Source organism: Hirundo rustica, chromosome 2 (genome assembly GCF_015227805.2).
Source record: "Hirundo rustica isolate bHirRus1 chromosome 2, bHirRus1.pri.v3, whole genome shotgun sequence".
In the NCBI taxonomy this organism is placed as follows: Eukaryota; Metazoa; Chordata; class Aves; order Passeriformes; family Hirundinidae; genus Hirundo; species Hirundo rustica.
In genome coordinates, this window is record NC_053451.1 from 16868738 (window position 1) to 16977273 (window position 108536).

Below are 108536 nucleotides of genomic sequence, written 5' to 3' on the forward strand. Positions count from 1 at the left end.
ATTAAATCCCTGCCCAACAAGTTATAATCAGCTTCTTCCACCAACAACATATCCCCCAAGCAGATTTTATTCTCAGATTCAATCTCTACATTTTTTACTATGGGAACTCTGAAAGGTTCCCCCTTTGCCCCTATAACTATCATAAATTCTTTGCTCACTTGGCACCCTGGGGGCAACTGTTTAAAAGTACTTTTTTTGGCCCCAGAGTCCACAAAAAAATCCATCTCTGTCCTCTTGGGTCCTATATTAAGGGTTATCACGGGCTCTCTTGATGTTACAGACCCCAAAATAAAGAGCCCTCGACATCCCTAATCTTCCTGAAATATCTTCTCATCCCTCATTCTTTTCTCGCAGTCCCTTTTCAGGTGTCCTTTTTTCTTGCAATAAAAACATTCCGGCCCCTCCCCTCGGTTAACCAGTGTCCTTTTTTGCGGAAGGACCAGCCTTTTCGAGGGTCCCCTTTTCAATGCTTTCCCCAGGTCCTGGGGACGTTCCGGCTTCTGGGCTTCCCTCACAGCCGCTACTAACACCTTAGCTTGTATCTTCTGTTTTTCCTCGTCCCTTCTCATATATACTTTTTGGGCTTCCCTTAGTAATTCCTGCAATCCCTTTTCCTGCCACCCCTCTATTTTCTCCAATTTCTTCCGTATGTCCTCCCACGATTCTGCCACAAATTGGGTCTTTAACAATACTTCTCCCACTGGAGAGCCAGGGTCTGTCCCAGAGTATACTTGGAGACTTTTCCTTAATCTCTCTAACCATTCCGTAGGGGTTTCCGCCTTCCCCTGACATTCCCCGAATACCTTACTCAGGTTCTGTCCTCTGGGTACTGCCTCCCTAATGCCTTGGATTATTATGTTCCTCATATCGATCATATTCCTTCTACCTTCTTCGGTTTGGGCGTTCCACCGGGGATCCTGGCTTGGCCATTTCTGATCCCCAGGGGTGCTTTGGGGATTCCGGCGCTCCCACTCCCTCATTCCCGCTTGCCGTATCATTTCTCTCTCCTCAGTGTTAAATAAAGACCTTAGAATCGCCGTGAGATCCTCATATGAGTAAATACTCGTACCCAGGAACTCATCCAGCCTCTCAGATACTCCTAAGGGGTCGTCCATAAGCTTTCCCATTTCTTTCTTAAAGGCCCTCACATCACTGGTATTAATCGGTACGTTTACGTACCCGATAATTCCTGGGGCCGTGGGCACTTCCCTTAAAGGGAAGAGGTTAACCTTTTCACTCTCGCTCTCACTCTCTACTTCATTCAATCTTTTTAACTGTCGCCTGGTCCTCCTAGTGGGGGGAGTAGGTCTAACCTCTAATGAAACTTGTGGGGCGAGGGCTGCGGGGCTGAGGAATGGAGCCAGATCCAGTTCGAGTGGCTGGGTATCAAGGAGCGGGGTCGGGGTTTGGGGAACCTGGGTCAGGCGTGGGTTCTAATGGGGCAGGGAGCCCAACCGGTGGGAATGGAGCCAAGTCCTGTGAGGGCTGTGACTCCGCGGGAGGGGCTGATGGAAGCTGCGAGGGGGCTAGGGTCCCTTGCCCCGAGGGATGCCCCGATCCTGAGGGTCCCTGCGGGTTTCCCTGGTTCGGGAGGGGAGGAGGTGAGGGCAAGATGTAGGGTGGAGGAAGGTTATCTAAAGGTTCCCATTTATCACTCGAGGTATTCGCAGGACCCCTTAATTTTACTGGTAAAAGTCTACCATCGATCCTTTCCCAGACCCATGCATACTCATATTCCTCTTTTCCCCCCTCTTCTTTCACATAATTCACCAAAACTGTGCAAATCCATCCCTCAAATGTCCCGAAGACGGGCCATATTACATGGTCCCGTACTTCAACTCCTCCCCACACCTCCATACAATAATGTATCATCAGTTTCTTTGACCTCCTTTTCCTCATAGGACACTCTTCCCAATGCTCTAACATCCATCCCAAAGGACTTTCAATTGGGATTTCAGGGATACCTTTAACGGTTCCCTTCTTGGACTTCCCTGTGACTTTTTTCTTGGTTTTACTTTTCCCTTGTCCCATAGTGTAGTCCCACCAGTTACTGGCCCTTTAAGGGTGATCGCTCCCTCTTGGGGTTTTCCTGGTGATTACGAGCTCTTTTTCTCCTGTTTACTCTCTCCCCTGGACCGTTCCTGGTCCTAGGCTGAAAGGTTTACCAGTCCCGGAACTCTTTTAAGGACGTACCTTTCCCTTCCAGCCTTCCTGTGACCGATCCCCCTTCTGAAACTCCCCGAGTTTCTGGGCTTGACGTGTGAGGTGCGTTTTTACCCCCGAAACTTTCGCTTCCCCCGCAACCGACCACACCCCTTGCGGGGAAGTGGAACTGCGGTTTTGGGGTCCCCTCTTGCTTCGTGATAAAATCACGTCTCACTGTCCTAGGGTAACTTTATGATGCCTGTATCCCCAATCGTCTGTTCTGTTTGTGCTGTATATTGAGTCCTGTGCCTTTAAGACTGGTTCTAAGAGCAAGGAGAAGCGCGGAGTTTGTTTTGAGAAAACTGCCTGACTCCTCCACATTCTTCTGCGGACAGGGTGTTCGGCAGAGGCTTGGAGAGACTGCAGGACAGAGATCTTTTCTTTTGCTTTTAGTTAGTTTTAGCTAGCTAGGGCAGAGAAGTTCCCTGGACTGTTTTTTTTTCCTTTTCCTTGGAACTGTTTAAACCTGCTCTGGACTGAAAACCCAGGGGAGCACTGGGGGCTGCACCTGCGGCCCACCGGGGCCTGGAGCTCGGCATTTTCCAGCAGCGCCGGAGGGACTGGGACTGAGGAGACACTGAGAGAGAGCCGAGCTACACCCACGGCAAGGACTTTCTCAATTTGCCATCTCACTTCAGAAGGAGAGGTTTTATTGTTTCATATTATTCATTCTTTATACTTGTATGCACTTCATTTGTTTAGTAAAATAGTTTTTTCCACTTTTCTCCAAAGAGTTTTTTTTTACCGGACCAGTTAGAGGGAGGGGCCACTTAGGCTTGCTTCCTTGGGGGGATCCTCTACAAGGGTTTTCTCCCAAATTTGTCCCAAACCAGGACACTTACTCACACGCTCGGTCACCCCCACTCAATCACACAATACTTACGATCCTTTTCCTGCGTGGATTCTTGGTGCACGTAGATTTTTACGAGTTGTCTTAGTCTTTGCCGCGGCTCCTGAGGTCCTGTACCCCAGACCTCCCCAAGTTCCCCAAGAGCTCTGACCTCGCCTAAACCCCTTTTAAGTGTGGCTTTTTGCTTCAGTTTGTCGTGTGGCTGATCGGTTCCACAAGGTCTCCCAGTTCTGCCAGGCCGCTGAAACCAGCAGGGCGCCTCCTGGTCAGAGACAGGGGGTCCGAGGGTCCCAGTATCACACCAATCACATCGGGGTCACCAGAATTGTAATAAATACGATAGACCAAATTAAATAAATCAAAATTTAGAATTTTATTTTGAGACAAAATAACAGTCTCCAATAGCCACAATTAAAAGGTCAGCATCAAACCCCGGGGTTTCAGCACTGGGTGAACACGGTAACACACTCTGTCAGTATGTCACCCCCCAAGATCACATTTTTGGTCTGAGGCTGTCGACTTTTATACACTGGTTCGTGGAGAGAAAATCAGGATCCTAAGGCTCCCTCTTCCAAGGCAGCTTCATTAGATATTCATGTTTGGGTTCTGGCGAGTTGAATGGATTTGAGCTGGGAAACAATGTCTTGATTGCTGCGTCCGGGGACGGTGTAGAGATGTTAATGTCGGGCGGGGACGGATAAGATATCGATCTGATGTAATCATTTGGTCCTCTGGGTTCTCTAGCTCCCTTTTCCGTCCTTTTGTGTTCTCCTCTAACGATTCCCAGCAGAAGTCTCCTTGTGTCCCTTTTAGTGTAATTCTTGGCATAGTTTTCTCGTGTCCCTCCCGTGCAGCCTTTTAGCAAAAGAATTCCTTTTGCCCCTCTCCGTGCTGTTTCAGTCCCAGTTAACCCGTTGTGTACTCGATTAGAAATAAAACTTGCAGTTTACAGAGGACGAATTACTTATTATAACATTTAACATGAATTAACTTTAGGACATATATCACAGGAGCATGGTTGAGGAAGGCATCCCTGGCTGGAGAGATCCCATATCTTCAATGACATTAATTTGCCTGAGGTCATGGAGGAGCTGCCATTTGTTTTTGTCAGCCATTTGGATGACAAAAACAGGAGAATTCCATGGTGACGTGGTCTCCTCGATGTTACCTTTCTTCAGCTGCTCTTCCATGAGCTCATGAAGTGCCTTTAATTTTTGTTTAGAAAGTGGTCACTGCTCTACTCATACTGGTGTGTGCATTTTCCAATTCAGCTTTTGGGTAGGGCGCTTCTCAGTGGCTGCCAGCCGCCACCCAAAAATTCTCTGAGGGGTCTGGGATGTCAGTTGTGACCACCCCACTGGGCCATGAGATCTCTCCCAAGGAAGGGTTCCTTGTAATCTAAAACAAAAGGGTGTAGACTGGCCAATTGCCCTTTTGGCCCCTTAATTTGCACCACACTCTTTGATTGTTCTGCTAATTGGATGCCCCCTACGCCTTGCACGTGTCCAGCTACATTTTGCAAGGCCCAATGTGATGGCCAATACCGTGTGGGTACTATGGTCATATCTGCCCCTGTGTCTAGGAGGCCTGTGATGTTCAGGGCCTCCCCACCCACACTGAATTTACAGTCTACCTTAGATTTATGTTCCGTGATTTTCTGGACAGGACAGGCCGATGGGACGTTCTCAGGAGAAGGATCCCAGATGGGGATGGCCTGTGCCACCATCTGCCCCTTAGGTAGGAACGCTGGGTGGGTACAGCACAGCCAGAGGACAAAGTCTCCGGGATCGGTTGTAAGGGTTCCCGGTAGGACTTCCACGTCACGTGGGGTGTACTTACAGTCCCCCACGATGATTAACTTACCTTCAATCCGAGGCTAAGTTCCAGGCTCGCTGGGGTCCACAGCAACAAAGTGCCAATCATTGTCATTTAGGAGCAAAGACTCCGTGAGCCGCAACCTATCAGGTTTATCAAATGAATCTGTTGTTAGAATAGGTTTAGCAAGGTCATGGTCATTGTCAGGTGTCAAGTCCGGTAGAGATTCTGTCTCACCCACTTTAGTAGAATGAGGCAGCATTGTCTTGTGGTTTACATTCTCTTTCCCTCTCCTTTCCCTCCCTGCCCAGTCCACCTTAATTGTATCTTGGCGCAGGGTGGACCCGTGTTCCCCTTTCAGTTTTTTTGAAACTGAGATTTTCCCCCATTAGCTTTCCCTTGCGCTCCCTCTCTTTTGTTTTTAAATGTTTCAAATTCTTTTTTGAGCGGGCATTGAGAGACCCAGTGTCCTGTCTCTCCAGAGAGATGACATGGCAGTTCCGGCTCTGACTGAAGAATTTTTCCTTCTGTACAGGTGTTCTGCTTGCCAGCATAGCAGACCATCCACTGGTTTCTGTTGCAGCAGCCCTCATGGTGTTAAGAGAATGTGATTGTTGTCCAGTTGGGGAGTCCATGAACGGAACCTTTATCTGCCAGACTTGCAGCATTTCTCGAAGAGAGGGTGGAGGGTCTAAGGGAAGACTTAAAATTGCAGCACGGCATAAACCATTCGCACTGGCAAAAGCAATTTCCTCTAGAATTCCCTCCCGCACCTGCTCCTTCTTTACTTGGAATTCAATTGCTCTGGTCAGCCTTTCTACATAATCCACAAAGGGTTCCATGGGACCTTGCCTGATCTTAGAACAGGGTGGAAGGGGAGCATGAGGCTGCATACTTTAAAATGCTTTGGTTGCTGAATCTGCTATGATCTGCAGAGACAGAACGGGGATGTTTGCCGCCTGGTCAGCTGGGGAAGCCCCCTGCCCCTCACCGCATTGATGGTCAATGGTGAGGGGGTTGTCCTGCTCATCAGCGGCTGTTTCTTGATTTGCAAGTAGATTGGGGAGGGCATCCCTGAGCAGCTTTCTCCATGCTGCCTCCCACAACTTGTATTCAGTAGGATTTGTGAGGCAGCAGAAAAGCTGCTTGATGTCCGCAGGGACAACTGCAACCCCGGTATGATCGGCTTTTAAAAAGCCCCCGAAATAGGGACTCTCCCTGCTGTAATCTTTATGTGCCTTGCATAAATTGCGAATGGTGGTTTTGGGGAAGGGGTGCCAGTTGGCATGGGTGACATTCCCCCCTTGCGAACATTTAAAAGCAACAGGGGCAAGGGATGGGATTGAGTGAGGCTGAGGCTGTTCCAGCTGTCCTGGCTCCGCCTCCTCTTCCGGGTTCCCACCATTGAACCGAAAGGAGGGGCGTGAGAACCGGCACTCCAGGACTGCCGCCTTCCGGGTGGGGGGGTGGTTTGGGAGCTGGATGACATCACCTGAGGGGTGTGTCGGTGGGCAGGGTGGGTGGGAGGGGTTTGAGGAGAAGGCAGAGGGAAGCAGGTGACATCATGGGAGAGGGGTGGGGTTGGGGATAGAAAGAGGTTGGGGGGAGTGGAGGGAGTGGGGAGACAGAAGGGATTGTGGGGGGAATAAAGGGAGGACCATGAAGACGGCCATGCCATGCAGTTGCCGCCATGTTTTGTCCTGGGGAGAGGGGCACCATCTTGTGACTCGTGCTCTGTAGAAATAAAACGAACTTTGGGGTTTTGAACCAGGGAAAACGGGGAAGGGGAAAGTTCCCGGATGGTCTGGCTGGGGAAATCCTGAGAAATCCCAAGCGGTTCGGCTGAGACTACTCAAGCAGGGGGTTTTGGGCACCTGCCAGGAGCCTGAACTGGCAGACGGTTTCTCTGCCGCTCCCTTTAGAGTGCCCTTTTCTGGGAAAGAGAGTTTGGGAATGGGGTAAGGGGAAACTGGGGATGGTTGCTTGCAACTCGGCGATTTCTCCATTCCCTTTTCCGCTGGAATGGTAGATTTAATCTGCAAAACCCAGTGTGTCATTTTAGCTGATTTTTCGTCTCCTGAATTGGCCAATTGTAAAATTTTCTTCTCTGTCGTGTTCCAAAATTGAACATGGCACACTGTTTCAGAAGATGCCTGCAGGAAATGGAGAAAAAGCCAGTGGACAAATGTTTTTAACTTGGCCTTTGAATACTTAACTTGGGCAACATTAAGAACTTCAACTAAACTATAAAAAAACTCCCTTCTAGACTGTGGAGAGCCTAGCACCCATTTCGGCTCTGATGGTAATTGACGACCCTCACAGACAAACACCGAGAAAACAAAAAACTTAAAATTAAACAAACCTGCCAAACGCACTTTAAAAACTGGGAGAGGGATCCTGTGCCGCTTGCCCCCCGGGGTGTTGCAAAACTGAAACTGGCTGGTAGCCAACCGGCTCCATGCCGTGCCAAATGCCGGGGGATACCAGCCACACAAACTAGGCTGCGCAAATGAAAAAAGAGGAGAAAACAATGAAAAACCCCTAAAACGTGCCAGAGGAAACCCGATCGGGAGAAGGGGCCAACACCCACCTCCCCGGGGCTGCACAGCCTTGGTGCGTCAGCGTTGCACTGGGACGAAGCCTGAGGCTTCTTTCTAATTTCCTTTGTTCATTTGAGTGCCTGCCCCCTAAAAGGAGCAGAGGTGACTCACCAGTCCTCTGGTGAGGGTGAAAATCTCGGCTTTGGTGAATCTCCACCTGAGGAGGACCTCTCCGGGTGCAGAAGACACTACCCTCCTCGTCCCTGGGAGCGCACTCTGAAAACTCGGAGCTGCTATGACCTGGGTAGTGTGATGACCAGGGACTTACCAATGGATCTGAGCCCAAAAGTCCTCTCCGCAGGGTCCACCTCAGGGGGCCCCACGCTGGGCACCAGAAATGCTGTTGCGGTGCCTTAAGCATGGTCTCCACGCTCGCTCGGGCTAGCTCACGCACTGCAGCGTGGAAAGGTACGGACAGCTGGCCGCACCAGCTAATCCGATCCTGTGGGGCCTTGGCTCCCACGGGACCTCGGCGGTAGGCACAGGTGGTGCAAGGCAACGACAGCAGAGATAGAAAGGCGGACTCTGCTGAGCGAGTCACAAGATTTTATTGGAGCCCCGGTGCGGGACCTCCTGACCTCCAGGTAACTGCCCAGGCAGAGCCCCCAGGCTGCTGGCCAGGACCTTTTATTTGGGGGTGGAACAAGGGGAAGAGGCAGGGGGTGAGCAAATCAGGGATCACCAGGAGGGGTCACACTGATGAATGATATTCTCAGAAACCAAACGTAAATGACGGAGGGCCCCCCTCTGGACCTGACCTGTCACTCGATGCCCTTGGAAGAACTTTCTAGCTCCAGGGGAAGGCCCCGAGATGACAGGCAGACCCCAGAGGAGGGGGAGTGGGGGATTGACATATTATGGTTGGAGGGGAGAAAAACAGGGAAAGACCATTGGGGGAAACAAACAGGGTACATAGATGAACCATAAATTAACAGCACATACAATAAAACCAAAACAAATCCCACACCACTACAGCACCTCCAATCCTGGGGTCAGTTTTGGGCCTCTCACTACAAGGATATCAAGGTGCTGGAGCGCATCCAGAGAATGGAACAGAGCTGGGGAAGGATCTGGAGCAGTAGGAGCAGCTGAGGGAGCTACAGGGGCTCAGCCTGAAGAAAAGGAGGCTTAGGGGGGACTTTCTCACTTTCCACAACTCCTTGACAGGAGGGTGGAGCCAGGTGGGGATCAGGCTCTACTCACAGGGAACATGGGACAGGACAAAATAAAATGGCCTCTAGTTTCCAACAGCACCAGGGGAGGTTTAGAATAGATATTACAAAAAAAGGGTTGTCAAGCTTTGGAACAGGCTTCTCAGGGAAGTTACGTAGTCACTATACCTGGAAGTTTTCAAAACCCATGTGGATAGAGCATCTGAGGACACTTGTTTAATAGTGAACATGGAGCTGGTGCTGTGTTGAGGGTTGGACTTGAGGATCTTAAACAACTCTTCCAACCTTGATAATTCCATGATTCAAAGCATGCTATTACTGCCCTGAAATCTTCTGGGCAGTAGTGTGGTGATTGTACTCCCTTTTATTCCATTTTACAAGGAGGATACTACTGCGGAGTAATCTAGAGAACACCCATCCATGAAGAGTTATTAAGGTATCTGCCTTGAGATTAGTAACTCATTTAGAATAACCAAAGGGATGAAACAGAGGCAATGCTGGAGTTTTAGCATCAGTAATAATGAAACAGAACAGCTTTTCTACTCTATCTTTTCAGACAGACTTTCTTGATAGCAGCTTGAAATCCTTTTCACTCTCACTACTCAAAACAGAAGGTCAAGGAATTTCTCTTCTGGAAGCCGAGCATTACCTGTTAAAAATATAGAATTCAGTTAACAACAGCTAAAACTCTAAAATAATAGCTGCAAACCACACTACAAAGTTGGCATCTGAATATTTATACTATTAATTTCTAAAAGTTTATCACACACAGAAGAGACTGCAATCCAGAGACTACGGAGTGTTGTAGTGCATTAATTTGGTTTAATTAATTAATTAATTAATGATAAAATATTGTTTTTCATTTTTATATTGGGTTTTGTAATGGTTTCTTCTGTACCACCCTGTTCCCCTGGAAAATGTATCATGAGGTTTGTCCCTGCTCGGCCCCGCCCATCCTCCCACACTGGAATGTAACCCAACTCTGTTCCGCTCCCACCTTGTCCTGGATTGGGCAGTGGCTTGTCCCTGTCTCTAGGCCCGTCCCCCCTGGGAAAAAGCCCTGGAACTGCGTGGGGACCTCACTCTTGCACCGGGATGGGACTGGGACCGGACTGAGCTCTGGACTCTGCAGGGGCAGGACCCCTGAATAAAGCCGTGATCACCCCTGGACTAAGAGCAGACTCTTTCCTTTTGCCACTGACGGACGCCTGCTCTCTCTAAAGGAAAAGGTTTGCAGCCTCTGGGTAGCTTTTAGGGCCCTGTGAAGGAAGATTCCTTCAGGCGTGGGCTCTCTGTCCAGTTTGCCGAGGCTAAAATGGAGCACGGGCTCCGAGGGAGAGAGAGAGCCGCTACAGGTGTCGCCCAACAGTGCGGCTCAAAGCCACAAGGGGCTCCCAGAAAGCTGGAAGAACCACGCATGGAGCACGTGGCCGAGGAACCTCACGCAGGCACCTGAGTCCCAAAACGTGGCCCATCCACGCAGAGAGACAGACCCGTCAGGCTTGGTGATCGCTCTGGAGTCTCTGAAACACAGGACTCCATAGAGTGAGGCCGTGGTTTTCCTTTGGACTTAAAAAACCCATCGGAGTGCTGCGAAGAAGCCCCCCGAATGGCAGGCTGCTCCCAGAGAAGGTGACCACATGCTCATGGACAGCCGATCCTGGGAACTGAGACTGGAAGCTTCTTCTGCACCAAAAGGGTCAGTCTCAGGCAAAAGGAGTGATTGGGAAAGAAAGGGAAGATTCGTCTGAACGCTGGATTTTTGGTGAGTGTTACCAATTCGGGATCTTAGGAAAAATCTTTCAGAGGTGTTTTTTCCTCAGGGAGGTTTTTTTTCCTTTGGGGGAAGATTTTTGCCTTCAGAGCAAACCTTCAGGGTGCCTTTAGTAGCAAATTCGGTTTCGACTGCGCAACCTCAGTGGGGAGGGAAGTAACAGTTTCTCCTCCGTTTTCTCTCCAGTGAGGTTTTTTTGGAAGAAATAGGCAAGGAGACCTGCTCCTTTTAAACGCCTTTATTAAAAACAGCTCCTTTAGGGGGGGAACTCGGGGGATGGCACGCACCTCCGCTGCTCCTTCTGGACACCACTGAGGCAGAGATGCAAGTCAAACCTGCTGCTCATGCTGCAGAGTCAGGGTTCCTGTCTCACAGAGGTTCCCAGGAACTCATGCTGGCTCATATCATCCAGGGGTGTCTTTCTGTCTTAGTGCCATTTAGATTACAGCGAGGAGATAAAAACAGCTCACAGGTAGCCTGAGGTTCTGTCTATATAAGAATGTATTTTCCAAGTTGAGATCTTGTGTTGGCTCGTTGTTTTAGGGGCTTTCTGGTGCTAACTGGACTTCCGCTTGGAGCTAAGCACCATGGGAGTCTCTTGATTTCCCTATTAGGCGGTGTCCGTAATTCGAGCAGCGGGCGAGGAGCAGGCGAGGAGCAGGCGGTGTCAGTAGTTTGACGGACAGGCGGGGGAGCAAATGGCAAAGAGCAGGCAGGGAGCAAGCAGAGGCCCAGCCAGCCAGGGTGGAAGAGGGATTATAACTTTGGAACACAAGGGTCTGGGATTACAGGGTCATCATGAACAGTTTGGAATAGGGGTAAGTACCAGCATACCATTTTGTTAATATAAGAAACAGTATAACCTTCTTAACAATATAACAATCAATGTAATTTGGAGTCTTGGGGTTCTTATTCATTTTGTTTTTTACTTTTGGTTTCCCAGTCAGTAAAAGGGGACACAGAAACATAAATTGTGAGCCAAAAATAGGTGCTAGGCTGTCTGTGTCTCAAAAAAGAGTCTATTACCAAATTTTAAGTGCCTTGGATGATGGGGGGACCCATTGTTCAAAGAAACAGCTGAAAAAATTAATTCGATGGTTGTTTTCTCAGTTTCCACATGTATCATTAGAGCAAGTAAGCTTCCTGGAATTTTGGGAGGCTGTTGCAAATAAATTGGCTGAATCAGGCAATTTAAGGATAAAGAAACTGCAAATTTTGCTCTTTGGAGCTTGAAAATTCGGTTTGCATTGCAAAAGCAAAATGAAAAGAAAAAAAAGCCAGTTCTTTGTGGATTTTCCCCAGTTTCCTCAGTTTCTCCCTCTCCCGACCCCAAAATCCCTTCCCCAAGCTTAGGTATTCTGAGGAAAGCAGCCCATCCGACAGGGCAGGGAAGCTGCAGCTCCCCTGGCTTTCCCCAAATTCCTCTGCACAAGGAATCCTGGCCAAATTACTTGAGAAACCCCTAAACTTTCCACAAACGTCCCTTCTCCTCTGGTTTGTAAAGCCCGTGTTTGGTTTACTTTTGCAGACAGTTCGAGTGCTCAAAACCCCCATCTTAGTGATCCCCAAGCTAGTTCCAATTTTGGGAGGGGGTCACAAGATGGAGGGGATTCCTTTGTTCCCCATAAGGTGCTTCCAAGCCATGAGGAGCCTCTTTCTTTGTCTGTCCGTCCTTCCCACAATCCCTTTCACAACCCCTTCCTCTCCCCAGACCCCTCCTTCCCTTTGGTGCCGCCCCTGGCACCGCCCTCTCCTCTGACTCTGCCCCTACCCTCAAACCTCCGCCCTCCGACTCCTCCCCATATGACTCAAGCCTCCAGCCCCTCCCTGCCCCTGGTTCCCATGGGTTCCCCGCCCACAGTCCCGCTTCCCACGCCCTGGGGATGGTGGGGGGAGCCAGGAACCCGTAAACAGGAAGCGATCCCGGCTTTTCTGCTACCCCGGTCACATATCGACCGTCAAAAAGGAGGGTGTTGTCCATGGTGATTGGGACCCCTTCCCCCAACAAGAGATTCAGGATTTATGCAGAGCTCAGATCGATTTTGGATATAAAAGTGAATACTTCTGCAACCTTTAAAAGCAAATTTAGCAGGGAATCCTATAGTTCCCTTTAACCTCCGAACAGATTTACTTCCGGAGCTTTGGCAAAATCCTGAAACAGTTGATAATAATAATTTCCCAATTCAATTAGAACATCTATGTGGTGATGGTGAATGGGTCTCAGCCCTCAAGCAGGCTCAGGAAATTCCTTTGCTTCCATCAGAACCTTTAGTAACATTTGCAGAGCGATTAACCAGTGCTATTGAGTTACAGGTTAAGGAAGAAGGAGCCCAGGAACAAGTCCTGGAGGAAATGGCTCTGGCCGATGCAGACGAACAACGCAAGGCAGCCATCCCCAGCCTGCCCATGGAACCGGCTCCAACCTTAGATGACATGCTCCAGGTGTGTGCCAGGAAGGTTCCCTTCATGACAGCTCACCAAAACCACAGTTCCAGAGTCAAGCCACTGCAAAGAGCCGCTGCTGCAGACATGGTGCCTCCTGTGCTTGTGCCACGGCCACTGCCCAAGAGAGGAACACAGTGTCTCCTGTGCGATCACGCTGGACACTGGGCATCTCAATGCCCTTTAAAGAGACAATTTCTGGACTTTCGGGATGATGGGGGTGGGGGGTCTTGGGGGCCCAAAGAGAACCTTTCAAAAAAACTAAAAGGTGAGCGCCAGCTTGCCCAGCGTGCTGATATAAATGGGGCAAGTCCGAGGAGGGGGGAGAAAAATCTGGAAAATGCAAATGTTAAATTAACTAATCCTGCTTTAACCAGCTCTACTTTTCAGCAGAAGTCACCGGATGTAATAATAAAGGATCCAGCGACCAGAGAAACAAAAAGTCCTCATGATCAAGTCACCTGGGGTCGTGGGTACACCTATGTATCCACTACCCCCAGTCTCAAGTGGGTGCCAGCTGAGTGGGTGAAACCTTTTATCCTTAAAAGTGCCAAGCCACCTGCAGAAGCCCCACAAGTGGCCCGTGCTGCCTGGAAAAGGAGAAAGCGCCGAATCCTCTCCTTGTAATTATCCTTTTCCCTTAACAGTGTTTTTCTGAGCAGTTTATTTGATCTAGAAGTAATTCTTTATTTTTTCAGCTTTAAAGATCCAAACTCTGAACATTTCCCACAGACTGAGCCTTCCTCCTTCTCAATTTATTAAGAAAGGGGGAGATGTTGTAGTGCATTAATTTGGTTTATATTGTATTTCATTTTTATATTGGGTTTTATAATGTTTCTTCTGTACCACCCTGTTCCCCTGGAAAATGTATCAGGAGGTTTGTCCCTGCTCGACCCCGCCCATCCTCCCACACTGGAATGTAACCCAACTCTGTTCCACTCCCACCTTGTCCTGGATTGGGCAGTGGCTTGTACCTGCCTCTAGGCCCGTCCCCCCTGGGAAAAAGCCCTGGAGCTGCCAAGGGAGCTCTCTCTTGCACCGGGACAAGGATAGGGACTGGGACCGGACTGGGCTCCGAACTCTGCTGGGGCAGGGCCCCTGAATAAAGCCGTGATCCCCCCCAGACTAAGAGCAGACTCCTTCCTTTTGCCATTGACGGATGCCTGCTCTCTCTAAAGGAAAAGGTTTGCAGCCTCCAGGTAGCTTTTAGGACCCTGGAAGGAAGATTCCTTCTTGTGTGGGCTCTCCCTCAAGCTAGCCGAGGCTAAAACGGAACACGGGCCCTGAGAGGAGAGAGAGAGAGCGGCTTCAACAGAGATTGACAAAATGCATTTATTTATTCCCCACTTTTATTGACTTTTCAAAGAAACCCACCACAAATACCATCCAAGTTGGTAGCTACCACTTTAAAAAAAGGCATAAAAATGTATAGTTGAAGGCTATTAAATTCTGATACATCTGGATGTTCACATAAGAGTCCTTATTATTCTAGGACAGTGGAAGTACAATAGACATTCAGTGATAGCTAATTTGCCAGCTCATGAAGACAAACAAGGAATGATCAGTGTGTCTGCCTTCTCTTTAAAAGCCAATTAGCAGTAAATAGATGGTGTCATTCATCGTCATGCAGGAATGATTGTGGTCTCTCTACTTAGTTGGGCTTCTGGGTTTTCATAATTTTAGGCTACTGGATGGTCGAGGATTTTGGGAAAAAGAAACTTTGAAAAGTGGAAGTTCAGTTTATTAGAAGAGGCTATGTTTAAATTTTACACTTTAACAGATTATCACCAGTTTCATGCCTGCCTTAATGTCTAACGGCAACAACATTCTTTTTCCCCCATAAAAGGGACTATTATGAACTCATTATAATAAAAAAATCAAACCTTTATACCACCTATGTAATTTTCAGCTATTATATTAGGAGGTATCACCTGGGTTAATTACATAACATCATGAATATGCCTAAAATAAGAGGTTTTAATCAACTATGCTGTGGCTTAAACACCACTTTTCGGACATAACTCTGCATTATTTCTGAAATTTTTAATATATCTTAAAAATATACCAATTAAAATAAATTATTGTTATATATTTCTTTATACCAAAGAAGCATCTTCAAATTTACAAAAAGCCAGTCCAGAGGTAAATATGTGTCACATTCTACTAGTGAAGAATTTAAAGTAACTGACATTATTTCCAAATAGTTAACTTCTTTCAACATACAGTTTATTTCCTGCTCTTTATTTGTTATTTAGCTCACAGAAGGAAGAAAGGATGTTTTGGTTCACAAGAATGTCTCTCGACAGAGCGGACATGTGGATTTGTTGCTGGATGAGAACCATTTGTACTGAAAAAGAGAAATACATCTGTTTAATATACAAAGGCAAGCTGAGTATCAGAAACACTAGTACATTATCAATAATAACCATTATTGCCAGGGATCTATGTTGTTAAGCTGCACCAGGGAAGGTTTAGACTGGACAGTAAGAAGAAGTTCTTCACAGAAGGAGTGATTAAGCATTGGACTGGGCTGCCCAGGGAGGTGGTGGAGTCACTGTCCCTGGATTTGTTTAAGAAAAGACTGGATGTGGCACTTAGTGTCCCAGCCCAGCTGACAAGGTGATGTTAGGTCGTAGGTTGGATTTGATCTCAAATGTCATTTCTAACCTAGTTAATGCCACGATTCTGTGAATGTAACTATCAAAACATTAACTATACTTAAAAAACCCCCAGCAACAAACAGTAAAAAACCCCCTTTCACTCGTGCATGTATACATGTGTATAGGTACATATGTATTTGTATATGCACCTATTAGACACACAGTGTGTAACAGCTCTTCTCTCATTACCTGCCCTTACATCTTAGTACAAAATCCACAGAAATAATTTATGAGTGCAGGTAGTCCCAGATACTCCAATGACAAAGTGGAAAATTGTTGGTAATACAGCAGAAGTTTCTGGTTTAGACTGTATGGATAGCCAGGCTGGATGGGGCTTGGAGCAACCTGGTCTAGTGGAAGGTGTCCCTGCCATGGCAGGGGCTTGGAACAGATGAGCTTTAAGGTCCCTTCCAACCCAAACAGCTCTATGATTCTATGATATTTTGCCTATTGAAAAAGATTTACTCCAGGTACTTACCAAGCAAGCTGAATGAAACTTCTTCTTGCATGTTCTGCAAGCTTTTTTGGGAAGAGAATAGTTTGAACCGTGAATGACTGAAAAACAGATCATGCAATCTTCAACGCCTTCAAAACGTTTATCCACATTATTTTTCCACAAAGATAAGCCTTCCATAATACTTCCATTCTAACAGAGGGAAAAGAGCTGTTAATATTGTAGAACTCCTTTGGACTATTCCGGTTGCAGTCATAAAAACATGAAGGAAACAAAGCCTAAAGGATTTATAATCTGAAATTACATGCAATACATGCAGTATTTCTAATATAATTTCTAATACTCTGATCTACAGAAAAGTGAGTATTCATCTGAGCAGGGAGAGTGTATTCAGGAGCACCTAAAAAAGGGATTCTGAAATTTTCAATCACTGCTTTGTTTTGTTCTAACCACAGATGATGCAATTTCAGCAACCTTCAGTCTTTTAGAGAATTCCATGGACAGGGCTTTTGGTTTTGATTTTTGTTTTTATTTGTGGGGTTTTTTTTTCAAATTATAGCTGAGATGGTACTGACACACAGGACAAACACTGGCCCACATCTTAAGAGATCTAAATTTTCAACTTGGGCTCTGGATTTAACAGAACCTAGTAGGCTGATCATTTTACCTCTTTCATGTATCTGGAGAAAAGCAGATGGTAAGAGTGACCCAATTCTATGAAGGCCTTTGCAATCTACTGATGAGCTCTATTACACAGATCTATACAATACTGGAATATTTTTCTGCTATAAGGACTTTAAATTTTCAAAACTAGGAGATTTATTTAAATTCACCTGATGTGTAAGATATGTGCTTAACTGTAGCATCCAATTGCGCCACTGCTGTGCAGCCACACCAACCCTCTTTCCACTCTCAACTGTTATGGATCCCAGTGGATAATTTGATGGAAGCTGTATTATTAGTTCAATAAAGATATCATCAACGGAATAGGTTGCAATGACTTCTCGTGCTGCAGATCGAGCTTTTACCTTTGGAAAAAATACACATATTAAAAAATGCCACAGAGAGATACTCAGCATCTCGAGTCTTTGTGTGTGTGTGTGTGTGTGTGTGTGTATATATATATATATATATATATATATACACACACACTATAAATACATTACTATACACATTATTTTCTTAGATCAGGTAAACACTTTTTTCAAAGAAAACAAAAATCTACTCATATCTCGGTAAACTAAAAAGAAATTACTAGCCTGTTTTCAATCAATGATTGATTACATCTTTTAATAAGCAAAAAAGTAGTATATTGATAGCAGTAGAGTATACTGATAGCAGTAGCTTCTTACTTCCTCGATTTCTTCAACATCCTAAAATCCATTATTTCATGGTTTTCCAACCAGAATATTAATAAACATTAATTCAATTTATTGATATAATGCAAAATTATGTTTAATCAGTCTTTTAGAACAAAAAATTTGCAATCATATAAAACATAACCACAGTCTGGTTCTGAGAAGTAAAATTTCTTGAAATGTTTGCAAAAAACTCAAGTAAATAAAAAGAAAGGAGAAAAAGTCTTACGGTCATGCCATTAAATAACTGTGTGCTAGTCTGAACAGAAGATATTTCCTGGGAGGAGAGCACACTGCTGACATATTTGCTTGTGAATTTATCCACAACATTGAAGACACGCTTCTCACAGCTATTCCACCACAGCCTCACCATGGCTGGCAGATCTTTCAGCGTTATATGATACACAGAGCAGGCCAAGTGTGGGATCTGGGATGACAGCACCCCTGTCCCTGGGAGGGAAAGAAGAGGTGTTGGAATACTCTTAATACATTCGTGACGGATGTTGGTGCCTCCACACCACATACAAAAATTCTGATTCCAATATAATTGTGGTAACTGGAATTTCATGTACATGTTCCATGCTATTCTAAGGGCTTGTTTGACTCAGCCCTTCACCAGGCTGGTTTTTTTGTTCCTTAGCCTGTGACTCCACACCTTGGAATTCACCTTCTAATTTAGAGACTGAACTCCAAGTTGACGCCAGGAATCAACAGTAATTTTATATTGTGGAAATCACAAAACACTCACTTTGGAGTGAGCAAACAATAAGGTGTTTGAAGGACAGCTGAGCTGTGCAGACACGTATAGAAATGGCCTCAAGTTCCACCAACAGAGGTTCAGGTTGGATATTGGGAAAAAATTCTTTGCTGAAGGAGTGGATAAGCATTGGAACAGGCTGCCCATGGAAGTGATAGAGTCACCATCCCTGGAAGTGTTAAAAAAAATGTGCAGATGGGGTATTTTGTGATATGGTTCAGGGGGCATGGTGGTGTTCAAAGGGTGAACTTGGATGATCCCAGAGGTCTTAATGATTGTATGATGCAATAAGGGAAGACTTTCCCTTGGGATGTCATGTTAGTAACTCTTTCTTATTGTCATCCAGATAAATTGTTTTGCAGCATACAGTGAGGTCCAAGCAAAAAAATTAAGAAACGATAACTCTATTTCCTTGCTTATACCTGCGTAGATACGTAAGAAAAATTCAATTAAGGGACTTAAAAATCTGATTCTCTTTTTCATGTTTCTCAGCTAAAAAAAGCAGCATCTCTTCTCTCATCATCACTGATTAACTGGGTCTTCTGAACAGTATGACAGAAACAACCCATAATTTAACATCTCAAACATTTAAAAAAATATATATTAAAGTATTTGTTATATTTTGAATTTATATATTAAAATACAAGAAAAAATATTTTTAAATTTACTATTAAAATATATATATCTAGAAGCAATGGTTCCAGAATAGATCACACATTTCTAGTGTTTTGCAATTGTTACATTCAGAACTCGACAGCAGCCATGTATTACACCTGAGTTTTGTTTTTCTTGGTTTCTCTGACAAACATGTCAGCTTTGTTTAAGTTCAAATGGGGAGTGTTAGCCAAAGATTATTAATCATACGTACGTATTTGTCTCGCTGTGTATTTGTTTTATAGGTAAGATTTTCTAAATAAGTATTTTTAAGAAAGAAAGCTTATTTAAATATAACAACTCTCTCAAATGCACAAATACAATTTTTACTAACCTTTGACATCTAAACGAAGCTCTTCAGTAAAGAAGGTTTTTGTGTCCTTATTTGGAACTTCTGAAGTTTGCCCAGGAAAGACAGGGTTTTCAGGCATAAGCCTGAACAAGTGATAAAGCAGTTTATTCAAGCTTTTAGTTCTTCTAAGGTATTGTGAGTAGAGAACTCGCAGCTGGTAGCATTGAAAACAAATGACAGAAAAAATGAAACACATCAAATTACAGCTTACTCTGTAAATAATACAAATATGTCCTTGCAGGGAGGAAGAGCAACACTGTGATTCAGAACTAATGTTTAGAAGGTAAGTTTAGTTCTCTGCACCATGATTAGAAGACCGTAGTATATACCAAGCTTGTTTGAAAATGCAAGAAAGAGTCATCTTTTCACAAATCTTAGTTCTTCATTGCTCTAATTTTACCATCCTCAAATACAGTGGTGCAGAAATCTAAGTCTATTGGTGCTTTCAGAATTTTCACTAATTTCACAAAAACAAGGGATAAGAAGTTACATAATTAAAAAGGCTGGATGAAACTTCAAGACTGAAACTAAATAAGTAGTTAAGAAATTCAATTAAAAAGAAAAGAGTCTGGAAATATACCTGAGAAGAAGCTGCTTTAAAGAAAGCTAATGTTAACTTCCAAGTGAGAAGATACCCTAGAACAAGGCAGAACTCATCGCTCAGGGGTTGAATATCTTCAAATTCTCCAACTGGAATGCATTCCAGGATGTTTTCTAGCAAGACTTCTTGAGTGGCCAGGACAGACATAAGAGCTGCTGGAGGGGATCTGTGGAAAAATGTTATCTGGAATAGTAAACTCGAATCTTGAGCACAGCATGAACTGAATTCATGTTCATAGCCTTCCTAGAAAGTCATGAAAGCAAAGCTATGCATGCAAACATAAAATGAGCCTTTTACTGAAAGGAAATTTACTCTTTTTAATATTTCTTCTCTTTCCCTGAATGGGATAGTTGGCATTTTTACCTTCTTAGAAGATAAATTTAAACTCAATCACTTCATCTGGGAGTGGTCTATGGCTGAGCTGATTTAACCTACATCGTGGATAGCTGCTTTGCTTGCTTTTTCTGCAGTTACACCAACAAAGGGGCAACTGAAAAATGATGTCCTAATCACTATTGGCTCTGGGTTGAAAAGCCTTTTGCAGCCCTGCAGTTAGGAAAGGTATTAATTAAAAACGAATTTTAACCAGTTACCTACCACATTCCCTTTACAAACCAGAGATTTCACTGGAGTCAAGCTGTATAAAACACACAGGTTAATTTTGTTCCATTTCAAGTAGCTGAAATTACCTGCACAGATGGGCACATTCTGAATACAAGTAAAAATTTGCCAAGATTTTCTAATATAAAGCATATATATATGGCATTTAATCCAGTAACTGCACCTAAAACCAACCACAAATACTGTCTCCGGTTTTAGTGCAAAAGCAGACAGGACCAAAATATTTAATACTTGAAACACTTATAACCTTATTGTCATAGCTATGAAATTTTTAAACATTTCCTGGCTGACAGCTACTCTGCTGCAAATTTCCATCTTTTAACACATTTTAAAAATATGGAAGATGGTCTTATAGCGAGGGGAAAAAATACACACAATGCCAATTCCTCCTCTTCGTCACCATAGGACTTGAGATCTTCATCATCAAATTTAGGCAATTCCGGCATTAATCTATAGAAATATGGAAAGGAAATCAGGTTTAATTTTTAAATAATTTTTAATAAACTATTTTAATATATGTGATGCACAGTTCTTTGCTTATCGACGTCAACATTACTGACAAGCAATAAAATAATGGCAGTTATTCCTTAACAACAACACAGAATCTTTTGGAGACATGTCACCACTGGAAAGATCGTTCATGAGTGACAGCCAATGAGCATGTATCCTCGCTCACTTCTCTTCCCAGACCTCTTACTTCTCTTGAGTCATGCTAAAATAAAATTCTCTATCAGAATAAAGCTATTGCAACTTATTGCCTCAGTATAAGTGAAAGATAATGGTGGCTGGCTTAAGCCATCTGCTTTGCAACCTACATTTTGGGGAGCCAAATGCACATGTTTTTAAAATTCTGTATTTTCTCTCTAGGTATTAGAAATAACCAAGAAGTTCACAAGAACTCTATCTAACTATATTCACTTTCTTACCTAAATTACTGAAAATAAAAACGTCACACTATTTAATGGTAGTGTAAGGCCCAAATCAAACCTGCCATATTTCAGTTTACATTTTAGGATTCTACGAGTGCTAAAATAAGGGCTAAAAATAAATGCCTTTATTAAGTCTGCTAATACAATTAACTTTAGCACTCACAGTTTTATACAGCACCCTCCCCAAAAGAACACAAATTGCCCAGTTAAAGATTTTCTCCCATAATGGAACATGATTTTGCTACAAGTGCATATTCTAAAATTTTTTTTAAAAAAGGGGACAGGAGGGTTGAGAGGTGCTAAGAGTGAAAAATTTGTTGCTTCTTACTTATGCAGCATATGGTAGACAGAAACTTGTACAGGTCGAGCCCGGAAAAGCAACAATGGAGAGAGTGTGTTCAGTAGAGTCTGGAGTTTATCTGGGAGATTTGTCTTCTGGCCTGCAACAAACTTTGGTGGCAGCTTATGGTTTAACAGCTGGTCCTTTGAGATGTAAGTTAGAGCTTCACCCAAAGATGTTAACACAGAGTTCTGAAAAGAGCCTTCTGATGCATTTTTGGTTTCTCCTATTTAAAAGAAGACAAGCTGTGTTGCAGAATGCATGGATGATACCATAAACAAGCTCTGCTGGAAACAACTCAGGACTACACTTGGCAGGTTCCATCTAAACAATCTCTGTGTTACATGCAATCACTTTACTGGTTAGCATGTAAGTGTTCAAAAACTGACTTGTTATCAACTCTATTTTCCTATATTCTCCTATATTCTCCTATATTCCTATAAATTCTATATTCCTGTAAATTAAAAAATGTGGTCTATTCAGGTCTATTTCAGAACAGCCTGGCTGTTAGCCCCTTATCATATACTTGCCTGTGATTTTCACCAACAAAGGTAACAGCAAATTGTGAATTCCCTCAGAAAAGAATTCCTTCCATTCACTGATCAAGTTCTTAGGAAGATTTGTAGTAGTGTCAGGAGCTGCAGCCTCAAAGTAAGTGCTAAGGGCAGATGCCAAGTCACAACTGACACAAGCAAAAATCTGCACAAGCGGGACATGGTAAAGCAAACGGCTTTCACTTGTTGTCTAGGAGGAAATAAACACAGAGGAAGATTCCTTAACCATAAAGTTGCTTTGAAATATGTTTCATGTTTCCTGTCTACACCAGAAAGTGTAATTTCAAAGACTACTCAATTGCAAGAACAATTTGAAAATTATGTGGGGCGAGGAGACGTGTTTAAAAATAGAATTTGTATGGTAATAAGACTTCCTGAAATGAATTTCCAAGCCTCACCAGCATTTAGAACCATGGATAGTTTCCATTATATAACCTTCTTTATAATGACAAAAAAATTCAATGGACAACATGCTACTAAAAACTGGAAATTACTGAAGTGGCTATCAGGAGAATCCCCCAACACAGCTGCTTTCTTTTTATTTTTGTTCTTACTATTCTGTCAAAAACGAGTATCATTGTAAATTAAAAATATTCCCTACTTAGCCTACACAACAAGATTTTCTTAAAAGTTTGTTCTTTGCTTGTTTTTAACAAAATGAATAGTTCTGAGGCACATACCATTAGGAAAGATAAATCCTGAGACCAAGAAAGGACACATGAAATTTCCAACCTGCCCTTCCAAATGCACATGTGACAGAGAGTGTGATTCTGTTTCTTTATGTGATTAATCAGGAAGCAGCCCGCTGACTACTGACACTACTGACCTCTTTCCTAACAGCAGTAGAATATGACTTGGATATTTCATGTATTCAGTTAGATATTGAAATGCAGACACTGCTTTTTATTCAGTTAATTTTGATGCACCACGTTAGTCTTAATGGAATATTATTTTTCAAGACAGAGACCTAGAGCTGTCATTTCAAAATTATTCTCCAATTACCAATGCCATTATTAAATATCATATTACTTGAAGAGTGAACCGATTTTACCTTCATACACAAAAAGAAACAGGATAGTATAATTGCTTGTGCTTTTAAACCACATATGGCCTTTGTCCGAAGTCCTACATAAATAGGATTTTGTGCAATTCTTTTTAACATTGTGTCAAGTATTTGGTACGCTGAGGTAACAGTGTCCATGTCATATACAGGGAATAATCAAAAAGGCAAGTACACTAAAAGTGAAGATGCTTCCATATTACCTCTAACCAAGCCAGCATGGAGCACATCAAAAAGTCCCACTCGTTATCAGCCAGAGGAGCTGTGGAATATTTCAGCAACAAGGGAAGGTAACGCATCATCTCAATGTTGAAACCAAGCAGTAGAGCACTTGCTTCTTTCAGATTGCTGTAATAAAAATACAACCAAAGCTTATATAGCATCAGGTTGTAGATGTATTTATATTCTTGCCTTCACTCCTCTTCACAGGACAAATTTGTCTGGCGCCACCACGCTGTGCCCGATGTGCTTTACATATTCTGTCTTTCAAAGGTGGGGTGCTGCATTAGCTGCCAAGTCTAAATATGATTCCTGAATTACACTCATACATTTCTACAACTTGCACATCTGCTCAAGCAGTATGCTTACATAAACTATGAATTTTGGCAATTTAAATTAAATCGGTGCAAGAAAAATAATAATTTTAAGTTACTGATTTAGGAAAAAATATTAGCCCTCAAGCGTCCAAATATTATACATTATAGGTTTAGATTATTAGGTAGAAATTCTTCTCTGTGAGGAAGGCCCTGGCACAGGTTGCCAGAGGAGCTGTGGCTGCCCCATTCCTGGAACTGTTGAAGATCAAGTTGGATGGATCTTGGACCAACTTGGTCTTATGGAAGGTGTCCCTGCCCATGGAACTGGATGAGCTCTAAGGCTCCTTCCAACCCAGACCACTCAACAGTTTTATGATTACTTTGAAACTTTGTTGTCTGGACTTTTCTCACTTAGGGGGGAAGAAAAAAAAAAAAATCAGTATATTTTCAATCCTTGCTGGAAGCTCTTCAAGTTACATGTTTGGGTCCAGAATTTTAGGAGACAGACATCTAAATTTGGTATGCAAGTTTTCCTCCTGCTACCAAAATAGGCAGTCAGAACTTGGAACTGAATACCCAGCAACACCTACAAAAGCTGGTCGGTTCTGAATGCATTTGAAAACATTTGACATCCTTCAAATGCATTTACAAAGCTCCTTAATTTTCCAGCCTTCAACCATCCAGGTAATTTTCTGCAGTATGAGTTAGTAAATATCTAATAACAGATATATTAAACCAAGGTTTTTACAAAAGCTTAAATATGTATCATGAGAGCAGTAGATAGTTGTACAGATTGGTTTTGGTTGAATTAATAACTAGTTTCTATTTTTAAACTCTTGTCTTAAAAATAAGAAAAAAAAGAGTCAAATTATCTCAAAGTTGCACCCACCAGCTAAAGAGAAAGCTGTCCTCATTATCATTTTTCCAAGATATTATGATTTTCAGTATTGCAGGTAGTAGATGATCACAATCAATACTTCTATCCTTCAAGCAGGAGTTCAAAATGGAAAGACACCCAAATGCTCCTACGACATAACAAAAATGTAAACTCAATAGTCTTAATTATCAGGACATGACAAACATTAGAATGTGTGTCAACAGAACTTAATATCATAAGACAGTTTGGACAATACCTAAGCTTTCTTCTTTGAATAATTAATCCACAGATGTCATTGTTACATCAAAATACAATATCCAATCCAAACTTTAAAAAATGCCAGCTCCTATAAGATTAAGTGATAGTTTATGAAATTTAAAAAAAGATACCAGCTAAGATTGACATTTCTTTGTGCTACTAAAAATACAGAATGCTAAGCAATAATTTGGACAGATGATTGAGACAATGCAACTGAAAGTTGTGAATTCCAATATTATTGGAATGTTAATTGGAGTTCTAGTCAGAATGCTAATTTTTACTTTTAGAGCGAAGTACAGCTGTTGCATTAGTACTATTTTTCATTTTTAAGAACTGCATTTACCTAGACTTCTTAGAGAAAATGAACATTTCAAACAAGCACAATGACAAAAAATAAGGTAAAGAATCACATGTACATAGCAAAACCAACCAAACAAACCCATGCTTCACTTAAACAAGTGGAGCCTTTTTTTTCAGCTGATCTGAAAAGAAAGACACCATTGGAATAGTAAGCCTACAACCTACATCCCATTTAATGTGAATTTGGATATATATGTTCTGCTCAGGAATCCCTAGAAAACTGAGAAGTCGTAGAAGGGAAATGCCAATTACAAATAAAAGGCCTCCACAACAAAGGAGGATTCTTCCATTTTCTTCAGTTCAGAGTTTCACAGAGACATTTGTTTGCCTCACTGGTTCACTTGGAAAGCCAGGAAGCCTCAACTAAGTTGAAAGAGTAGGAAACTATCACAGTAGGGAATTTTAAGATTCCTGTCAATTTCTGCATGACACTATAACACTGTCAATTTTCACACCTGAAGAACATCCATTTGAAGAACTTATCTGAAATCCTGAGAACACTGCTAAGGGACAGATAGCCACAGTTTAAAGTGACCAAAGGTAGTTTTTTTTCAGTTTAACTAAGCACAAAATACAAAACTTACATTTCCGTTTTCATATAGACTGATCAATAAGAGTGTGGGCAAGAACACACAAAAGCCGTAAGGGACAAAACCAGAAAGGACTTTCCTCTTAAATGACATCTAATTCACACAGATAGAAGGACTGTGTGTGAGCATTCCCAATTAATTTTCTTGAAAAGCAGCAAGTTTGTGAAAACACAGATGCAAATTAAGTGGCAATATGCAAAGCAATACCATAATACATCTCAACCACCTCTAAAGTAATTCTCCACAGCTGCAGAGAGTTAATGCAGTACAGTTTTCAGCTGGAGCAGCTACTCAAAAATTACAAGTAAATTGTGAAAGAGTTCTTGGCAAAGCATCTAAAGACAATCACAACTAGTTGACAATAGCAGTATTTTTGCAGGCTGTGTAAAGCCTAAATGGTTCACTGAAAACTTTGATATTTACAGACATGCTTATATAAGATAGATCAATCTATAAGCAACATCAGGATGCTTTTAATAGTATCAGTCTAAATATTTTCATTCTAATTTTGTATCTGGCAGTAGAGCTTGTACTTTCTGAACGAGGCAGAAAATTACTATGCCAAACAGTCTAGAAGAAGTAGGCAAACTGAGAAAGCATTTCTTTCTAGGAAGAGCAATATTATAGTAAATATGTTTTATCTAAAAGCAAATACTATTACAAAATAATGTTCTTAAATTCTAATGAACTAGACTGAGGTAAGAACATACTCACCGTCAGTGCTGGAAAGCTCTGTCTGTGTACATGTCATAAGTTTGGCCACACAATGGAAGACAAGTTCCCTCTTTTCTTCCTCAATTAAGAAAGGTGATAAACACTGAAGTGTATGCAGTCCGCCCTCTGTTAATGGAAGGAACCTATTGACACAAACAGAACACCAAGAATGAAACAAACCAAAGAACTGAACTAGGAAACAAAGTATTGGTTAGTTCATAACGATGTAATATCCTCTGCCATAACTAATCCCACATGCTAAACCAAGTCTGACTTTCCCATGCATACAAATGTATCACTTCATTTTGAGCCTTCAGCTGCCAATGGTCAGAATCAGGATCATTTCACACGATCAATATTCACAACAAACTGCAATTTTGCAAATACGCAGCGGCATTAAGATACCCTTCTGTCGTCTTGAAAAGCTCTTTCCTCTCCCAGGATACAGCATTCTCAGCGTGGATCACTTTGGCCATGGTTAAGGACCAGAGTCTTCCATGTTCCTCTGATCTTCAAAGAAGAAACACCCTGGTTAATATATGCAGATGCTCATGGTTCACCTCAAAAGCATTTGGATGCATTCTGCATCAACATAGATGGAAACACTCGATGCAATACAAACTGTGAGGACAGAGCTAAGAGCTCTTGTTCTCACTTGTTCTCACGTACCTATCAAATATAGTCTGCTGCAGGCTAGCTGTACTGCTCAGAGTGCGGAACTCCTCGTACGTGATGTGCATCCCTTCTAGCATATGAACATATTCCAGAAGCAGGTAAGGAGGACTCTCCAATTCTTCAATCCATTGTAATGAGTACAACAGTTCTGCAACTAATTAAATAACAGCTGTTGTTTATAAATGACTGTCAACTTGCAAAAGCAAGAAGTTTCAGGTCAAGTTTTCTTTTGTTTTTTTTTTTAAATGTGTTTTCAATGCATTAAAGATATTATTTTTACATGCAATCTCAGGTGTTTCAGAACTGGATATTTGCTATTGTATCATAACATACAAGAGAAAAAAAGGCTGCAGTAATATTCCAGATATTCAAGAAATTTTAAAGCAAATTAAGCATGGCATGACTCCTCTCTGTTCTTCCTCTTTTATTTAATATATATTTCTTGCAGACAAGGCAATCAATACCTCTAAGTCCAGAAGAAAACCATGCACATTTCATAAGAGCTAGCATGTGGTTCCTTCATTAGCTTACAAAGACCCGAACTAAACAATTACACTTGTCATCATGGTGAGATTTTTGAAGATAGAATTGTTAATTTGATAATGCTGCATTTAATTTGAGCACTCTTGAAAATAAAAAGAAACTAGATTCCACCTCAAGGAATTAAGAGAAGTCGTCTCAAACTATCTTTACATTATAATTAAACTCTCAAGGGAAGGAAACAGTTCTTATTGCCCACTCATGCCAATGCATGGTGTGTTTTGGCAATGAACAAATCTGAAGTTCATCAAAAATTCATACTTCTCCCAATTCAAAGTTCTCTTGAGATAGGATGTATATAACCAAAAGAGGTCCCAGGAATATAAAAACTACTTTTAAAGGGGACCTGAATGAAACAAACAAACAAACAAATAAAACACCCAAAACAAACAACCACCCCCCCCAAATAAAGAAAAAAAAAGTAAAAAAAAAATTAAAAAGAAAAAAAAGAAAAAGAAAAAAAAGAAAAAAACAACCAACCAACCAAAAAAACCAAAACCAACCAAACAAAACCAACCAACCAACCAACCAACCAAACCACCCCCCCACAAAAAACCCCCACACCCCAAAACGAAACAAAAAACCCCCACAAACAAACAGCACCCCTCTCTCCCACAACAAAAGGTAAAAGGATAATTTCTCATACCTGTATGCCAAACTTTAACTATGCATTTCTAATTTTCAATTCAGGTTACAACCATTATAAAATAAAACTCCTTGAAGTTTTACCATTGTAACTTACTTATATTATCCATTTTCTTTCTTTCAGCATCATCATTTCCATGGACTACACTATTTTTCAGTTGAAGTAGTACCATTTTACTTAATAAGGCTGAAGTAGACAGATGGCCTGGAAGTTTAGTTGTGCCACACAGCTTGACACTTGATCCCACAGGGTCACAGTTCATACTAAGCCTTCCTTCCAAAAGAGGCTTGTGCATCCACTGTAATATGTGCATAAAAAGAGTATGAAAAAATACTTCGATCTGTTTAACCTCGAAAACTGCGAATTATTAAGAACCAACCATGAAACACACACATTCATATCAAAAGCACAATGGTGAGGATGACCCACTCCAGGGTATTAAAAACCTAATTGCACAGCAGTAACTGCACCGCTGCTCAGAAACAAATACATTTCTTTAGAACTCTATGTATTTCACAAGAAATTGTAGGGTTACTGAAGACTGGTGGCTGCACAGGAAATTCATGTCCTTCCCCACTCTCTATCTATGTATTCCAGCATTTTGTTGATAGACAGCACACCATATTCTTCTGCAGATATTGGTGTCTTTCACAAAATTAATCTTTATGAAGAATTAACTTAGAGATAAAAGCATCCTCACAATGCATACTCTATCAGATAAAATTCCTGAATTGTAAAGCAAGTTGCTGGTGTTCCATGCAGAAAAGGGTCATATCATGGATTTTGATTTTTCTCCAGGAGTATTGGCTTGATCCATAAACAGAGATTTTGTCCTCTTTATGGTGAGAGGCTGAAAAGAACCTCTGCACAAACATATGGTATTCCTAAGTGCAGTCAAAAGAAAGAATGCTTACCACCCTAGGGGACAGATGCTTGAGGAAAGACTGACTACCCCGTGCAATCCATTATCATTTCCATACCTCAGAGCACAGCGACTCGCGCAATTTCCCCCACTCAGTTTTGTTCGGTGTGATGTGCTCAACGTAAGCTCTCACGAGATATCCAGACTGTCCATCAGCTTCCATGAGCTTCAACAACAAATCACTGACTGCAGAGATCAAAACCTGAAGGCTGAGAAAAGGAGAAAACACTGCAAACAAGTTTTGCACTATTCATTAAGAGCCGCCTGCACATTTTCCATTGCTCCACACGTGGTTTAAGCTCTGCCCTACCCACTGCCTCCAACAGACTCGAAAGTCTCTCCGTAATACAGATGTCAATTAAATAAAGGCTATTATAGCACTGATCAAGGTTTGTTTCGGAGAATGACACATTATGGAAAACACATGTGCATCCCAATTACCTTTTAACGTCCAAAGACGAAGACTGAACTTGGTTCTTGACCCACAGTGCGGTTTTAAGCAAAAAAGTGCTTTGTTTCTGAGTGCTCTGAAGCTGATGCACAAGTGAATTTACACCAGACATCCAAGTGTGTTTTAATTTGCATACAAGTACATCTATTGTAGGGAAAAAAAAAACCAAAACCAAACCAAAATGACAAACAGTCAAGCAAAACCACCACAAACAGGTAAACTCTAATTATAACCAATATATAACCAAGCATACAGCAACAATCACAAGTCTAAAGATCCTACAGTAGGAAAACGATTATCTTTTCTGTGCTTACATGCAGACCTATCAAAGGTATATACATAGCTTTCTTGTTGCAGAGCTATTTTAAATTAACTGTGACTCACAGGTAAGATTTGATTTAATTGAGAATAAGTCGTTCCTGTTGCCTGCTACCATACGTCCATACGATCTTCAAAACCACAGATCATTCTACCAAAATATTGAACATTCACAACACCAATAGCTATTTATGAAGCAGCAGTGGTTTCCAAGCTAGTACTGTCCTACTTCACTTCCACGACAACAGTGAAACATTTAATTGCTTGGATTAATGTCAGTACATGCCAAATGTACCAATTGAACACCCTCAAATTCTGCATTCAAGGAATATAAATCAGGATCTCAGGCTGAACATGAGACACTGGCAGAGAGAGACATGGATCACAATTTGTCTGGACAACTTGGCCAAAATAAATGGTTTCAGAACACATACATGCTATCTGTAAAGAAGTAATTGTACACGTTCTTTCATAGACTCCCCAGATTGCAAAATGAACAAAAAATGTTCATTTGCTGTATTTCATGGACTTTAAACAACTTCTGTAACGGTCCAAAAAGTGTGCAATATAACAGCCTCCAAGTTAGCTGATACTAACATTAAAAAAGCTTCAAAATCCTTGTAAAGGTGTTCAGGACTTGATGCTGAGTAGTAACCATGGTCACCGTAAATTAAACCACAGATTTTCATGCCAGTTACAGCTGCAAATGCTCAATGTACGTGAACTCAGCATTCTATCACACACTTGACTCTGTCCCATGAAAAGGAAGAATTTAGATGTAATCATCACCCATCAAAAAGCTCAGCTCAAGTCCTTTTTCCAGATTACCTGTCAAGTGTGTTGCATCCTGCCTCTGAGCACACAGCTGGAAGATGGTAAGGAGCAAGTCTTCTGAGGATGGCAGCAGCAAACACCCTTTCACTGAGCTGAAAAAGCTTGAGGCCACGTCGCAAATGAAAGATACTGATGGCTCAGTATTTCCAGCTTCAGAAAGATCCTTTGCTTTAGACAGAGCTGCTTGAAGTTTATCAATAATCCTTTCAACAAAAGTTTCACCAATCAGTGATTCTATTGGGCAGAGGAAAAAGACAGTACGCTTTGATTGCTTGATAAACGTGACCACGCAAAGATGTGACATTAATATGGAACAATTTGACTTCTATTTGCTAATTTAGATTGCAAAATAAAGTGCGAAGCAATTTCAGTCTAATGGATATCTAAACTCTTATTTCACAGACACCAGCCAACATTTCACACTACCAAGTATCTTTTCTCTAACCAGCTGATGCAGCTTCGAAAAAGGTATTTAAAATAGAGAAAGTGCAAAGTGATCCCCCCGCCCCCTTTTATGCCTTCTCAGCTAGAACATCACAGACTCACAAGCACCTTTGCTGAACTCTGTGGAGAAAGGAAACAGGTTTTCCTGATGGTCCTTCTCATCAAAAAGTTCCAGTAACAGAAAAAACAACCTTAGGACACCTTCAGGATGCCTCGTCTAAGAACACTGACCACAGTGAGCTGCCTGTGTGCCCCTTTGAAACTTGAAAGCACCATGTATCCACTGACACTGAAATAAGTCACCTCAGGGATCAAAGCAGATGCTGAGGTTACATGGAAAACATGAAGAAAATTGACCTCCCCTGGAAGTCTGTGTCAGGTATTAAAAATACAAGGAATAAATTAAATAGGAGGCTATTAATAAAGAAAATCAGATTACATATACACTATAAGAGCACACACAGAGTTTTTAAAAGACATGAAAATAAATGGAAATGGCTCGAAACAATTCAAATGTCCTGTAACAAGGCATTTCTAAAACACACATAGGTTCATAACAATTGACCTGGTATTCTAGTTATGAGGGTAGATTTCACATGGTATGGTTTCCAAATTGATATTATTTTACAGTACATCAGCTGATAGATCAAGGTTACTTAAATTTTCCTCAAGTTTTCAAGACTCCCAAACCTGAATCTTCTCTTTAAACACTGCCCTTGTTCAGCAATGTGGACCAAAAAACGGCAGCTACTACTGCAAGTCAGTGCTCACAAAATTAAACTGGATGTAGTGAACCGGTTTGGGCATAAAAAAAGCCCAAAATGAAGAAACAAAAACTCCAACAAAACCCAACCAATCAACAAAAAGCTACCAGGAGGAAGCCTAAATGTTCTACAAGAAGCATTCTGGAAGATCTCAAATTCCTTTCAACTGTATGCAAAGCGTAAGTGCATTTACACTTCATGAACTCCAAGGATTATATATGCTCACCACTTTTAACGTGCTGTGACAACACCAAGCTCAGGAGGGTCCACCTTTCTGAAGAGGCTGATCCTGAGGAGGTTGCTCCAGGTTTTAAACCCAGTTGACACAGATCATCTGCCAGCATTACCAGTCTTTCTCCAAGCATGTCTCCTTTGAGCCAGTCAGAGACTAAGGAAAGCTTTGTTGTGCTCGAGCATGCCTGGATCACAAGGAAAACATTACAAGAATCTTTTGAGGGTATAGAATAATAGAATGGTTTGGGTTGGAAGGGACTGTAAAGCTCATCTCACAAGTTCCAGTTTAAGTACCACCACCCTGCCATGGGCAGGGACACCTCCCACTAGACCAGGTTGCTCCAAGCCCCCTCCAACCCGACACTGAACACTTCCAGGGATGGGGCAGCCACAGGTTCTTGGGGTAAAGTGTAATTAACTATTAATTTTTATTACTAAGCGTAAGATTAATATGTCAAACTTGCAAACAAAGAGCGAGAATTACATCATCTACCACAAACAGCCTTTAGATCTTACACCTGCAACAACACCCCACAACATTCTTTCTGTCAGAGAGTGCAACTTATGGCTGGGTCAGATCTCTACTGCAGAGTGAAACAAGTCACCTTCTGAAAATGCTTCCTTTTACATTTCTCCTCCAACTATACAGCCCACGAAATTCCTACACTAGGATTAGAAAAATAACTTCTGGATGACTAAGTTGGCTGAAATAAAATCTATTTAAAACATAAAAACTGTTTACAGCATTTGAATTTCTTTAAGAAGAAATAGAAGGTCACAAATTAGAAACATGTATTTCATTGCTGATGAGCCAGTGTAAGGTACAAAATCATAAAAACTGCGTATTCCTTAAATATGCAGCGTATGTGAGAGAAGATTCTGTGGTTGATACACTGGAGTGTAAGTCAAGTGCTATGAGTTCTTGTCCAAAAATTCATCATACATTTCCTATTTCATCCCATGCAATTACTTAAATGTCCGTTTGTCAATATTCAGTGTGAAAAAATGGAATACTGCCTTTTCCTAGTAAGCACCTTTTAAGGATGATGATAAAAAGAAACATTTAAATTATTGGTCTAATCCCCAGCTCCATTCTCTCTAGCTTGGAAGAGATGATCAACAAATCAAGAATCCCCCTGGCTCAAAACCCAAACAGACCAAAACCAGAAGGGACAAAGATTTTTTGTTTTGGCATCATCATTCCATTTCTAAAACTGTCCCTAGATTTAAATGCATTTGAAACAAACACTACTCTGAAACGCTAAGATTTTCAAACTATAGAAATTATCACTACAAAGCCATGTGAGTCTCAAAGCTAACATCTGAACTATGCATAACAAGAGTAATAAAAAAAAAATCTTAAGAGGTACCTTTTGAATTATCTGGAGTAAAAGAATCCATTTGAGATCCATCTGAAAAGAAAAACAAATTTCCCCAATATTTAATAAAAATCTTTGCTGAAAAGGAAGCAATAATGCCATTTTAATTGTTCTGCAGGCAAAGTAGAAGCAGAATCTCTGCTAAATTCAGAAACAAAGTTATTGATTTATATCATTTTTGTCTTCTAAACCTTTCTCTTCCACAAAATTCAGTAAAGGACTGTATTTATACAAAAACCTACCAATGAGTACTATTAAAATACACTGTATAAAGAAACAAGAGCAAAGAAATTCTGATGATACTTTTTTAAAAAATTATTTGTTCCATATAGAAAGGGACAGAACCTTTCACCCCAAGACTATTATGTCCAACTTCCCTAAAACGACCTTCCTTATGCTGGACTTAACCCAAATTCATGCAGAATTATCTCCCATGCGACAGTGTCAAAGTAAGATTATTAATGAACCACAGCCCACAAGAATAGTAATGACTTTGATAAAAATTAATCAATCTTGCAGAAGTCATACCTTTGCTACATCATCAAGAATGACTTTCCTTTCATCATTATTGTTGCAACAATGAAGTACACTGTATAAAATATCAACCAGGAAATGGGTGTCTTTTCTCCAGTCTTCTTTCAGCCAAGTTATTAAATTTGTATACAGAAATTGCACAGATGGACTTTGTTTATGAGCTTTCACTTCATTTTCTGATTCAGCCTGAGCAGGGCTTACATCATTTCCCTGGTCCAAAAGTGCCTGGAAAACTCGGTTTGAGGAAAAAGAGTTGAGCAGGGCAGAGAGGAATTTCAAATGCTGCTCTGACTTCTGTTCGTTGACATACACAATGCTCAGCTCAGCCAGATTGCACACTAAGTTCTCTAGAGGTTCTTTCCTTAGACAAGAAGTTTGCTGCAAGTCAGCCTGAATTTCAGAGTCACCATTTCTCACTTCTGTGAGCTTTTGACTCTCTGTGTTCCTTTCAGATTCATCCTCATCTGTAAATCTGATTTTGAGAGATTTCCTATTGTTTGGTTTCGTAGCACTCTTTGGATTCTGAAGAATTTCTAGCATACCAGATATGGCAAACAGCAATTTCTCATCAGCATCCAATCTATCAACATGAAGTATACACATTTTTAAAAGGTGGTCCCAAAAATCTGACAACAGTTTCCGGAAAACTTCATCTGTGCCATCATCATTGGAGAGTTCTGCTTTAGCTTCCCACGAACTCAGCATCTCTGCTGCTTGATAAAATAATGGTCCACTTTGTAACTTGGGCTCCTTAAGTACAGCATTGGTAAAAGGAATTAGCTATAAAGACAAAAAAAAAAGTATTAAAAAAAAGTGATCCAATTTATAAAATCATTTTATTCTTCTTAATGCCAAGAAATTATATCATTCTGGAAAACATTCTGGAAGCAATTCTGCAAATATCAGATTTATTTATGTTTGAACACTTCATAAAAATATATGGGATGGGAGGCACTTTCCCCCCCCTTAAATATAACTTAAGTTGCACAGTAAAAAGAATTATTTCATAGGAAGAAAAAAAACTCTAAATTCAGTACCTTTACTTTTGTTACACATTGCTCTCTACAACTCCCTGAAAGGAGGTGGGGGTGAATCTCTTCTGCCACGTCTCAAGTGAAAGGATGAGAAGGAATGGCCTTAAATTCCAGCAGGGGAAATTCAGACCAGGTATTAGAAAAAAAAATACATCACTGGAAGTGTGGTCAGGCATTGGATTAAGTTGTCAATGGGGTTGGTGGAGTCACCACCTCGGGAAATGCTTAAATATTTCTGGATAAAGCACCTGGGGACATGGTCTGTGGGCGATTTTGGTGCTGCTGGGCTGCCGGTGGGACTGGATGATCTTGAAGGTCTTTTCCAGTCTTGACAATTCTCTGCGTTTTTTTTTCATAAAATCTAAGGAAACTCTCAACAGATAAGTAAATCCTCCCCTAAAAATCACTTTTTTTTAAAAAATTTTGAATGATTAAATGCACACACAACAATATTCAGTATTTCTGATGAATACCTGGTCACGTATAAGCATTTGATGAATTTGGCTTTGGTCTTCTCCTCTCTGCAGTAGAGCAAAGCACAGACACTCCATAAACGCAGTTGTAATTGCTGAACATTCTGAAGGGCTGGCTATTGTCCTCTCGCTTGAGAACCTGTGAGAGGATGCACAGTCAGCTGTGCTTCCAAGCACCCCAGTATGAATGCCACCACTGTACCCTCAGTTACGATGTTCTGATCCAGACATCAGTATGAGAATACAGGAGCAGAGAATCATTTAGAGGAGCCAGATCTAAATAAAGTCCATTTAAAAAGTTGATAAACCCAGGCAATTAACAGAACTTATATCAAAATCACTTCATCTGTTCTTAGCATTCAGAAGAAAAAGATCCATGTGAACAGAGAAACCATAGACAGCCTAGCACACTGTCTCATGTTTCAGATGGCTGTCAAAACTCATTAGTAATTTTCTACACATACCACAGAGGTTCAGAAAGTGTCACTTTCTGTCATTATAGAAAAACAAAGAAAAAAAAAGAGGAAGGAGAAAAAAAAAAAAAAAAAAAAAAAAAAAAAAAAAAAAAAGAGAGAAAGCCACCTAAAGACAGTCTCACCTGTTTTGAGTCTGAAAACCTGCATTTTCTCTGCTGTTAATGAATATTAGATAACACAAATGATCAGAGAAATATTACAATTATTGTACTATATGTTATAAAATTTTATACACTTTTCAAACAAACCACTACATAACTCTCTTCTCTAACTACTAACTGCCACACCTACATCAGCTGAGAACTGATTTTTTTTAAATAAATGAAATTTCACTATTTCATAAAATAATTTCTATATGCTTTTGAGTACACAATGCACAGGTGCACGTTTAAATTACATTTGGTAGAAAAGTGGTTTTGATGTATTTTCAAGGGACAAAGCAAAAGTCGTTCCATCCTTTAAAAATGAGTTATCACAAGAATTACAGTTCCTGCATAAAGAAAATGTCACTATCACAAGGCTAATCCCCTCTGTAAGAATTACATACTGGTGAGAAGAGCCCGGTTCTTAAGAGTCACCCTTAATTATAATTAATGTTCCATATTCAAATTTGTCATGGAATAAACACAAAGCTTTGACAAGGAAAGATAAGAACGCTTCACATAAGGAAGATGAAGGAAAGGAAAGAAAGGAAAGCTGAAGGTTTGAGATGATGGGAACAGCCAAAAAAGACCGACTCCAGTTTTGGATGCTAAAAAGAATTTGAAAAATATTACCCGGTTCATCTTTAAATGCTTAAAGATTTGTTTCTTTATTTCCAAATGCAAAAGAGACTGATTCCAAATAAATTTGTGGTCCATACCCTTGAATTATCGAGCTGAAAAAAACCCTGAAGTATTCCAGCTTTGGTTCCACAACGTCAGGAGGCATCTTGCTAATGAAGGGCAGGAGGTTTGGGTAGATAACAGTAGCTAATCCTCGCCCACCTTCTCGAAGTACTGTCCAGAGCTTTGGCAGAACTCCTTTTCTGGCATTTACATGACTCCAACAGTCCTACAGAAAGAAATTCACCTACTATAAATTAAACAACAATACATGGCCTCAGAAGAACTCCCAAGGTAGCCATTTAACCAACCTTCCTGTACTACAGCTGAAACAAGTTATTGTGAAATTTAAATTCTGTTAAGTTACTCACTTGCCAGTATTCTTTAAAATCACTTTCTCCCTATTTTGGCTTGTGAAGTTAACATGATAAAACTATTTCTGCGTTGTTTAAGATCAATTGACCTTCCTTGTTAGCCAACTGCAATTAAAGGTTTCCCTTTAATAATGCTCTTATGATGCTCCTTAGAAATTAGTCCTGTATTTAATTTTAAGTTCTCATTATGAAGGCCAATCAATGACTGACTTTAGAAGTATCACTAACTTCAAAACTCTCTTCAAAAATTTTCTGATGGTTAGAAAATGCTTTTGCACTTTCCCTAAATTTTTTTTGTCATCTGATCTATTTTATTTCCTATAATATTTATTATAGTTCAAGGTACCTATATTTATAACAAGCTGAACAAAGACTGGGGTTTTCTTAATGAAAATGTGTTACAGCTCATTCCAACACTTGCAAAAGGGACCTGCAGCATTAAACCCTCAAATCATCCCAGTCTATGGCAACATCTCATCCTGATAAAAAATTCAAAGCTGGTCTTTCACTTAAAATTAAGGGAAAAAAAAGAAAAAAGAAAAAGCTACAGAACCCTTACATTTGAAGGGGAAACAAACTAACCACAAATGTACTGCAGGTCATTTTTGTAACTGTCTTTAACAAAGAAAAAAGTTTTAAGCATTATTTGACTTACTAGTAACAACATTTAATGAAAGGATTTCAAGTTCATGAAATGAAATTCATAAAACAACTCTAATTTTCAGATAATCTGGATGTGACGTATTTGAAAGTTACACTGAAAGCAGGAGGATGTAGCCTTAAGGAGTTCCCATTATTAATCATAAAGAAAATCCAGTCAAGCCTGTCTTCCTAATTCTACACAGAAAACAACACTTGGGTGAAAAGCTAAATTTGATGAAAATACCTGCCCCTTATGCTTCCCACATTACCTCAATAGTGGTGACAGTATAAAGCACTGCTTCCCAAAGAGCAGGACACACCACTGCATCACTGTCATCAATGCTGAGAAGAACAGCAGGACAAACTCTTGGTGCCTCAGCTTTCACCACCTCAGGCAAGTGCTGGCAGAAAGCAGAAATCAGCTCAAAGAAAGCTGAGCGAACCTGACAGAGGCCACAGAAGGAAAAATAGAATCTGTCACTGCATGTAGTTTATAAGATTCCTTTTAAAGTCAACAAAATCTTACAACGCACAATTCCCGTATCTTATCATATTATCAAAGGTTAAAATACTATTAAAAACAAAGCAGTTATTAAACAGCCTTATCAAGTATTTTAAAGTAATTTGTTTAGTGATAAAATGGTTGTCAAAAGTTGTATTTTTAAATACTTTCCAAAAAGCATTTTTTCCCCAAAAGCAACTTACAGGCTTTAAATGAAATATTACTGCATTAATTCATCACTCTATGCACTGCTGGTCTTGGCAGACCACTAAAATGGTTTAAAAAATGAAAATCCCAAAGCACTAAGAACACATGCTGTAAATTGACAGACTTTGTATCTCCTAGATGAATTTTAAATTACAGCAGATTGCCAAGAAGTAGATCATGATGACATGGAAATAAAAATTTAGCCTACTGGATAAATTTTCAAGCAATATTGTCAATATTAGTTTGGGGTTTTTTTAAACATTAAATCTGGTCAGATATTAGTCCCAGATCAAAAAGATTTATAATTATGTTAACTGAACAGTCTCTTTAGCTTTTCTGGAATCTACCTAGAAACCTGAAGGCTGTTTCAAACCTAAGCAAAGTACCAACTTCATCCTTGTAGAATACAAGCAATTAATACTTCCTTAGGTTAAGCGTATTATCTTTAAAAAAACCCAAGCAAAATAAAGAAGAGATTAAAAAGTCACCTGTGATACGCTGTTTTTGCTGTATTTCCAAAATTTGTTTTGGGACAGAAGTGACATTAACTTTTCCTCCAATGAATGCAACTCTTTCTTTGGCAACATGCTGAGCAACTTTTTTAAAGCTAACAAGGAACAGGTCAGAATCCGGAAAAATTTGGCTTCCCTTTCTTCTTCTGGCACAGTTCTCAGAAAGCAAAACAAACAAAAAAATTAAAAGTGGATCACAAATAAACCAGCAGACATCCCAAGTCTGTCTAAACTAAACTGCCTTCTTTTTTTTCTTTTTGTGTTCTTTTTCTTGATTTCAGATGCCAGCAATTTAAATACAAAAACTTTCCATAGCTTCTAAATTACTCTATAAAGTGTTAGGAAAAAAAAGAGTTTCAAGTCATCTCATATTCCAGCTACTCAGGAATACTATTCTTAAAAGAGCTGAAACAAGAATTAGATGACTGGTAACACTGTCAAAACCATTTATACTTAAGGCCCAAACATAGTTGCTGGAGTCTGGACTCAAATAATTATTCTGTCTCCCAAAACAAAACTAAATTCACTACTTCCAGGGACAGAGAACCCAATAAAGGCCAAGATTTAAAGACTTAAATATACATTTAAGCAGGCAAACATACTGAGGGTCACTGAGTGTATCAGCTGTTTCCTTCAGAAGGTGATCTTGAAGTACCTATGGGGGGAAAAAACAATGCATATAAACACAAAGAAATCTAATAATTCTATGAGAACAATATAGTTTACACATTATTCAGAGGCAGCCCTAGAATAAAATTTCACATCCTCCGAGTTGTCTTTCTAATACTTTTAGACATGCTAATAAACATGCTAGAAAATCATTTGATTCATGCTGAACATAGTAGCTGTGGTACTGTCTGAATTAAAACTTCCTAATACTTGGTCAACTGCAGCCCTACGCCAACGTGCTCCTGCTAAAAAGAAGCCAAACTGAGGGCAAATCAAAACAGTTAGGTTTGCACACAATGAGCCAGTAATGCAATCTTTTATCTTTTTTAAATTCAGTCAATTGAGTGCCATTCCTGACTGGCAGAAGAGCATCAACCTTAGTCAGAATTAAACTTGTAGATGCTGAAATACCGCTCAGCATTCTTCATTCCTTTTTCACTACAGCTAAGCTACCTCCAGCATCGTTATTCCATCTGTCAGCAACATTAAGTGTTGACTGAGCATCATTACATAGGAATGTACACAAGGAAATTCACTATTCACTCCTTTGGTTCCAGTCATTCTCATCTCAAGTCCAAAAAAGAGACGTATTTTTTCCTCTGCATTCTTTATTCTTCTTCTTTTTTGTATTTCCTTACAGAAGAAATTCTTCCCTGTGAGGGTCATGAGGCACTGGCACAAGCTGCCCAGAGAAGCTGTGGCTGCCCCATCCCTGGAAGTGCTCCAGGACAGGTTGAACAGGGCTTGGAGCAACCTGATCTAGTGGGAGGTGTCCCTTCCCATGGCAGGGGGTGGAACATGAAGGCCCCTTTAAAAGTCCCTTCCAACACAAACCATTCTGTGGCTCTCTTCACAGGGGCAAAGTTTCAGGTGAGAAAGAAATGTCATTGTAAAGAATAGAAGGGAGAAGGATGACTTTTAAACTCATAATAGAAGTTGATATATACAAAGCCTTAAAGAAATACAAAAGTATAAACTCACATTAAGAATTTCATCCTTACAGAATACTAAGGCTTCAGGTTGCTTGCTCGAAGGAAAAGCTTTTTCAAAAGCTACTTTTGCAGCAGAAGCAGCAGGGGAGTAAGTGTCACACTGAGCAATCAGCCAGTAACCCATGATACTTTTTAAGTAAGGAGCTAAGTGTTTTTTTACTTTAAGAATCAGTTGCTCGAAAGATTGCTGAGTTGCTTCTCGAACACGGCGATCGTGATCCTGTTAAACAAAGAAAAGAAGGAAAAAAAGAGAAAGGTTTATTGGTTTAAGAAATAAACCTTTGATTTTGGGTACCTCAAAGCAAAAGGGGTGATTAAAAAGCCATATTTGCAATGAATTGGATTTGAAAGATAGATTTGAAAATAATCACCACGAACAAAAAAGTTTTGATATCCCAAGGTATGGGGAGAGTCCTAATTTAGTAGCATCATGTTCCCGAAGTGTTGGACGCTCAGAATTGTAACCTTTCCCTGATATCCCCAACAACAGTTTTTGTTTCCAATTTAGACAAACGTTTTACAGACAAGAGGCAGGAGAAACGGGAAGCCTTGAAGACATCTTTAGAATTAGAACTACCACAAAGTTGTGCATTGTTATCCTTTATTTGCATATGAATTTACAACATCATTATTTTCTACACTCTTGACTCTAGAAAGGAACAGTAGGAATTACTCTAATGGGTAAGAACAGTGATTCATTTTGTCCTGTATCATGTTTTCAACAGTAGCTACTCTAGACAGCTTGGAAATACAGTAAATACATCAAGAAACTTGTTGCTAACCGGGCTACACGTGGTCTTTTCATATTTGGGTTTGGGGTTTTCTTTTAGTGTTAAGTCTGGTCGGATATTAGTCCTAGATCAAGAATTATAATTATGTTAAATGAACAAACTCTCTAGTCTTTCTGGAATCCATGTAAAAGAACTTTTCCTAAGAAATACAGTACCATCTTTTAAACATAAAGGTCTAACAGACCTATCAAGGAAGTACTGCCCAGACATCAACAGTTCAAGATTCCAACCACTGCCAATACTGAAATATGTCCACACACACAAAAAAAAGAACAGTATCTTCCTTCAACTTGATATATCTCCTAGATCAAGTCAGTAATTCCAACAACAGTAAATATCTCAACAAAGACCACCTTAGAGATAGTTACAGAAAGTATATTTAATTTAAATATTTCAATACTTACTAGTGAAATTTTACAATAAATTCTCGGCCAGTAAGGAAGAACACCTTTAACAACTTCGGCTTCTCTTTCCTTGCACATTGTCCCAAACTCTTGCATAGCCTAAAATCAAAATATCAAGAGCATAACTTCAAAAGTCAGGTAGATGTGTTCTGTAATTTACTCATTTGTATCTGAAACTGCAACTCCCTTTCCCAAAAATCAGTTAATTTCTTGCATATGAGCACCTAATAGAGATAACTGCCTGATGGACCTTGCTATAGGTTATCCACGATATCTTCTGGATTGCAGTTCTAACAAATCCACCAAAGCGAAATCAGTGTTAGTTCCTCTACCACCCTTAAGAAAACTGTATTATTCTCCAATTAGAAAAAAAAAAAAAGGGAGGCAAAGCATACACCTACTTTTAACTTAGTTGTGATATCCCTCTTAGAAAGTTTTCGCAACACCATTCGGAAATCAGCATCCACAAGGCTGTCTATTTCCTCTGCTCCCTGAATTGCAGGAACATAGCCTAGATCGCTCTGAGACGTTCCAAAGCCGATAAATCCAGGCACTGTTCCACGTTCTTTGGCAAGGAGCTCTGCAGCTCGGCCACTGCTAGAAGGCTGACAAAAAACAGGGACGGGAGTCAATTATCTCTTTCATTTTATTTTGCAGACATCATGCATTTGAAAATATGATCCTATTTATATTGTATAATTAACCTTCTAATTAAAATAAAGTCTGTCAAAGAGTCCACCTCGGCTTTAAACACAGAGGTTTGACCTAGAAAATGACTCTTCTTTTAAGGATCAAGCTGAGAAAGTTGGAGCTGTTTGGCCTGGAAAAGAAAAGGCTACAGGGAGCCCATAACATCCTTCACCATCAGCAGGGAGCCTACAAGGAAGCTGAAGAGGAGTCTTAATCAGGAACTGTAGTGAAAGGACAAGGAAGAATGACTTCAAACTTTAATGAAATAGGTTTAGATTAGATATGAAATTCTTACCCGTAAGGGTGGTGAGGCCCCTGCACACGTGGCCCAGAAAAGCAGGGGCTGCCCCACCCCTGGAAGTGTATAAGACCAGGTTGGATGGGGCTTCCACCTCGTCTAGTGGAAGCTGTCCCTGTCCATGGCAGGGGATGGGACTGGATGGGCTTTAAAGTCCCTTCCAACCAAAACCATTCTGTGAGTCTATTCAATTATTCCGTGAATCGGAATTCTCTCTTCTCATAATGCATGAATACTTATGAAAAATTTCATTGCTTTTATTGCTTTATATTGACTTTTTTGCTATATGGAAAAGCCTAACAGAAAATTCCTCCTGCAAGCAAACAATTTATTAAGGAACTAAAAACAAATTATGAAGTAACTATTTATTCTCCTTCACTATTTCTCGTTTTCCTAGTTCTGATAATGGGCCAATACAGCTCCCAGAGAATGCTCTGTTTTTCGCTGAACAAATAAAAACACATAGACAAAATAAAGGATTCTCTCAGCAACCAAGTGGCCAAAAATGATTTTGAGGATTGGAGCAAAAGCAGGCATATGTAACAAGTATAATAAATACCATCACACAATACGTGTATAAGAGCATCTCTCCTAGTTTACCCCATTTGCTTATTGTATTATTGGCTCAGGTTTGTTTCAACCACACTCTTTTTGAAAGACTGCCCCAAAACTGACTGATGCTTTAATGTCCTCTGGGACACCTCAAAATGCAAACACTTTTTATTTCTTAGTGACAACAGCAGTTTTGTGAGCTTGTGGGGTTTAAATCATCTCTTCTGCACGTGAGCTGTTAAGGACGTGCCGCTTTGCGCATTCCCTAGTCTTCCCTAAATCCAGGGAGGAATTAGGAAACCTGAACACCAGACTTGTCCCACAATCCCGAGTGAGAGGACAGGTGTCACATCATCTCTGGCCTTTTGACAAGAGTATGTTCCGAGACTTTGCACAGAAAAACACACCGGAGCCTCGCTGAATCTCCGCCCGCGGTGACTTTGCTGCCCCTCCCCGTACAAACACCACAGCAGCAGCGCTCCCTCTCCCCTAAAGCACGACCCAGGCCAAGAGGCGGCCCCGGGTCCGGCCCCAGCCACCACAACCGGGCCCGGAGATCGCGCTGCCCCGCCGTGGGAGCCGGGCTCCGGCGGCCCGCGGCCCCCGCCCAGGGCACCTGGAGCGACGGAGCCGCGAGCCCCCGAGGCCCGGGCCGGCCCCGCCACCCTCCTCGGCCCCGCTCACCCGCAGGTTGCCCTTGGTTCGCTGCTTGTTCTTGCCCCCCATGGCGGCGGCGGCGGCGGCGCCGGGAGCGGAGCCCGCCCGGAGCCACGGCGGGCACCGCGACACTTCCGGGGCGGCGCCGCGCGGCGCGGGAGCGAACCTGCCTCCAGTGGCCTGGCGCTCAACAACGTCCTTTAAAGAAAAAATAAATCCACCCATCTTAAACCTTCGAGCGTCCCGTGGGGCCTTTAGGGAGCCGCGGCGTTCCCGTACACTTACAAGGGTTCCGGATTTGGGAAAGTTTCACCCATGCTTGTCGAACAGCATCGCTGTGAAGTATCCCTACGAAAGGTGTTCCAAGTCCACACCAGAGAGGTGAATGTTAGCGATTTTACTGGATGTGTACAGAAACATTTAATCCATTTTTAATAAAAATATTTAATCCAAAGAAACCAATGTCTGCTTTTTCTACTACGGAATTTAGCTACAGTATCCACAAAATCAGCATTCTTTGATACAAGCTTGTTGAAATCCCAGTCAAAACCACAACATAACGCACTTCCTATTACAGGTCTGAAAACTTGCAAACTCAGAAGGCTTAGGATCGTTTCAGAGTTTTGGAGCGTGCTATAAGGGAGCCCTTGGTAATCTGCTTATATTAATCTTACCAATCCTTGGTAAACTGCTGCTTCTACAGAAACCAAAATAACAGATGTAGTGGAGCCACCATGGTATCTATCTTACCTGCACACACACTTTTACCTACAGAAAGTACTTATGATCAAAATATTGATCTCATGGCTTACTAAACTTTCAGGTAGAAAGTAGAAGATTGCTTAAAACAAAGAGATATCATGTAGTGTACATAAACAATAACAATTAATGTAAACATCATGTTCTCAATCCCGAGACACCCACACTGCCTATGTCTTCTTTGTATATTCATTCACCACATTCCATCTGTTCATCCATCTACAGTTCTGCAACTGTACAGTAGGTTATCAAACACATTTTCTTTCCTTTTAAGTAGGTATGTACCCTAAATCTCCTTAACACCAGAAGGTGCATAAAACATTCATACAGTCATCTTCATTACTCAGGATTTCACTGGATAATTGTTTTCACTGAAAACTGGATTTATCACCTAAATCTGATCAACTGTTCAAGAAAAGCTAAGGAATCTGTTACGAGGATTAAATTAGTAATGTAGGTGCTGAGACCTGTGCTGATCTTCAACCTTTTCAATGCCCTTCAACCCCAAAGTACATTTGAAATATGTCAGCACATCCTTTTTCTTCTAAAAAATGATACAGTTGCCCCAAGTCCATATGATTTCCCCTGGCACCATGTGCATCAAAACATTTTTCTTCCAAAGTGGAGAACTTTCGCTGCTTCTGGATGTCAGCATGTCCTCCGCCTTCCAAAGAAACATCTTCTCTGTGCCGAATAAGAATTCTTTTCCATGTTAATCTTCTTACCCTGAAAGCAATTGGGGAAATATTAATCTACCTATAAAATGAAGACTGTTTTAGCAAATACTATGGAATAACTACTATAACAAAAGTCAATAAATTCTATTTGTGTATATATATATTGACAGATATAATGGTTCATGAGCTGGTGATAGAAATACTACTCACATGCAAATACTCTCATAATCAGAAGCTTGGGTTTTTTATATCACCTCAGGACTGAAAAACTTTAATGCTACTCCTCACAAAATAATTAATGAGGATGTGGTTTCCGTTTCAGGGCTTGCTTCTGCCTTCCCTCTACTCAGAATTCTCACACAGTCTTACCTGATACAATCAAATGACAATGCTTATTTAGTCTGAATCACCCAGAAGGATAACTGATGAGAGCAGAATTAAACAAAAAAGTGAAGTGATATAACAGCACACATATCTAACAAGTGGGGTACTGCAGTCCATCTCTACAAAAGTGAAACACAGAGGAAAATAAAACAGAAATAAATGTGCACCATGCAGTACTTGTTGCTCTGACTGTTGCAACCAACAGTACAGTGGATATTCAGAGTTGTACACGCGTTATTACAAACACACTTTGCAGATCTTCACAGCTTGGCAGGCAGTTGGATTTCCCACCTTCTGGCCACATGCACAACACGACAAAATGCAGTATTCTAACTACTAATGGCATTTAAGTACAAAGAAGAACTAACCTTGACCAGAATTCTTCACAACTACTTTGTAACCCTTCTACACAAACAACACCTGGTTTCCCTGGCATGCAAAACCCTGACAGAGAGAGCTCCTTGGCCCAGTCAATAATATTCTTTCTTTTTTGCTTGTTGTAAATGTGATGACTGTAGATCCACAATCGAGTGAACGTGGTGCCTTCTGACTGCGTGGCATCTGAGGCTGTCATTGAGGAGGACAAAAGGTATTTGTCAATGTAAGCAGCTGCGTGGTCTTTAACCCACTCCCTCGCACTCAGCATGCAGGGCTCGCCACTGAAGTTTTGCATCAAATATGTCTTTAGATCAGAGTTCAGGAGAATCTGCTGAGAGCGGCTTAATAATGATGACCTAAAGAAAAATATAAATGCATATAAATATACATGTGTTTACATTATAGCATGTTTTTAGAAACACAGAATAAGAGTATCTTTAGGTTTGGAACAGACATCTAAGATCGAGCCCAGCCTTTGACCGATGATCACCTTGTCAACCAAACCAGTGCACTGAGTTCCACATTCAGTCACGCACTGAGCACCTCCAGGGAGGAGACTGCAGCACCGCCCTGGGCAGCTCCTTCCAATAGCTGACCACCCTTTCCATGAAGAAATTCTTCCTAATGTCCAACCTGAACCTCCCCTGGCACAGCTTCAGGCCATTTCCTCTTGTCCTGTCACTGCTTCCCTGGGAGGACAATCTCTGCCTGACTACAGTCTCCTTTCAGGGGGCTGTAGAGAGTGATAAGGTCCCCCCTGAGTCTCCTTTTCTCCCAGCTAAACCACCTCAGCTCCCTCAGTCCTTCTCACAGGACTACTACTACTCAAGGGACTGTGTTCCAGACCCTTCCTCAGCTTCATAACTTTTCAAAAGTTTTGCTTCAAGCTGCCAAGAAAATCAGGCATAGTTAGATAATGCACACTTGCTAGTGATATTTAACTCATATTAGGTATGAAAACATCTTAATTAGTATTTAATTGATGGGCTAACTCTGGAATTCACAAACAGCACTACCAATCTGTAAAACAAAATCAAGAAAAAAGTACTTGAAAAGTAAGAACGGCGGCTGAACTAACTTCCTGTAATATACAAGTCTACTTCTTTAAACAGAAATAAAAAAAAGAATCAGAAGGCTGGGAGAAACAGCATTGTGACAAAGGAAGAATAAGACCTTTGACTATTTTTTCACCCCTTTAGTTAGTCTTAAGCTTTATCAAAACAGACACGTCTTTCTTCTTGAGCATCAGACCCATGAACTGTATCTACATCTAACCCTTATGTATAGGTGACGGCTCCTTCATGCTTTTTCCCTTTCCATCACTTATTTGCTGAGCACACCAGAGAAATCATAAGCTTGTATATTTGTTTTTTCTTCAGCACTGTTGTCAACCTGGCTTAATTCAGCAGCAAACTATTAAAAAAAAAAAAAAAAAAAAAGTGTGCTTTCTCTGATCATAACTGTGTTTGTGCAACACACTCTAACTTATAAACGTTTTTATTAGCAGTCATACCTCACAGCAATTTCTGGGAGAACAGTCGGATATTTAAGTGGCAAAGCACAGGCCATAGAGAATTCCACCTAAAAACAAATGAGAAAATGTTTACTTCACGTAAGCGATAAAATCCCACAAAGTAATATTTTTTTAAAAAAAGAAAAAAGTGTCTACAATACCATAGAAGCATTAGGCACCTCTGTTTTTACATTCAGTATAAACTGAACTTTTGAAGATGGCACCTCTGCAGACTCATTTTCTACATAGTGTTTCAGTTCAGCTAGAGCCAGTTGGTCTGTCACAGCAAACTCTTCCTCATAAGGAAACATGCTAGACAGTAAATCTAGCTCTGAAATTTGTATCTCTGCTTCTTCTTGGTTGGCCATTTCTGTTGTTCCCTGTGCAAAGAAAAAATCAGGGAAGAAAGACACAGCTTGAATAAGGGACAAAGTTCATTAACTACTCTTATGCAAATCACATTACAGAATCACAGAATATGCTGAGTTAGAAGGAACTCACAAGGATCACCGAGTCTGACTTCTGGCCCTGCACAGGACAATCGCAAGAGTCACACCCTGTGCCTGAAAAGCATTGTCCAAATGCTTCTTGAGCTCCGTCAGGCCGGGGCAGAGACTATTCCAGTTCCCAACCACCTTCTGGAGGGAAGAACCTGTTTTTTTTCTTAATATCGGACCTTAAACCTCTCCTGACACAGCTTCATGTCCTGCCCTCGGGGTCCTGTCACTGGTCGCCAGAGAGTGCCTGCCCTTCCACTTTCCTTCACGACGAAGCAGTAGACTTGATGCATATTAATAGTTATGACCAAGCTCATCATAACCGGCTCGTGTCTGCCGGGCAGGCTGGATCACGCACACACACTGACAGCCCACGCGGTTTCCACTGCCCTGAGGGACAGGACGCGCTGGTGTGTCACCAAACCATCATCTTCCACACGGGGCTGGTGCTCAGGTGTCCTGAGCGCTGGGGAGCCTCCCTTGTCCCTCGAGCACATCGCTACCGCGCCCCGCGCTCCCCCTTCCCCTCACACCACAGAGAAGCGGAGAACGAGCCGGCGCGGCACTCGCGCATGCGCACACACGCCCCACGCCCGGTCACGGTCCCACAATGCAGCGCGCCGGAAGCGCGCATGGCAGCTGGTGACGGCCACCACGCCACCGGTGATTGAGGTGAGAGGTTGCCGACTGCCCCGTCTGGGGAGTCTTCCACCACCAAGCTGTTCACCCGCCGTACCGGTAGGTGAGGGACGGGAGCGCCCCAGGGCCGCCGCCGCGATTCTACCGCCACGATCCTACCGCCGCGGCCACTCTCCTCCCAATCCGGGACACGCTCCGCCGGCGCGTTGCAGCCGCCACTCCAGCAAAGACACGCGGGGTTTCTGATTGGCTGCGGCAGCTGTCAGTCGTGGCGCAGACCAATCGAAAGCAGGCGGGGGTAGCCCAGCGCGGGACCGGCGGAGCGGGCTCGGCTGGGCTCGGCCGGCCTGGCTCGTCTCGGCCGGGCTCGGCTCGGCTCGGCTCGGCTCGTCTGCTGCCCGCGGGACGGGAAGTGCTGGCTGGTGACAGGGTCCGGCCTGCTGCCCGCCGCACCCCGGGAGTTCCCCAAGCGAGGCTCTGAGGGCTTTTTCCCAGGGTGTCTGTCAAAACGCACGTTTGGTCGTTTACAGACCGCTCTTATTTTTTAAAAATACGAAATGCTTCAGTCCTTTAGGCTGTGCGTTTCCTGGTGAGGGCTGTGCCTTGGAGAGGCTGGTGCAGAGCCTGTCGGACAAGTCTGCCCAGGCACAGCGTGGGTTAAGTTAACAATTCCACGTGTTCATGCTGTCCGGCCTTCCCGGCAGGAGCAAGGACAATTTGGAAAAGATTTTATTAATTAAGAGTTGTTTGTACAAAATCAAGTGTTGTAGCTTTTTGCAGAAAAATTTGCTGTAGAGGAAGGTTGCTGGATGAACTTCTTTTTCTGAATGCCTAGTTGCAAAAGTTGATAGTTCTGCTCTCGATGAAGTGGCTGCCAACAATTGGGTCATCTGCCCTAAGAGTCTGCTCACGCAAACATGCTCGTGTTTGTAAATGGCTTTTCATACAAAATGTGCTCTGTGTGAGTATCATGCCCAAGCTCGCCCCAGCTTAATTTTTCTCTCTGATTCTCTTGGTCCGGCTTAATTTTTTGGCTGTGACAGCTGCAAGCGGACAGTTGTGCTCTGGGGCTGGTGTGCTGCCGAGTACAAACAGAGAGATTGATTTGGAAAGGTGGATTGATACGGCTTTAATGCTGGTTGTGTTTACACGAAGGGTGGACAGCAGGGTTAAGCCAGCCTGCAAAGATTACAGAGACTTGATTTTAAACCCTTTTAGCTTCCTTGTTTTCATTGTACAGCATATGCTGAGTTTTAGGTTTACCTGAGGTTTTTGGATGATCTCTTGTCTGGTAAGGCACAGGGGCTGCAGGCTAGAAACTAAAAATGTTCTATCACATGTGCAGGAGCCACCTCTCTGAAGCCAGGCACTTGGCCTGGCACTCTTTAGTGGCAGATCACTCTTTGTCGAGAAGGGTCCACAGGTATAGTAGATACCAGACCTTTCTGAGTTATTTGCTTGTGATATGTGGGGAAGGTGATGATAAATATCCCCCAGTGAAGAAATTGAAAAGTGGGAATTCCCATTGTCTGCATATTTTCAAAGGTGTTAAGAGTATTTTTACTTGTGTCAGATCTCATCAAAGACACGGGGAATTTGGAGTAAACAAAATGAAAAGATTGAAAATGTTTCAAGATTTAATTGGGACAAGACCAATTCTTTTTCATAAAATCCCTGTGATTTATGTGATAGTTAAAGTCCTTAAGGTTTATAGAATTTTTGATACTGAACTTTCCAGTTTTGTTATTTTGTGCAATGCTTTTGATTTAACATTTTTAAACCATTTGGGTTTTGTAATTCACACTGTGATCTTGTTTATACAATAGTTACAATTGTTTCACGTTCAAATATAATTAATTTTTTTTTTGTTGTTTTGAAAATGTCAAATTAAAACAAGTTGATTCACCTCAAGGGACAGCTTGGCCATAGAAATAGCTTGTGTAGCAATGAACAAGGAAAACTAAAACTACTTTCTAATCTTCCTGTTTTTCTTTGTTAGGTCACTGTTCCTTTTAGGAACAATTACAGACAACAAATATGGGAAAGAAACGCATCAAAGGCAAAACTGCACAGTCTGATGAGTCTCTGGATATACTGAGTATGTTTCCTTGGGGAAGTCTGTGGACCTGATGTTTCTTTTAACCTCAAAGAAGGCTTGAAAGCTGATTAACATTAGAAAGCCTTCACACTAGTCACTGGCTTTGAAGTCTCATTTGCAAAACCTGGATTTTTAATTGAAACTCAAGTCTAGCAAGAAATAGTGTTGTCATGACTTTTCTAAGTATGCTAGAAAATAATAATACTGTCTTGAAAATTGAGATTAGTTTCTGGTTTTTCAGGAAACTCAGACGCACTGTTCTTTACTCATAGAGAATGTGTAAAATTACTCAGAATATAAAGGATTTGTGGAGTCAGATGCCAAGCTTAAGTTGCATTATCCTAGTGAAAATCTGTTGCAGAAGATTCTTGCTTTAGCAGTACAAGCTGTGACTAAAATACTTTTTGTGAAGCAATTTGCCTTTATTCTAGCAGCTGACTTGGTACTTACTCTGGACACCAGCTCTCATAATGTATTTTGGTTAAAACCTCTTCTTTCTATTCTCCTGTTCCTAATAGTTCCTAATCCCAGATACTAAATTTTATTCTCCTAGCTCCACTGGATCTTGTCTGTGCTGAATGTTGGAGGTTTTTGTCTTGTTTACCCTAGTTATCGTAGCTTTTGTTTTTACTTGTGTTGTACTTCCACCACCTTACCAGTCCTGTCTCGGATTGTGTTCTTCTCATCTTTTTTGTTGATCCCAGCTGGGGAAGTGAGTTGAACCAGGTTAATTTAGTTGGGAGAGAGAGCACTTGGAATTTGAGGGGGTTTGGTGGGATAGCCTGTTTAAGTCCACTCTGCTTTGGTTTCCTGATTGTGTCCTGCTCTTCTTGTGTTAGCTTCTGTCTCTAATGGATGCCTTTTTTCTGGTTTGGTTCTTGGGGGTGTTGGGAGCTTTTTTGTAGAGTCAGGGTCAATGTCTCCTGTAACTGTTCCTCTTTTTCTTCTGCAAAGAGATCGGAGATGCTGCTGGCATCTCAATTTTTTTGCCCCTAAATAGGGTATCTTCTGATGACAAAGATCTGTAAAGCCACAAATGAAGCTAGGACTGATCATGGTGAATAATTCCACTCTAACAGGAGTTGCCAATATACTAAATTTTTTGTTTGTTTTTTTTTTAAATTACAGTTTTGAGGTTGTAGATGAAACTTATGTTTTCCAGAAAGGCCAAAAAAAACGCTGAATATCTGTTTGTCTCTCGTTGCCTGTTTGTCTCTTGTTGGTACTTGCACTTTGATAAAATCCTGTGATCTTGGACAGAAACAGAACTGTAGGTACAAAATTTTGCACCAATTTCAGCTTATGCCAGTAGAAGTTTGCGATCTTGAGGCTGTAACCTTGCCTCAACCAAGATGGATTCAGAGCTGTCACACTACCTGAGCAATAAAACCACCTCAAAGTAAAGTTTAAGATGCAGCAACAGTATACCCAGATTGTGAACAGTGGTAACAAAAGATCTCTTTCTGATACTCTGAAAAATTGTCCATGTTTCTTTGGCTCTAGAAAGACTATCCTAGCTTCTGGATTGCTGCCTGTGTCTTCAATGCTTGCATTTGTTATGCTTCCTACATCCTTCTTGTGCTTTTTAATTTGTAGAACCTGTGTGCAAGCATATTCGTAAAGGACTGGACCAAGGGCATGTGAGAAGGGCACTGCAGAATGTGGAGTGGCGTGTTTGTCAGGACTGCAAGGCAGACAGTAAGACACAAGAGAAGGCTGAGGAAGACACTGATGAAGGCACTTCGATATGGTTATGCCTCAAATGTGGCCATAGGGTATCTCTTTTGTTGTTAATTTGTTTTAATACCTTTCAATGTCTCGTAGTACGGTGGAATGAGAGAGTTTCTAATTAAACTCTTACATTCACTCTTTTTTATTGTCAAGATGGTGCTACCTAGATGACTTTATATACCGTAGAGTGTGATTTTAAAATGTTTGCTCTGAATGTCAAATGAAGTACTTGGAAGATGTCCCAAAGGCATTTAGCAGGCTTAAGGCTAAAACACCATCTTGAGGACTGGTTTTCCTAAAAAATTTGAATTATTTTCCTGAGAAAATAAAAATGCTCTTAATCTGTGATTTTTTTTTTTTTTTTTACAAGATCTTAACGCTCATGTTCATTCATGAACTCTTCATGCTGAAGTGGTTTTGGTTCTGTTTCATTCTTTCAGGTGTTCAGACTCGAATTTATTCATTAAATATTCAGTCCTGTAGCAGCTTTATTCTGCACCCAGTAAATTATCCATCTACAGAAATAATTATTTTGAAATAGATCTGTTGGTCCCAATTAGTTGAACATAATTGAACAGTTTTCATCGTAATACTTTGTTTTTACTCTGACTTTATGTATGTTTCATTGACGTTCAAATGGATTTTGTGACATTTGTGGTTATCAATATTTTAGGGCTGTGACAGAAATTCTCCAGACCAGCATGCTTTAAAGCATTATCAAACACCAAGATCAGATCCCCACTGTTTGGTTCTCAGTTTGGACAACTGGAGTGTGTGGTAAGTTTGTCAGGCAGCACAAGACAGGAGGGCAGAGGCTGAAATATAATTTTATCTTTTCTTTGTGAATTCTGAGATTTCTCTCTAGGCATATATTAAAGTGTTTCCAAACATATAATTTCCAGATTTGTGTTACTTTCTTTTAAAATGTATGATTAGAAAATTTTCGTAGTTAAGGTTGAGCTTTACCAACTAGTCAATGTGGTTGACTTCAAATTTTACTGCTTTTTCTCGGTCCGAGTACTGACACATGGAAACAAATGTTGATGTGTAGCTCTAAATCTTAAATTTTGACCTTGGGAGAAGGTTCTTTCTGATGTGCACTTAGTGACAACCTTACTTTTATCTCCTCAGTAAATCCAGTTTTTTAATACCACATATAGACGGGCAAAGCAGATAAAATTATGAGATGCTACTGGATCAAGCAATACAAAATCCATATCCCTGCTAGCTTTTGCTTCTTTCAAAAGTAATTATACACTTGTATATATAAGGGGGAACCCTAACTTTCTAAACTGTGCTATGTGGAAATACTGAGAGTTTTTGTTTTGCTTAGTAATGTGGTTTTGCAGCTTAATATCTGTCATTATGTTCATTTTATATAATGTTATCTATTTACTTGATCATATTAGCATTTACGTGTAATAATCACTGTGTAATGACCACTATTTTTAATGAATTCTAGAATGCACATATTAATGATGAACTAGTGAACTTCTCTTTGTGAAATTAGTTTTAAAATTGTTGGTTTGAAGTGCTCTATTTTCTCTGGTTTTTAATCAAAATATTTGCAAATGAGAGGAAGTTGTCAAAGTAAGATGTTTTGCCTTCCTTTTAGAATTTCTTGGTTGTACAAACTTGCCCAAGAAATGATTCAAAGATTGATATATTGGCTATAAATTAGTTGTAAATCAAACACACAGTCAATAACTGTATTTCATGGTGGGCCTAGTATAAAAATTCTGATCAAAACTGCTTTTGCTTTTATTAATGATATGAATATGTGACAAAATCTCTGTGGTTTGCATGCACATATGATTCAAATTGGATATAAATAATAACTGTAAAGAGTTTAAAGATATTTTGGAGAAGGAAGGGCGAGTTCTGGGAATTCACTAAGTTCTGCTCTTTTGGGTTTACAAGTGCTGTTGTACTCATTTTCAGTGCTGGTCAAACAGCCGTCACTAACAAAACCTTTTCCAATCCCTTGATTTTTTCAGGGTTGTCTACAATTTTTTTTTGACAGGAAGGAGGTTATGGTGTTAAAACACACCATGGAAGTAACTGTCCTTGGTTATTCCAGGAGTGAAAATGTCTGTTTTTATGATTTTACTCTTCTTGAGCCTTTATGACAGCAGCTATGCCCACAATTTTCTTTAAAGCGGATAACTGGCATAACCATTTTTTTGCTCATAAAGAGACACATAGGGTTTGTATCAGCAGTAGAAGAGCAAATGCAGGTTTAAGAGTGGACACTTGAATTATTTCTTATCTGGCTTAAATACAATCAAGTATTTGCTGGGCTAGAATATTCCAAATATTTTTCCATGCCATAATACTCACAACTAGTTTCCTTTAGGGTCTGGTGTCTTAGTTTCTTAATTTTTGGCAAAATTTTCCAAGCCTTTCTTTTTCTTGCAGCGGGGTTTCTAAGCACATCTTTTAAAAGTCTAATTTGCACTTGTAAATTGCAACCGCCGGTCACCAAAATAATTAATTAAAGATATTTTTTTACGTGTTTGATTTTTGCGACAAGTCGATTGAATTCTTTTCTAAGACTTAAAAATCTTACTCTAAACCTTGTAATTTTATACCTTTGTGTAATGAATTCTGTCAAACAAATAAATAGTTTAGAATTTTTAAATAATAGGAAAAAAAAATAGGATTAACTGTTTTCTTTTGGGGGCGGCGGAGACAGGTGCTACCTGTGTGATAATGAAGTTCCATATAAAACTTCAAGCCTTTTGGGCCAGACTGTGGATTTTGTTAGAAAGCAAGTTGGTATTGACTCATCACATGCAGGTAAGTAATTATAGTATGGATACAGTAAATTAGAAGGTCTCCTAAGTGTTGGAGACAGTATTATAAATCCAGAATTTACACTAAATTAGATTTAGCACCTTACGGTAAAGGGAAAAGTTAATTTCTCCCCTTTTTTTATCTTGTCACTATTCTGATAGTATAAGTAACATCCTAGCCCATAGACCTAATTAGATCAGGATTTTGCTCAGCATGCCCTAAACTTTTACAGACAAGACATATAAGAATAGGAGGAGAAAAAAAAGACAGTTTTACTGTGACTTTAAAAAAAAATGTGGCATTCAGTTTTTCTGTGGATAGGCGTTTGACTTTCAGTACTTAGGGTGCTGTGTTTATTCATCAGTGTTGCTCAGTCTGTCTTGAAATCTAAAGAAAAATTGTCCTTGCTTAAGAATAATTTGATTTGATTTTTGTTTAAGTCTTTTTGTGGGTATTTGTGAATGTATGAGGAATGACTAAGTCTCCAACTGTTGCAGCATTTCATAATGGAAGGAGTAGTATACAGAGGTTTTGTCACTGGGTCTGTACATTTAGTATAGGCAGCTGCAGTGCTTTCAGAACTCTAAAATATTGTGTTCAGCCTGCAGCCTATCTGTAAAATATCATTGTTTAAAAGAAAACAAACCCAGCTTAAGCCTCCTAGATTCTATAATGGCAAAACTGGTTTTGGCCAAGGCATTTCCACTGGAAAAATTGGAAGAATATGTCTGTGAAAATAAATGCTATAACAAATAACTGTCAGAAATTCTAAACACTTAGGTGACATCACAGGCCCTGTGGGAAATGGAATACAAACATCTGGCAATGCCATGTGGCTGTCTCTGAATTCATTTTCTTCAAAATGCAGCTGAGGTTTTTCCACAGGGAGCAGAGTTTTTTGAGTGGTCAGTTTTTCCCAGACACACAGTTGAACTTCATATCAGTTGCCAAAATTTTCTCCTTGGGTTGGAACTGGAAAGCCAATGAGTGCCTGGGTGCAGTTATTGCCTGTTTCATGTGTTTGTATGTACTGTCCATCCATCTGTTTCTTGTCCTAAGATTGTGTTGTGTGTTTTCTTTGCTTTCTCTAGACTTGCGTTACTTGATTTTAAAGTTACTATTAGCTCTCAGCCCTGTTTACCAGAAACCTAATCAATAGCTGACTGCCAAACTGGCAGAATCGATGTGGATGTTATTTTGAAAACTGCCTGGAACTCCCTTATGGCTTTATTAAACAGGCTGTTGAATTTTTCAGCAATACATCAAAATAATTTAGGGGAAAATATTTTTAACTCAACTTCATGACTATAAACCTTTCAGTATCACCTGTTTAGGTACATGAAATTAATATGAGAGTGCTTTGACAGTGGGAGCCTGTTGGATGTTGTAGAAAGCCCCCACATAGGTGATTTTGACAGGAAAAAATTCGAGATCACACTTGAAGAATTTCAGAGGATGTTGGCATGAATGGCTTGTGGGCCAAAAGGTGTTTAATTTGCCTGCTGATTTGAAATGGCATTTCAGGGGATTCTTGATAGGTTCTTTTTGTTGTTTTGTTCTGTTTATTTTTTAACTTCTGTTACCTAGACAATTTAAGAAGCTAAACCAGTAGTTTTATATTTAAAAATTAAAGCATTAATTATCTTATGTATAAACTCTAAACATCATAAGTTGCTGCTGGCTGTAATAATCTTTCCTGGCCTATACCTTATTACTGTGTTAATATGTGATATGTTTTTATTATTTCGGTAGAAAAACAAGAGAACAAAGAAGTTGAAAATAAAAAAGTAGAAAAAGACAGCAAAAATGAGCAAGAAAAAGAAGTTTCACTTAAAGAAGAAAATTCTCATTCAACTGCTAATGGAGAAATAACTGTGAAAGGACTTAGTAACTTGGGGAATACGTGTTTCTTTAATGCAGTGATGCAGGTACAGGACTTGCTGTTTGCTGTTGTTTTTAAAAAAGCTTTGAATAGGAAAAAAAGCCACAAACAATGAAAAACAGCCCACAACAACCCTGCCCCCAGCATTTTACAGTGACACAATTAGAATGTGTTGGGGTTTTTTTTGGTTTTTTTTTTCCCTGCCAGGAATGTTGGCTTCTTTCTAAAAATAGTGTGTTGGCCCAGAGAAATACGAAGAAATGGAGCTGCAGGTTCAGACTTGCTCTAAGGGGAAATAAAATAAACTGCCTTGTCCTTGGGGGGACAGCATTTTTCACTGACATTAATTAAGCGTGCCAATTTCTAGTTATTTTTTTAAAATATGAAATAGTCTGACACATCACCCTTGTGACCTCTTAAGTACTCAAAGACCATGGGCGTTTATTGTAATAAAAATGTCTCTCTCAGCAACAGGGAATCAAATGTAAATATTGGATGAAAAAACCAGGATGAGCATGTTGCAGGCATTGCCATCTCGTGTGATTTGTTCAGCTAAGAAGTGTAGAATATGCTTGTTCTTTCATGTGTACTGAAATTGATGTGATCTTGTGCTCTTTGGCTCTTGATACTGAAGCTTACCCCAACAAAATTCCCGCCGTACTTGCAGATTTTAGTAAACTGCTTTTGATTTACTTTGAGACATTTTTAAACCAAGCAAATGCACATGCTGCATTTTATCCTTTGATTTATTAGAAACACGCTGGTAAGTACACTTGTCAAAAGATCAGCCTGTAAAAGAAAAGTATACTTAGGGTTTCTGCAATGTGAAGTAATGTTTGTAGGGTGCATTGGAAGGCCCTTTGGCTATATGGAATGTACCTTTTTAAGTCTTAAACATGGAGGCTCTAGAGTGGTAGTTAACCACTTCAGTTCTGTGTTTGGGAAAATAAATTGCTGCTAAACTGGTTGCTACAAATTCCATGACTAACAAGAGTTCAGCTGCCCTTCCTGTTGTCCGCATCCTCCAGTCTCTTTCTGTCTTTTATGTTCTACAGAATTTATCACAAACTCCAGTCCTGAGGGAGCTGCTTAAAGAAGCTAAAATGCCTGGCACAACAGTTAAAATCGAGGCACCTGAGCTATGCATGGTAATATGCTTTGACCTCCGTAGTGTTTGTCCTCACCTTCCAGTCTGTTAAGGAAACAAGCAATACTTACCTGTCAATTTTAAAGCTCTTCCTGCTAAATACTAACAAGATTAGGATGTAAAATCAGCAGGAGCTTCACTACTGATTTCCATAAAGCTGCTTCTGAAGACAGTGGAAGTATTTTGTTCAGAGTGCAAGAGCAGTGAATCAATACTCTGTTGTAGGAGTGCTTGCATTATGATGGCGTTATTTAAAGGATGAAAATGTGTAACTCTTGCTATAGTGCCACTTGTCTAAATGCAAAGTAGGAAATTAGAGGTTGTCTGTAGCACTAACTTAAATAACACATCTGTCATTACAGTTAGAGATTTGGATGGCAAAGAAAATGCGCAACCTTTTTTAAGAAATTGGGTTTTTCCTAATAAAGGCGAGAAATCCAGACTTTGAAGGAAGCAATAAATAACTGAGTCTTGTTATCTTTTTGTGATAAACCACACATTTTTGTCAGGTTAACTTATTGCCGTTTTGGAATTTTGTGTATTCTATTTGACAATAATGTTTTCAGAAACTGAAAAGGAAGAACTTAACTGCAAAAGAATCTGCCACTGAATTACGGTAAAACAGCTCCGTTGCTTTTCTTTCAAACAGGAACCTCAGCTAATAAAACTAGATCAGCCAGGCCCTTTAACACTAGCCATGCATCAGTTTGTGACAGAAATGCAAGAGACCAAAAAAGGGGTAGTGACTCCTAAGGAACTTTTTGCTCAGGTTTGTAAAAAGTGAGTATCTGTACAATTGCATGTCACAGTGAGTATGAAAAAGTCTGTTTAAGACTGCCGGTTTTTCCTCTTTTTTTATCTCTAGCTCAGAACAGAGCATATAAAATTTGTAGAATACTTAACAATTTTTGAAAGAAGAGCAAAATTAATAGCAAATGAATAGCAGTAAAATGAAAGATACTCAGTGACATACTGAGTAGCTGGCATCATATTTTTAGAAAATACGACATGTAGACACTTGTTGCTTTTCTATACCTGCATTCTGGAGACTTTGTCCGTGTGTGTTGGTGTGAATCGTTTTTGCTTTATCTCTGACTTCAGTTACACTTAACAATTTCATTTAACAGAGCAATACGATTCAAAGGTTACCAGCAGCAAGACAGTCACGAATTGCTTCGTTACTTACTTGATGGAATGAGAGCAGAGGAAATCCAGGTGAGTGCCAAAGTCATAGTTGTGCATACATTTCTTCTTCATACCCCAGACCCAGACTCTTTTTTTGTGCTGAGGGAAAAAGAACATACTTTCTGAGATATGCCAGCCTCTGTAGTGTGGTTGTGCTGTCCATGGAACTCATTTGAAGCATATTAGCAAAGGGAACCCACAGAAAAAGTGGGTTTGGAGTATGTGAAGTCACCCTAAAGTATGTCCTTATGTCTTCATTTCTGAAACACACTTGTAGAAATTCCACAGGGTTTTTTTGCCAGTTTTAATTTGAACAAGTATTTCATCCCTAGACTGATTTTCTTACATACTAATTGGAACATTATGGTTGCAACTTCTCAGTTGATTTTTTTTTTTTTTTTTTAATGTCTGCAGGAATTATTGTCTGGTTCTGCAGGTATTTGTGTTGTTTGTATTGATTCTCTTAATTAGTGAAGATTGTACTTTTTTCTCCATCTGAGACACATCGTAAAATGAAGTAGCTAACTGAATTAGTTTAGGAAATTTCACAGAGTGTATTTGTTTTGAACATTTCAGCAAATAACTGTTGGAATACTAAAGGCACTGAGTGATTCTAACAAACAAAATGAGGAAGAACTTAAAACGAAAATTAAAGGTAAAATAAATTATCACAGCATCAGTAACTTGTAAAATCTCTTCTGTTGATGTATATAAAATAACATTAATAGTGTCAACTAAAAGATGCATGTTGTACAACTTTATGCCACCTCTTGAGTATGTGTGTATCTAGAATAAGAGGCTTAGTAGTTTTAATCTATATTTAAATGTCTTGCTGAGCTTGGTGGCATTTCCTTCTTAACAGGATAAGAGAGAGTTGTTTCTGTAGACATCATACATTAAAATATGTTTGGGCAATGATTAATCATTCAAACATGTAAGAAAACACCAGTATGTGAATATAATTTATGCAGCTGCTAATAGTCCATTGTTACTTAACAGTAATATAAAAAAAGCACAAACAATGAACAGAAGAATTTTTAAACTTTTCATCAGGACTTAGGAGATGAGCTGCCAATTTAAATTCAAACTGTATTACTCTGAAATTGCAGCTTGAAGAAAATGGTTTTGTTTGTCAGACAAAAGCTGGTACTTGTTTTTTAAATTCAGATAGTTGTTTCAGTCTTGAGAGTAAACAGGAATTCTTAATGAGGGCAGTACTTCTGAGAAAATAGGGAAATGCATTTGAGCAGAGAAAGTGGTAGAGGTATGGTTTAACCAAGTGGTGTTCTGCGAATGTGTTTTCATCTCCATTCTTTAGATACACAAAAGATTCTTAATTTAAGAATCTTGCTGTACTTGCTATCCTGAGGAAATCAGAACAGGCCAACATGTTCCATCACACACCTTGCACATTATATTCTCTGTTTTTATTCGGTTTGCTGTAATGATTGGTTGGTTGCCAGTATATTGTATGTAATATTTTTAATTTTACTTTTTGAATTCTCAGAATACGAGAAGAAAAAGGGAATACAAAGTTTTGTAGATCGAATCTTTGGTGGAGAATTAACCAGCACAATTATGTGTGAGGAATGCAGAACTGTAAGTAAACTCCCTGCTCTGAATAACCTAGAATGTTATGTCCTGTAATCTGCAGGAGAAGCCCAAAGTGACTGTCTGTAGAAATAAGACTTGACTAGCTGCATGCTTTTCAAAAAAGGGAACGATTTGGCTGGAATCTTTCTTCCGTTATGTTTTAATCTTTCAGTTCTTGTCAAAAGCCTTTCAGAAAAAGAGGTCAGCAACAGCAAGCTGCCTCTGCCAGAATTCCCTCCTAGATTCCCAGTGAACACCTTCCAGTGGTACACATCATAGAGCAAATTAATTGTTATGGAGCCCTTTTTCATTCAGGGGATTACATTTTCCCCTTTCTCACAATGAAAAGACCATGGTATTACCATGAAGACAGTTAAGAAGGCACTACTGAGATAATACATCCTGAGAATGAAGTAATTGAGTGTATTAGCAAATGGGCTAGTTGAATATCATGATAGATAACAGCTATGAGTCTCTTAGGCCCTAAGGCACAGTCTCGCTAGATAACTGAAATTCAAAAGAATATTTCCTGCTCATTTCTGTGGTAATGTGCCTGCTGGATTTTTGGTCATTGGAAGCTCTTTGTGGAGGTAAATGAGCTGTGTTTTACAGTTGTGTGCACAAGTGAAAGCAGGCCTTGAATGCAAACATGCAAATACGCCTATTGACGGCAAGCCAGCTGCTTCCAAACAAAATTAAATTAGACTCTTGATTATTCATTTAAAGGTATCCTTGGTCCATGAGTCTTTCCTTGATTTGTCACTTCCTGTACTAGATGTTCAGGTAAGAAACAGTACGTAGGTGCTTTTCGGCTTATATTTTTTTTATTAGGAAAACACTTATTATACAGTCATTAGGAAGAGCATTTAAACTTCTTTCTAAAAGTCTTTTTTGCAAGTCAAAATTGCACAGAAAGAGAGAATAAGATTTTTCATTACAGTCATTCCTGTAAGTTGTGGCTCATAATTTGTCTCTGGAAAATCACACAGGTTGTTTGAGTTCTTTGGGGGTTTGTTTTCACTTTTTTCATCCCCATTTTCATGCACCGAGTCCAAGAACCCTTCTAATATTCAGGTTAGGGAATAAAGTTAAGAAATGTTGATAGAATAATATGTGAATACTTATTTGATCAATCTCCAGACACTCAAAGTACTTGATTTGCTTTGTGTTTTGTATTGATAATTTGTATATGTAATATTTCAGATCTTTTGTGTAGCACTGCTTACTCATAAATATTGAAATGGAGCTCTCGGAGCCAAAGGGATCATGGCTTCCGCCACAAACAAGATTCACTTTAGCAGCAGCAAACAAATTCTGTGGGCAGGCAGTTCAACTGAAAATATCCCTGCTTGTGTTCAATGCATTACTCCTCAGTGCATTTAATGAGATCTCTTAAAGGCAAAGGTGATGTTGCCCCTTTACAGGTTCAGAATTTGGCCCTCGATAGCCTTACTTGTCACGTACTGTTTCATTCTGCAAGTCCGTGTTTCATATGGACTCTCTGGAGTGCGACACCCCTTCCATTAACATCAGGGTGTGAGTTAGTTGTATGTTACATCATTAAAATGTTACATTTGAGCTAAAAACTCAGATAACATCTCTATTTCTGTCGTTGTTCTTTGGCTTTTTTGGGTTTTGTAGAAAGTGAAAATTACAAAGCGAGAAAACATTAAAAAAAACAAAGAAAAGGAATCTGAACATGAAGAGGACGAAATCAATGACCATTACATTAAGCAGAAAGATGAGCCCCCTGCTACAAGTAAGCACCTTCAGAAAAAAGCGAAGAAACAGGCCAAAAAACAAGCCAAGGTTGGTTTGGATAGGTATTTCACTTTGCGCTTGCTATTTCTGTTAAAATAAATTCTTTTTTTTTCCTTATATTACAGGAAGGAGGAGACAGCTTAGAATTTCTCCCCCTTCAAATACACAACTGAAAGGACCAATTATACCCATGTCTCTGCTCTTAAGATGTTGAGCATTGCTGTGTAGGAATAATATAATAATATAATAAAGTCTAGTAGAATTTGTTGCCTGTCTGAAGTAGCCTTAATTTGTATCAGACTGTTTCCCACTCATTGATTCCAAGAACATTTACAAAACATTAGAGAAAGACCAAGAGGAAGAGTCAAGAAGATAGCAAGGGCATCATTGGCTGTATTTTGATGATACTGTGTAACAAGGAGCAGTGGGAACTATGTCTGAGTGAGGATAAATTCAGTATTAGTGGAACTAATCACCTCTGCTTATTAAATCACAGATGATTCTTCCCCCTCCTGCCTTGTGCATCTATGGCATGCCACAAACGTTCTGATAAAGAAGCAGTAAGAAATGCTAAATATCATTTATACTTACTTTGGTTTTTGTACTCTTGTTTATTATGTATTCAAATGTGCAGAGCCAACGCCAGCAGCAAAAACGTCAAGGAAGGATCTTGACACATCTCGGCGCAACCAAACAGCCAGAGACAGATGTCGAGTACAACCAAGAATCAGAGACTGAAATAAGCTCTGAAACTCTTGATAAGAAGCAAGAAGAGAAATCATCACATTATTGCAAAGATCACTGCTTAACTCAAAAAGATTTGAGTATACAGAGAAATAATACAGAAATTGAGAGCTGGCATGAAAATACAGAAAAGCCAGAACAAGAATGTGAAGAAAACAAGTCTCTCACGGATCTCTGTGTGGAGGGCTTAGATTCTCCTATGAAGTTTGTCAATGGCCTTGACAATCTGTCTTTGAAAGAGGAGGATGATGACAATGAAGATGAGGAAGAGCTTGCTGTGGACTTTTCAAAACTCCACTTGGGTGCCAGTGAATCTGACATGAGTACCTTGGATGGCCTTGTTCCTAACAAGACATGCGAAGTATCTACAGATGACCCTGAAAAGGCATTTTGTACTCTGGCAAACAGGGAAGAGCTGAACCCTGAGGAAGATTCAATCCATCACTGTTTGTATCAATTTACCCGTAATGAAACACTTACTGAGACGAATAAACTTCTGTGTGATGTGTGTACACAAAGGCATTGTGGACCAAAGAACAACATAAAAAGTATAACAAGCTTTTTAAAAAGAAAACTTTAAATATATCACTGTCTGCTTCTTGAGTGGGTAAAGGGTGGGGGGATTATTCCTAAAATGGTACTTATATAACTTTGTCTACTTTCATTCATCATATTAAGGGGGAATGCTCAGTTTCTCAGTTCTTGTAGTAGATGACATTGTAACAGTTTAAATAGTGAAAGTAATTTCCTGCTGTAACATTTGTTTTGATACAAAACACTCGTTTTTATCTTTGGTGATTTTTCTTTTATGCAGGTGAAAAGAAGTATGTTTATACTAATGCCAAAAAGCAGATGCTCGTCTCTCTAGCTCCTCCAGTTTTAACCCTTCACTTAAAGAGGTTTCAGCACGTAAGTAGCAGGCTGATACATGTATATAGCCGCAGGTTAATATGTAATATGTATATGTACACGTGCACCTAGTACTAGCTTAACCTGAAAACATGCTAAGGTTACTTTTATTGCCTATAAAACTTGTTTGTTTTTTTCCCCAAAGTTTGGAAGGCATTAGTGTGCAGCATTATGTTTTGTGGTCTTTGAGGCATGGAGGTGTGTTTTCCTGAAAGAATATTCTCTTAATTAGCTGGAAAACACTGTTTTGTGAGCATATTCAGAGCATATTCTTACTGCTTACTGTATTAAGCAGAATCTTAGCATTAATGGTTTCCTACTGTTAGAGCGGTTCATCGGTATTTCAGTAGGTATAGGTAAATAGGATCCCTGCAGTAACAAACTAGTAACAAGTTGGCAGAAGTGGAAAAGAGGATTCTGAGCCTTGTAGGGGAGAAGAAAGGATGAAAGCAAAGTGACCTAAGTTTTATTTACAGACACTGAAGTAAAGTCACTTACCTCTTTATTCCCAAGCTGTAGAAAAAATTTTAACTCAAGGCTTTAGCTTTTCAAGAGAGAAGGGGGAAAGGAATTTAAACCTGTCTGGTGTCTTGGTCAATATACTTGAAAAATAAGGGAGGCAACTTTAATTAGATGAAAACCAATTTCATATAGAAAATGGAAATGTATAGCCTGTTCCAAGAGACTGTAATATGAAGAAAATAACATTTATCATCATCATCTCCTTTTGTTTTTCCAGTTTGATACTGGATGATTTTTTGAAATAGGTGGGAGCACAGTTTGCATCAGTTCGGATGCTCTAAGATCAGATCCTCAGGCATGTTACAGTATCTGAGAAGCAAGAGTTGTCTTCACAGTTATTGAAGTCCATTAGAGCTGATTCTTTTTCCACTTCTGCTACCATTGCATTAATGTATGAGTGAGCTGAAGAGCCATCTTAACTTGTGCTCCCACGCAGCATGTGAGGGCAAGGAAATAATGCTGGAATACTGGACATCAGAGAAAAAAAAATTGCTTTTTCCCAGTTTTGTGTAATGTAAAACTAATTTGTTGAAACTTTAACTTGAAACTTTTAGTAAATAAGCATGGTTTTAATATGCTCCATTTTAACATTATGGGGTTTTTTCCTCTACTTTGCTTGTTTAAGGCTGGATTTAATCTGCAGAAGGTTAACAGGCATATCAAGTTCCCAGAAGTGATAGACTTGGCTCCTTTCTGTACAGCTAAATGTAAAGTAAGTGGGAAAACAATCAGATTCTCCTTTCCCATGTTCCAATGTGCTTTCACAACAAAGCTCCATAGCAAAATCTTTGTAGAACGCTTGTCAAGCATGTTACTTTGTGTGATAACTTGAACTTCAGTGATCATAACTGTAGTGCTTACATGAATCTCTAATAACCAGCTTCCATTTCATCAACAAAAGAATCAATGAGTTTACATTCTTCAAAACCCAGCACCTGGCTGATATAGCTCAACTTGTGCTTTTCTAGAATGTGGCTGAAGGGAATACAAAGGTCTTGTACTCTCTCTATGGAGTTGTCGAACACAGTGGAACAATGAGGTCTGGGCACTACACGGCCTATGTTAAAATGAGAGCTATGAACAACCATCTCTCTGATCTTGTCCTTCGAGGACAATTTCAAGGTAAATCATTAGATATTTTACAATACTTTACAAATTATTCCGTACAGAATCACAAAATGGTTTGGGTTGAAAGGGGCCTTAGACATCATTTGGTCCCAACCTGCCCTGGCTGCTACGTTCTCTGAGAAGGGCAATGAATCTTGTGAAATCCTATAAGGAGCAGCTGAGGGAGCTGGGAGGGCTCAGCCTGAAGAAAAGGAGGGTCAGGGGAGATCTTATCACTCTCCAGAACTGCCTGAAAGGAGGATGTATAGCAAGGTGGGGGTCTGGCTCTGCTCCTAGGCAACCATTTACAGGACGAGAGGAAATGGCCTCAAGCTGTGTCAAGGGAAGGTTCAGGTTGCACATTAGGAAGAAATGAAGACAAAATGGTGGTTAAGCATTGGAAGGGGCTGCCCGAGGATGTGGTGACATCCCCATCCATGGAGGTGTTCAGAGAACAACCGGATGTAGCACTCGGTGCTCTGGTCTGGTTGACAAGGCAGTGATCAGTCAAAGATTGAACTCGATCTTGGAGATCTTTTCCAACTCAATGATTCTATGATTGTACTCTATGATTCTTACTGAAGAACAGTAATAGAACGGAATTCCTTCAATTCCTTGTAGTAACTTTTACTCCTAAATTTTTCCTTTCACAGCTTTAGAAACTGAGCCGGTCAAAGGTCAGTGGTTCCACATCAGCGATACCCACGTACAACCTGTCTCTGTGTCCAAGGTGCTGAGCTCCCAAGCCTATCTTCTGTTCTATGAGAGGCTGCTGTAACTCATCAGAAGAGCCCTCTTGTGTGTGCAGCCACCTTCTTTGGAGGTCTGAGAGAAGGCAGACTTGCAAGTCATGTTAACATGTTGGAGCTACTGTATAACAAGAACTCAATTTATGCATTTTAGACACACTGACAAGCGGTTAACTTATACTTTTTCCAGTGTTTCCACTACTTTACAGTAAAAATTTTTTTCAAAATTACAGCTTTGTGTTTTTGTTGACTTATTTGGGTGCTGATAGAAATATTGATCAGCAGCTTTTTAAAGCTTTAAAGCAACCAGCTCTACTTTTGAACTGTAGTTAATCTTGGCTCTCATGTGTTCCCATGTGTTTTTTAGACCTGAGTTCCAAACATAAGAAGCTCTTTCTTCCTACATATCTCAAGAGCCAAGACGATTGCAGCTTTGGCTCTTTTTTCACTATTGGTTTATGTTCAATAGAGAAGCCCTCAAGTTTGCAAATGCTCCAGGAATTCTTTTGCTGGTGCTTTGGCAAGGCTGAGTGCTTGGCTCACTCTCACTCCAGGCAGTCCCACGTAGCCTTTCTGCACAGCAGGCCTAAGACCTGTAGTCCTGCGCTGACTTGTAACTTTGACGTTCTCTTCTCCACTAGCTTCATGCTGGCTTTCATGTGAATAAAATCTTGGCTCTGCCATGCTAGAGCAGCAGCTGCTTACATGCAGTGCATTTTTCACAACAGCCTTACTAAGAAAATGGGCATCCTGTTCTTGTAAGCCTTAGAGCCGCCAGCAGTGGCCCTCGTGCAGCTGACTACAGCAGTATGCCAATCCTTCTGAAAACTTGCTGAGTGTATTTTTCAACCTCACCAACAACTGACTATAAAGCCACCATTACTAGAGCTGTTGTACTTAGCAGCCTTATTTAGGCATAAGATAGTTCCAGACTTGATTTAGCCTTCCACTCCCTTCTGGTTATGAGATAAGAGTAGCACTGGCATGAGTAGTAAAAAGGATTAGATATTGAAGTGGCTTGGATTTCAAGTGCAGTTCTTCTTTCAAGCTACTTGGAGACACATAAGCTGTTTACTTCCCAAGATTAATCTTAACAGGGGGCTTCAGTTGAAAGATTCCAGCACTCTGCATCATACTGGCTAGTGCTGCTCAGCATTTATTTTTAAGGTCATTAGAATGTGATGCAGTTCACTGCTGTCAGGATGCCCTTTTGAGAACATGGGGATTTAAAAGGGTGAGGTGAGAGATGCATGTAAAAAAAATGAATCATAGAATCATAAATTGGTTTGTGTGAGAAAGGACCTTAAAGTTCATCCAGTTCCAACCCCTGCCATGGGAAGGGACACCTCCCACTAGACCAGGGTGCTCCCAAGACCCATCCAACCTGGCCTTGAACACTTCCAGGCATAGGACAGCGACAGCTTCTCTGGGCAAGGTCCCGTGCCAGGACCTCACCCCTCTCACAGGGGAGAATTTCTTCTGTGTATCGACCCTACATTTTCCCCTATTTCAGTTTGAAGGCATTCCCGTTTGTCCTGTCACTATATTCCCTGATGCAGAATCCCTCTCCAACTTCCCTGTAGCCCCTTCAGACACTGGAAGGTGCTGTGAGGTCTCCACAACCTCCTCCAGACTGAACAGCCCTGATTTTCTCTGCCCCTCTCCTTTGGGCAGGTGCTCAGTCCCCTTACCAACTTGGTGACCCTCCTCTGGACTCACTCTAACAGTTTTCTGTCTTATGTTTGGGGCACCACATCTGTACACAGTGCTCCAAATGGAGGCTCAGGAGTTAAAATGAGAGCTTTTTCAACATTATCAACAATTATTTCAACATTCATTTGACTGTTTACATTCAGTACTGGCCAAGGAGCACAAATAAGAGCACAAAGAGCCACAACAATTGTGAATCATAAAGCTCCCTGCAGATTGAGTCTCTTGTGCCCGCAACAGTAATTGGTATGTGATCTCCCCCTTTAACTCAGCCCCTCTGAAGAAGTTCTGCCTCTTTCTGCACCAGGAGAGAGTGTCAGGCAGCCAGCCAAGGGTCAGCCCATCACGCCCACACTGTCATTCATACCCTGCAGATTGGGAATGACCATGTCATGCTAGCTCCAAATGAAATAAACCAACATTTTAACAGTGAGTACATTTATTGAGGTGTTTGACATTCTGCACTCCATTGGACACTCTTCATAATTTAAAGGCAAGAGTAAAACATTGTGACAGGCTCCAACTGGGACGTTAAAAACTCACAAAATCATCTCACTTAAGAAATACAGTTAAATTGTTCAGTCGTTTTGGTCTTCATCCCAGTCTTTCTTTCCTGATGGAGGTTTTGGGCCACCAGCTGGTTTTGCCATAATGATCTTAAAAAGAATAGAGAAGCAGAAAAAGTTAATGTTAAAATCAGGCTCGTACCCTTCTACTGCCACATGATGCTGACTGCTAGCATTCACTTCATGCAGTTTCCCTACTCTGAACCCAAGCCAGTGAATATCCATCTAACTGAGATATTAACAACTGGTTTTTTTCTTGAGAATGGTAGAGGCTGAGCCCTGGTACAATAAAAAAATGTATTTCTACCTCATTTTTGCATGCAAAGACTTCAGTTAGTCTACAGAAAGTGAGTGCTTAAATAGGTTAATAGTCTGTAGCAGACTACAGAAGTGTACACTACAGAAAGGAGGATTATCAAAGCTATTGTTCTCAATTATTGTCTCTAAGTATCACACTTGAAAACCACGAAGTCCATCAGTCCTACCATGTTAAAGCTCCTCCTCTGCGCTGGCTACACGGACAAGTAAGGTAAATCTGAACCTGCACTTATCCCTTTCACGAAAATTCGGATTTAGGAGCAGAATCCATTTGCAAAGGCACAAATACAGGGTGTAGCAACTGGCACACAGCAGAAGACAGCAGTGTTACGTGTTCTCAAGGAGCATACAGTCTGCCATGTGCTTGTCAATGAACTCATGCATGCACTCACACAGATACCTCTCTGCTAGAGAAACAGAGCTTACTGCACACTAGTTTTCAGGTTCATCTTTCCAGTCATCCTTATCCCAATGTCCTTGTTGCTTAGGGGCTTTTGGACCGCCTGCTGTTTTTGCCATAATAATCTACAGAAATTTTACATGCAAATTCATTTTTGCTGAAGTTTCACAAAATAATAAAGAGATTATCATCAAGACTGTAACTTCTGTTTTTGCTAAAAATAGGATTTTCGTGTAAAAATACGTGAGAGAAGATTTCTTCTATTAAAGCTTGTTTCTACAGAAGTTATGATAACTCTCTGCATACAAATTTCAAATATCTTCAAAGTATCAACAAAATGTTTAAAAAAATATTGCAAACCCAACAAACATTAATAGTACTGCTATAGAAGCAGACACATTCCGGATTACAAGCTCTTGAACTGATGACTTTCAGGATTTAACAAATGACATTCTCAAGTAGCATTATGTTTACACCTTGCATTTCCAGGAGATTCCACCTATTTGCATGAGGGTTCTGCCAGGTTTTAATTCAGCACCCAAATGACATGTAAGCTTACCTGATCAACCCTTAGGACAGTTACTGCTGCATTTGTAGCTAGCTTGATACCCCAGAATTTTCCAAGATACGTGTCTAACACACCAGCTTCCAACATGTCCTTCACTGCAGCAGCTTCGGCCTGTCAGATGGGGAAAAATATTATTCAAAACTTTTCAGACTTTCACCTAGAAAGGTGGTATCACTTTTCTAATCTTATCTTCTCCCTTCAGAAAATCTTAATTCCTTATCCATTAGCAGGAACAAAAAGTCAGTAATTACTGAAGACCTACTACCTGTCACATTATTTCAATATCCCCCTCCACCTCTGACATAAGGCCATTATACTATACTGAACTGAACTGCTTGCTGATAAAAAGAACATTTAAGGATTTCAATTCAAAAAATTATTATTCTAGACTGTGCAGCACAGAGCTTCAAACAACTTAAAATAATCTATAAATACTTCATACTGACAAAAGTACTATTAAGTATAACCCTGCACTGCAGGGCAACAAGCAACATGAGACTGTTTACCTCAATATCAAATCCAACATTTTTATTCCCTTCCTGATGCATGGCATAAAGTTTGGAGATGACCTCATTAGCCTTTACTCCAGAGTTTTCTGCCAGTGCTCGAGGAATGGCTTCAAATGCCTCAGCAAACTTCTTGATGGCATATTGGTCAAGCCCAGGACAAGTCTAAAATGAAGTTGAAAATCATGTCAGCATTTCAAAAACTGTAAGATAGGGAGGCATTTCCCCCCCACTTGTTACTACACACATATATATGCTGGTATGAAATAATATTTGTATTCTTTGTAAGACACATGTGTGAAGATGAAAAGCCAAGGAGCCTGTTTGCTGTACCTCTCCGTAAGATGTGATCTGCTTGGCTAATTCAATCTCTGTCGCACCACCACCAGGAAGAAGACGTTTATCCTGTGGAAAGACCACACCAAAACACATTTTGCTTAAAGCATCCATGACTTCTTTTTTTTAATTTACTTTTTATTTTTCTAGTCTATCAAGAATGCAATAGAATTTTATTCCACACAGACTTATTAAGAATCCACTTCAGAACAAACATGCATTATGAGGGAAATCCACCAGAATTTAGTCATTCATTCCAATGTCTTTGAAGAAAAACAGCTTCTTTTGTAAAAACCAAAATAATAATGCAGTGGGTTTGTGTCTGGGATTTTTTGGCTTTTTTAAAAAAATTCAACTCCTGGTTAATGTAACAGCATTCCCAGATTTTCTCATCTTTTCTATTATTTTGGCGGGAAATATCATACAGGAAACCAATCTACTGTACACTAAGTTTAATATGTCAACAGGTATTACAAGGTGTTGGGTTTTCTTTCATTTTAAATTAAGCATTTTGTATATCCTTTGGTAAACCAAAATTTACCTATTAACTGTGGTCTCTTAAGCCACAAAGTAATCATCATAAATCTTAAAACAGGACAACTCCTGGACAGAATCAGAAATGCACAGCATTTCTGTACTCAAAATCAACGTCCATGTCTTGGTATGTAGAGGAGATTAAGATTTTAACAGTTTTAACAATTTTTGCATGCCGTTTTCTAAGTAAATACAGGAATATTTCCTTTTGTATAAAAAAAAGAAAAATGAAATAATATTTAAGACTACATAAACTGCTCACAAAAAAAAAAAATCCTCTGTAAAACCAAGTTCTTCCATCCATAGAAACCTACCTGTATTATGTGGAGGAAGCATGAATTATCACCAATGAACTAGAAATTGAGTCTGCAACCAATCAGTTTCTCCTGATCCCAAGTGACAAAGCTATCTATAGCTTTTCTTCTGTGCCTGCTTTCCAAGGAACATTACAAAACATTTAGGAAGTAAGTCAAGAAAGAGCTGACTGTCTTTAAAAAGTGGTAAAGGTAATTGACCTTCAAGAACTCACTCACTACTGGAAAACTGAGTGTAGTCCATGTTGAGCACCACCTTTTACATACCCTATGCTCACAACAGCCATCTTCTCTACACAGCCCTCCACAGCTCAGTACTACACAGCCATCTCCCCAGCTCCAGAGGGTACCTAAGCAGATTAATATCTACAGCCTTTGTAGCAAATGGGCACAGAGCAGGCTCAAGCCTGGCCTCAAACTGATTCACTTCTCACTTTTGATAACTTAAGTGTTCTCATTACCTACCCTTGTGAGTACTTTGAAAGTATTGACACCATCATCCACTGCTCTCTCTATGTCATCCATCAGATTGTCTGTAGATCCACGAATGAGGATAGTAGAAATGGCACCATCCTCATTTTCTGTTCAGAGACATGCATTACTGAATTAATTCATTAATCTTATATCCAAAACACATACAAACACACTTTAGAACAGCAGTGTCAGCAGTTCTACAGAACATACATACCATGCTTAAACACCACAACCTGTGTATCCCCGACCTCTGATAAATACACGCTATTGCAGTGACCCATTTCTTCAAGAGTAGGGGGAGTCTAGAAAGAAAAACACGAGTTAAGAACTGAACTGACCAGTTCTCAGCCTCCTGCACCTCATTTGGGACATACATACCAGTCTGGGTAGGGCTGTTGCACCAACAGTTTTGCACAGTCTTCTCAGGTCCCATTTGGAGTTTAACCTTGAAAACAAGTTTCCATAACAACGTTAACACATCCAGGTGTATTCTCTTAACTTGGCAAGTGCATTTCATAACTCTGGTAGTCCAAATGTTTTAATGATCTCCTAGTACTTACCTGACTAACATAAGATTGTACTTGTTGGCATAATGAAGAGCCATATCTGCCACTTTGCCACCTGTTACTACTACGTTTGCACCACTATCAGCAATAGCTTTGACTTGCAAATCCATCAGATTTTCTTCTCCTTTGCTGAAATTCATCAGTTCTTCAGCATTCTTTATTAGGACGGTGCCCTAGTAAAACATATACAGTTACAATTTAGCATCAAACCGTACGCCTACAAGTTTCTGACAAACCATTTTGTCTCCCCACCTATCTATAAACCTCAAGTCATCCGATTTTGTAATACTGACACCCTCCCCAGGCAACAGGGTAAAACAAGAGGGGAAAAAAAAAAAAAAAAAAAAAAGAATTCACCAGGCAATTCTAGACAATCTTGAGGTTCAGAAATTCAAGTAGTTTGGCTCAAATAACCAAACAAAACCAACACAATTTCCCCTATCTCAGAAAACCCTGTGAAGCAATCAAGGTTCAGAACTTCCCTATTAACTTTTCTGAACTGGTAAAATCAATATTTACCAAAATATCTCAATCACCAAGTGTCGAGAATATTTATAGCTAAGTCTAAAAATAAGAGTACATATGCATAAATAGAGATGTAACTTATTTTGAGCTTTAACATACCTTAGTTTCAGTTATCATACCATCAAAAGGGCAGGAATACACAGCTATTTTTGCATCTTTGACAGAAGTAACATCTCCTTCAGTTTCTTTTTTAAAAACCATGCCATGCAGTACTGAGGAAGCAGAAATACCAGCACCCTGAAAGGAAATAAATGAACTCTGAGACTTTTTACAAGGGCAAGTAGTGATGGGACAAGGGAGAATGGTTTCCCACTGAAAGAAATTAAGTTTAGATGAAGTATCAGGAAAAAAAATCTTCCCTGTGAGGGTGGTGAGGCTGCCCAGAGAAACTGTGGCTGCCACACCCTTGGAAGTGTTCAAGGCCTGGTTGTACAGAGCTTGGAGCAGCGTGGGCTAGTGGAAGGTCCCTGCCCATGGTAGGGGGCTGGAACTGGGTGATCTTTAAGACACATTCCAACCCAACCCAAACTGTTCTTTGATTCTATGGATGGGGGAACATCGTATTACTGACCATTTATTGTCAGAAAGCTGCACTACTCTGCCTGAAAAGCAGACCATAGTCATTCGGATGTAACACCCCAAGGGTAAAACTTCAGCTTATTCAGCAACAACAAACATTGTCTAACAGGTTCACATTTTAGATTACTTTCAATATTAATGATTTTTGTTTCTGAATGCTGTTACTGGGCATTAAACAAAAGAAGTAAAGTCTAATTTTCAAAACTTAGTACACATGCCACAACAAAATTAGAAAATACTCTCTGGAAGTTTAAAGATTAACCCTCATTACACTGTTTACCTTAATAATTACAGTAAAGCCAGCTACTTCAAACTTACCACAATTTTACACACTCTGATATTATCAACGTTGAAATGACCAGAATCAGGAAGAATAGAAACTGGGGGAAAAATAAATAAATTAATGACGTCTTGCCTAATCAATGAAGTAGATCAATGACACCATAAATAATGCCTGGAATTTTTCTGAACTACTAAATTTCAATGTTTTCAATATCTGCCTAAATTCAAAATAATTACAACCTTCTAATAACTGGCATAAAGAGAAACAGAAATTTTGTTTTTACAAAGTAATAATCAGAAATAAACATTTATTCAGGCTGCTCAGTTAATTAAGTTCAAATATGCACTCATACAGGTAGAGTCAAGAGATAGGTCTGACCCAGAGTATTTAGAGAAATCACTGGAACTAAAAATGAAGGGTTTATCCCAGAAATCTAAAGGGAGAACAACTCAACAGAACTACAGTCTTCCATTGTTCTGCAGCTGCAACTAATAACAGCTTATGTGAAGTACAGTATGTCCTCCTAATGATATAAAAAGAGGGAGAAAGATGGGTTTCTGCACTAAAAGGACTTGAAAGCTATTTCTAGAAATGCCTAGTAGGAAAGGCAAACCTTTTCTGACCTACAATGCCAATGCAGAGTTCAACATGAGGAAGATTACCCTCATTTCAGAGGTAAAGTGTTCCACCCAATCCAACCTGCTAAACTAACCATACTTCCTATCTGACCTGAAGATGTTAAGGACCATAAGCAAACCTACTCAGCTTTGTAGCTGGGTGCCCACACCTATTCCTGCCCACTTACCACAGGCCTGAGCTATAAGCTTTGCCAAGAACTGTTCATTGCCATATTGTTTGCTCATGACTGATGTGTGCAACAAAGATGCCACTTCTTCAACATCTCGAAGGTTCTTTGCAGAAGAGCACACCAAGTCTGGAAGAATTTCTAGGGCTTTCTTGCAAGCCTTTTCATATCCTTCAATCACCTGCGCAGCAAACAGTAAATATACTCACTACAACACTTCATATTGCTTTAATCTGCTTTTCAAATAGCCATAAAACATTAACAGATGCAAAAATTTACAAGGGAAGCAAACAATCACAAGCAACAGAACACATGGTTCCCCTTCAAACATTTTTATCTAAAAAATCAGGTGAGAAGAAAGCAGAGATTCACAGCATTATGACTCAAGAATACTGATCAGTGGCAATCTCAATTCAAGCTGTTTCTACTGTAATGAGAATATAACTTGCCTCCGAGACAGACAACCCCATCCTCAGAAGGTCTTCTGCTAACTCCAGAAGAACTCCAGCAAAAACAAGGACAAAGTTTGTTCCATCTCCAACTTCTTGTTCTTGCATGTGTGAAGCCATCACAAGCATTTTTGCAGCAGGATGCTGGACCTTTAAAAGAAGTTACACATCTTGGTGACTAACACCCCACCTGAGATTGCAGCTTCAGGCTTTTCTACACATCTTTCTAAGCTCTCTTATTTCAGATTGTACCTAGAGATATTAGAAGTGCACAAAATTGGAAAAGAAAGCAGCAGAGATAACCTTAACTGGCTAACCTCCCTAGTAAGAAAAAGCACAAACATATATTCAAAGAACACAGAAATCAGAGAACTGAACATTGCCACTACCAGATGCATTAGGCATCCCTGACATTCGTTCTGAGCTACTTTTACAGGGTGCAGTGGCTTAACAACTGAGTTCTGCAACAGAAAAACAGTTTGGAGTACAGATCTTCAAACTGAATTCATGTGTAACATACAAAGTACGTATCTAAATAGCAGTTTGATTTTGAGGGGTGTGTGGAAAGGTTCTCCTTAAAGATTGCACTGCTTCATTTTCTTTTAAATAAATGCAATAAAATATTATATTGCTGAATATTTATACCTGACATTTTATACCAGAAAGTAACACGCAAAACATATCAGATTAAGTCACTAGTACGCAGATTATATTTTTTAAAAACAGAACTGAGACTTCTACAGTTATTCTACTCATACTGAACACCAACACAATGCATCCAGGAAATACTTCATACTTCCATTATTTCTATCTCTAAGTACATAATTCAGTAAAATATCACTCATGTTGTGTCAAGGATATCAATTAGAAGTCAGAAGAAGAATTAGCAGAGGCCAGCCTTTTCATGCTTTTACAGTATTTACAGAAGTATACTGCTATAGCCTCAGGTTCTTAAATTCAATTCATGGATTCTAAGCAGTCAGGAGAACATGGCAAGCAACAACAATGGGAGATTAACCCAACAGCTAAAGTCATGCAGACTTTTCCAAACCACTGCATTTCTAGACATATCCTCTTTTATCCCTACTGGTTTTTGGGGAAAGTAGGGAATTATTAAGCATCTACAACTATTAGTGCTGCTTCACGAAATAATTACACTCTTCACTGTGGACCTCAAATTCAGTGAAAAAAACCAAAAAAACTTCCAAAAGTGACATACATAAATCATCTGCCAGAGTGACATTTCCTGACTGACAGTCAGAACCATAACAGCCCATGAGCAGAAACACTGGTTCACAGCTGACACCATCTGAAGCAAGGAAACTTACCTCTAGCTCTCTCAGGATAGTAGCAGCATCATTTGTAACAAAAAGCTTTTCCAGATGGTTGATAACCATTTTGTTCATTCCTAAACGGGGAAACAAAACAATTTATAAAAACAATTCATTATGCAAACAGTATTTTGTACACAGACAGTTTCCTAACTTTTAGGTGTATCTCGCACATTAAAATGTTAGCTCTGATTATACTTTAAGAACTTCAAAACATTTCTGTGAAGTAACACTTGAAATGTGAGACCTTAAGGAGAAAACAGTAATTTCTGAGTAAGCAGTTTTACGTTCAGAAATACCAGCACAATATTTAATTAGATGATACAGGAGAATCTTTTGTTTCCATATATCTGACTGAACAAGATTATGTTTACTATGACTACCTACCATGTCATCGTGTTTCCTTTTATTTTTATGCTTTTTCATGTATTTTATACTGTGTTTCAAAGAGAACACAGTAACTGCTATAAAAACCTGGCAAAAGCAAACACTGAGCATAACTCAAGAGCTGTCAAAACAAAATCTGATTTCTACAGTCACAAAGGAACAGTCACATATTTGCAGCTTTAGAGCAAGCCCAATGTGATTCCCCCAGAAACAAACAGCTGCTTCTTTGTCAAGGTATGTTTAGCCTCCAAACATAGCATTTGTCTCAAAAATCCAGCAATAATTTTGGGATTTATTTACCGTTTGGTCCATATGCTGTACGGGTGGTTTGAGCTAGTTCTTTGCATGCCTGGATGTTTCTATAGACAGCTTCTTCTAGTCCTGAATAATGCTAAAGAGAAAAAACGACTGATCAGAATCAGGCTAACCAAAAGAAAGTTATGAACTAGTAATTTTTCAGCAAAGCAGCATCAATCTACTGAGACCCTCAAAGGTTATTAATATACATTTGGCATTTCATTTACAGCTTAAACGGACACCAAACCTTACCCAAAGACAGTGAGAAATACTGTGTACACCTTCTCAACTAGGCAGCTCAACAGGCACAAAAAGCTTCCAAACAGAAAATCTGAACAGTGACTTGACTTGCAATACAGTTTGCATCCCATCGGTCTTCCAAAAAAGTTTTGTGACGTGCCAAAGAGAAACAAAAGACAACTGACACCCAATTGGAGAGGGGCAAGGGTTTCTCTACGTGCTTCTTTACTCACACCTTTGTATGCTACAAAAATCATTTAAATCAGTTCTAAAACATGTACAGTTTGAAAATACAGAATCAGAATGATTAAGTAAAATATCTGTGCTTGAGAAGGTGAACAGCCTGGCTTCAGTTTGAAAACCTTAAGACGAGATGGGATCCCCAAAAAGGACCTTAAGAAAGAAAAAGCAGGATAAAGAGTACTGCGCAGCCCATAAGAGAAGGGAGAAAAGCAGTAATAGTGTTTACTCTCTAAATACAAACCAAACAGCTTAGATTACCAGCTGCCTCATTGTTTTGCAGAAGACAAACTCTTGTTGTTTTGGCCTTAAATTTTCTAACACTGAGGCCACTCAGCTTCCCTGTTCTACCCCTGCCCTGAACATATGCCATTATTTGGCTCCTAGGAGGATTCTAAAGAGAAACAGAGAGGGCTTTCAGAGCTGCTACTTCCACTCTTCTACTAAGTAGCAGCAAACAGAAATTCATCCTATTTTCCCTATTTCTTGGACAACAGGACTTTGGACAAGGGGGAATGGGTTCACATTGAAAAACAGTAGGTTTAGATTAAATGCTAGGGGAAGAAACCCTTCCCTGGGAGGCTGCTGAGGCTCTGGCACAGATTTCCCAGAAAAAGTGTGGATGCACAACCCTGGAAGTGTCCAAGACCAGGCTGGATGGGGCTTGGAGCTAAATGATCTTTATTGTCCTGTACAATCCAAACTCTTCTGTTGATTCTATGAATAAAGAAAGACACACACCTGCTTGCTTTCTGTCCACTTTTCAAAGAAAGCTCCTCCTTTATTAAGGCACAGTCCTTCAACTCTACCGAAATCTTTATGTTAGCGTTAAATACAATGAAACCTCATTTAATGGAAAGGAAATACACAGAAAACCTTACACTGTTCTATATCGCTGACAAAGGTGTCAGAAAGAGTCAAGCAGAATGACCCGGACACTTCCGAACAGCTTCAACTACAGGGCCCGGCTGAACGCTGAAGAAGCGGCAGGGCCCGGCCCGGGGGAAGGGCGGGGAGCGGGATCCCGGCCCCGCAGAGATTTCTGGAAGGCCGCGTGCGCCGGGCGCCGCCCCGGGGAGCCAGGCAGGCACCGATCCCCGCCGCGCAAAGGCGGCGGAGGGGCCCCGGGCCGGGAGCGGGGCAGTGCGCGAACCCCCCGGGCCCCCGCCCCGCGGGACACGTGGTGCCGCCCGGCCCCGCCGGCCTTGCGGGGCTTTCCCCACGCCGCCACCCTAAGGCTCCTCCTGCACCCATCCATGCATCTATCCGCGCGTCCGTCCGAAGGCGGTCTCACCTTCGCCCCTTCTTTGAGCATCTGGGCGAAGCCCGGGGCCTTGGGGACGTGCAGCGCCATCTCCGCTCCACTGCGTGCCGGGGCTGCGGCGGCGGGAGCGCGCGGGGCACGGCGGGAGCGCGGGGCCGCGCAGGCGCGGGGCGGGGGAGCCGGGGCCGCGCCGCGCTCGTGCCGCCCCTCGGGCCGCGCGCTGCCCGCCGCTCGCCCCGCTGCGGCCTGGCCGGCTTCGCTGCGGGGTGCGCGGCCTTGGAGCCTTTTCAGACCCGTGCAGTTTGGCCGACCGTGCCCCCAGGGCTTTGCGATGGAAGTTCCAGGAACAGTGCAGAGTGTTCGTGGCCGCCCGTGATACGCGCTCGTCATAAAACTGAGCAGACTCTAGCGAAGCGTTTCGCTTAGTACGTGTTTGTCCAAATGGAAAACTAAGTGTCATAGAACCACAGAGTGGTTTGAGTCGAAAAGGACCTTAAGGCTCATCCAGTTTCAACCCCTCTCATGGGCAGGGACAACTTGCACTAGACTGTAATAGTTCCAAGCCCCGTTCCAAACTGGCCTTAAACACTTCGGAGATGGGGCAGCCACAGTTTCGGACAACCTGTGCCAGGACCTCACCACCCCCACAGGGAAGAATTTCTTCTCAATATCCAATCTAAACCTGCTTGCTTTCAGTTTGAAGCTGTGATATATGACCTAAAGTTAATTTGTGTTAAGAAATGCAATATGTAATTAATCCACGATAAAATGTAATAATATTCAATATAAAATTGATCTGCATTCAGTCTAAGTTGAGATCTGTAAACCTAAAAGTATGTTTAGGGTTAACTAAGACTAAAGCTGCATGGGGGGACACGAGGGTTGGAGGACAGAAGGAATTCCTGCCGGAACCGCTTCGGGACAACCCTATAGAAAAGCACAAAGAACAGAAAATGGGAGATGGGCGCGCTAACAATCGAATGATTAGATCAGATCGATATCTTATCTGTTCCGCCCGATTTAACATTTCCAAACCTCCTCTGGACATGGCAATCATGGCATTGTTCCACTTTGAGAATCCATTCAACGGACCCCGGACCTGAACATGAACACCTAATGAAGCTACCACGGAGGGGGAGTCCTACGGTCTCGGTCCACTCTCAGCGAAAGACTGTATGAAAACCAGCGGTATTGGACCCAATTGGTGAACAGAGGGGGTGACATACTGACAGAGTCTGTTACCGCGTTCACCCAGTGCCGAAACCCCGGGGTTCGACACTGTTCCTTTTAATTGTGGCTGTGGGAGACTAAATTTAAGTCTCAAAATAAAGTTCTAAATGTTGATTTACTGAATTTGGCTTGTCGATTTATTACAAAGCTATTTCTCCTTGTCCTGTCGGTGTCCACAAAAATCAGATTTGTTACCTGGTGTGGGAAGACAGAGATAGTGCTAAACGCAATCTTGCCTCCCATATATTGCATGTGTTAGCTATCTAAGAGTGGGAACAGCCTTGCCCTCACAGCCATGGGTGTGACAAAAGAGTGAATTCGGTGAGAGAGGAGTTAGTTGGAGTCTGCTGGTTGTGATGCGAAGGCGGAAGGGACAGGAGGTTGTGCAAGGGACAGACAGGGTTAGGCAGCCGTGCTAGGGACAGGAAGGAGTGAGCTGGAAATGCAGAAGGAAGAGAGAAGGAAAGAAAGAGCCAGAGCTGTGTGGAGCTGCCCATGGGACTGCAACATAGAAGAGGTATGAAAGACTTTTAGATAACAAGGTGCTGATGCTTGAAACATCCTAAAGTTCTGCCGAAGCACTCTTGAGTGTCGTGGCCATCTCTACAATGACAACCTGCTGTGCAACATGTCAATAAGTAAATACTCAAGAGAGTCGTTGACAATTTATTCCAAAATTGCACAAGCCTGGGTGCTCGGTGGTATTCCACAAACAATACATACCAGCTATGAAAACTTTTTACTATTAACAGATTTTAGCAAACAAAGGAGTTAGTGTTCATTGGCTGCAAGTTACATAGTTATCTTACTAATTAGTATTGTCTGCTGTTTTTTTAATGATTCTTGCTTCTCATGCCAATTAGTCTTTTGAGTCAGTGGGTTTCTTGAGTCGATAGTCCATGAGGCGGTGATAATGATCTCGCCCTGCCAGATTTACCCTTCACCCAGTTTGAGCTGATTTCAGCACAATTTCTGAGTTGGCTTTATTAGGTTTTTTCTGCCAGATATCCTTGTGGCCCATAAATTCTGCATTATTTGTGTCCACTATCAGTGGGTATCCTTCTTTCTTTTGTTTTCCTTCCCCTACATATGAGCTCATTAAAGCATGTCAAGCCCTAACCCTTAACAAGGCAATTCTACCAACAAGTAATTTGCTTTTCTGGCACTTGGACATCACTTAGAACTTGCTTGTTAGCTGCTATCTGTTTCAGGGATTAAATCTCCCTTCTTGTTGATTCGGCTTGAAAGTATACAAAGACCATTAAGGAATATCCTTTCTTATGAGAATTTTATATACTCCACATTTTACAAAACTGTCACTACATGCCCTTAAAGTAGTCTCTTTCCCATCTTCCTTATAGGCTCCCTTCAGGTGCTGGAAGGCTACAGTTAGGTGCCCCTTTGCCAGGCTGAATCCCAGTTCTCAGCCTTTCCTCACAGCAGAAGTGCTCCATCCCTCTAATCATCCTGGTGGCCTCCTCTGGACTCACTCCCACAGGTCCCTGTCCTTCCTGCAGTACGGTCAAGTCCTTGTTACCCAGAGTAATGCCAAGTACAGTGCTCCCTACAGAACATGGTGAAGAGCAGTTTGGAGGCTCACTTTGACGCCTCTCCAGGTAGTAGAGGTACTGCCAAGAGACTGCTTTAAGCTTGATGAGTTTTATTAACTGTTTCTGTGCCACACAAAATCAAATACAGTGTTTAAAGACAAGAAGTTTAAGGCTTGAGAAATAATACCGCAATACCTGAACCTGTAATCCAACAGAGATTGTTACTCCACCTCTATAGCAGGCTGCCTGCAAGGTTCATTAAATCACTTGATGTGTGTTGCTTAAGTAACCTCAGAAGAACACAGTTTAATTTTACTGTCCTATAATTTTTAAAGTTAAATTGCTTTACTCTGTAAAACCGGGTAACAGTTTTGTACACTGCCCCTGGAGGTATAAAAAAAGTAATGACAGAGGAAAACGATGTCATTTGGCCCACAAATGAACTTCAAAAATTCTGTATGCAGTTTTGCCAGAAGTATTTGGAGGTAGATGCCACTTGAAATAGAAAAGGGAACTTACTCAGCCATGTCTGTCACGACCAAGGAGTGTGGGCATTTCCGTAAAGAATTTCTGGGGATTGGCACAAGGGGCATAACCCTGTTTACCCCTCCCTTTTTTTTTCCCAATGTATCTTGCACCACACTGCAGCAAGGGAAGAAGGAAATACCCATCCTCTTCTAGGGCCAGGATACTTTATAAAGCAGCTTCTGTAATCTAATGTTTGTCATGGAGAACAGAGGATGTACTTAATCCTAAGTCAGCACAGAAAGCTTCAGATTCTTTGAATTGATGGATGTCTGCTGGTGATACAGCTTGGAATAACTCTTTGTACTTTGGCCTAATTCTACAAGACATTGTACAAATTTTTTTCATTATAATCTACATTCTCTCTGTGCCATTGCTGTCTTCTGCTGACTCCAGGTATTTGTAAGGTGTTTAACAAAGACAAGTGTCAGATTCCATAGCTATGATGGGGCAGCCCCACATGTATGTACAGACTGGGGAACAAGACACTGGAGAGCAACACTGGGGAAAGGGACCTGGGGATCCTGGTCTACAGAAAGTTGGATGTGAGTCACAAGAGGGCCAGCTGTGTCCTAGGGGGCATCAGGCTCAGCATCACCGGCTGGGCCAAGGAGGGGGTTGTCCTGTTCTGCTCTGCACTGGGGCGGCCTCACCTTGAGTGCTGGGGGCAGGTCTGGGCACCCCAATATCAGAATGGTATAAAGATGTTAGAGAACATCCAAAGGAGAGCTACAAAGATGGTGAAGGGTCTTGAGAAGAAGCCCTCTGAGGAGTGGCTGAGTTCCCTTGGCTTGAGAGATGACTGAGAGGTGTTGTCATTTGGGAATGGTACTCCCCAATTTATTGCTTCCATTGAAAGTGTGCACTGCTCACTGTCCTTCCTCCCACCCTACCCCACCACATAGTGGGCTAGAGAGGAGAATGGGCAGCACAAAAGGTGAAGATCACAGGTTGAAGTAAGAACAATTTACTGGAAACACCAATGAGTTTAGAAAACAAGCACTAACAGTCACAATATTTCCGACAGAGGAAATCAGGAATCCACACAGAAAACCCCCAATAGTAGACAATAGCTGACTGCTCCCTCCACAGCACTTACTTTGACTGGACTTCAGTGATCATTTTGGGTCCCTTCCAACGATGCTATGATTTCTGAACTGCCTTCTTGGTACAGTGCTTTCATCAAAGCTTGTGCTACCCACATCTTTTAAAGCCAGAATACCACTAAAACCATAATATATATGTATGATTGTGACTATGAATATAGACAATATATATGTATTAAGCTGTATTGAATTAACTCTAAAACATCTCTTTGTGTTAAAACCAGGATTTCTTTGGGGCTTGCTGTCTAATCATGACTTTGACTTGGCCTTGATCTTTTTTTAGCTGTGCATCTACACCATTTATTTTCTGCACAGACATTGCCATGCTGAAGGACCATGCAAAGGTCAGAGGGTTGGCTATTGGCCGTTGGCTACACTTTCACCACCCAAAATCTATAACTGTGCACATGGAAATCCCCAGCTTATCTGTAGGCACTTGTTTGTCAGATTCTAAGATGGCAAAATTTTATCAAGATCTTGGGAAGTTCATAAAAAGGACAGAGTGTTAATTTTTGTTTGCTTATTCAGCTGTGGGAACTTGTGCAATGGAAAAGAACGGTTTGAAAAGTGTCTGCTGAAGTGTGAGTAGAACAATTGTGTTTCACCAATAATACTGGCCAGTGGGGAAAAAAAATATGAGTGGCATCTTGAGGGAAGGCTAAGGGCCATGCTGAGTTTGCAGAGAATCATGCCTAAACTTGAAACAGAAAATTGTGAACCACATAGTGCTGAACATTCAGAATAATTCTCTTAGTAACAGTAGCAGCAGTTACTTTAGCATTCCCCCAGACTGTACTTATGTCACTTGTAACATCATGGGAAGGAACAGACTAATCAACTAGTGTACATCCAATCAGCTAAGTACTACTTAGATCATTGCTTTACAGGTCCTGGGTTATACACTACCCTCACCCTGGGCTTCTCGCGCTTGTGCAGAGGTTTGCAAGCTAAGCAGGAAAGCAAAATTTCCTTACCATTTGGTATTCTTACCTCAGTGCTCTCTCTGCTATAGCTAATCCAGTTAGCTTGAATCACAGGAAAGCATTTCTGGGGATTTTAGAAGAGTATTGCCTTAGCATGGAAGTGTTCGAAAGACTTTTAGATGAGGCACTGAGGGACATGGTTTAGTGGTGAGTTTGGCACTGCGAGGGGAACAGTTGTACACAATGGTATTAGGGGTCTTTTGAAACATAAATGTTTCTGTGACCTGCATAAGTGACAAGAATTCAGAAGTTCCTCAAAACAAACAAATTGGAAAGGATAATCCAGAAAGACTCAGAAAGGAATGATGATCCAGAAAGATCCAGTCTCAGAAAGGAATCAATGCTGTTTATACTGAGTTTGTATTGCAGGTACAATCAAGACACGTGTTGTGACGCTGGTACAAGTACTCAACGAAATACAATCCAAGAGCCTTTATTTCATGAGAGAAGGCAAAATTGTTTAGATCCCTCTTGTTTTATTGTCCTAAGGAAAAAACGTAATTGGATAAAAATGAGATGTCCTCTAGATGTTGAGTTCTGATGGTTTTGCTTGAGGAAATTAAATGCAAGATCACATAAGGCATAGCAAAACACCTCTTTTCAGTTTTCAGCTTAGTCATATGGGAACACTTATACAGTGGAGTGCACAGAAGACTGGAAATACATGCCTACTGCTAATGAAAGTTCAGCTGTTCTTGTCAGGTGGGAAGGATTCACCAGGACCTATATGGTGATGGAAACTTGGAGAACACCAAACTGAGGAGTGAGGGAAATAGGAGTTTTAGGCTGTAATTGGAAACGATAGGAAATAGTGGGAGAGAGGGGCACACTCAGCATTGAATAAGTGGAGACTTCTGCAGAAATAATACTCAAATGAAGTAATGAAGAGTAGAATAAATAACATCTTTCTGCAGCCTCCTGGAAACAAGCTGCTACCACACCAGATTTGCATTTCTTTCAGCTCTGAAAACCCTAAGGAAAAGAAAAAAAAAAATAAAAAAAAGAAAGAAGGAAAAAAAGGGAGCTAAAAAGGCAGGATTCTGAGATTAAGACCACAACTTATGCTGTCTAGTGCCTGAGCCACTGACATGTGTGGTCTTCTTTCTTCACTTTGTCACTTTGTGACTTTGATGCCTGTCTTGGCTTGAAAGACAGGTATCTGCTAGGGAGGGGCGGGCCTCTCTAGGATTGGGGAATTCCAATCCCTTCCCTCTAAGTTATTATATTTTAGAAGATTAAAGAGGCTTTTCAGACAGAGCTGTTGAGAGAAATGACAAGATTTGTCTTTACAAACAAGTTCTGGGTCTGCTGGTAGATAAAACTAGCACTGAGAGGTAAGAGAAACAATGGGAAGGATTCTACTGATTGACAAATGGAAAAGAAGAAATTTGCCTTTACAAACAAACTGTAGGTTTGTATGTAAATGAAACTGAATATTGAAAGATGAAAGTAACAACGGGGAAAACCCATAAATCCTGTAAGAATTAAAAATTAGGGGGGTTATACATTAAAAGGGGAATCTTAAGTCTTAGGCATTTCGGGAAGTCTGTACCTCTCAAATACCTCAGCCAATGGGGAAAGAGAGAGGGAAATGCGGCCGGGAAATTAGGATAAAAAGGAGGCTGCCTTTTCTGAAAATTTGAGAGACCCCAGGGGAAATGTCCCATGGCCTCTCCTTTTATTCGAATAAAGTAAAAGGACTCCTCTGTCTCCTTTTTGGACATAACCCTCTGGTGTTCATGGATTAATTTTCCTAACAATTTGGGATCTTGTCTGGGATATTTCCATTGTCCAGGGCAGCAGGCAGCGAGCGGAGCTGAAGGCGCGCCTCACCCAGTTTCGGTGATCAGCTCCCCTTGGTGGCGGCCAGCGCCGGGTGATCGATTGGGTTCCTGAGACTGTCCAGGAGACAGACGAGTGGCGGACCAGGAGGGTCCGTGAAGAGTCCGCAGAGAAGGACCACTGAAAATCTCACCGGTGAGTAAAATGGGATCTTCGGGGAGCAAACCTGGGAGGGCGCCCATGGAGGGCAGCACAGGTAAACCTGAGAGGGCACCCATGGAGGGTAGCACAGGTGAAACACATCACCCATGGAGGGTTGCAAGGGTAAAGCCGGGAAAGGGCCCTGGCAAAAAGGATGATGATCCCCTAATACCCCCGGTGGGGAAAATGTCAAAAAAACCCCAACAACAGTGGTCATTCAAGGAGTGAGTGGAAAGGATGAGCGAGTGCATTTTATTCAACCGCTATTAATAGATGTGGGGGACAGGTTTGAAATACACGAATTCCTGTTTGTTCCTAATTGTAACTGTAATTTACTGGGAAGGGATTTAATGGCTAAAGTAAGAATGCAAATTAGTATTGTAAAAAATGGCACAGAGTCCAACACTGTGTTATCTTTGTGTAAAATGTCCGAGAAGGCTTTTGCTGAAATAAATCTGGAAGTGTAGGCAACCCCAGGAGAATACGGAAAACTAAACATAGAGTCTCTCCAAATTACTTTGAAACAACCAGGACAAGTGGTGTCTGAAAAGCAACACCCTCTTTCAAAGGAAAGAAAGAAGGGGTTACAGCCTCTCATTGAGTCGCTGCTAAAGAAGGGTCTTTTGGGGCCGTGTATGTCTCCCTATAACACCCCTATCCTGCTGGTTAAGAAACCAGATGAAACCTACAGAACAGTGCAGGATTTAAGAATAATAAATGAAATTGTCAAATGAAGGCATCCCACAGTTCCGGATCCCTATACAATCCTGAATCAGATCCCTTTTTCACATCAGTATTATTCAGTACTGGACTTAAAGGATACTTTCTGGGGGTGCCCGATTACAGATGATAGTAAAGAGTATTTTGCTTTTGAGTAAGAACAAGAGGAATAAAAAATGTGTTTATTGATGGGTCTTCAAGGGTGATAGAAGGGAAACGATTTACAGGATACTCTATCGTGAATAAAAAGCAATTAAATAAAGGGGGGAGGTCACTGCCCACCTGGTCAGCTCAGACAGCAGAGCTGTATGCGCTTGTGAGAGCCTGTGAATTATACCGGGATAAGACAGTGAAATGTTTTTACTGATTCTAAATATGTATATGGGGTGATACATGCATTCAGGAAACTATAGGAAGAGAGAGGTTTATTAACCTGCAGGGGAAAGAAGTTAGTTCTTGAGAACTTAATCTCTGGCCTATTAGAGGTGGTGAACTTACCCAACAAGGGCAGCAATAATGCACGTTATGGGACACCAGGCAGAGTGCTCAGAAGAGGCAATAGGAAACTGACTGGCTGATGAAGAAGCTCGAAAAGCTGCATTGTCGCCAGAAATCTCTAAGATCCTCCCACTGCTCCCAGTAACTGCATCACTGCCAGAGAAAGTGTCTTTTCCACCAGAGGAACTTGAGATAATTAAAAAGAATGGGGCAGAAGAAAAAGGGGGATAATTGGTTTACAAGGGATAGTAAACAGTGGATACCAAAAGCTCTGGCATTACAGCTATTAAAACAACTCCATGAAGGGAGCCATTGGGGCTCTTGAGGACTGGAAGAAGCTTTCCTCAAAATGTATGCTCCTGTGGGTCTTTTTACCCTGGCAAAGCGAGCTATTAAAGGTTGTTTAATTCGTGCTACAACAAATAACAGAGTTACAAAGAAACTTGCCAGGGGAGGGAGGCCTTGGGCTGTAAGTCCATTCCAGAGACGCCAGGTGGATTTTACTGAAATACCCTGAGTGACAAGGTTTAAATACCTTCCGGTAATAGTATGTCAGTTAACAAGGTGGCCAGAAGCATTTCCTGCCATTTCAGCAACTACAGGATCAGTAATTAAAATATTTTTAGAACAAATAATTCCAAGATATGGGATTGTAGAAGCGATAGACTCAGATAGGGGAACTCATTTTACAGGAAAAATTCTTCAAGGAGTTATGACCGCTTTAAGGATACAACGGAACCTCCATACCTCCTAGCAGCCTCAAAGCTCAGGCCAGGTGGAGAGGATGAATAGAGAAATAAAGAAACACCTTCTAAAGCTAGTAATAAAAACTAAGATGCTGTGAGTACAGCTCTTGCCACTGGCTTTAGCAAGTATAAGAGCTAGACCCAGAGGAGATATTCAATTATCTCCCTTTGAATTGATGTTCAGAATTCCTTACTCTTGTAAGTCCCAGCCTAGTGGGGGGGGGGGGGAAGGGGGTAGAGATAAGTGATGTATATTTAAAACAATATGTGGCCAGGATTCTGTCTCTTGTGAAATCTCTTCGACAGGAAGCTCAGCTGGCACAGACCCTATCTTTGGACTTTGCTGTTCACAACATCCAATAGGAGATTGGGTCCTAGTTAAGGAGTGGAAAGAAGCACCACTAGTGGCTAAGTGGCATGGACATTTCCAAGTGTTGCTGACCACAGAAACAGCCGTCAAGACAGCAGAACACGGGTGGAGCCACCACATTCGGGTCAAGGTCTCTGAGGCCCCAGAGATTTGGACATCTCAGCTGGAAGAGAAGGGTGGGAAGCCACGACTGACACTCCGCAGGAGTGGACTGGAGCAGTACCCAGTGCGTCGACATCGGGGGAGGCCTCGTGTGCCTACCCACAAGAGTGCCTGCTGAAATGGTTTGTGTGGGCATCCCTCCTCTCAGATATCCAGTCACTGGGGGCCAATCCTCACTGCCATTGTTTTCTTTATGTTAAGCTGTTTCTGTGCCTTCACTCACGACAGGTGGTGTGGCGGACAACGTGAAAGTGAAAATTAGGTTAGGAGATTAGATTACACCATTAGAATGTTTCTTTTAATAATCTTACCTTTATATTGCAGTTAAATTAGGGTCAAAAGTAGGAAAATAATTTTTTAACCTTAGGGGAAGAGGTAGCAAAAACCTTTAACCTTAGCAATTGTTGGGTCTGCAGAGGGCCAGGGGGATCTGAAGACTGGCCATGGGTGGCTAGCCCAGTTGAACCTAAATGGTGGGTTAGCACCCTAAGTGAGGTCCATAATGGAGCAGGATTTTAGGATGAAGAAGGAAGTCCATGGCAGCTTCATTCTTCTGAAAGAGGCATTTATTGTCTAAATAGAACAGGAGGTGTATATGTGGGAAAAAGTGTTTGTGACTGGGCTTTAAGTTTAGATTGTTAGACCCCCGACTGCCCACCTTATGATTGTTCCAGATATCAAGGCAGATAGAATCAAACACATGTTAAGCTCACTAATAGTAGCTGGGTAAGGTGTTCCTTCCATAATTACAAAAAATATTTTGAAGGCTGTAAAACAGTGGGGAAGGATAGGTTTTTTGACCCTTTATTTTTAAACTGGACCCAAGATAATTCCACAAGTGGGACACATGTTGTCTGTGACTGTCAGTAGAAATGGCAACACCGGAATAGAACTTGGACCCTTTTTAATAGGTTCTCGTTCAGATCCAACAAAACAGATCTGGGATGTAACTGCAAGTAGAAGCCTTATGTGAGAGCTTGGAAATGCAATATTCCAACATCAGATAGTATTAGATATTTATTAGCAGAAGAAAGAGGAGTGTGTGACAAATTAAATTATTCAAACTGCTGTTTGCAAATAGATGACAATGGAAAAGTAGTAAAACATATTACAAAAGGAATAAAAAAGTTAGCTCATGTACCAGTCCAAACATAAAAAAGATAGAATGGGACATGTTTTCATAGATACCCAATGAACTATGAGTTAAACAAATGCTTTTCTTTCCTCTTATGTTATAGCAACTCTAATGTTTTTACCATGCATGATCCCTTGCTTAGTACAACTTATTCAACATGTGATCAAAGGGATGCAGGTAGTAGCCATGCCTACTGATCCAGAGATAACTACAAAAGGACAAAAATTGATGTCACTGCAAATAATTGCAAAACCAAAAAAAAAACCCAAAACCCAAGAACAGAAAATTAAGTCAATGATAACTAAACTTTGTAAAGACAATTATTAAAAAAATAAAAGAGGAGGGATTGAGAGGAATGACAAGATTTGTCTTTACAAACAAGTTCTGGGTCTGCTGGTAGATAAAACTAGCACTGAGAGATAAGAGAAACAATGGGAAGGTCTCTACTGATTGACAAATGGAAAAGAAGAAATTTGCCTTTACAAACAAACTGTAGGTTTGTTTGTAAATGAAATTGAATTTTTAAAGATGAAAGTAACAGCGGGGAAAACCCATAAATCCTGTAAGAATTAAAAATTAAGGGGGTTATACATTAAAAGGGGAATCTTAAGTCTTAGGCATTTCGGGAAGTCTGTACCTCTCAAATACCTCAGCCAATGGGGAAAGAGAGAGGGAAATGCGGCCGGGAAATTAGGATAAAAAGGAGGCTGCCTTTTCTGAAAATCTGAGAGACCCCAGGGGAAATGCCCCATGGCTTCTCCCTTTATTCGAATAAAGTAAAAGGACTCCTCTGTCTCCTTTTTGGACATAAACCTCTGGTGTTTGTGGATTAATTTTCCTAACACTATGGGGAAAGGAATAACAGTTCTTTACTAGTAAGTATAACGAGGCAAACAAACAACAACAACTACAGCAATAATAATAAACAGAAACAGGAACCTTGAGGGGCTTTGTTTCACAAAGCCCGGGGCAGTCTGATCCCTTGGGACTCTGAGAGCACCAAACTGGAATGATGGAAACTCCGGGGCTGGTGGCTGGACCGGCGGGGGTCCCCAGCAGGCGGGGGGAATGTCCTGGCAGGTAAGGGGGGTGTCCCAGGAAAGTGAGCAGTGCTGAAGAAACCGCGACGGCCGGACAGGGCTGGACCAGCTCCAGCAGGGCAGGTGAAGGAGGCTCCTAATTCTTGGGCACACGAGCAGTTGATGGATGATGGTAGAATTCCCAGGACCGGACTTTTATGTTGACAGTGGACTCCTCCCCCAGCAAGCAGCAGCTGCCCATCCCCTCTGATGCTGAGAGTAGGAAAAGCCTGCTCAGTCCCAGCACTGTCCTTTTCCCTCCCCCAAATTTACGTGATCTTCCCCCTCCCTCAGCCACGTCTTTTGTGTTAGTTGAGTACCTTCTAAGTACCAGCCCTTTGTTTCCTAGTAACTTATGGGGAAAAGTTCCTTAAGACAAAAAGGAACAAACCTAACCCCCAACAATGCCCAATTTGGAATTTTCTAAGGATGGTCTAAACTAATACTAGATCTTCAGGACAGAGATAGAGGCTTTTCCAATTTTTAATACTTTGTTTCTCTGCCTAAATAATTTTAAAGACCTTCCCCATAAGTAACTAAAAATTTTGTTTCTCATATTGTCCCCATTCTTATTTGAGGATTAATTTTAGGGTTGTTCATCTGAGTATACCTGTTGAGAAATTCTTTCATTCTCCAGAACTCAGGTCAGTGGTAGTCCTCTGGCCCAGGGTCTGCAAGGGCATTGTCCTTGCTGCCTACATGGAGTGCAACCCACCAGCATGACCTGGGGACCTTCAGTATGTCTCATTATTTCCTGGCTCCCCTGTCAGCCCCATGTATCTGCCAGCAGCTCAGAAATTGGCCTGAATCTGTGCCTGGTTGTGAATCTAAAGAACTCTAAAGACGCCGCTGCAGCCTTTGTTTCTGCACTGCAAAGCCTGCCCAGCTGTAACTAAGAGCCATAGCTCACACTATGGAAGATGCATGGTCTTTCCTACATGGTTCTTGAGGTGTTTAGAGAAATGTTAATTGTAATAAATACGATTGACCAAATTCGATAAATCAAAATTTTAGAATTTTATTGAGAGACAAAATGACAGTCTTGGATAGCCACAGTTAAAAGGACAGCGTCGAGCCCGGGATTAGCGCTGGGTGAACACGGTAACACACTTAGCTAGTATGTCACCCCCCAAGTTCACATTGCTGGCTTGGAGCAGTCTCTTTTTATACACTGGATCGCTGAGAGAAACTCGGGACTCCGAGGTTCCCTCTTCCGAGGCAGCCTCATTAGATATTCATGTTCGGGTTCTGGTGTTCTGAATGGAGTTGCCCGTGAAGACAATGTCTTTAATCGTTGTGTCCAGGTGCTGTGTGGAGATGTTAATTTCAGGAGGAGACGGATGAGATATCGATCTGATGTAATCATCGGGTTCTCCAGGCTTCCATCTCCCTTTTCCATTGTCTTTGTTCTCCCTTGAATGATTCCTGGCAGAGGTGTCCTCATGTCCCTTTTCTTGTAATTCCTAGCATAGTTTCTTGCGTCCCTCCTGTGTCATTTCTGGCAAAAGAAATTCTTTGCACCCCTCTCTGTGCAGCTTTTACTCTTGGTATACTGGATTAGAAACAAAACTTATATTTATAGGGGTTGAATTACATCTTACATCTTTTAACACGAATTAACTTTAGGACATATATCACATTAATGAATAAATGCTATGCACTTATGCAAAACAGGAGACGCTACACCACACTGCACAAATAAGGGAATCGTGTCATAATGTAACATGGGCCAAAAGTCACAGAATGAATTTGTACCAAAAGTTGAAATGATCGCATGGGACTTGTTCTCAGTCTTGCACACTAAATCCCCAAAGTGGGATATTCTGTTTGAACAGCAGAAACACACTGCTTAAAAGAACCTGTTATGTTGAAGACTGTACTATTTATTTTTAAAAATAAAGTTACATATATGTATACACACACATAAACACATAAAATCCTAACAGACAGTTAACCGAGGTACCATTTAAGTGGTGCAATACAGTTTACATATAAGGAATGAGCAGAGAACATTTTCTAATATACCTTCAAAACATTGTGAATGTACCAGTGTTGTAATATGTACAATAACAACAACAAAGGTAACATTCTGTTATTAAGCCCCAAGCGCACTGATATTAGCTAAAGGATGTCAGCAGATGTTGACAGTGAAGATGACATGATGGTTTTCAGTCAAAGGCTGGACTCAATGATCCTGGAGGTTTTTTCCAACCTTAATGATTCCATGACTCAGTAGTATCAGGGAGATTTCATTTTAGACCTTGTATTGGGGTTTAAGTTTCTTGTAATAGTAATTAAGCCATAAAGAAATCTCTGCCTTTATTCTTTTTGAAGGGTAATTGTCCAAACACTTTTCATCATTGGTATTGCTTATCTTACTTAGTGACTCTGCAGGCTAACTCTTCATTGCTTATCAAAATTGGATTTTATCTGTGATGTATTTGAGCATCCTTTTTCTTTTTTCCTTTTTTTTTTTTTTTTTAATATAGTAAAGTGAATGTCTAAATGTTTATTATGCATCTTTATGGTCCAGGTTCTGAGTTCTATTGACTAAAATATGGACATCAATGAGAAGACCGTGTGGAGACCTCATCACAGTCTACAGCTTCCTCAAATCAAGGGGAAGTGGAGGGGCAGCACCAATCTCTTGACTCTGGTGATTGTTGAGAAGACCTGAGGGAACAGCATGAAGCTGTGTCAGGGAAGGTTTAGGCTGGATATTAGAAAGTTGTCTTTTCCCTGAAGTTGTGCCTCCATGATTCTAGTCCTCTACAATACAGTGTAACCAGCAATTTGTCTTCAGTGTTGAATTTCTATTACTGCTGGCATGTACAAAAGAACTACAAAAGAAAGTGCTCTGTTTTGATGAGACTTACAAAGGATTATGAATTTGAGAGCTAATAATTGATATTATATGCTAGAATCACACTCCAAGCTGAAACAGTGAAAGAGTGCCATGTATAATATTTTTACTGTTAACATTTTAGAAATTATTTTACCCACTGATGAGGTAGGTTAAGTTATGAATAACAGTGTGGCTTATTCAGTTAATATATTGTCAGATTTAGGAGTTATAATAAATTATTCCAGACCACCAGTAGGGCGAAAATAAGGGAAATCTTAGAACAAGTGGGATTACTGATTTTATGACACCATTGATGTATGGTTCCAGAATGCTGAAAATGTCCTGCAGACTTCTCAGTAGCTCTAAAGCATAATTATTTTCAGTTGGGCATGTATGTGTTAGAAGATTCCAGACACATGCTTTGAATATTTCTCCCTGACATCTAGAATAAAAAAAAAAAGAGTCATTTGCACAGCATCTAACAATCTCACAGAAACCTGCTGCTTTAACTTTTTGTGTCTATTTCTTGGTTTAAGAAAGCTTAAGTGAGATTATGGTGAAATTTGTGAGTAGTGGTGTGAAGAAGAGTAGCAAAAGCTCCTAACCTGTGGCTTGCAATATGTAACCAAAAATGTTTATTCTATTGGGGAGGTCTTTATCTCTTGTATAACTCATTCCTCGTAACTCCCAGGGTGTAGGGGGCGTGTGCCTTCTGTTAATGGGCCATATCTCTTCCACAACCCGTCCTCCCTTCAGGTGGATATCTTCTGTTAATGGGCCATTAAGGTACCCCACATGACTGATAAAATTACATCATTCCATTGTGAGATGTTCCACCCGGTGGGAGGAGCCAAGCATTCCTACCTGGATAGAAGCTGAAATTCGAAACAGCAGAGTAGCCTCTTTTCAACTGGATTTCCTAGAGGAAGACTGGACCCATCTCGCCACCAGTGGACCCTTCTACAGGATCATGTCTACTCTGGCAGAGCTGCATCTGTGACTCCAGGAGGACTTACTTACACTGCTACCAACACCCTGACCAGCAAGGTGTCAGGTCGTATTCTGACTCTGTCAGTGTTTCTAGGATTTTTTGGTTTGTTTGCTTGTTTTTTTGTACTACTTCCTTTGTATGTTTAATATTCCTAGTAAAGAATTCTTACTCCTATTCCCATATCTGTGCCTGAAAGCCACCTTAATTGCAAAATTATAACAATTTGGAAGGAGAAGGTTTACCTTCTCCATTCCAGTGGACACTCCAGCTTTCCCTGGCAGACACCTGTCTTTCCAAACCAAGATAGTGGGTGTACAGAACTTAAAAGAAAGGGGGTCCATCAGCAAGAAATTAGACAATGTTTCTTAATTTTTGTTTTTTTTGTAATCATTAATGGCAAATTATGGCTTGTAAAAATATTTTGTAGAAGGAAAAATATTTGAAACTGTTTTCTTATACTTTTTTTTTTTTTTCATTTTTAAAATTCAAACCCAGTCTGTCATGTCTGTTTGCTGCAGTTTTTGTAACTTTTGAAAGTAATGCTTTAAAATTAAGTATCGTCAACTGCTAAGGTGTTGTAATACAAACTGTGAGTTCTCTGCACAAACAGCACTTTAACTTTTCAAGAATTGTGAGCTATATTAATAGCTGACTTATTTCATTTTAAACCACTTTGATTTTATTTATATCTGTAAAACTCTAAGAACTAGGTGAATTGGATGGGAGTTATTTCTCTTTTAGCTAGTTCAATAGTAATTTTCTAATTTTGTCTTGTGTTTGAATACTTGAAATTCTGAAATAACAGACAATTTAATGATCTAAATTGTAACCTGGAACATAAAATTTTTCCCCAAAGATGTATGTGCACACCTTTTTTTTGGAATCAGGGTTTAGATGCCTCAAACAGGAGCTACAGCAGCCTGTCTCTAGTTCATGGTGCTAAACCAATTAGCTGATACTGCCAGTGGAGCTTATAAAAAAATTATTACAGGTATAATTTCATTTTGCTTTTGGATTATTATGGATGATAATATGAAGGAAAACATAAAATCAGAACAAGGTTGTCACTAGGGGCTAGCATGAATGTGGAATGGGGCATCAAGGTTCTTTTTTGGACAAAAATTGCTGTAGCAAAAGCAGTTTCTTAAATCGTTTAAGGAGTTTTACATTAATGTGCCATATTGGTGAACAATCAGTAGCAACATAGTCAATAGGTTTCAAATGCACAAGAGGGACATGGACCTGTTGGAGTGAGTCCAGAGGAGGCTACAAAGATGATCAGAGGGATGGAGCACCTCTGCTATGAGGAAAGGCTGAGAGAATTGTGAGTGTTCAGCTTGAAAAACCAAAAGGTTCCAGAGTGACCTAATTGCAGCCTTCCAATACCTGAAGGGAGCCTACCAGAAAGATGGAGGGGGACTTTAGACAAGGGGGTGATAGGACAAGAGGGAATGGCTTCCCACTGTTAGAGAGGAGGTTTAGATTGGATATTAGGAAGAAATTCTTCCCTGTGAAGGTGGTGAGGCCCTGGCACAGGCTGCCCAGAGCTGTGGCTGCCCCATGTCTGAAAGTGTTCAGGGCCAAGTGCACAGGGCTCGGAGCAATCTGGTCTAGTGCAAGGTGTCCCTGCCTGCCCATGACCTAGTTTGGAACCAGAGGATCTTTAAGGCCCCTTCCAACCCAGGCCATTCTGTGATACTGTGAATTTCTACAGTGTGCCCTCTGAGGGGCAGCACTGAAGAGCAGGCTTCTGTAAACAGGTACTTCTAGTCATGCTATGGATTAGGTATAAGGAAGGGATTTAAAAGTTAGAGCTTATTCTATGTTGTCTAAAATTTCTGGTTTTCAAAGGTAACTCATATGTTTGAGAGTATTATTGCCAATCTGTCAAAAAAACTGTAGCAGGCATTTTTCAGTTTAAGTGACAAAACCATTAGAATTCTTTCCTATGGAGTACTTGAAATCAATCAAAAAAGGTGGGTGTTTTTTAAATTTTATGTTTTGTTTGACCTGGGTTTTGGTGGAAAACTGATGGCAGAGCCAATTAGCATTTCTTGATTGTGAGAAATATCAATATCATGTAATTTTGAGAAGCATCTTGAATAATTAATTAGATGATGTTGAGTCTTTCATGTCAGTATTGCACTTAGCAGAATTGTGTGGGTGTGATGACCCACCCTTAAGGGGAAGCAAGTACCTGAGATTCATAAATGTTCATTGGTCAAAAGGAATGACGAGAGTCTGAAGGTCTGCAAACAGTCAGAAAGTTTTATTAATGAATTGCACACTTGGCATGGAACTTTGTGTTAGCCCCTGACCTAGTATATAAGCACACAAAGTGGGTTTGGCTAAAAGAGTAGGGTGAAATAAAGGAGGGGGATGAAAGAGGGAGGGGAGGAGAGGAAGTACTGAAGGAAGGTAGGAAGAAGAAAAAGAGATCACCAGTCCTGATGCTGGTGTTGATCCAGCAGAGAGGCTGCTGATCCTGGTTTCTGTGGTGGTCCAGCTGTCCATCTGGCCTGTAAAATGGCCAGGGTCCTGGGACACCAACCGGGCTTGAGGGGTTATCTTTCTATGAACGCGTTTCTCCACCCTGAAGATAGGTTTCTCACTTTCTATGTAAGTGAGTTATCATGCACAGTCTGTTCTTTCAGGCCTTTCTGGAAATGGGTTGGAGGGCTTTGGAGGTCTTTGGTGGTTTTACTTCCACCCCATAGTCCATGCCCATTCTTGCCCCTATGCCACACTCTATGTGGTTCTTTCTCATGGAAAAGTGCTGTCCTATCTCCACCTTGGCCCCTTTTTCCAGCCTCATCTTGTTCTTTCTCACGGCATGTTAATACCAACAGCCCTTGTTTATTACCAACAATTAATTGTCGGCTCAACAGCCATCCAATTATCTATGTTTGAGACATACACATTAGCTCCCTTATCTTCTGGGAATAGAGAGCTCAAGGCGTCTCAATTTGGACTGTGGTTTATAGAGTGTCTTGGTTTGAAAGACAGGTACACGCCAAGGAAGGCAGGAACCTCCCTTGGAATGGAAAATATGACCCCTTCCCTCCAAATTATTATAACTTTGAAATTATGGGGCTTTCAGGCAAAAAATATGGGGAAAGGAGTAACAGTTCTTCACTAATATGTGTGTGTATATATATATATATATAACAAAACCAAAACCAAACAACAACAGCAGCAACAACGAACAAAACCAGAAATCCAGTAACAGCTTTCTCTCGGTTGTCAGGCACTTTTCCCTTTGGTGCAGTTACGGTCACAGCCGGCAGGGGCGCTGTTGGCTCCCGGCCGGGCAGGGCAGGGCAGTTGCAGTGGTTCCTCCGCGGCTGCAGGGGGCGCTGTGGCGCGAGCTCAGCAGCCCCTCCCCACACGGTCGCCGGCTCCTCAGGCGGTGGGAAGGAGAGGGAAGGGGCTCCCTCTGCAAACTTACGGAGGGCAGCTGGTCTCAGGGCCGCTCCAGATGGCGAAATGGACTGCAGCAGGAAACTTCAGAGCAGCAGGCCTGAACAGCAGAGGCGAGCGCACCCAGCATGGTAAAAGAAGCGTAGCAAAAACTCCAAAGCAGTGACAGGAGCCACAGGGTATCCGCAGGGCAGGCATAGGATATTGGGTTAAAGTGTAGCAAAAAGCCTGAAGCAGTGGCAGAAAACAGCAGGGCTGGGCAGCAGCAACATGGAGATACTCCCTCGGAGGGGGGAGGGCGAAGGGGTCCCGGGTTTTCCCCTGAAGCACCCGAGTAGATGTTGAGGGTCCTTCCCAGTAAGGTCAGGTATTGAAAAGATCCCAGTTCAACAGCCGCTCTTAGGAGCACCCACGGTAGGAGAAGCAGTAAAGGACTGACCTCCATGGTGGCAGCGAATTCTCCCCCACAGCGGCACCAGCCCAACCATTCCCCTCCAGTCCCAAGAGTGAGAGAGAGCAAGGAACTAAGCCCAGCCCCTCACCCTCCAGCCAAAATGGCGAAGTATCTCTGCACTTTCCAAGAAAAACCTCTCCAGCCAAGAGACAGTAACAAACCTAACCATTCCCCCTCCTCCTCCCGACCACATCTTCTGTCTCCCAAGTATCCATCTCCAAAGTTACCATCTCTTAGGCAATAAATGGGAGAAAATTCCCTGAAAGAAAGAAAGAAAGACGAAAGAAAGAAAAAAAAAAAAAAAAAAAGGAAAAATCCTAACCTCCAATATAGAATCAATAGAGAGTGGGCTTCAGTATGCATTAGCCCCTTAGAATTGACACCTCCAAATGACTCACTTTGAACTACTGTTACAGAGTTGAAAGAGGGTGGGCCTTAATCATTAGCAAATTTTCATCCTTTCTGCAATTCAGGTCAATAAGTTTCTTTGAAATTTCAGTAACAAAAATATTATTCAACTTGGACTATTATTCAGGCAAGAAAAATGAATTTCCAAGGCTGTGTGTTAAAAAAATAAGTGTTTGATAGACACCACCATTTCCTGGTAATAGTGTCTTTGATAAATTCAAGAGGGGCTTAGCCCAGGTGCAGTTCATCAAGGCTGATGTTGAATGAGCATTAGATCATAGTGTGACCTGGGGGAGGAGAATGTACCATCACAATCCATCCTGCAACTAAAGTCAGCTTCTCTGGGCCTCTGCACTGGGTCACTTAATACTGGAATATTTTGGAGTCTTCATATGACTGACTGGCTTAATCCTGTATATTAGATCACAAGAATATCTGCTTCTTCCCTATTAAATTCCTGTGACAAGAGGAAAAGTGTGATACTACTAATGAAACAGCGGTAGTGCTTAGTCCTTCACTTGCAATCAGTTTCAGGGTGATCATTTATGAAAAGCAAAGTTCAAGGGCTATTTTAACCCCCTCTGAAAAAGCAGCACTTTACTGTCCTTACCCAGTTTTTTCTTGTTAGTGTCCTAGTAGAAAATTGGAAGTCTTTTTTTTCTTTTTTTTTTTTTCCTGTATAGGCGCTGTCCCTAGGTACAATGGTCTTTGAAGTTGTCCTGTCTAATTTATCTTGGTAGATAAATCTTGGCAAAGTATTTGTTTGGGGTTGGTTTTTTTTCCCTCCTAGTGTGCCTTTAGGAGGAAAAAAATATTTATTATAAAAAATATAATGCCTTTCATTGGAATAAGCAATTTTGGCTGAATTTGGATTCATAGGGAGAAATGGTGTGAGCATCCATCATTGCAGATCGTATCAGAAAACAAGGGTTCCACACTGACTATAAATGAGGAGGCAAGTCTGACAGATTTTGACTGTAACCATATGATTTCTTGTTTAATGTAGTTCATTCTATGGTACAAGATAAATTCACATACAAATATCCTGGTATTGTATGGTAGTCACATGCCTGATACATCTACCATACTGCTCTTTCTGGTTATAATTGTCCTGGTTTTGAAAGACAGTTGTCTGCCAGGGAAAGCTAGAGCCTCCCTTGGAATGGAGAATGTAAACCCCCTTCCTTCCAAATGATTATAATTTTGCAATTAGGGGCTCTCAGGCAAAGATATGGGAATAGGAGTAACAGTTCTTTACTAGGAATAGAAAAATAAAAAGGAAAATACAAATGTAGTAGTACAAAAAAAAAAAAAAAAAAAGGCAAGGAAGCAAACAAAGATCCTGGAAAAACCCAGACAGAGTCAGGGATATGACCTGGCACCTTCTTGTTCAGGGTGTTGGAAACAGTCTGAATAAGTCCTCCTGGAGTAACAGATGTGGTTCTGTGGAGTGGAAATGGTCCTGTAGAAAGTTCAGTGGTGGTGAGATGGGTCCAGTCTTCCTCTGGGAATCCAGTGGGAAAACAGGATACCTTGTGTTCTTCAGTCCCAGTTTTTATCTAGCTGGGAACAGCTGGCTCCTCCCCCACAGTGTGGAGCATCTCACCATGGGATGATGGACTGTGTCATGCCATTGGTGGGCCTTAATGGCCCATTACCAGAAGATGTCCCCCTGGAGGTTGGAGGGGTGGTGAAAGAGGTAAGAAACACTGCCACACCTGGATTTAATGGCTGGGCCATTATCAGGAGGCATCTCCTCCGTCCCCCCTGGAGGAACAAGAGGAGGACAAAACATCTCCCAGAAAACCAGCCTACAACAGATGAAATAGAATACACATTTCTAGGTTACATAATGCACTACAATAATATTGTAACTTTCAGGGAGAGAAGATCATAGAGTCATAGAATGGTTTGGTTTGGAAAGGACATTAAAGCTTATCTTGTTCCACAATGCCTGCCATGGGCTGGGACACCTTTCTATTAGGCCATGTTGCTCCAAGCCCCATCCAACCTGGCCTTGAACACTTCTAGGGATGGAACAGTATGTTGATTTGGCATAGCCTGGTTTTTGGTAGTGGGGAAGGGCCACCAAAGTGGCTTCTGTGAGAAGCTGCTAGAAGCTTCCAGCATGTCTGATAGAGCCAATCTGTGATGGCTCTGAAGATGGACATGCTGCTGGCCCAGTTAGAGAGGTTGGTAACGCCTCCATGATGACACTTTTAGGAAGAAAATCAAAACAGTGCAAGGGCAGTTTCTTTTCCAAGGGTGGCAAGGTGCCACTGCCAGGGCCATCCTGGCAGCACGCAGTGATGCACTGCCGTGGCCACTGCCATCTTGGCATGGCCCATGGTGACTCTTCCCTGCCTGGCCACCTGCAGCCAGCTGTGCTGCGGGCAGAAGGGCAGGGGCGGTGGAGGCAGTTTATCCTTCCTGGCACCCCGCATGCAGGGAGGCGTTAAACAGTGCCAATGCCGTGGCAGCCGCCACTGCCTGCTTGGTGGCAGCGGGGCCGCCTGGCCAGTGGTGAAAACACGGCAAGTGACTCTCCAGCACAGAACCTAGACAAGACTGACCTCTCGACGCTGCAGGATCCTGTAGGAATCTTTGAATTGGTGGAACTTGTTGGCAAGGGTACCTACAAGCAGCAGTTTTTCTTCTAGTCAGAGTAGAGGAGGCAGTGAGGACTTGTAAGAGAAAACAATATGATGGCACCAAGGTCAGTGGAATAAAAAGAAGGGGAGGAGGTGCTCCAAGCATCGGAGTGAAGATTTCTCTTCAAGCCGTGGTGAGGACCATGGTGAAACAAACTGTGCCCTTGTAATACATGAAGTCCACAGGGGATGCAGAGATTCGCTCACAGCCCATGGGAAAAGTGCTCACACTGGTCTGGGTGGATGCCAGAGGAAGCTGTGATCTAGTGGGAGACCTAGAGAGAGAGAGAGAGAGAGCGCCCTTGCTGCCAAACTAGAGCCGCCTATTCCTAAAATACAGCACCCCATGGACAAGTGACCCATGCCACAACAGTTTTGGGAAGACTGTTTGCCCATGGGAGAGACCCCACGGCATAGCAGAGAAAAGACTCCTCTCCCTGAGTGAACAGAAAAAGATCTTAGGTGACGAATTGACCAAAAGCCCCATGTCCTGTCTCCCTGCACTGTCAGTGAGAAAGAGAGAGGGGCTGTGGGGGGAAAAAGGTGCTTTAAGGGTTTATTTTACTTCTCATTATCCTCCTCTGATTCTGTTAATAATAAATTTACCTTATACCTTTAAATTTGAACCTGTTTTCCCCTTAGAGTGGTTTTCTCCCAATCCTTAACTCATGAGACCTTTGTTAATTTTTTCCCCTCTCCTCTGTCCAACTATAACAGAAGAGGGTGAGCAAGTGACTTTTGTGGGTGCCTGGCATCTGGCCAACATAAAACCATGACAGGCAGCCACAGCTTCTCTGGGCAAATTGTGCCAGGGCCTCACCACCCTCACAGGGAAGAATTTCTTCCAAATATCCAGTCTAAACCTCTCAGTGGGAAGCCATTCTCCCTTGTCTCTGTCTTTCCAAGCTCTTGTCCAAAATCTCTCTCCAGCTCTTTTAGAACCCCTTTAGGCACTAGAAGGGGCTCTAAGCTCTCCCCAGAGCCTTCTCTTGTCCAGGCTGAACACCCCCAGCTCTCCCAGCCTATCTCCAGAGCAGAGGGGCTGCAGCCCCTAGAACCTCTCTGTGGCTTCCTCTGGACTCCCTCCGACACCTCTGTATCCTTCTGGTGCTGGGACCCCAGAGCTGGACACAGCATTCCAGGTGGAGTTTCACAAGAGCAGAGTAGGTGGGAAGAATCTCCTCACTTGACCTATTGATCATACCTCTTGATGTACCCAGGACACAGTCGGCTCTCTGGACTGCAAGTGCAGATAATTATCAAGAGAAGGTGTGACGACTTCCTGGACTATTATGACCTGCATTTGCTAATGAGTTCTTTTTCTAAATAAATATTCTAGATTTTGTTGTTTCTAAACTTCTCCTCTGCATCTGCAGCTGGCAGTATTATCAAAGGCAGTTGCAATGCTGAATCAGTAGTGTGAGGGTTCAAGTATTGCAAGAATACCAGCTGCTGTTTGGGATTTTGCCACATTCTTCTACATGCTGATTTCTCCCTCAGAGCAGCAAAGCTTCATGAAAGAGTGTGCTGCCTTGAAAGTTTTTGCATGTATCTGTGATATGATGACCTCAGCCATCATCAAGTGAGGCTATAGTATCTTGCAGTGTCCTCTTCAGATGAGCTCTTAAATAAGGTAGGCTAAGCATTTCCTTCAGGGACAGGAAGTTCAGTTGCAATGGAGTGATTACTCCATTTTACATGGATGTGAGAGAACTATCTTTCTCATCTAGGGCCAAGCTGAATGTAATTTAGCTGCACAATTGGTAAGCAAAATTGATGTATTTTTGTTTAAATGCTAGTTAGCTACTGCTAGCCAATGCTGGCTTTGAATATTCAGCTGTTGAATTCACCTCCCAGTGAATTGCTGTGCACTGTCTAACTGTATCCTCCTTCAGCATTCCCTGCTGAGATGACCCACCATCATTCTTCCCATAATTAGCTTCTAAAGGTTATTTTCATCTCTATGCTGATGTGAGTAAAGTGTAAATTTGCACCTGTTGATTTCTGCCAACAGTGAAGCTTTTCCAGAAATATTTCTAACTTCATCTTTCATCTTGTTTTCCATGCAGAGTTACACAAGCGTCTTTGGCAGCATCATATCTCAAAGGCTTCAGCTTTCTTTCTGTCAGCAGAATTAGCTTTTCACTGTTTCTGCCTGGAGTTTGCTGTGGAAGTGATGGAGTTTGTCACCAGTCAGGATTTCAAATAATTCACAATGTAGTTATTTGTGGATGATCTTAAGGCAGGTGTAAAAATTGCTGGGTCAGCTCCTGTAAATCCACATTACTTTGATTAAGCCAATCTTTAATTTCTCAGCAAAGATCTCCTTTATTAAACCTGTGTGATCCTATGTAAGTGAATTGGCTATTGCATATCAATTTGTCCTTAATTATAAATTTGCTTATGTCTTCTTTTGTAAGTCAGTTCACAATGTATTTTTCCTGCTGGTGTTAATCATTTAATAATTTAATTTAATCTGATGGGTTTTAGCCATTCATGAGAGTAGATCTTTGGAGAAAGTACATTATTTTACTTATATTAAAATACTACCTAGGCAAGGAGGCCAGAGGTAATACCTAAGGATATGGGATGTTGGATTGTGAGTGATTTTGCTCTGTGTGCAATTTCAGGCAATACTTTTTTTTTTTAAAATTTCTTCTTGGAACATCTTCCATATGCTAGAATATGTAAAGTGTATTTTTAAATACTGACTGGCAATCTGCAAAACACCATTTTAGCAAGAATGAGGTCATATGCTACTAAAATACTACTTATACTAGGACACTGAGATGAATTGAAAGTAGCACAGCTAAAAAGTGAAGGCAACAGGTGTTTTATTAGGTTGCAGATATTGGCTTTTTTTAAACATCTGTAGAATGTTTATTCTGATACTTCATCCTAAAACCTTTTGAAAATTTGCATGTTTCCACTACTGAATATCAGTAAGTCCCAGTGTTCCTAATTTAAAGTATATTCCTTTAAGGTGTTTCTGAGTAATAAAATGTGATAATCTCTTCTATCATATCACCAATTTCATAATGTGATGTAGGACTTAAAGAATTTTGATTGGATACCGGCCATCTGATGACTAAGAGTATTTTGAAAAAGGAACAGGGCAGGCTGTGCTCCTACACCTGAAAAACCCCAAACCCTGGAGTTATCAGCATTTTGTAATTTTCACAGAGATGACTATAAGGTGTATGTGCAGTCTGTCAGGGAGAAGTATTTTTTGTGTTGCAAGAAATTGGAGAGTAATTTGTTTTAGTGCAATTATTTTGATCAACTGTTTAGTAAGTAAGAATTGTGTGATTTATCTCTACCCGAATGCCTTGGACTATTAATTTGACCAAGTCAACAGATTGGAGCATCCTAGACTTCAATTTCCCCATTGTTTAAAATTGAGATCTTCCCTAGTTTACTCTTATAAAGTAATTTAAAGAACTTTTATAAATATGCTGTTTGAGTCCACGTTTTTGGGAGTTTTAGCACAATCATCTCAAGAATAGATAGATGATAAAGTAATTACAGTCAAATCATTCATCCCGATGCTTCAAATTTGATCATCTGTATGCGCAATGCTATAATATTCTCACATTTTAAAAATATGCCACCTCCCATAAAGTAGTAGTTTCAGGTGACTAATCATTATGTAAAGCACAGAGCGGATATTTAAATGCAAATCGAGGGCCTTTGTTTTGTGCAGTTTTTGATCTTAGCCCACAGTTCAGTGGCATCACGCTTCACAGAAAAGCGCAACTGTGTCCAGTTCTGGGCTCCTCAGGACAAGAAAGACATGTACTGGTGAGGGCCCAGCAGAGGCCACAAAGTTGATTAGGGCTCTGGAGCATCTCTTAGGAGGAGAGACTCTGGGAGCTGGGCCAGTTTAGTCTGGAGAAGACTGAGATGAGATCTCAGTAATCCACATAAATATTCCCAAGGAGGGTGCCATGAGGATGGTGCCAGACTCCGTGGTGCCCAGTGACAGGACAAGGAGCAATGGCCATAAACTGAAACACAAGATGTTTCACCCAAGCATGAGGAAGAACTTTCCATGGAGCGGGGGAGAGACTGGAACAGGCAGCCCAGGAGTCTTGTGAAGTCTCCCTCTCTGGAGACATTCCAAACCTGCCTGGACACATTCCTGTGTCACCTGCTCCAGGTGATCCTGCCTTGATCTCCCTCTGGAGATCACCCTGCCTGGCAAGAGGGGTTGGACAGGGTGATGTTCAGAGGTCCTTTCCAAGCCTAAAAACTCTGTGATTCCATGAGTCTGTGAATAATGCAGATTTAACTAGAAACAGTGAAATTTAAAAGAAACCTGGATACAGTGGCTAGAAGACATAAAATGATGGCGCACTTTGTTGCTATGTATTATTTGGTTTCATATTGTATTTCATTTTAATATTGGGTTTTATAATGGTTTGTTCTGTATCCCCCTGTTCCCCTGGAAAATGTAATATCCTGAATTTTGTCCCTGCCCTTCCCCCAGCCCATTCTCACACATTCCTCTGAGTCCCCTTCCTTGAATGTAATCCAACCCTGTTCCACTCCCACCTTATCCCTGATTGGGTTTTGCCTTGTCCCCTCCCAGAGCTCCTTCCCTGGATATAAGCCGAAGCCACAGGTGGTCAAGCCTCTTGATTGGGGCAGTTTTACGGGGCTTGTGACCCAGGCTAGGTCTGGGGCAGGATGACAGAAGAAAGATGGAACAAAGCCCTGGTTTCACTCCCTGGATCAAGTGCAGACCTCCTTCCTTTGCTGCCGATGGAGTCTCGCTCTCTCGTGCTAAGGGAAAGGTTCTCGGCCACCTCCCGAGTTTTAGGACCCTGAGAGAACTCCTTCTAACTGCGGCTTGTCTCAGGCTAGCCAGAGCGAAAATGGAGCCGGGACTCTGTGAGAGAGACAAGCCACACACTTAATTTGCAAATGCACATGCTATTTAAGCTGAGTGCAACTGAAGTGTCAGTCTGGAAATGTGGAGTGTCAGAGCCATCTGGAAAAAAATAACCCATGCTATTCAGACATCATTTCTGTCCAAGACCCTTGCTGTCATGGCTACTGGAAATTTTGCCTGGCTTTAGATTTTATGTAGAGAGCCTTTCTTAGGCTTTACTGTAATGGTGTGTAACTAAGGTATTAATACCATCTGATTACCATCTGTCCATAAAAAGCATTATCTTATGGTTTGGAGAAAACCCTGGCTCCATGAAAACAGATGCAGAATATTTTTTGTGACTCCATTGGAACCGGGATTTTCTGTATCTTCCAAGAAATACTTTCACAGTAATTGGATGTGGAGCTGGAGATCAATACCAGCTGCTGATAATATTGAGCTGTAGAATGTTATTTGCAGTAATGGTTGTGATCAGAGGCAAATCTGTCTTCTGCCTCTTCCAAAGGAGACATTTAGGGAGGAACCCTAAACCTTTACAGAAACACATCAAGAGAAGAGAAAATGGTCAGCGTAGTCATAGGTGTAGTCCAATTTCTACTAGCTGTTTGGTCCAGAGCTCTGAAATCCCACCGCAGTTAAAGACAGCCTGAAG

At 41.0% G+C, this 108536-nt stretch overlaps 4 protein-coding genes across 17 annotated transcripts; 1 reads left to right on the top strand and 3 right to left on the bottom strand.

The window, feature by feature from the left end:
• Window positions 1-14174: 14174 nt before the first annotated feature.
• Window positions 14175-44498, bottom strand: LTN1 (listerin E3 ubiquitin protein ligase 1). The gene is made up of 30 exons (XM_040055174.2): window positions 44399-44498; window positions 42576-42779; window positions 42175-42273; window positions 40969-41199; window positions 39921-39973; window positions 39295-39475; window positions 38367-38540; window positions 37120-37310; window positions 35782-35920; window positions 34269-35054; window positions 33732-33773; window positions 32354-32546; window positions 30914-31153; window positions 29758-29911; window positions 29375-29525; window positions 28491-28692; window positions 27203-27362; window positions 26939-27043; window positions 26534-26676; window positions 24624-24759; window positions 23402-23546; window positions 22115-22328; window positions 21573-21810; window positions 20691-20765; window positions 19674-19860; window positions 19076-19247; window positions 17560-17780; window positions 16806-17000; window positions 15997-16164; window positions 14175-15205 (listed from the first exon to the last, which is right to left on the bottom strand). Exons 1-30 carry the CDS (start codon window positions 44438-44440, stop codon window positions 15143-15145), a joined length of 5304 nt encoding a protein of 1767 aa, XP_039911108.1. The 5' UTR covers window positions 44441-44498; the 3' UTR covers window positions 14175-15142.
• Window positions 44499-44828: 330 nt separating this feature from the next.
• Window positions 44829-49429, bottom strand: RWDD2B (RWD domain containing 2B). Of its 3 annotated transcripts, none has more exons than XM_040055627.2 (5): window positions 49316-49429; window positions 48244-48462; window positions 48083-48150; window positions 46560-46925; window positions 44829-45856 (listed from the first exon to the last, which is right to left on the bottom strand). In XM_040055627.2, the coding sequence occupies exons 2-5, from the start codon at window positions 48448-48450 to the stop codon at window positions 45619-45621; spliced, it is 879 nt and encodes a 292-aa protein (XP_039911561.1). In that variant the 5' UTR covers window positions 48451-48462; window positions 49316-49429; the 3' UTR covers window positions 44829-45618. The 3 variants fall into 3 exon arrangements, with proteins under 3 accessions (XP_039911561.1, XP_039911560.1, XP_058275302.1); XM_040055626.2 differs by lacking the exon at window positions 49316-49429 and adding an exon at window positions 48584-49180; XM_058419319.1 differs by lacking the exon at window positions 49316-49429 and adding an exon at window positions 48584-49127 and having other exon boundaries at window positions 48262-48462.
• On the top strand, window positions 49161-67672 carry USP16 (ubiquitin specific peptidase 16). 11 transcript variants are annotated; one of them, XM_040055617.2, is made up of 19 exons: window positions 49632-50179; window positions 50564-50641; window positions 51218-51316; window positions 52913-53091; window positions 53721-53824; window positions 55743-55846; window positions 57596-57771; window positions 58781-58873; window positions 59522-59652; window positions 60000-60087; window positions 60634-60712; window positions 61565-61656; window positions 62377-62433; window positions 63292-63459; window positions 64046-64703; window positions 64970-65064; window positions 66212-66298; window positions 66555-66708; window positions 67347-67672. In XM_040055617.2, exons 3-19 carry the CDS (start codon window positions 51256-51258, stop codon window positions 67469-67471), a joined length of 2451 nt encoding a protein of 816 aa, XP_039911551.1. In that variant the 5' UTR covers window positions 49632-50179; window positions 50564-50641; window positions 51218-51255; the 3' UTR covers window positions 67472-67672. The 11 variants fall into 11 exon arrangements, with proteins under 11 accessions (XP_039911549.1, XP_058275300.1, XP_058275301.1 ...); XM_040055619.2 differs by having other exon boundaries at window positions 49632-49870; XM_040055615.1 differs by lacking the exons at window positions 49632-50179; window positions 50564-50641 and adding an exon at window positions 49161-49251.
• Window positions 67673-69573: 1901 nt separating this feature from the next.
• On the bottom strand, window positions 69574-80282 carry CCT8 (chaperonin containing TCP1 subunit 8). 2 transcript variants are annotated; one of them, XM_040055833.1, is made up of 16 exons: window positions 80165-80282; window positions 78394-78484; window positions 77704-77783; window positions 76376-76525; window positions 75927-76107; window positions 75157-75218; window positions 74359-74496; window positions 73729-73907; window positions 73547-73613; window positions 73383-73470; window positions 73160-73275; window positions 71844-71915; window positions 71511-71675; window positions 70996-71115; window positions 70463-70561; window positions 69574-69808 (listed from the first exon to the last, which is right to left on the bottom strand). In XM_040055833.1, the coding sequence occupies exons 1-15, from the start codon at window positions 80222-80224 to the stop codon at window positions 70469-70471; spliced, it is 1662 nt and encodes a 553-aa protein (XP_039911767.1). In that variant the 5' UTR covers window positions 80225-80282; the 3' UTR covers window positions 69574-69808; window positions 70463-70468. The 2 variants fall into 2 exon arrangements, with proteins under 2 accessions (XP_039911767.1, XP_039911768.1); XM_040055834.1 differs by lacking the exon at window positions 70463-70561.
• Between the last annotated feature and the right edge of the window lie 28254 nt (window positions 80283-108536).

What these genes read in the sequence shown, in the direction of transcription:
- CCT8 (XM_040055833.1), bottom strand. Translation starts at nt 80,224, where the DNA reads ATGGCGCTGCACGTCCCCAAGGCCCCGGGCTTCGCCCAGATGCTCAAA. An exon ending in TGCTCAAAGAAGGGGCGAAG is followed by an intron (nt 78,485 to 80,164) that starts GTGAGACCGCCT and finishes TTTTCTCTTTAG; the next exon opens with CATTATTCAGGACTAGAAGA. An exon ending in CTATCCTGAGAGAGCTAGAG is followed by an intron (nt 76,526 to 77,703) that starts GTAAGTTTCCTT and finishes CTTCTTTTAAAG; the next exon opens with GTCCAGCATCCTGCTGCAAA.
- RWDD2B (XM_040055627.2), bottom strand. Translation starts at nt 48,450, where the DNA reads ATGGCCAACCAAGAAGAAGCAGAGATACAAATTTCAGAGCTAGATTTA. An exon ending in CTCCCAGAAATTGCTGTGAG is followed by an intron (nt 46,926 to 48,082) that starts GTATGACTGCTA and finishes ATTTTTCTTTAG; the next exon opens with GTCATCATTATTAAGCCGCT. An exon ending in TGTGAAGAATTCTGGTCAAG is followed by an intron (nt 45,857 to 46,559) that starts GTTAGTTCTTCT and finishes AATTGCTTTCAG; the next exon opens with GGTAAGAAGATTAACATGGA.
- USP16 (XM_040055615.1), top strand. Translation starts at nt 51,256, where the DNA reads ATGGGAAAGAAACGCATCAAAGGCAAAACTGCACAGTCTGATGAGTCT. An exon ending in TGAGAGCAGAGGAAATCCAG is followed by an intron (nt 60,088 to 60,633) that starts GTGAGTGCCAAA and finishes TGAACATTTCAG; the next exon opens with CAAATAACTGTTGGAATACT. An exon ending in ACTTAAAGAGGTTTCAGCAC is followed by an intron (nt 65,065 to 66,211) that starts GTAAGTAGCAGG and finishes TGCTTGTTTAAG; the next exon opens with GCTGGATTTAATCTGCAGAA.
- LTN1 (XM_040055174.2), bottom strand. Translation starts at nt 44,440, where the DNA reads ATGGGGGGCAAGAACAAGCAGCGAACCAAGGGCAACCTGCGG. An exon ending in AAATGCTTATACGTGACCAG is followed by an intron (nt 35,055 to 35,781) that starts GTATTCATCAGA and finishes TTGTCTTTATAG; the next exon opens with CTAATTCCTTTTACCAATGC. An exon ending in GAAGAGGAGGAATTGGCATT is followed by an intron (nt 19,861 to 20,690) that starts GTGTGTATTTTT and finishes ATTTTTCCACAG; the next exon opens with ATCCCCTCCAGCAGCTCTTA.